Consider the following 144,179-nt stretch of genomic DNA (forward strand, 5'->3'; position numbering starts at 1 on the left):
AGTACTGAAGACAGGCTAGGTGTATAAATGAGTACTGAAGACAGTAGGCTAGGTGTATAAATGAGTACTGAAGACAGTATGCTAGGTGTATAAATGAGTACTGAAGACAGTAGGCTAGGTGTATAAATGAGTACTGAAGACAGTATGCTAGGTGTATAAATGAGTACTGAAGACAGGCTAGGTGTATAAATGAGTACTGAAGAACAGTACTAGGTATATAGGCTAGGTATATATGCAAGTACCTTAATTGGTTGGACACCCCAGTCCTTTGTGTTTACTGTCAAATTGGCATCCTAACCATATGCCGTTGCCATGAACACAGTATTATGTGTATAAATAAGAGTAGTGTTACCCGTATCTATTTTCCATCTCACTTCCCTTTTTTTTTTTTCACTTTTTCTCCCATTTCTATTTTTCTCCCATCCCAATTTCGTATCGTCCAATTCAACCCTCCCCTGTCTCGAACGCTGTTTCTTGCCTCCCACAAGCCGGCTGCAATGTGGACGAAGCCATACATAGCACGAGTCCCCTCCGATACCCGAGGTAGCAGCCGTCGCATCTTTTCACCTGTGCGGCGCGATCTTTCAGCGTCAGGGGTCAGCGCTTTGGAGGGGCGCTTCCATCGCTTCCTGATTCTACTACCAACCGACCTGTAGGAGTCGCTGTCCACAACGCCCGATCCCCACCCATCAGTTTCCCACCCCCTAATACTGCCAATGTGTATTAGTACGGACGACCAGCTAAACTGAAAGCAGTGTGGAGCGCTGGGATCGAACCCAGCGTCTCCAGCATTCGAGGTGAGCGCCTTGCCCACTGCAGCACGTAGCCGCCCCATCTCACTTCCTCTTAAGGATTATCATGTACTATGCATGTAGCACAAATTCCATCATGTGAAACAATCAAAGTGTCAATTGTTCCCGACTACAGCTTGACTCGTTGAGTATAATTTGTAGATGGAAAATAAGATTTGTCCAATATTACCAAGATAAACAACCTCATAGCATTTGTCTAGTGGAGCGACCCGTTTGTTTACGTTTGAATCACAGATTGGCTCTTTTTAAAGTGCAGTGCTGCATTACCTCCAATGTTGCAAAGTCCAGCTGTTTTTAATTCTCAGCGGCACATTTTATTTGTTTATTTTAAAGACACCTGACGGCATGCTTGGAATTCTACTGCATATGATTAGATTGTGTCTGGAAGAACCCTGCACGCTACACCCTGCACCCTGTCTAATGATGGCGTGGTGGGTGTAGCAGACACTGCTTCAGTTACTGTATTATATCTGGATATAAAAAACATTCATTAGCATAGCCTCTGCCAGTCATTGCTGTAACTGAACGAATGGACATCCCACTTTTTCCCCAACACAGTTCTTTGTAGCACAATTCAGCTTTGTGAAAGCAAGGCTATAGAACCAAGGTGCAACATTGTAATGACAGACCATAAGAAGACAGGAAGAACAGGACAGAGAGATAAGGTGTGGAAGAAACCCTCTGGGCTTCCATACAAGTGACCCCTGCAGTGGAACAGATGAGGAAGTACTAGTGTTTAACAAAGCTTTCTCTTCCTTGCTGGTTTGAGCAAAGTCTTCTTGGCAGTAAGCAGTTACTTCCTCCTATGACTAAATAAGAGGAGCTTCTGCACCGGGCTGATCTGTCATTACTCTGTAACTCACAAAGCAAGAGGCGTTCGCCAGGGCAGGTTGATGCTCCCAACAACTCCCTCACTGAAAGTGTAAGTATAGAGAGAACAGAAAACTACAACAGAACCAGTCTAATATTCACACTCTTTTTGTTTCTGTGTTGTCGGTCTGTCTGTCAGCCTGCCTGCCTGCCTGCCTGCCTGCCTGCCTGCCTGCCTGCCTGCCTGCCTGCCTGCAGCCTACAGCCTGTCCTGCTCTAGATTGCTGTGCTATTTCGAGTGAATAGTTATCACAACTGACATTTCTCATAATTTACTTGCACTGTGACAGTTATTGTCTTCTGGATCGATGGATCTGTGGCTCTTTTGTAGAGGAGCTGCAAAAACACTGTCTGTGTTCAAGAAGTTCAGCAGAGCAGGATGTGGTTTAGTGCAGGTTGTAGCAAGCCTGTGCAAGCAAGAGACCTGTGCAGAGGAAAATACCTCAAATCGGGGATTCTTACATCTTTTCAGCTCAGGGTCTTCATAGAGTAATCCAGTGTGATACTCTGGGACCCAATATGGGCACACTATAAACTGCCGTCATGTGGGGGAACCACCAGCGACCCAATTTTGGCTCCTGACCCATAGTTTAAGAAACACTGCCTTGAATGAATCGGACTGCAATGCAATTCCCTGTAGTAATTCAATTTCTGGCTTGACATTTAGATAAGTGGCTTGATCACTGGAGCCTTTGACGGCACGTGAGACGCGGCCAGGTTTCTCATGCCCTGCTACTTGTTTCCTCATGGCCTACGTGAGCTGTCAAGTCAACAGATCAAAGTACAACTATCATCCATCATCGCTGGCCACTTTAAATGTCTGAAAACACAAGTTTTAACAATGGTTAACAATGGAATACATGTCTGGTATGAAAGGATGGGGTTTGTTTTTCAGTGACACGTTAAGGCATTTCAAATGATAAAAATAAAACAAAAGGAGGACACGCCTCCCCATGAAAACCAGCTTACTGTCATCATTAAAGAATGATTCATTTTCAAGCTCACAAGGTGGATAGGCATGTTGCTATTTCGGGGGAATAGCAACAGGTTACCTTATTCCATATAGTGTCGAGTCAGCATGACTCAAAGGGTGGGTTGATAATTCCATCACTATGAACTTGCTTTGGGAGTGAATGAATGTTGGGGACTTTTCAGACTGCTCCACGGGACAGCTCTGAGATGAGGAGGGCCTCAGTATTTGCAATACAAATGCAATGTAACGTTTATGTTTCGGTTAACAGAGGTTGCGGGGGGGCATCTGCATTTATTCCATTTACGTTTAAACTTTGTTATGGTAACTGACCTCAGTGACATCAGATGCAAAATTATGTTAGCCCTCTCGTCTGTGTCTGGGGGTTTTCTCAACCGGTATGACGTGAGAATGCGTTTTGGGACGCGCTCGTGAGCGCAGTCATGAGGTTGTGGTAGTGAAAGGAGATCCTATCACTGTGCAAGAAAAAAACCACCACAACCAAACGGTCTGATGTGTTTACATCGATGCCTCTGCCTCCGCCCCCTTTGACACCTGTCACCGTCAACTATTCCAAAACAGGTGGTTGCTGTGGCGACGGGTGATGAGCTAGAATAAGGAGGCGGCGAGGATCTCCCCCGACCAGACAGTTCTGAGAGGAGCGACGAGGAGGAACACCTACTCATATACCAGAGATAACCCAATCAGCCCAGAGAGAGAGAGACCCCCTTGCTGATCCAGCATGGACCACCAGCATGGCAACGTGGAGCGCTTCCTCAAGCTGGGCTACTCCCACGGTGACATCCTGCGTGTGCTGGAGAGCTTGCGCCACGGCGCCCAGACCAACGACATCCTGGAGGAGCTTATCAAGACCTGCCACAGTCGCAGCACCAGTAACAACAACAGAACCGCCCCCGCCGGCTCCATGTCCAGCCCACAGCTGGTCCCCCGAGGCTGCGGCTCCCCCCGACCCAGCACCGCCCCCGGCCCGGACAGAGACCCCGCCGGAGGCTTCAGGCCTGTGGTCATCGACGGGAGCAACGTGGCCATGAGGTGAGAGAACTCTTAAAAGTTATTTATAACATATTCTGTTTTTGTGCCACTGTAAGAATGAAGAGTGACAAATCACAGCAGGTAGTGGGGTCATGACAAACATTAAGAAAAACACTCAACTGTACATGGAAATCTCAGCGTTTCTGAATGTAACCTGACTCTTGTCCTTAGTATCCAATGACCTTGTACAGCCTACCGGCAGTGCCTCTATTGTGTGTCATATCTGGTTTCGGTTCACTGATTAGATCACGCCGTACTTCCTCTTAGGAGGATTGGGAAGTGACGGCTCTGGCCTGGCCCATCTATTGCTTTGTGTCGATGGTGTATTGAAGAATCTGTGGCAACAAGCAGATGGCCAGAGATGTGTATGAAAGTGCCTACCATCTTGGCCCTGCATGACCAAAGACCTGCTATAGTTTTAGCAATGAACAAATACTGTGAATAATAAATAGATGGAAAACTCATAACGATAATATCCAGCCAAAACTCTGGCTTGAAAAAATATAAGTTAAATTTCATAACCCAACATGTCCTCTGTAAAAGATAAGAGTGAGAGAGATAGAGATGAAGAAAAGCTTTTACTGCTGCCATTTTACAGGCAGTAACCCTTCTAAAACATTTGGCATTAACTCTGCGGTTTGAGTCGTCTCACAAAGCAGCCTTTGATTAGTCACACTACACTACATTAAAATAAACATACACATACATAAATCATACACCACGTTACAATTTGTGGCCACCTTATCATCGTAGGTCTGCCTTCTAAAAGCATTAACCCTGAACACATTCTGTGCTGCACAATGATAATTCATTCTATCTGTATTTCAAGCCCTTATGAAATGTCATTGTTTTTGCTTATTGACAGCGTTTCCATGCCCCCCTGGTGCTTCTAGAAGCCAGTGAGGTGTTATCTTTGTGGCTCGTTGTATGCAAAGCCTCCGACCACTTCCTGCTGGCTAAGTGCAGGGAAACCCCACATTCTATTTACTACCTCCTGTAGGCAAATGCATCCAGTCTACACCCTGGCGGGGCCTGGAAGGCTGAAGAACAACCAATCCCTGGAGTAGAGAAGGGAGTGTGCTTGTTGTCCTTAAAGGGATACTTAGAGATTTTGAATGTTTAGTTGGTCCTTGTTCTTCACCAGACTCTTAAGATTAGATTAAAATGTGTCGTCATTATACAGCACAAGTACGCAAACAAGGTTTGGCATCCAACCAGAGTGCAAATGTATCAATAAAGTTCAATAGTGATATAATGTACAGGTGATTAAACTGGGTATAACATATATACATTTAATAGTGATATACAATGTACAAGTTATTAAATTGGGTATAAAATATATTTAAAAAGAGTAGTGCTAATGAAATGTATGTACAGTGATACAGCCATACAGGTATAAAGAAAGTATGGCAATACTCATACTGGCCAGCAGCGTAAATAGTAGGTAAGGGATATCTACAGATATGTAAAAGGATTGTGTACAGACAGGTGTGGATAGATATATATAAGGTGAGAATATATCTATACGGTATATACAGCATTATTGTACATGGTCTTGAGGACTCTTGTCACATTGTGGAGGAGAAAGTTTAAATGGAATGTTATCATTGATCCTCATTCAAACCGTGGGAGTGTCTGGTGAAGAACAAACAAGCAAGCAAAATACAAAATGTCAAAGTATGTCTTTTAAGTAGGGATCACGGGTACTGTGGAAGGCACCACCATAGAGTTCAGTCACAGTTCAGTACACAGTGAAGATCAATTGGATTGTGTAACATGTGGTTTTGCCTACGTGAGCAGATATTGTGACGTACATGAACATCAGGGGAAAAGGTCTGTTTCAGGGCATGAGAGGTAGATGGTCTACTGCCAACAGTAACACACAGGACGCTGCAACTGCTGCAGCAAACCATGTTGTGATACAACTTCTCAGTTTTGAGCCCAACAGGGCCAGAGAAAAGGCCATCAGGTATGGCTCTAGTTCATGCTTGGTCGGGTCGGTTAAGGCTCTGCAGAAGAAAAATAATAATAAAAAACTTGAGTCGATCCATGTATTTGCAGTAGGCTAATCTACATTTTTACATGTGATCATAAATAGCTACATTTTATCAAGTAGAGAAAGTCTTGATAATTGACTGACTCCAAAATTAGCAATCAAAAATAAATACTGTACCTAAATAAATAATCATCTCGGGCTCAGTATTGTATGTTATGATCTGGGGCAAGCGTGGCTCAGGCTTCAACTCACTCGGATCGGGTCGAGCTTGGGATTGAATTCTCAGGCCCATTGCAGAGCTAGTTATAAACATCCCCCCCCCCCAACACACACACTCATGTGAGCTTGTGTATCTACTACTCTGTACACAGTAAATAAAAAGATTAGTATGGCTGAGACTTCCTGCCTTTCCAGTTCATCATCACTTTGGGAGAAAGATCTCCTGGGACATTGCCTTGCCTTCAATTCACAATAACGGCCATTAATGCTGTGGCTCTGAAAAAGTGTTGACACACATTTGGAGTAGGAGCTGTGAGTCACAAGCAGCCTACTTCCTCTAAAAAGGGAGAAGAGAGATGTAAACTTGTGTAGAAGCGGAGAAGGAGGAAGTTAATTCTCTGCTTTGGTTCTGCCCTTGTAGCCATGGCGACAAGAGGGTGTTTTCGTGTCACGGTCTGCAGCTGGCGGTTAAGTGGTTCTGGGACAGGGGTGCGCGGGACATCACTGTGTTTGTTCCCCTCTGGAGGAAAGAGCAGCCACGGCCAGAGGCTCCCATTACAGGTAATAGCCTGTTGTACCACCTGACAGGGTTAGGTGGCGTGGCACTGCAGCTCGTCACCACCACATATACACAGACCTCAGAACATGTAACTACTACTGCTGAACACAACAGTCAAACCATGGCATGTCGCCCAAACTAATCTAATCCATTATGTTAAATCAGTCTAATCCACTTACTGTATGTTTTGATGATGTACCAGTACTTGATGGAATGAGGAGTTTGTTATTCATCATCAGATCATATTTGGCAGGTTTATTGAGCTCACAGTAGGGCATGGGCAGGCACATTCTGCGGGAATTAATAAGCACAAATTCCATTATCTAGTGAACAATAGAAAATATTGTGGACTATGCCTTTTAAATGTCAAACAGTTCAATTTGTGCTATTATACTCCCGGCCTACATCACCCAATTGCTGGATTCTGTGCCCCAAAAAACAGGAATGTTTTGCAATGCACTCAAAACTCAATTCGTTAGTATCTATTGGTCAGTTTACATTGTAAATCTTTATAAAAAAAAATTGGTTTAAATAGTTTAAATTATTTCAACAGTTTAATTGATTGACTTTGTTTCTATATCGTTTTCTTTTCTTTTTTGTATTCATTATGTTTTGTATTTCTCTGCGTCAGTGTAAATGAGAGCTTGCTCTCAATGATCCTTTGAGCTGAAATAAAGATCGAATGAAAAAACCTTTTGGCTTAAACGACGACGCAGTGACAATAATCCTCTTGCGTTTCCGCGCAGACCAACACATTCTCCATGAACTGGAGCGGAGGAAGATCTTGGTGTTCACGCCGTCCCGCTGTGTCAACGGCAAGCGGGTGGTGTGCTACGACGACCGCTACATCATCAAACTGGCCTTCGACTCCGACGGCATCATAGTCTCCAACGACAACTACAGGGACCTTCAGACGGAGAAACCCCTGTGGAAGAAGTTCATAGAAGAGAGGCTGCTGATGTACTCTTTCGTCAATGACAAGTAAGACCCCAAGCAGGACTCACTTCAAAAGGGTGGGCGGCATTATGCATCAGTTATTAGTGTATGCTTATTAATTTATTACCACCACTTATGTACATTACTTTGCATCTTCCTTGGTCCAGATTCATGCCCCCAGATGATCCTCTCGGAAGAAACGGTCCGACAATCGACAATTTCCTGAGGAAAAAGTCACAGGCCCTGGACAACAAGCAGCAGCATTGTCCTTACGGTTGGTTGACATTTCTCATCCATCCACACACACACACACACACCACACACACACACCGCCAGGCCATTGACATGACACCTCGTATCCACCTGGGGGATTCAACGGTAACCTATACAATATGAGCCGGTCGAGAGGCATTTGAAGTTCATGATCACCAGTTGGGTCAGTTGTGAATCATTTGGCTGCCTATCAGTCAGTTGTTGGCACAGACAGAGTAGCTCCACTCCAAGGCTGCAGTGCCCCCACTCACAAACAAAAGCCTTTTTATCAACACCCAGGACAATAAGAGCAGGCTTGGGATTAGCCCTGTAAATGGAGAACGAATGGCCTTCGTAGCACAAGGCTCTGTACCTAGGGAACAGAAACAGGCTGGAGACTAGACCTAATTTGTTTGCCTAGCTAAGTGTGTTTACATTACTGAAGAAGGGAGGGGGCGCACTCAGACACGCGCACATCATTGTTGACAGTCCCTTAGAGAGATACAGGATTACATCTGTGGCCTGTGTTTTGAAAGCCTATAAATACCCTGTATTTATTTCTTCCAGGAAAGAAGTGTACTTACGGAGTGAAGTGCAAGTTCTACCACCCAGAGCGCGCCAACCAATCGCAGCTATCTGTGGCGGACGAGCTGAGGGCAATGAGCAGACCCGGCGTAGACAGAGAGCAGTCGTTTGTCCCACCACCGGCACTGAGCCACAGAGTCGGCCTGGATTCACGCCCCTACTCGGCCCCAAACCTCTACCGTGATCTGGAACACACTACTCTTCCACACAGATACTCCTCCACTCCTCCGCTCTTGAGAACAGAGGAGCAGCCCCACAGAACCTCACCCAGTGAGCAGTTGGTCTCCCAGAGAGACACCGGTAGCCCGGCTCTCCTGCCCAACTCTAGCCTACGCCTCTGCCCGAGCCCAGACAGTGACGAGGCCTTTGGTTCCCTAGACAGCTCCATGTCCAGATTCCACATTCAGGACATGTCTAAAAGCACAGAGAGGCTATCGTATGCCTACAGCAGTGGAGTCGCTGGCTGTAGCCAGGGTAGTGGGGACTTCCACCTCTCCGGCTCCTACAATACCAGCACACAGAGGCTCAGTGTTGGAGGAGGACCCTATGCCCCACCAAGATCCCCTCCGTGTGGCCATAACCGTCCTCAAACCTGTGAGAACTCTTCATGCAACCAGTGCAGGTATGGCCCCCAACACGCCTGGCCCCGGCCCCCACCCCTACCAGGGGGCACATACGGGGCTCATATCCACAACGATAGCGACGGCCACATTCATCTCTCAGATGAGCAGTACTTCCGACGCCCGCTCCCCTACAGAGTGGGCAACAGCCTGCCCGAGTGCCACTGCTGGGGCCAGGGCAGTCACTCCGATGGAGAGCTGATGAGTGGAGCAAAGACCCCCTCCAGCGAGCAGAGGAGGAGCCTGAGGAGCCAGCTTAGCACTCTCTACCCTCAGAGCCTGGTGGAGCAGGTGATGTGTTCATATCCTCATGTCATGGACATGTCCGAACTCCTTCCTCTTATCCAGAGGTACAGAAACAGCCTAGTCTCCTTCTAGTTCAGACACGTCTAGTTGGACTCAAATCAGACTTACACCACAGTATTCTCAGTAGTATCTTTGCAATACATATATATATATATAAAACTGCCATCATCTACCTTTGAACAGTACGGTCCAAACAATGTTTTTTTGTACCCTAGCCAAATTTCCCTCGGGATGAATAAAGTATTTCTATTCTATACCCACAGTAATTGTACTGTGAACAAAGTACTACTAAGAATATTCTAGCTTGAATGAATGCTATGTGGGTTTGATGCATTATATTCTAGCATTTCCTTGTGTTAAACATTGTAGCCTGTTGATGAGAAAAAGGCTTAAACATGTAGCAGACTGAGCCGTCCCTGAAGATATTGATAAGATATGATCTAGTACAAGTGCAATGCACTATTGGCTCCTTATGCTATTGTAGCATTGACTCGGTTGATCAAAGCAGCATGTGTTGTTTTCTCATGTTGCCTCAAAATGAGGAAAGCTATTCTGTAATAAAATACAATAAAAATAAATTATATTGACCTGTATTTTGTACGCTATAACGATGTCATGTTTTTGTCATACAAGAAATAAAATCCATTTTAATATTACAGATTCAAGTCATTAATCTGTGATTATGCTCAACTCATAAAGATATAAGATGTATCCTATAGCACATCATGAAATATGAGGGGGGGGGGGGGACTAACAGCCTTTCATCAAGAGTCTTGTGCTGTTATTATACTTACTATATACTGTACATGTAGCTGTGGATCGTTTACTGCCATCTAGTGGGGGAAGAGCAACTCTTAAGATTGAGTCAATGAACGTGAATCAGAAAATAATTTTCAAAATAAGACAGAATTTTAGAATAGATTTTTAGTTTTTTTATTATTTTTTACAAATAACTTATCTGTTACAAAGACAGTTTTCCCAGCTAAAATCAAAAACACTTTAGATATCCAAATTAGTTGTTTGTTTGTTTTTTGTGTGTTTGATTTTCCATTTAATTAAAGACTTCACACTGAGCTGCAGATCCGAGCTGAAAACTGGGTTTCTCTGGGATTGAAAAGGGGAAAAAAGTATGGCATAAGTGCTTAAGACACAACCAAGAATGAATCTACTTAAACTGGTTTTTAAACAATACTAAGCTTTGGTTTTCAAAATGGCATTTTGATTTGTGACAGCACAGATTATCCATACACATACCATTCTAAAAGGCAGTATTGTAAGTCAACATAATTGTAAGGCACAAAATGTGAAAAACTTCACAAAATAACTATTCCACAATTATGGTAAATTACCGGTAATAGTAAACTTTTGAACCATCCTATTCCTCACTAATAAAAAGCTTAACAGGACAAATTAAGCCAAATAAAAATGAGATTATACAAAGTGGACAATTACCATTGTGCTTGACTTTGCTAGAAATATAGCGACCGCCCTGTTCTTATTTTTTGTTGGTGCTATGGAGATCTAAAGAAAAGGGAAAAAAATGTCTGACCAGGTCGATATAAGGCACATGACCTATATAAATATTTCATGATTGGAAACAGGAACACTTTAAAAAAAAAAACATTAAAAACATACTCACTTTGATTTTTGGTACACTCGTGAAAACCCCAATTTCCGACTGCATAGCAACTATTCTGAATTCTGAACCCCCTCAGAAAAAGAAAATGGCTGCTTATCAACCCAACAAACTGTACAGGGACACTTGGACACAATTCATTTTCCTCAAATCTTCCATCCAGCCCGTGCGTATGAACCGACGTTTGAGATTCAGAATGTACTGTAAGATTCCATGTGTCTCTACTTGTCGCCGAGGTGTCGACGTCCCCAAATATTAAACCTACATTCCAGTTGTCAGATGGCAGTTTGCGATTTGTTTTTTATTTTCTCGAGTTTTTTTTTCTCTTTCAGACAGTCCCAAGATCTCTGGCATCCCGAAAAGAAGACAAAAAAACTGTTGTTTTGACTTTGCTGCTTTGGCAGATCGTACACGGGATATTCAGCATTTACACAAGCGATGAACAGACTGGGGAAGGGGAGGGGGGGCGGCAGACATAGCTTCGTGACTGCATTGGTTTCATTCTAAATGTTCTGTTCCTCTCCACAATGCTTCAATTCTCACAGAAATCAAGTAAAAAGCTTAAAAAGGGACACCGTGCTTATTTGTTTTGAAAAGGAAGAGAAACAAAACAAAGACAAAAAAAAGTTAATAAAGTCTATTAAGCTATACTTACAGGAAATACAAGTGATTCATAGTGTGAGGAAGAAGGCATTTAAGGCACATTCTAAAATTATGTACAGTAAAAAGCTCAAGGGTATTTCTTACCTCCATGTACTGTACACATAAAGCATGCAATTTAGTTTCCTTTTTTTTTTTTTTTTTTTGACTGGAGATTGAAGAGACAGACTGATGAGGGACACAATAGGGGAGGACAGCGGACACCGCTATGGCTCCTCCCCCTCGTCACCTTCTAGACACAACAACCAAATAGAAAAGTCCACGAGTAGTCTGTTCGTTTTCCCTTCAGATGTAGAGCAGTGGCCAACCAAAGTTCCCACTCCTGATCATGCCACCACAGAAGAAAAAATGTAAATCAGCAAACGCACATTGGCACCCATGTTGGCTGCGTGTCTATGTGTGTATGTGTGTATGCACGCATGCGGGTGTTGTGTGTGTGTGTGTGTGTGTGTGTATGAGAGAGAAAGAGTGAGTGTGTGTGCCATCACACTGCAGGACACCACTCTGATAATACTGTGAATGGAAGCAGCGAGGTATCCCTAGGAGGTCTTCCCAGGGGGTAAAGTCGCCCGTTGAGCAGGAGGAAGGGGAGGGGAAGAGGAGGGAAGGGGGGGGTGATGACCCCACACAAGCAACGTCTCTAAGGTGAGGTATCAGCCAACTCTGCTGGCTTAGTACGAAACACAACCTGTAAACACTATCCAGTCAAGGCCTTCGGTGGACAGCATTCTACAAACCTTAGAGGGGAGGAGAAAAAAGAAAACAGGCCACAAAAACTACTAACCCCGTCCATGTTTTCATACAACTAGAAAAAAAGGAAAGAAGAGTATTTTCCAATATAGTCGTTCGTTGGTTCTTTGTGGTGGAAAAGGGCAGAGAAAGGGGTTGTGTGTCTTGGCGTCAGTGGCTCAGAAGTGACGTGGGTAGTCGCACTGTTCACAGCGGTTGAGGGCAGGGTGGTTGAGGAAGGTGCATGCTGTGCAGCTCCACTGTGTGCCCTCGTCTTCCTCTTGCTTATCTCTCAGCTCTGGTAGGGGGAGAGAGGGAGAGAGGGAGAGTCAATACACTGGACGCAAAGTATATGGACATGAGAGTAATACACAAAGTCAATGACACGCGTCAAGACTGGCGTCAACTGTTATTTTCAATGTGAAACCTTCACACCAGTGCCACCTTCACACATACTGTCCTGCACGCGTCTATGCTTTTACCAACGCGTTCGTGTTTCCAGGTTCCCGTTTTGCGCTCTGATTGGCCACTGACCTATGCTAGTACACCCCCCTCGTAAGTAGAGAGTCGGCGCTGCACTCAACCGATTCATTCAACAGGAAGCGATTTGCGAGTACAATACACCATCACGCCAGAGTGGATAAAGAAATGCTCCAGAAATGAATATGCGTAGAGAAAGGCTTAACGAGTCAGCGCGAGAGCGCACACACAAAAGCACACACGCATGATATCCGATTTATTAATGCCAAATAATGGACGACGACCGCAATTGGCACTTGAAAAGTGTAAATGATGGATTAGTCAGTAACAATTCATGACAGCTTGTATAGCTCAACTGTTAGTTCTCTGCCTGTGGACCATATGGTCCCCGGTTACAATCTCTTGCTTACTTTTTTTCCCCCCGTAACGTTAAATAATCTATCCACTCTGGTGTCCCAAAAAGGACAATAACACCACCTTATGCATACTGCACCTTATGTGAATACTGTGATACTGTGAATACTGTATATTTCAGTTGGTTAGATAGTCAATTCTATTGACTTATTTGTTTACACTGCTTGTGTTGTTTTCACTACCTGTGTACCCCCCCCCCCCCCATGCTGCTATGATGCCTGAATTACCCCAAGGGGATCAATAAAGGAATATCTTATCTTATCAACCAGAGTGGATAAATTAATTAACGTTACAGAAAAAAAATAAGTATCCAAGAGATTCAAACCGGGGACCATATGGTCCACAGGCAGGGGACTAACCAGTTGAGCTATACAAGCTGTCATGAATTCTTATTATAAAATCCTGTCAGGAAGCGTGCCTCAAAGCATGAATGAACCGGCATTTACCGGCATTTCTAAGCACTTTAAACTTACCAGAACTTTAGCGCACATAAAGTCACGCGGAAACAGCTGTTCCTGGAGGCAGTACTGTGATACGCATTTGCATTTCAGCGTCCTGCTACGCTCATAGCGAGGGGGGCGTACTAGCGTAGGTCAGTGGCCAATCAGAGCGCAAAACGGGAACACAGAAACACGAACACGTTGGTAAAAGCATAGACGCGTCCTGCACACATACACACTGTCATGCACACATACACACTGTCCTGCACACACACACACTGTCCTGCACACATACATACACACTGTCCTGCACACATACATACACACTGTCCTGCACACATACATACACACTGTCCTGCACACATACACACCGTCCTGCACACATACATACACACTGTCCTGCACACATACACACTGTCCTGCACACATACATACACACCGTCCTGCACACATACATACACACCGTCCTGCACACATACATACACACTGTCCTGCACACATACATACACACTGTCCTGCATACATACACACCGTCCTGCACACATACATACACACTGTCCTGCACACATACACACTGTCCTGCACACATACATACACACTGTCCTGCACACATACATACACACTGTCCTGCACACATACATACACACTGTCCTGCACACATACATACACACCGTCCTGCACACATACATACACACTGTCCTGCACACATACATACACACCGTCCTGCACACATACATACACACTGTCCTGCATACATACACACCGTCCTGCACACATACATACACACTGTCCTGCACACATACATACACACTGTCCTGCACACATACATACACACTGTCCTGCACACATACACTGTCCTGCACACATACACACTGTCCTGCACACATACACTGTCCTGCACACATACATACACACTGTCCTGCACACATACACACTGTCCTGCACACATACACACTGTCCTGCACACATACACACTGTCCTGCACACATACACACTGTCCTGCACACATACACACTGTCCTGCACACATACATACACTGTCCTGCACACATACACACTGTCCTGCACACATATACACTGTCCTGCACACATACATACACACTGTCCTGCACACACACATACTGGCCTGCAAACATACACTGTCCTGCACACATAGACACTGTCCTGCACACACACATACTGGCCTGCAAACATACACACTGTCCTGCATGCGTCTATACTTTCCACAACAAACTTGTGTTTCCGCGTTCGAGTTTTGCCCTCTGATTGGCCAGGTCATGTGACATGTGCGCCAATCGTGGGACGGCAAGTTCTGCGCCTATTTCCGGGTCGAACAGCCTGCAAACTACCTAATGCCTAGTTTATCACTGGTTAAGCTTAGGCGACTCTTTCGCAGTTGGTTAAGGTTAGAGTTTGGAATCAGGGCAGGCGTTCTATCGCCCTGCTCTAAGACAAACTCTAACCTTAACCAACTTCGAAAGAGCACCTAAGCTTAACCATCCAAAAACTTGCGGTCCCACGATTGGGCGTACATGTCACATGACCTGGCCAATCAGAGACGCGGAAAAACGAACTTTGTTGTGGAAAATATTCAGGCGTCCTGCACACATACAGATACTGGCCTGCAAACATACACACTGTCCCATTTCTTCAGCATAGTCTCCCCTGGAGTTTTTTGGAGAAATGCACTGTTGTGTACTTCAATAAAATGTCCGGCCAACTGATTTTATCTGAAGGACAGCGTGTGTGCAGCATAAAGTATGTTTGACAAGATTAAGTCGTCTGAAAGGCTTGTTTAGACAATACACGAAAAAGGCTTATATCGGTTTTAGAGTTTACATTACTAGTTTACATTTACCAGCTTGCTTTTCACTGAAGACTAATCTAGACATATTACACTAGCATGTCTGTGTAAATAGCTTTAAAACAATCTTAAAAGGCGCTAGATTATATTTATTCAGAGTATTCATTAGAAAACAAGAATACATCCACAGAACTTTTAGAAAGGTGCGTAATCATGAATTTTTTTTTATTTATTTATCATAAAAAAAAAATTTTCCAAAATGAATGTTAAAGGAACACACCAACTATTTGGGAAATTAGCTTATTTGCCATCTACCCTGGAGTTAGACAAGCAGATTACATACCCTTTTCTTCTCTGTGCATGCATTAGGCTTAGGGAACAGCCGCACGGTTAGCCTAGCTTAGCGTCATTCACTGGAAGTAGATGTGCCAGTGTAGCCTAGTTCCCAACAGTCACAAAATACACTCGAATACAACTCCAAAACGTTCCTGTAAACATGTTGTGACCTGTGTATTTACCACGTAATTTTTTTTTTAAATTTGTTTTCTAAGCAGATATATACTCTGAATTTTTTTTGCCGAACCACTGCTGCCTGGGCGCAGTGATTTAATCACCTCAAAAGCCCAGTTTTTCCAAAAACAGGGCTTTTGAGGTGATGAAATCACTGCGCCCAGGCAGCAGTGGTTCGGCAAATTTGTTCGAGTATATTATCTGCTTAGAAAACGAAAATGTTGATTTTATTTAAAATTGTTTCCACGTGGTAAATACACAGGTCACAATATGTTTACAGGAACGTTTGAGTGTATTGCGGGTGACTTGGAAACTAGGCTACACTGGCACGCCTACTTCCAGTGAATGACGCTAAGCTACACGCTACAGCTGTTCCCTAAGCCTAATGTATGCACAGAAGAAAGGGGTATGTATCTGCTTGTCTAACTCCAGGGTAGATGGCAAATAAGCTCATTTCCCAAAAAGTTGCCGTGTTCTTTTAAATGTTACAAGCATGTATCCCCTCCCTACTTCCCATTTTCGCATATGAAGCATTGCTATTGATGCTTGGTGAGGCAGATGAAGCATTCATTTTTTTTTATCCACTTTTTTTTATCCCATTTTCTATTTTTCTCCCATCCCAATTTTTTTCATATCGTCCAATTCAACCCTCCCCTGTCTTTGAACGTTGTTTCTTGCCTCCCACAAGCCGGCTGCAATGTGGACTAAGTCATACATAGCACAAGTCCCCTCCGATACTCGAGGTAACAGCCATCGCATCTTTTCACCTGCGCAGCTCGATCTTTCAGCGTCGGGGGTCTGGGCTTTGGAGGGGCCCCGCCCCCGTCGCTTCTTGATTCTACTGCGCAGGCGCACCAACCAACCTGTAGGAGTCGCTGTCCACAACGCCCAATCCTCACCCTTCAGTTTCCCTCCCCGTAATACGGCCAATGTGTATTACTGTGGACGACCAGCTAAACTGAAAGCAATGTGGAGAGCGGGGCTCGAACAGGAGGTGTGCATCAGTGTGCTTTTGCGTTCACACATACTGTACCAAGGTAGGAAATTAATGGGGACTCCCTGAAAGTTCATAAAATACCCCAAAATGTGGGATTCTGGGTGCAAAACATGCTCCTGAAATGAAGGATAGTGCATGGAGAACAATATAGCTGGTCTCTCCTCGTATTGTTTAGTGTTATTCACATTAAAGTCAGAGATTGTTTTCATTATATACATGACAAGTGTTCTGTCTCAACTGTCATGTAAATCCCCCCCCACCACCACCACAAAACAGTTAGGGGGCAAACAAAATAAAACAATGTCCTACCCTGACATGTACCATTTGCACCAAAACATTCAGATTACACAACTTGTTTATCCTTATTCCTTCTGGTTCAACCCTGCTAGTTGTCTCATATGTATTAAAACTTGAAGTGATGTTTCACTTGAGCAAAACATAATTTTTTTAGCAAGCATATGATTGGTTATCAGTAGTGATGCATTTCTTCTTCCGACACTTAAAAACCGCAGCGATGCAAGCCAGATTGTTTCAGTGTTCCGTGTCACATTTGCCTGTTTGCAATTATCAGTAACAAGAGTCAGGAAAAAGAAAAAGCCTGAGCGCTGGTGGTAACTACAGATTCCTCTTGTTGGAAGATGACTATGGCTGATTATCAGGGTCCGCATGTACAAAAAGCAAACACACACAAAAAGGCAAAAACCATCACTTTAACCAGTCAAATTAAATGTAGCCCACAAATCTGTGAAATCATCTGTTGTATGATTGGTCAGAAAAGGTGCATGGTGGGGGGAAAGAGGAAGAGGAAGAGGCGGGGTGGAAGAGGTACCGACCCAGAGGGAGAGCAGGGGGAGGGCCAGGGGACGGCTCCATCATGAGCTCCGAGGTGACGTTATATCGACATCCTCTCCTGTCTGGCCCAAGACCCTCTGGCCCTAACCAGCACACACACACAGGACAGAGCAGGGAGAGAGGGGTGGATGGATAGAGGGATGACGGCAGGAACAGCAGGAGAGAGAATGATGACAGAACAGAGATGAAGAACACAGAAACATGTATGATGGCAGGTGAGAAGAATGGAAACAAAAATACATTTAAAAGGGTAAGTTCAGAATTTTGGACTCCTATCTCTATTTCCTATTCGCAAAGGATGTTGTTGGTAGAGTCATTTAAAAAAAAAGATTTGCTCCCTTTTAGTCGTTGTTCTACCCTACCATCAGTCTGGGGAGGGTGTCGACTGCCACATACCTCCTCCGATACAAGTGGAGTCGCCAGGCGCTTCTTTTCACCAGACAGCTAGGAGCTTCACAGAGCGTAACGTGGAACGGAGGTTCGCGCCATCTACCCCAGATCCCCTCCCTACTGAACAGGAGCCCTCGACCGACCAGTAGGAGTCGCTGTTGCAACAACCAGGACTCATACCATACCGGCTTCTCACTCGCAAACACTGCCAATTGTGCTTGTAAGGACTACTGACCAAGCCGGAGGTAGTGCTGCCGGGCGGTAGGAGAGTGCTTAGACCGCTACACCAGCCAGACGCCCACGGTAGAGTCCTTTCTAAGCACAATACATCATGTTCTTCATACGGGATACCGGGATAGTTAGCCACAAAACTAATGTTAAGTAATTGGGCCATGCTTCAATCTGTAAAAGTCCTGAAATGAATGCTGGAACCTATTCCATTTTGTGGCTAACTAAGGAGGAGCCGAGTATCCAGTGTGAGGCACAGCATGGATTGTGATGCGAAACAACTCAGGGAGCTAGGGCTCCAAAATAATGGTAATATAAAGGTATAATAGTAATATACATAATTACAACAACAACCATATTCAGTACTAAAAGGAAGGTATAATGATAATATACATAATTAAAATGTTAAAAAAATATATAATAATAATATCCATCGCCACCCCTCGCATTTTGTGGAATGACCTCGATGGCCGTGGCTCTCAAAGTGTCTGGGTTTGTGTGGCCCACAGCCTTATAGTGCCGTGCCATGGGGGTATTTGGGGTTGTGGTGAGCCTCCAGCCTTCTCATTGAGAAGGGGCACCAAAGACAGCCTCGTGACTCACCTACCCCCCTCAAAACCCACCACCCGTTTCCCCAAAATCCACTGGCACATTCAGATGTGGCTCATTGCAGCAACATCACCAGAGACAACACATTTGTGGATGTTTTTAGTTAAAGGACATTTTAATGCTGAAGCTTCACTAACTGCAATAAAACACATGCTGTTTGTAGACTTAGAACATAAGCTGCGGGAGAGATTGGCTGAACACGAATACGCCATCAAGACCCACAACCCCAACTACCCCGTGGCACAGCACTACAAGGCTCTGGGCCACACCAACTCTTTGAAAGCCATGGCCATCGAGGTCATTCCACAAAATGCAAGGGGTGATGACATCAAACATCTCCTTTGACCAGAGACTTTTTGGAGGATAGACACTCGGGGACGATTCCTTTCCAGGCCTAAATGAGAAAATTAAATTCAGTTCTCCCCTTTATATAACTTTATGATTTGTTTGAACTGTGAACTGTGTTTCATGAAGAATGCTATTGCTACACTATACTGATGTTATACTATACCGTGATGTTATACTAGACTGTGATGTTGTACTATGCTGTGATGTTGTACTATACTGTGATGTTGTAATGTTATACTATACCGTGATGTTATACTAGACTGTGATGTTGTACTATACTGTGATGTTATACTAGACTGTGATGTTGTACTAGACTGTGATGTTGTACTAGACTGTGATGTTGTACTATACTGTGATGTTATACTATACTGTGATGTTGTACTATACTGTGATGTTGTAATGTTATACTATACTGTGATGTTGTACTAGACTGTGATGTTTTACTATACTGGGTTGCTTGAGTATACTGTGATGTTGTACTATACTGTGATGTTGTACTATACTGTGATGTTGTACTATACTGTGATGTTATACTATACTGTGATGTTATACTATACTGTGATGTTGTACTAGACTGTGATATTGTACTATACTGTGATGTTGTACTATACTGTGATGTTGTACTATACTGTGATGTTGTACTATGCTGTGATGTTGTACTATACTGTGATGTTATACTATGCTGTGATGTTGTACTATACTGTGATGTTATACTATGCTGTGATGTTGTACTATACTGTGATGTTATACTATGCTGTGATGTTGTACTATACTGTGATGTTATACTATGCTGTGATGTTGTACTATACTGTGATGTTATACTATGCTGTGATGTTGTACTATACTGTGATGTTGTACTATACTGTGATGTTGTACTATACTGTGATGTTGTACTATACTGTGATGTTATACTATACTGTGATGTTGTACTATACTGTGATGTTGTACTATACTGTGATGTTATACTATACTGTGATGTTATACTATACTGCGATGTTGTACTATACTGTGTTGCACTGTATGAGGTGTTTTCCTCTGTCTCTGTATATTACCATTATACCTTCCTCGTACTACTGAATATTATTCTTGTAATTATGTATATTACCATTACACTTTCCCATTAGTACTGAATACTATTGTTGTTGTTTATGTATATTACCATTATACCTTCCTCTTAGTACTGAATATTATTGTTGTAATTATGTATAATGTAAAGTACTGAACATTATTGTTATAATGATGTATATTACCGTTATACCTTCCTCTTAGTACTGAACATTGTTATAATTATGTGCGTTGACAAGTATTATTGAGGGTATTAGGAGGAGGAGTATTAGGGTGCTTCAAGAGTGCTGTTTACCTCCACTAGAGCAGTGGTTCTCAACTGGTCTAGCCTCGGGACCCAACATTTTCCTTAGTCATTAAGTCGCGACCAAAATTTTTGAACCACTATGATTTATGTAAAAAAAAAAAATTGCAGTAATACGCAATCTTTCAAAACATGAAATAAACACAAAAAAGTGCAACAAAAGTGCAACTATTGCTAAAAACCCAATGAAATAAAATAATAAATAATATATGCTTCTTAGCAGAATTCTTAGCTTAACATAACAGACCTAAATTTGGGGGAACTAATGGGATAACTGAGGTTGCAACAAAAGTGCAACTAGGGCTAAAACCCAATGAAATAAAATAATAATAAATAATATGCTTCTTAGCAGATTTCTTAGCTTAACATAACAGACCTACGTTTGGGGGAACTAATGGGATAACTGGGGTTGCAACAAAAGTGCAACTAAGGGCTAAAAACACAATGAAATAAAATAATAATAAATAATATATCCTTCTTAGCAGACTTCTTAGCTTAACACTTTGGTTGCCTAAGGTTAAATTAATGATATACCATAGATTGCCAGCGCTATTTGTCTATGGAGAAAGTCCCCTTCTTTGCAGGGCTATAACTTTTTAAATTCTATTGCTACATTGCCATTATTAGGGCCCATTCAAAGTCCTATATGTATTGTTCATTGTGTAGCAACGTTAAACTTTTTCATTCACATATTCATAGTAAAGTATGGTCTAATGTATAAGTATGTTTTCATCTCTTTCTGCAGCTTTCTCCAGAACGTGATATATAGCCCCAAATGCATTATATTGATGATGAAATACAGTTTGATGGCAATCAGCGCGATATAAAAAATTCCAACTAGACGTACTTCTAGAAGTTACTACACGTCATCTGATGTTGACCGGATGGGCGAGGGGGCGTTTATAATTCCGTGGGCAGCGTTATACCAATCATCTAATGTGGGTCAAATGTTGATAATATCAGTTATTATCGAAGACGGTAACGTTACACGCTGAAACTCACCCCAGTCTCCGCGCGCCGTTGGGCGATCATCGTCGAGTAGAAATTTTATCATTATGGGATATATTATTACCCGGTCCATCTCCAGCTTGTATAATGGTATATACGTCCAAATCATGTTGTTTATCGAGTTATTGGCAATCGATCGCTATGTAGTGTGACGAGCTAGAGTGCCGGAACCTATACCGAGTGCCCGGAAGTAATATGGCCGACCAGCAAAACCTCTACTGCGCTTCCTGTTAAGCGGTTGCGCCGATCGGCCACCAGATGGCGCTCCTGAACCGCCAGAGAGCTCAGTGGGTCCTGCTGGTGGATCTCAGGCCAGCGGAGGGACATTATGAATCCGATCGCAGATTTTTGAAATATTGATATAAGGACGCTGTACAGCGTCCCCCGGCAACTTTAGCATGGCCAGCAAAGACGTGAGAAGACGTGTCCCGGCACTCAAAGTGTTAACATGCAGGGAACTAATGGGATAACTGGGGATGATGTTTGCTCCTGACAAGAGTCTCAAAGTCTGGGGTGATGGTAGACAAAGCAACTCTGAGGTCATGCTCAATGTCCAATCTGTTCCTCTGCTTTGTCTTCAGCTGGACCAGAGCTGAGAAGCCACTTTCACAAAGATAGGTAATGAGAAAAAAAAAAAAAACACACACTTCCGCGACCCACTCAAAATGGCCCCGCGACCCACTTTTGGGTCGCGACCCACCAGTTGAGAAACACTGCACTAGAGTATATCACTGATAGATTGTCCCTAGTTAACTTATACTGTATTGCATCTCCATTAAATATTGACTCTTATCTCTTGCCTTTCTGCCATTATATTTGTGAGGTTGTTCGCTCAGTGCCCATGTTTCTTTGTTCTGTTGTTGCTCTTACTGTTTTTGTCTTGTATGTGTCTCTTTAACCCAGTGCTTCTCAAACTTTTTCTGTCAGGCCCCCCTTTGGCGGACCAAAATATAGTCGGTAGTGTGATAGTAAAGGATTAACCTTCTGTAGTGCGGCAGTGAAAGGGTTAACATGCTGCCGTGTTGCAATGAAAGGGTTAACATTCTGTCATGTGGCAGTGAAAGGGTTAACCTGCTGTCGTGTGACAGTGAAAGGGTTAACCTTCTGTAGCGTGGCAGTGAAAGGGTTAAGGGGCTGTACTAACATGACCTAGTCATATGATCACTTGATGAGTTTCAAATTGTACCTTAATACCTGATGAAGACTTTTTTTTTTGTTGAAACACATTGGTTTACCCATTATTTTTTTCAGACTGCTAACCACTACCATGGACTTCAACCGAAAGTATGCTGGAATAACCGTTTTGTTATTCCTGCCCTTTAACAGTTCTAAAGATGAAATGTAATCCATTTCTCTGCTTTCAAATGTAAAAGTGGGTTTGTCCTCAGCTCAAGAGATTCTTCGTCGAGTAAATTATCTGAAGGGTTTTGTCCACCAACCAAATTTGTTTGTCTATTTTATCCACAAATCTGCAAAATTGCATTCCCTGCATTGTTGTTCCTCTGTAAATGACTGCAGTCATGTAGGACTTATTTAAATCTACATCTGAAACAAAGCATATCTGTGAATATCACTGACACATTTTATTGTTATAATTAGGGATGCACCGATCCGATATTGGTATCGGCCGCTGATATCAGTAAAATAGCTGGATCGGGTATCTGTAAAAAAAATAAAAATCGGATAAAAAAAAAATTATAAATAAAATAAGATAACCATTCAGTACATTTATATCTGTGTTCATTTGTTACATTTAGTTTCACTAAGTTAGGAAAGTAATGTTTTAAGTCAAGCCTGATGTTGCCTTGCACAAAAGAATGATCCCAGTCTCTTCCACACAGTGACAGTGAGGCATACAGTTTATTAATTGAATGAATGAAGTTTATTTTCTGTCTTTGTTTACAAAAAATCAAAAACACACGTGTGATCCTTTACAATTCTTAAAAACAAAATATATTTTAATATATAAAAAAAAAACTTGGATACATATTTAATTTTTTTTATACTTTTTTGGAAAAATAATTTGGACAATGGGTATCGCATCGGTATCGGTATCGGCCGATACCCAAACCCAGGTATCGGTATCGGGACTGAAAAAGTCGGATCGGTGCATCCCTAGTTATAATATAATATATGGTCGTATTTTTTCATGAAATGACTTTCAATATGACTAATTTGACTATCGCTACTAGAAGAAGACCCTAATTAGCAATTAGTTGCACATTATTATCATTTTACATGAACACAATGTACACTCAATGAAAATGTGTTCTTTTACATGTTAGACGATGTAACATATCTTGTAGTAAGTATAGTATCTCTTTCAACAAGGAAATGGACAGGAAGAGGTGGAATGGCGGATGAAGACAGACCATGCCCCTTTACTACATCCATGTACGACAGGAAATTAAGCAAGAGAGAGACCCCGGCCCCAGTGGAGGGTCAGGGCTGTCAGATAGTGACCATGCAACCTTTTCTAAACTTACCAACAGATAAAGTACCTTTGGGTTTGGGCGGGACAGGACCTAGGAATCCAATGTTGTCATAAAAGTTATGGATTGCACTGGGGTTAAAGTGTGGTCCTGTAAACAAATGAAAGAGGGTGGATTTACAATTAATATCCAACAGCTATCATCTAGTATATATTAATGTCCGACATCCATCATCTAGTATAAATTCATGTCTGACATTCATCATCTAGTATAATTCATGTCTGACATCCATCATCTAGTATATATTCATGTCTGACATTCATCATCTAGTATATATTCATGTCTGACATCCATCATCTAGTATCGATTAATGTCCGACATCCATCATCTAGTATAAATTCATGTGTGACATCTATCATCTAGTATAAATCCTACACATCTATCATCTAGTATAAATCCTACACATCTATCATCTAGTATACATTCTACTCATCAAGTAAAAATGAGTGTTCCAACATTAGTATGCCATCAACAGACACACACGCACACACACAAACAGCTACACACTCCTGCAAAGAGCGATTAAAAAAAAAAAAAAAAAAAAAAAAAAACAATACTCTGTACTTGGCATGCTCGTCCATGGGTCCAGCTAGAGAGAGGCACTATTCCTGTTGTGAACCACGTCTTCCACCCCTTCACCTGTGTGAGCCCTTTGGCTGGTGTATGAATCTCTGTCAGCAGCGTGGATCACTGCCAGGGGGCCAATAAATCCCTTCTTACTAACCAGCAACAGGATGCAATTCAGGAAACAACTGGTAGTTAACATTACAATGGCGGCACCTCGACTGCGTGTGCCGCGGGGATGTGGCCAGACCTGGCGGGCCGGCTACAACTGGAAGATCATATTCCTTAGACTGTGTGATATTATACACGGATGTAATGTGTGAATGCGAGTGCAGAAGGTAGTATAACACTCACCACAATAGATACACACGACCACAAACACACACACATGAGCGCGCAGTCGCGTGCACAATGCATAAACAATATACGGTCAAAAACACAACAAGCACACACAGCCGCAAGCTTCATCTCCTACCTCTTGTTTGAAGGAGATCAATTTCTTTGGTTAGGCAGTCGATGTCGATCTGCAGTATCCTGTTTTTGCATCGCAACTGCTGCATTTCCTCAATCTGGCAACAGAGAAGGAAACACAAGCACACAGGCTGCCAGTTAAGAGACAGTGTGGTGCAGTCTGGGGGGACAGACGGACCTAGCTCAGGCCCTACTGAAACACAAGCACACAGGCTGCCAGTTAAGAGACAGTGTGGTGCAGTCTGGGGGGACAGACAGACCTAGCTCAGGCCCTACTGAAACACAAGCACACAGGCTGCCAGTTAAGGGACAGTGTGGTGCAGTCTGGGGGGACAGACAGACCTAGCTCAGGCCCTACTGAAACACAAGCACACAGGCTGTCAGTTAAGGGACAGTGTGGTGCAGTCTGGGGGGACAGACAGACCTAGCTCAGGCCCTACTGAAACACAAGCACACAGGCTGCCAGTTAAGAGACAGTGTGGTGCAGTCTGGGGGGACAGACAGCCCTAGCTCAGGCCCTACTGAAACACAAGCACACAGGCTGTCAGTTAAGGGACAGTGTGGTGCAGTCTGGGGGGACAGACAGCCCTAGCTCAGGCCCTACTGAAACACAAGCACACAGGCTGTCAGTTAAGGGACAGTGTGGTGCAGTCTGGGGGGACAGACAGACCTAGCTCAGGCCCTACTGAAACACAAGCACACAGGCTGTCAGTTAAGAGACAGTGTGGTGCAGTCTGGGGGGACAGACAGCCCTAGCTCAGGCTAGGGCTGGGCGATAAAACGATAACGATAACTATCGCGATAAATAATTTCCTCGAAATAAACATGAAACGTGGTCGCAAAGTTTCAATATATCGATTTTCCAAGCCTGGATATGAGCACACGCACTAACAACCAATCAGTGAAGGAGACCCGCGGTGCACCTCTGGGTAGTAAACAAGGCTGGCTAGGATCATTAGCTTGCACGCCGCTATTTTATAGTTTACGTGCGGAGTGGGTGTGTGGCGTGAATTCTGAGGCCACGGTTAGAGTATTGTGGGGTATGCGGTGGACGTCGTTGCAATGTATTGGGGCGGAACGGAGTATTTTAGGGTGATAGTTAGTACATTGGAAACAAGGCTGGCTAGGATAATTAGCTTGCACGCCGCTATTTTATAGTTTACGTGCGGAGTGGGTGTGTGGCGTGAATTCTGAGGCCACGGTTAGAGTAGTGTGGGGTATGCGGTGGACGTCGTTGCAATGTATTGGGGCGGAACGGAGTATTTTAGGGTGATAGTTAGTACATTGTCATGGGATACACCGCTTGCTCTGGCTAACTGTTAGTTCCATTCTTATAATGCATAATGATCCAGTGGCAGGGGCGGTCAGGTGGCGTAAAACGGAGATTGCGTTCGTCACCAAACCCCGGAGCGGTTGGATTAGCCTGTTCGAATCCAGCTCACAGCTCCGGGGTTGTCACAAGCTTGGCTGGCCATTCACACTAATACAATTGGCAGTATTAGAGGGTGGGAGAAGCTGGCGGGGTGGGTCCGGGTCGTTGTAAACAGCGACTCCTACAGTTCGGTCGGGGCGCCTGCTAAGCACGGATAGGACCTGAGTGGGATAGTGTGATCCTTCCACACGCTACGCCCTCTCAGTGAGAATCCGCGCTGCCAGGTGAAAAGAAGCGGTTGATTGGCTGGACGTGTGTCGGAGGAAGCACGTGGTAGCCTCCACTCTCCCAGACCGACTGTGGGGGGGTAAGTGCGCAGCGACCAGGAAGGGGATTGGGAATTGGCATAACGACTAACATTGGGATGGGAGAAAATCGGAGGAAAATGGAGGGGAAAAAAGATCAATAAAAAAAAAAGAAAAAATGATCCAGTGGCGGTAGGTTGCCCCCTGGTGGAATATAATAATCTATGCACTGGTGCGTAGAAGAACTGCGCGGACTGATGACGACATCAACTCGAGACATTCGCAGCAGCAAAACAAGTCTATTAATAGCCCGTCCATCGGCGCCGGGCATAAGAAGTTAATTAAACTTGACAGAAATTATATCGACGATAATTATCGATATAGAGTTATATGAAAATAATTTTATAATTTTATCGCGATAACGTTTTTGGCCATATCGCCCAGCCCTAGCTCAGGCCCTACTGAAACACAAGCACACAGGCTGCCAGTTAAGGGACAGTGTGGTGCAGTCTGGGGGGACAGACAGACCTAGCTCAGGCCCTACTGAAACACAAGCACACAGGCTGCCAGTTAAGAGACAGTGTGGTGCAGTCTGGAGGGACAGACAGACCTAGGCCCTACTACAGACAAGCCTTTTCTTCTTTAAGAGCTGATGGGAGTCAAAACCGTCTTATGTTATGAAAAGAGTTCCTCTACATGATGTGGCTGGTCTCCTGGTAGTGAGCAACATAGAACCTAGGAGCTACTGAGCTCAGCAATATCAGCCAATTAACCTCCACGGACGCGCTTTCCTCCGTTGACTGGAACACTAATAGCTGACAAAAAACAGCTGACTCAACAAAAAAAACTATAAGTACCACTTCATTTGGGTCTGATGGATTTCAACAAGCTCGCAGCTGCGAGGTTAACATAAACATGATGTTGGGTGAGAAGAGAAAAAATTAGAGGAAAAAAAGAGAATGACGTGTATTATGTTTTCTTTTTCTTTTTGAAGAAACCGCGGTTTTCTTAGAAATAACTGAAAACCCACTGCACGGTGCTGGACCGAATCATCACGTGTGTATTTGAGTGAAACCGTACAGTTCTTACAGACAAGTCAGATGTTAATGCAGTGTATTTATTGGCCTAATCATAAAACTAAAACTCAATAACCAATTGACCCATCTCAAACCCCGCCCTATGTTCTCCATCCCCCTCGGACAAACGAAACAAACGCTCAATACCCAATTGTCCAATTTAAAAGGGCAGCACGGTGGCACAGTGGTTAGCACTGGGCAGCTCACCGAGGGGATTTGGGAGACGGAGTTGGATCTCGCTAGCCGTCGTCTGGTGAGGTCGTTCTCCATCACGTTCACCTCCTCTTTTAGCTTCTCCAGCTTCTTCTTCTTCAGCTCCAGCTCGTGCCACAGCCTGTCCATGCGGGCCTTCTGGTGGACCAGCAGGGCTGGAGGGACAACGGGGGAAACACTGTGGTGAGTATAGGAACTGTTAACACAGTATAAAAGCCACTTTGTGTGGAATGATCAGCTGGAATTGCATAAAAAAAACGTAAAAAGGAAAACGTCGACATTATGGGAAATACGCTTGGCGTCTTCTACAAAGTCACACGAGAAGATGGAAACCGATTTCCTTTGTGCGTTCAGTAGAAAGCTATCCATCTGTAAGATAGCCTAGCTTAGCACAAATTAATGGAAGCAGATATGGACCACTAGCCTAGCTTAAAACTTTGTGGAAATGTGTGGCCAACAGCTAGGCTAACTGGTCCGTGAACCACTTCCATTCATTTGTGCTAAGCTAGGCTATCTTCCGGCTCCGGAGAAGAGTCGCATTTCACATAATGTTGGCGTGTTCCTTTTAACACTTTCACTGCCCAAGCTTAATTCCTTTTTACCTCCTTGAATGCCCAGCACCACTTCAATGTTAACGTTAATATCGCCTAATCTATGTTTTAAATTATGGCTATGTGTCTAATCTGCCCGTCGCTTATCAAAGACTCATTTTCCAGTCAACATTGTGGTAGCAGATTGTTTTTTTATCGCTTCATTTCCGTTTTCTAGCACTTTGAAAAGCACTCGTTTTCATGGAAAAATGAAGACATTCCATAATAATCCCCCTTTACTGGAATATTCTAGAACGTTGTAATTTTTCGGCCTATTTATGAATCGTTTTCAAATAAACGCTAGATTATCGATAGTATATGTGTACGCATGCATGCTCTGGCCGCGAGCTGAAAATCGATTCTCCTATTTCCTGACCGCTCGCACAGTCAATCAGCCATATCACATAATCACATAAAAGCTTATATCTCCGTGAAAACGAGTCTGATTATCCTAAGACTGGTAACATAGATTCCTTACCTGAGATCTGATGATGGTATCCAAATGGATTATTCCAATTCCTGATCGCCATTCGAAAAAATCGAGCCTTTTATTGATTCACCGTGTATACTGTAAAAACACATAATCCCCGCTGCTCTGAGGCTCACTAGTGGAGCTGATCGACCCCGGCTGCGTGAGTGAGAAGTAAAATGTGGAGTCAGGGATTTTTTTTCTCATTCATTTTCATTGAGTTCAATCCAAAAGGGTGAATTACCATCTGGGAGACGATAGGGGGCGCTTTTTTCACATCTGAGCTCCTGGAGTGGCTGAATTTCCAACGGTAGACTCGGTTGATGAAATATGATTTCAGATCGCTAATAAATAAGAAAATACGAGAATTCTCGTGAGTGGGCATTCAACCCGCGGGGGGTAAACCAGAGAAAACTCGGGTTGGGCAATCAAAGTGTTAAGTGTGTGCACAATCCTGGCTGTTGTATATATCAATCTACCATTTTATAGTTTGTTTTATTGTGGTTACAACTTTTTAGAGGAGTTCAAACTGATCCATTGCTTGAGGCTAATTCTGATTCAGCACAGCGTGGAGGCCTCCGCACACATGACTCCTTCAAGTCTATACAGCGTCTGTGTGCCATAACTCTTGCTTCCGTGACAAGTATTACTCCACCTACACTCAGCAAGTCATCAACAAAAACAACCTCTCCCTCCCCACCACCGCCCGCCTACACTGATCACCACCCACCTCCCGCCCCCCACCCACCCACGCTCCCCTCCCGTGGGGTCATGTGAGAGAGGAATGCCTGGCTGCAGGAGGCGATAAGGGCCAGGAGCAGCAGCAGCAGCAGCAGGCAGGGCCGTGGAGAAGCCCCACACAGTAGTCACTGCAGCGTGAGGGCCACAGCCAGTGACTCACATGTAATCCAGTCAAAAGTCCAAAAAAGGAAACGCTGAGCTCCCAACACATCACACACACAGGGCACGAAATTAACTTTTTGACTCACCGGCCAGTGGCGGGTAGATGGGAAAAATCTACCCGCCAAGCATATTTCTTACCAGCCAAATATATATATTTTTTAATAAAATATATATATTATATAATCATACTTGTAGTTGTATTATCTGCGAGACATCGCCATCACGCAACAAGTCAAAATGCTCGCTATCTGCAAACAGCTCCACTGTCTGTGTGTATACTCGAGTAGCCTCCAGCTCCAGCAAGGATTCTCCGGCGCTGCAGCTGGACCCTATACTCTACATTCAGCATGCCCTCATGCGATGGAAGCCAGGGGCTCGAATATGCATCGAATCAATGTTATAAGACATTGATATCAGGAGCCATCTGTAGCTACTGCTAGCCGGCTAGATAACGTTAAGACAACGCCTCAGTGAACTATTTAGTTTGGGACATTTCGTAGTGAGCTAACGTGAGCTACCTAGCCAACGGAGGTATTATGCACTACTAGTCTATTGCTGGAGCATTTGTTGATATCAGGAGCCATCAGTAGCTAGCCGGCTAGATAACATTAGTCAATGCCTCATGTATTAAACTAAAAGTGAATAGTTGACTGGGTCATTTTGTAACGGTAGCTAACGTTAGCTCACGTAGGTCCCACTAGACTAGAGCAGTCAGCAGACTGCCCGACTCGCCCGAGGCAATAGCCTCTGTGTTTACACGGGTTTGGGAGGGGCAGAATTGGATCATGTTTTTCGATCGGTTTTCACATGACTATTTCGTTGCCCGCCACATGGCGGACAGACCTCTCAGTCTCACTCGCCAAACGTAAAATCTGGCGGGTGGCGGGCTCTAATTTCGTGCCCTGCGCACACACGCACACAGCCGACTGTGGCAGTTTTAAAGTGTTAGTGCACACGCAGCATTAACACTTTGAGTGCCAACCGACGAGAAATCTTGTTTTTAATCGTTATTTTTTTTATTATCGATTTCCATTCATTTTTCATCAATCTAGCCCAGGGGTCAGCAACCTTTACTATCAAAAGAGCCACTTTTCCCCCTCCCACAAAATAAAATGATCAGGGAGCCACACAACCTATTTACTCTTAAAATGAAGATAACAGTGTATAACGTTTTATATATCCCCAAGTATACCCCACATTTAGCATAAAACGCCTGACAACTGCATACCCAAAGTAATTTGCGATTTATTATACTTTATACTTATAGCACACAGTTTGTTGCATTAATGGAATTATAAAACAACAAAAAGAAATATTTTGACTTTTTATTGCTGTTTTTACCTGTTATAACAAAGGAAAACCTCAAACTCTTATGAAGAGGAGAAAAAAGACTGGCTGTGTAGACCTATTTTTAAATAAAACACAGAAGAGGAGACAAAACACTGGTGTCTGTAGACCTACTTTGAAATAAAACCCTGAACTATGCAGCTCTATTTGAGTCCTTCCCTTATTTGTGGAACATTTATCAAATAAAAAGTAGTCTACTTTGAAAAAAGACTACCATGTGTAGACCTACTTTGAAATAAAACACAGAAAAGGAGAAAAAACACTGGCATCTGTAGACCTACTTTGAAATAAAACCCTGAACTATGCAGCTCTATTTGAGTCCTTCCCTTATTTGTGGAAAATCTATCAAATAAAAAGTAAATTTCTCGTTGTTCGCAAATTTCGCACCACATATCAGGCATACAGGTAAGCCTGCATCGTTAGTCGTGAAAGCAAATTAATCTGTCCACGCTGAATTAAACCCTCTATTTTCCTCAGACGTTCCCTTTTTTTTATCCATGGTTAGCTTACTGGGGGGTCGGAAACTCAAGATTAGCCACTTGCAGACGGCAGGGAGAGGCGTACTGTATATTTTAGTTGATGAAATATTTTTGTTGACTAAATATTTTAGTTGATGAAATATTTTGTGTATAGTGTAGTATAGTGTCACAGTATGACATCGATCTCCAAAATAAGAGAAAAAAAAAAAAAAGTAAAAAAAAAAATGTATTTAATTTTTTGGGCCAGGGAGCCGCAGCTGATTGGCTAAAGAGCCGCAGGTTGCCGACCCCTGATCTAGCCTCCCAGTGGGGATCTGTCTGAGCTCGAACAGGGAAAATACCGCCCCCTATCGTCTCTCCGGATGGTATTGCACCCCATTGGATTGGACTGAATGAAATGGATGGGGGAAAAAAAATAGTCCGGATTCCACATTTTACTTGTCAGGCATGTTGCAGTCATCGCCCACCATCAGAACAGCGTGGAATATGTCTTTCGACCACCCAGCGTTGGATCAATAAATGCGATCGATATTTGGAATGGCGATCAGGAATTGGAATAATCTTTTTGGAGAACATCTGATCTGAGGTAAGGAATCTATTTTACCTGTCTTGGGATAATCAGAGCTGTTTTCACCTATATATCAACGTGTCCCATATGTAATAATAATAATTGTTAGACTAGAAGTCTTTATTTGTCATGCAGTTTAACACACACGCGAGATGGGCGACCCACAGGAACACACACACACACATGCACTGAGTCGCCGATGAAATGTCTCTCTGCACTTTTCCCATCCCGTTGTCCTTCCCCCCATGGGCAGCCGGGAGCAGATAGGGCGTCAACGTGAGCCGCGCCCCGGGGACCAATCCAAGTGCTCCTGTCAGTCTTCGTCAAGGACGCCACAGCGTTAGCGATCTGTTGTGCATGTTTTTCCATTGGGTTTATCTTATCGGGGGGGAAACCCTTGCGAGCACGGGGAGAACATGCATGTGTGTGTGGCTGTGAGTGTGTGCTGATCAGGAAATAAGATAATCGATTTTTCAGCCCGCTTCTATAGCGTGCATAAGTACACATACACTATCGATAATCTAGCGTTTATTTGAAAACTATTCATAAATAGGCCAAAAAATTACAACGTGTTTTGTGTATTACAGTAAAGCGCGATTCCTGCAAAATCTTTTTTTTTCTGAAAGTTTAAAAAAACAAGCGTTTTTCAAAATGGTATAAAACGGAAATGAACAGATTAAAAAACTATCCGTTTCGACAATGTTGACTGCAAACAAGTCATTGATAAGCGACAGGCGTATTAGACACATAGCCATAATTTAAGATATAGTTTATGTGTTCGCAAATATGATCGCCCTCCATTGACTAGTGTTGGCACCACTCAAGCGCCTATTTCTGGCACCCCCTGCTGGCACGGAAAGTGTTAATGCAGGGGACTCCTACTCCAATCACACACACACACACGCGCCCCCACCCCATGCCACCCCTCCCCACCCCGAGCTAGTCACCCCAAGCTTTCATCTACCCCTCAGACTAAGGGGTAGTGACACATGAAACAGTGTTTCAAGCGACCAGGGTTTAATGACAGCAAGTATACACAGCTTGGCAGGAGAAATGCACTAGAGTCAATATTGGGGGAATCCAAGTTAAAACAGACATAAGCAGCACTCTTAATAGTCAAATTACAATCTTGGCAGGATGCAGTGGAAAAAGCATTTACACCTACTACTGCTGGTAGACAAAAACATAGGCCAATATTTATTGTTGCCAAGTCTCTTAAACCATTGTACTCCGAATGATTGTAGAGGATGTAATCTCTTCAGCCACTTCTGCTAAATAATCAACGGGGCAGTGGAACAAGCTGCGATAACCAGACAGATGCATGTCTGTCAGAAAGGGGGGGGGGGGGGGGGGGGGGTTCACATTATAAATAAACAACGCACATAACCAACACAGATGAAAACATTCCTTGGCGGAGCCCTCACCTTGTGTGTAGGCCACGTCGTCCGAGCCCACGCTGAGTCTGCGAGGCTCGCTGGGCATCTCCCCATGTGCAGACAGCGGCTCGGAGAGATGGAGGGGGTCCGGCTCCACGAAGTGGTGGTCCGAGGGGAGGCTGAGGAGGTTGGTGGGCTCAAACGTAGGGGACACGACTCCGGGGGACACGGCCGGGGGCTTGTTGGGCGACACGGTGATTTTGAAAGTGTACTTGGTGTTGGGCTGGGTGACCACCACGCGCGGGGAAGTAGCTGTGCCCCCGGCCCCCATGGAGGCACGGGACTTGGGCGGGTGGTGGTGGATGTAGGCAGGGCCCATGCTCACCTGACCCCCCATGCTCCTGGCCCCCGAGGGCCCCTGCATGGGAGGATTGGCGGAGATGTAGACAGTGGGAGGGTTCCGACCCCCGCTGCCGTCATCGCAAATGTAAAACTTGGGCTGGGAGCGGGAGCCCACTGGGGTCATGATGACCTCGTCGGAGGGGGTGGTAGCAGCGGAAGGCGGGCTGGTGGAGATGTAAACAGTGGGCTGGCTGCGGCTCAGGCCTGGGCCACCGATAGAGAGAGGGGTGGTGGGGCCGGTGACTGCCCCGCTACAGGAGGTGGATGAGGGGCAGGAGGAAGAGGTGGAGCAGGAGGAGCGCGGCCCGCTGCCGGTGCGCAGCAGAGCCGTGGTGGTAGTGGAGTTGTTCCTTTGAGGAGATTCAAGTTTGATCTCTATCTGGTTCTTCCGTGGGCCGGTGGAGATGTTCTGGATGTTGTACTGGCTGTAGGAGGCCAGGGAGGTGGGCATGACAGAGGAAGAAGAGGGGGCCTGGAGGATGGAGGGGGCCTGGGGGTTGGTGGGGGAGCTGATGGGCATGTAGACATGAGAGGTCTGGTGGCCCTGGGACTGGTGCTGTGAGGTATGCGAGGAGGCAGCATGCTGGGGACCTGTCCAGGAGCCAGTCAGTGAGGGGTGAGAGATCTGGTAGATCTGCTGCTGGGGTTGGGAGGTGGGGCTGTACTGGGCCCTGCCCTGCTGGGAGTGCCGGGACGTAGCGGACTGGGTGACGTAAGGCCTGATGTAGATAGCATTACCCTGTGGGCTGTTCAGACCTGGCTGGGGGCCGCCGTGTATGTGCAAAGAAGTAGGGGTGTTGCGACCCGTCTGGATGTTGGGGGCCAGGGTGACGGTGATGGGGTTGAAGCGGGGGGTCTGCTGGGTGGGTCCTTTAACACCCAGCGGGTACAGTCCAAGGTGCTGGGGCGGTTGGGGCTTACGCGTGGGTTCCATCACGCCAAACACATTGAGGCTGGAGGGCACTTGAAGGGGGGCTGACTGGGGCTCCTGCTGGAAGAAGTCACTGTTGGGGGGCTGTCCCGTCTGGAGGGGCCCGTCGCTCAGGCTGTGGGACAGCGTCCTGCTGCCGTTCATCCTCGGGCCGTCTCGTACATTCTGAGACTGCAGGCCCAGGTTCAGCTGGGTCATGTGATTGCGGAGCCTTATGAAGCCGGGGTCTTCAGAGAGGCTGACCTGGGACAGGTCCTCACAGCAGGCGTCCACGTTATTGTTGTTCTGAGGACAGAGAGAGAGAGAGCGCGATTACACTCGGTATGTAATAGGGCTGGACGATAAAACAATAACGATAATTATCGCAATATATTTTTCCTCGATATAAATATGAAAAAAACAATATATATATATCAATATTTTTATTTTTATTTTACATATTAATTTTTTTTATTATTAATGCCAGTTATAAAAGATTTATTGTTATACAGTTCGTGTTTATGTTCTACCTCATATTTGTGGACAGACTTGTCTTTCTTGCCCGCAACTTATAGTGGCTTTGCTTGTCCAAATGACAATACTGACCAAATTGAGATTTTTTTTTTGAGATTTTTTTTTTTATTTATTTTGTTTGCTTTCTAATTTAAAATAGTTTGAAACCGTCTGTACACAGTAGGTTATGTGTGCTAATCCGACTTGAGATTTAATAAATTTTTCATTATTAATACCAGAATTGAGATTTTATTTATTTTAATTGTTAATGCCAGTTATAAAAGTTTTATTGTTATACGGTTTGTGTTCTACCTCAGATTTGTAGTTTGGCAAGTAGGCCTAGCTTGTCATGTTCTGACAATAAAGAATATTCTGAACCACAATTAACCTTCTGGTTTCTTCAGCTTTCATTCAGCAGTAAAAATAGCCTAGTTTAAACTTGACAGAAATAATTATTTCATGTATATCGAGATACAGTAATTATCGATAGAGTGATATGATTTTTTTTATCGTGATAACATTTTTGGCCATATCGGCCAGCCCTAGTATGAAACATCAAAATACTTAATGTCAATAAATGAATACTTAACACTTTAATCGCCGTTGACGCTGAAACACGTCTTTCCCCGCCATGCTTATTCTGCCGAAGACGCTGGACAGCGTCTTTGATATCAATATTTCAAAAATCTGTGATCGAAATCATATTTCTCCCCCGGAGACATGAGATGTACTGGTGAGCCCCTCTCCACTCTCTAACGGTTCAAGAGCGCCATCTGGTGGCAGATCGGCGGATCGCCCAGGGAAGAAACAGGAAGTGGAAGCTGGTGCTCATTTCAATTCGGTTTGATCACTCGCTAATAGTCCCAGGACTCGAGCTGATCACAACGGATAGTGATCCGTTACCAATAACTCGATAAACAACATGATTTGGACGTATATACCATTATACAACCTGGAAATGGATCGGATATTTCGACATCCCATAATAGAAAAAATTCTGTTCCACGCTCATCTCCCAACGGCGAGAGGAAGCTACGGTGAGTTTCAGCGTTATTTTTTAATGTCTTCTATACTAACCGCTCTAATGATCATATCACCCACACTAGATGAATGATATAACGTTGCCCACGGAATTATAAACGACACCCCCCCCCATCCGATCATCATCAGATCATACGTAGTAACTTCTAGAAGTACGTCCATTTGAAATTTTTTATCTCGCACAGATTCCTACCAAACTGTATTTGATCATCAATATAATGCATTTAGGGCTATAAATCAAGTTCTGGAGAAAGCTGCAGAAAACGATAAAAACATACTTATACTTTAGACCGTATTTTAGTATGAATATGTGAATGAAAAAGTATAACGTTGCTACACCCTGAACAATAGATATAGGACGTTGAATGGGCCATAGTAATGTCAATTTAGCAATACAATTTTAAAAGTTATAGCCCTGCAAAGAAGGGGAACTTCTCCATGTTAAATAGGGCTGGCGAGGGATGGTAAATTATGAATTTAACCCCGGCGATCAAAGTGTTAATGTCAACATCAAATATATCAACAAAATAATGTTTTCCCCTCATCTTTTTTTTTTTTTTTTAATCCAAGAAGGATTTTTGGTCTTTATGACAGTCGGAAGCCTGTGAAGGAGAAAGAGTAGAGGAGACACAGGACAGAAGGTTCTGCTGGGATCTGATTCGAGGTCAGCAGGGGTGCATGTGAGATAGGCGTTGTAACCACCACACAATCTGTAGGTACATGAAGTTTGTTTTCCTGTATTATTAATCGTTATAAGTATGGGAAGTATTTTCTCTATGGCTGTGATGACCTCAGTTGAAAATTAAGATTAGCTACAATCATTTTACTCTGCAACACAGAGACCCACAAGACTCCAACATACTGACCATCAACTTTCAACAACCTAGTCAAACTGTCCTACTCCGATAACTGTGGGTTTACATTCTTCCTAACACACCGTGAAGCTCTACTACACAACCTACCTGCAGAACACACTGTGAAGCTCTACTACACAACCTACCTGCAGAACACACTGTGAAGCTCGACTACACAACACACTGCGAAGCTCTACTACACAACCTACCTGCGGAACACACTGTGAAGCTCTACTACACAACACACTGTGAAGCTCTACTACACAACCTACCTGCAGAACACACTGTGAAGCTCTACTACACAACCTACCTGCGGAACACACTGTGAAGCTCTACTACACAACACACTGTGAAGCTCTACTACACAACCTACCTGCAGAACACACTGTGAAGCTCTACTACACAACCTACCTGCAGAACACACTGTGAAGCTCTACTACACAACACACTCAGTGAAGCTCTACTACACAACACACTGTGAAGCTCTACTACACAACACACTGTGAAGCTCTACTACACAACACACTGAAGCTCTACTACTACACACAACCTACCTGCAGAACACACTGTGAAGCTCTACTACACAACCTACCTGCAGAACACACTGTGAAGCTCTACTACACAACCTACCTGCAGAACACACTGTGAAGCTCTACTACACAACCTACCTGCAGAACACACTGTGAAGCTCTACTACACAACCTACCTGCAGAACACACTGCGACACGACGCCCTCTGGGACTTCAGGGAATTTCTGGCGCAGGTCGAGCAAAACCTGAATGTCAATCTGGTGGCTTCCCTGGGCCATTCGTGTATTGCCAGGTCAGGACCGGTCGATTTCGTCACCAGGCTGGGGGCCTCAGAGGTGGCAGCAGCCCACCCTCATCTTCAGCATCTGCTGCAAACAGAGAGAGAGAAGTCTCTTTTAGGATATATACACACGTATAGATGAATACTAACAGAGAATCCAATATTATAGGTCATTATCTGTAAAGAATGTTATTGTTTGGATTGAGATGAACCATGGAAAGAATGCCAAATTGTTCAATTTTGTGGAATAAGCACATAATTTAATGGTTGAATCAAAGGGGTCCTCACTCTTACAGACCGTTATGCAACAACCATTTTTAGACCATTAAATTAGGTGTTTATCACACAAAATTGAACATGGTTCTCAATCCAAACAATCAAATATCTTACCGATATGACCTTTAAGTTTCTTACTCCATACATAAAAAAAGATAAATGTTCTGAGTGCAGCAAGTCAGAGAAGTCTGTGTTTTGAGAGCACTTTAATGACAAGGAAGGTATGCATCGCTGAAGTGACGGGAGCGAATGGTGGTCTACTGCAACCCAGCACAGAAAAACACTAGTCAAGACATTTTATTTGAGGTAGTCTTATTTCAGTCAGGGAGCTTTCAAAACAATATTTCAGAGAGATCCTCGAAGGGCTGAGGCCAGGGTGGTCATTTCACAAGCCCTCTTCCCCACAAAGCTCCTTAACACTTTGAGTGCCACGGACGCTTTATGTCGTTAGTTCATGCCGACTGTTGAATGCCAGCAACGCTATATAGCGTTTGTTTGTCTTTTTTTTTTATTAGCGATTTGAATTCATATTTCATCAATCTAGGCTCACACTAGTGCAGCAATCTCTCTGAGCTCCATTGGGAAAATACCGCCTCCTATCGTCTCTCCCTGTGTAACTGCACCCCATTGGATTAGACTGGTGGGGGGGTGTCCAGTTTCCTCATTTAACTTTTCCGGCAAGCCATCTGAAGGATCCAAGTGATTGCAGAGCCGGAAAACAGCGTGGAATACATACGTATTTACAGTCCCCAGCGCTGAATCAATAAACGCGATCGATATTTGGAATGGCGATCAGGAATTGGAATAATCTTTTTGGAGGACATCTGATCTGAGGTAAGGAATCTATTTTACCAGTCTTAGGATAATCGGATCTGTTTTCACAGAGATATCAGCGTTTGCCCCATGTGTGTGTGTGTGTGTGCGCGCTGATCAGGAAATGAGAATAGAATTTTCAGCTCGCTTCTCTAGCGTGCATAAGTACACATATACAATCGATAATCTAGCGTTTTTGAAAACGATTCATAAGTAGGCCGAAAAATTACTGTTTTTTGTAGGGATGCACCGAAAATTCGGCTGAAAATGGTTAAAACAGCTCTTTCGGCTTTCGGCCGAAAGGGTTTTAGCACCGAAAATATATGACCGAAAGTCAAATAACGTGTTGTTGTGATGACGTCATCAAAACGCGACTACTACAGACATACCGGTAGCATGCGCAACATGTAACGTGAGCAGCTTGGCAGCTCTTCCTGCATTCTACAGCCTGTGATAACTAACTCCTCTTGGGAGTAGGGATGCCCCCCGAAACCCGGTTCTAAACTAAATTAGAAAAAAACTGAGTATTGATCAGCTCCGACGTTAACGGTACTGCTATCAGTAGTCTAGGAGCGGATTAGCTACGGAGCTAACAGTGTACCATCCATCTGCGACGCAACGGTGGCAGCAACAGTGGACACTGAGTAATGTTAACGTTATGACGAGTTCATACTACACTACACGTATGAACTCGACATAACGTTAACGTTACTCCGTTTAAATGAAGTGTTTAATTAGCAGCAATCTGTTGTTGAAAATGTATCGTTAAACCGCAAATGGAAATGCGAGGACAGGAAGTCGTCATCAATCGTTGTAGTCTCTCGTAAGCTACGTCATCCCCCGCTAAGAGTCATGGGAGATGTAGTAAATGCAACAGTCCTTTGTGTGTGTCTTTATGCAATCGTTATGCAGTTTTAAAGCACCTTGGCTTTGTTCTGAATGCACTTTGTTGTAATTATCCTACAGAGAAAAGAAAATGCACTTGACTTTAATGCACATTTTGTTGTATGCAAAGAGAAAATGTTTAAATTGTACAATCTTTCAGCAGTCAGTCTGGAATTAATGTATGCATTCAAAAGTGCTGAATAAATGTTTTATGGGCCCATAAGTGATTATTAATATTATTTAAGTTAAGTTTAGCCATAATCATGTCTTTTGCCATAATCAGGAAGCTAAAAAAAAAAAAAAAAAACATATATATATTTATATTAATCATTTTCGGCCTTTCGGCATTCGGTTTTCGGCCAACTGTTTCCTATTTTCGGTATCGGTTTCGGCCAAGAATTTCCCATTCGGTGCATCCCTAGTTTTTTGTGTATTCCAGAATATTCCAGTAAATGCCGTTTATCACGGAATCTTTATATTTTCCTGAAACTTTCGAGGGAAACGAGAAAACGAGAAAACGAGGGCTTTTCAAAATGCTATAAAACGGAAATGAACAGATTAAAAACAATCCGTTTCGACAATGTTGACTGCAAACAAGTCATTGATAAGCGACGGGGAGATTAGACACATAATTTAAGACATAGATTATGCGTTCACAACTCTATCATTGAAGTGGGTGCTGGCATTCAACCATGTTAACCAGTGGCACTGATAGTGTTAATAAAAGAGTAGAAGTAGGAAACCACCTCCTGACTGGTGAGGAAGAGAAGCATTTCCAACTGATCTTAATTTTTCAGTAGGAGTAGGAAGACGTTTGGAACTAGGCTAATGGAGGAACCTACTTCCAGTGACTGACGCTAAGCTAGGCTAACGTGCGTGTCTTCCTACTCCTACTGCATGCACAGAGAAGAAAAAGGGTATGCATCTTCTTGTCTAACTCCAGGGTAGATGCCAAATAAGCAAAGTTCCCAAAATGTTGGAGTTTTCCTTTAAGTACAGAACAGACCCCCGAAACGAACAGTAGCTCAGTATCGCCGCAAATCTATACATAAGTCACGAGTTAAGGCCCAACCTATGGGCCCGCGTCCACCTAGCGCATATTTAGGACCGCACGCGTCTGTTTTCAATGTATTACAATGGGGAGGGAGCGCATGCGGCCGCCTCTAGGAAATGCGCTGCCGTCGGCGTCTTTTCTCAGCGTTTTTGTGCGGACGAAAGTTGAAACTTTCTGAACTTTCAGAGCGAGGCGCTGAGCGCATTTTCAGACAACCAATCACAGCCATTCATCTACCACTCTGTTTGTAACCTGACACCGGAGCTGCCTGCCTGTCTGGCTGTCTCCACACAGACCATTGAGATTCGCGACAAAACTAATAATAATAACTACACGAACGAATACACTACTAAAAAGCTAATAAAAAGCAAAGGGCGAACTGTGGTGTCAGGCAATAACTATATATATATAATTAATATACAATAAAGTTATTCAAATATGCTATAACCGCGGCATGGCTGTAGATTTCTTTCTGTCATCTACAAGATGCGCGTCAAGCCAGCGCTGCCGGCGCACTCCCAGCATGTTTCACGGATAAATATGCGCTAGGTGGACGCGGGCCCTATGGCAGCACTACAGAGACGCTCTGGAGCATCCAGACAAGAGGATCATTGCTTTATTCCTGATACCGCTGAAAAAGTGCAGAAGAAGAACAGCGCAGAGCCACACACACACCACTCCGGCTCCTGACCTTCTCCCGAGGCACGAAACTGAGGGACCCTTTTTCAACCGAAGAAACACAAGACTCCAAACAGACAAGGAACAAAGGCTTTCCTGAGAACCCTGCTGTGGAAGTGCACGACAGACCTCTTGTGAATAAGGCCGCCCTCTTTACGTCTAACCACAGTCTTTCAAAACTTCCTCCTGTGGGAGGCTCAGATGTGCCATTCAAAACATCGTGACAGTAGTAGCACAGCCTGTTCCGCTCTGCTCTTTACAGAAGTGGGGTAAAAAAAATAAAAAAAATATTCCAATCATCAATGCAATGTGGGTCGAGTTGAGGAGTATCTTTTGTTTTCCTCACAGTTACAGCTCCCTTGATGGTAATCCAACCCACCGGAGAACAAATGCCATTTACCAAATGAAAGCCAGAACTATCGTTGAAAGGATATCTAACCCTCGGATGCATAGTATGGGTCATAGAAGTGACCTGAGCTAACAGCAATTTCTTTTTTATTTTATTTTTCATATTTAAAGTTTTTATTTTTCACAAGCAAGACAATACATACATGACAAGATAAACTAAGACAATAATAATAATAATAATAATAATAATAATAATAATAATAATAATAATAATAATAATAACAACAAGGGGGTGAGGGGGGGTTGCAGAGTGTTATAAAGGTTCAGTAATACACAAACATATTCAAGATAGTGATCTAATAAAGTTCCATGGACCTTGAAGGCCATCGGGCCTATCACTCTCTTGAAGAGATAGAGCAGCCTGTTCCATTGATATCAAGTCCATGAAGTCCAAACTGAAGCAGTTCGGTTTGCATTCTTTCCAGTTCATTAAAATAATCCGTTTGCATGCTAGAAAAGCCAGTGCTACAATATTATTTACAATCTTTGCTTGAGCAGTGTCCATTTTTACGCCCAATATACAAGTTATAGGGCAAGGATTAATGTCAATTTGGAGAGTAACTGACAGGTCCTCAGCAATGTCCAACCAAAATTGCCTAACAAGCGGGCAGTGCCACAGCAAGTGCATGAGCGTACCCTCTACTCCACACCCATGCCAGCACAATTTGGGTAGGGTGTGATTCATTTTATTCAGTGTACAGGGCGTTATATAGGCCCTGTGTAGTATCTTTAATTGTAAAATCTTATATCTAACACATTTTGATATTTTAGTACTATTCCTAAGTGCTGCTTCCCATTGTGTTTCAGATATGGGTATACCCATGTCTCGCTCCCATTGGACTTTAGTTTGGGTATTGGTATCAGGGGTGGTTGAACATGATAGTTTATACATTGCAGAGATAATGCCTTTCCTGCCTGTAATTCCCCGTAATGTCTCTTCCAAGACTCTGTTTGTTCCTATAGCTATGCCTTTAGACAACAATGATTTAATAACTGATTGTATTTGTAAATAAGATACAAATTCTGTGTATTTCAGCCCAAACTGTGTTCATTAAAAGGTATCATATTTCCTGTGTTATGTTATGTTGTTGCCATACATTATTTTTAAGGGTTTTACCTCCTGCAGAGAGCAACAGGTTTTTCCATAATGGACATGATAGTAAGGAATATCCACTAAAGGTCAGGCGTTTATGTAAGATTTTCACTATTTCACATGCTTAGTTGTTTTTTAACAACACAAAAAATAAATTTAAAATTGTATTTTAGGATAAAAAAAATTATTAAAAGAGGGCGGCTGGGTGGCGCAGCGGACATTGCGCTCGTCACCAACGCAAGAGACACCTGTCTCGATTCCGGCTGTCAGCGTTGCCTCCGGCTTGGGCCGGCCGTTATACTGACTCAATTGGCAGAGTCAGCGGGAGGGGAGTCGAAGGGTGGTAGTCTGCTCGTTGTAAAACAGCGACTCCTACAGGTCGGTCAGGGCGCCTGCACAGCAAAGACAGGAAAATGGCGGGGGCAGTGTGAGCCTCCTACACGTTACTCCTCGCCAATGAGAGTCCGCGCTGGCAAATGAAAAGATGCGACTGGCTGCCTCCACATGTATCGGAGGGGACATGTGATGGGCTTCTATCCTCCCTACGACCGGCCAGTGGGGGGCACATGCGAGCAACGATCAGGACAGGGGAGAGAGAATTGGCACGAGAGGAAAATTGGGATGGGAGAAAAATCACAGAAAAAGGGGTGAGAAAAAGTAGATAGAACATTTTTTATTTTTATTTTTTTAAGTCTTTGTATCACAACCGCTATAAACAGTATCTATCTTGTTTTTTGTACTTTTTATATTGCATTTATATTTTATATTGTAGTGTATATATATATACTGGAATGTATAGGACTGTGAAGCTCTGTATCCTCTGTATGCTCTGCTTTGACACCAGAATTTCCCCAAGGGGATCAATAAAGGATCATCTTATAATGCATAGCATGGGTCAAAAATTTATGTATTCTCAATGGAAAAGTAATCCTCAGAGACCCGCCACACCGCCCTCGGCTGACATCACAGTCTCTCAGAGGCTCATCAGCTGTCAGTAAGGGGGCTAAATAATGCTCCAAGGTTAAGACTAAATCTTGGCGAGGCAAAAAAGGGCATGGCCATATTCAAAGGGGCCCTATGACCTCTCACCTCAAGATATCTGAATGAAAATGGGTTCTATGGGTAGCCACGAGTCTTCCCTTTACACACATGCCCACTTTATGCTAGTGTTTTTAATGCAGTATACTACGCCTATTCTAAGAAATAGTGTATTTGACTATATTTCTGCATACTGGTGTCCCTACTCCCTAAACGAAATTGCATAAATGGAGGGTATGCCTGGAAAGCGGAGACTCTTGTGGATCCAATGAGCCGATTTGTATCCATGTGTGACGATGAATAGAGTCATTAAGCCTAATCAATTAACCTGGGTCATTTTTGATGCAAGCTATGAATTAAAAGCTTAAAAGTTGCATCCGAGGGTTAAACACAACATCTGATCCGCCGATAAGGAAAAGCATTTCAGACTGCAGTAGGCTTCAGACTGCATCAGACCATTTGTGCTACGAAGAAGACGACGCAGTGGTGAGCATCACTGCTGTGCTGTCTTATCATGTAGCCATGAAGCACGTGTAACGTGATAACTGAGAAGCAGTCAATCTGAATCATAAAACATCCCCTCTGCAGCCGATTACAGGGGGAAGAGCTCCAAGCCAGGGCTACTGTCAGTGGAGAGAGCCAGCTGCAAGAAAGACCTTAACCCATTCTGCGCCAATAACGGGTTAAGGCGAGTTTCTCCGCCATGCGTTGTCTGCCAATAACTCCGTAAGGCGTTTTTGAGATCAATATTTCATATTTTCCCCACGGAGTCTTTGGTGATGCTGTCTGATCCATCACAACTCTGCAACGCTTCAATACTGCCACCTGGTGGCCAATCGGCGAGTTGCCAAAACCGGAAGTGCCCAAACCGGAAGTGCCCGTCCCCTATTTTCGTCCGGCCACTCTGTGATCGTCCCGGGGGCTTATATATTAAAGGCAGCCCAAGAGTGCTTCCGCGTTTCTCTGATTGGCCATGACGCCCACGTGACAGCGCGCTAGCACGCCCCCGCGGCAGCGGCAGAGCGGAGCGGCGCATAGGTTGCCGCGGCATTATGCATTCGTAATCCCCCCTGTTTTAACATCGACGGTTAGCTCAACTCGTTCCTCAGCTTGCTGTGGAGCCTGCGGTCAGTTGGTGACAAGTTCGAATCACTTCAATTTTTTTTTTTTTTTTTTAACGTTTAATTAATTTATCATCTCTCTATATAAATGTAACTAGCGTCGGTCTTTCTTTCGCCGGTTAAGTTTAGGCATTCTTTCGGAGTTGGTGTGGCAATAGGGTCTAGCTGCAGCGCCGGACGGCCAGAGTGCAAGCGGTGTGACGTCGTAATTGGCAGAATCGACTGTCAATCAATGGTCTACCTGACACGCAAACTCATGTTTCTGTACTGGAGGTGTACATTATTTCAATAGGCAACCCTGAAAGGATTATTTTTCTAGAAGAGCAACACTAGCTCCCCCCTCTACTGATGGCCCTGGTTGTAAAGCCAGTGTCTCCTTTTTCTTCAATGTCACTGCCTTTCTTATTAGGCCTAGTTGTTGGCTACAACTTTGCCACAGTAGACATTAATGACTTAATTAATAGTTCAAATGTCTGTGTCCCATTCCTGTTTGCACACGCAGATGATACACACTAGGGCTGGGCGATATAACGATAAATATCGCGATATATTTTAATAATCGATATCGAAATAAATAAAAAAATCGATTTTTTTTTCTTTTTTACCTGCAACAGGGCAGTTTTAAAACCAGACAGTGGACAGACTTGTCTTTCTTGCCTGCAACTTAAAGTAATGGCTTTGCGGGAGGCTACGTGGCGTAGTGGGCAAGGCGCTCGCCACGAAATCTGGAGACGCTGGGCTTGCCTGTTCGAGCCCAGCGCTCCACATTTGCTTTCAGTTTAGCTGGTCGTCCGTACTAATACACATTGGCCGTATTAGGGGGTGGGAAACTGATGGGTGGGGATCGGGCGTTGTGGACAGCGACTCCTACAGGTCGGTTGGTGCGCCTGTGCAGTAGAATCAGGAAGTGTCGGGGGCAGCGTGAGCCTCCCACGCGTTACTCCTCACCACTGAGAGATCGAGCTGCGCAGGTGAAAAGATGCGACTGCTGTTACCTCAAGTACCGGAGGGGACTTGTGCTATGTATGAATAATGACTTAGTCCACATTGCAGCCGGCTTGTGGGAGGCAAGAAACAGCGTTCGTGACAGGGGAGGGTTGAATTGGATGATACGAAATTGGGATGGGAGAAAATATAGAAAAATTGGAGAAAAAGTGAACAAAAAAAAACAAAAAAAAGTAATGGCTTTGCTTGTCCAAATGACAATACTGACCAAATTGAGATTTATTTTTCTCTTGTCCATTTATTTTGTTTGCTTTCTAATTTAAAATACAGTTTGAAACCATCTGTACACAGTAGGCTATGTGTGCTAGCAGAACTAGACTCCAGTCACGAGTCACGGTGCACATGTGCGGTGGTTTGTCCACCAAAAAAGCGCCAAAAGATCGAAAATAAACTAGCAGAGCCAGAACTGTTCAACTCCCCTGGAGCCACAGCCAGCAGAGAAGCCGGTTTACTTTAGCTTTTAAACCAGCTGCAGTCTGAGAACTGTGTGAGGGGATGTAACACTAAAGATGGCGGCAATGACAAAGAATTGCTGCAAAATAAACATACATCTGTTGTTAAAAAAATAAAAAATAAAAATAAAATTATACTTATAACAATTCGATAATTATCGATAGAGAAATATGATAACATTATCATATCGTTATCGCGATATGATTTTTTTTCCATATCGCCCAGCCCTAATACACACACACGCACACAGTGGGCCAGTGACTTTGGTGGTATGTGCTATTGCACAGATGTGTGTCCCGTTCCCATTTGCACATGCATGCACAGTACAAATATACATTTATTTAAAAAAAAAAAAAAAAAAAAAAAACTCTTGTTACTTGAAATATTTTCACTGTGCTCCTAAATATTTTTGGGTGCTCCTAAATTTCTTTGTGTGCTCCTAAATTTTTTCATTTAGGAGCACCTGTGCCCCTAGTGAAAAAGGTTAGCGTAGAGCCCTGCAATAGAATGCCTGTCTTTCTTTCGCCGGTTAAGTTTAGGCATTCTTTCGGAGTTGGTTAAGGTTAGAGTTTGTCGCAGAGCATGGCAATAGAATGCCTGTCTTTCTTTCGCCGGAGCAGCAGCCTATTTCCGCTCTGCCGCGCTAAGCCGCGGTCACATGGGCGTCGTGGCCAATCAGAAAAACGCGGAAGCACTCTTGGGTTGCCTTTAATATAGACGCGTCCCGGGGCTCAATACAGACGCGTCCCGGGGCTCAATACAGACACCGTCGATATGAATCTTTGCCATAACTCAATAATCAACATGATTTGTATGTGTATTAGTAATATACAAACCAGAAATGGATCGCATCGATCAACATCCCATAATAGCCATCTTTTTGCTCCAGTGTGATCGCCCAACGCTACGAGGAGACTGGGGTGAGTTTCAGCGTTTTCTTTACCATTTTCGATACAAACTGCTCTGATCAATATATCATATATATACATGAATCATTTAACGTCGGTCATTGAATTATAAACGACCCCCCCCCCCCCTCCGTTCACCCGCAGATGACCAGTCATGACGTTTAAGACCATGTACAGTTGAAATTTTTAATATAACGTTGATCGGTATCAAACTGCATTTGATCATCTAATATATGCATTTATGCCTATATCTCACGTTCTATGAAATACTGCAGAAAACGATAAAAACATTTATACTCTAGACGGTATTTTAGTATGAATGAAAGTAAAACGTTCCTACATCCTGAACGATAAATAATTGATGTTGAATGGGCCATAGTAATGTCAATTTAGCAATACAATTTAAAAAGTTATAGCCCTGCAAAGAAGGTGAACATCTCCATAGATAGGCCTGCCACGATAACACATTTTGCTGGGCGATTAATTGCCCCCGAAAATATCGCGATAAGCGATATTATTGCGACCGGTTAGAGAATTTTTTTTGAGAAATTTATTTCCCAAAACTTTTATTTTGAAGCCCACCGCTCCGTCTTTTCCGGTTTTAGACTTTTATTTTGAAGCCCACCGACCGGACCGGAAGTATTGTTATTATCCTAAGCAGAACATATGAGCCGACAACATGTCTCGTCCGGTTGTTTTTGAGCTAATAACAAATGTTGAGATTGTTGGTGAACAACTAACTTTAGGTTAGTTTTAACGTTAGCTACTAACGTTAGATGCAGCTACTACAGGCAATCAACGATGAGGAGGAAGCGTCAAAGCAGTATATAATAGAATAGCTGCGGTGCGTAGGCACTGCAGCACGACTCGAAACTACCGGAGTGTTATAATAAATTAATTCATGTTTAACTTGTCCCCGTGTCCAGTCCTTTGACCAGCCCCACCCGTTCATTGTAAACAATGACCCATGTAATTGTATTAACGTTATTCTGTGTTGTACTTGTAGCTATGCTATACGTTGTATTTCGTTTGTTAGCTAATGTTGTTAGCATGGAATGAGAATCAAAGCTCTATCTTTCATCTTTATTTAGCAGTCCAGTTTCTCCGGGCAGTAGCGAGTAACTACTTGGGTCTAAAAATAGCTAACGTTACACTACAAATAATGCTACTTGGTTAAAAGGAGCCACACTATTGAGAAATGTAGTTAAGCTGTGGCGTTGCCCCACGGGGCTCCCGTGCTGTACTCTAGTAACGTCAGCGACCCGCCTCCCAACACGGACAGTGACTGACAAGCGGCACTGGTTCCGCCTCATTAAAACAAACGCGCAAATAGCAATTAATCGCGCCCGTCAAAATCATTGCATTCATTTTAATTATCGCAGCAATTAATCGATTTATTGCTTATCGCGGCAGGCCTATCCATAGACAAATAGCGCTGGCAGAGGATGGTTTAGGATGGATATAAGCCCGGCAGAGAATGGGTTAACTACCCTCTCAATACGCCCTCGTTCCTGGCCACTGTGGCCCATGTTTTCACTGTTCCCTTTTCATTCCTGTGGCCAATAGCTCTGCTGCACACACTAGCAGACTGGATGAAGATATGTGCTTCATTATGAATCCATCATACTTTATTAATGTGTGCAACAATCATACGATACGAGGCTCAGGGGGTAAAATATTAAAGATTTCACAAATTGTAAAATAAAATAAAAATTTTACGTTTTTTGTTGTTAAAATTTTTATAAATACATTTTGAGAATGTATAAATAAATGCATTTGAGAGTTTATAAAAAAAAGTATAATAAAAAAAAAAAAAAATTAACTCATTCAGCGCCGGCCATTATCCTTATCCCGTTCTAGCTAGGCCACGCTTTAAAGATCGGGGTGCGTCACCTTGTTTGTAGAGCTATATCTATATTCTATATTATAGCTATGGAGACAATACTATGGTAATTTGACAGTCAGTATCTTCCGTCGGGGGGAGCGAGCGAGAGCATATGTGTGTAGTGTAGGGTATTAGATAGCAGGTATTACCTGTGTATATCTTGTATAAGACATTTATTTAAATGGTGATTTCATTGGATGTGCACTGTTAACACTTTGGTTGCCTAAGGTTAAATTCATGATATACCATAGATTGCCAGCGCTATTTGTCTATGGAGAAAGTCCCCTTCTTTGCAGGGCTATAACTTTTTAAATTCTATTGCTACATTGCCATTATTAGGGCCCATTCAAAGTCCTATATGTATTGTTCATTGTGTAGCAACGTTAAACTTTTTCATTCACATATTCATAGTAAAGTATGGTCTAATGTATAAGTATGTTTTCATCTCTTTCTGCAGCTTTCTCCAGAACGTGATCTATAGCCCCAAATACATTATATTGATGATGCAATACAGTTTTATGGCAATCAGCGCGATATAAAAAATTACAACTAGACGTACTTCTAGAAGTTACTACACGTCATCTGATGTTGACCGGATGGGCTAGGGGCCGTTTATAATTCCGTGGGCAGCGTTATACCAATCATCTAATGTGGGTCAAATGTTGATAATAGCAGTTAGTATCGAAGACGGTAACGTTACACGCTGAAACTCACCCCAGTCTCCGCGCGCCGTTGGGCGATCATCGTAGAGTTGAAATCTTATCATTATGGGATGTAAATTTACCCGGTCCATCTCCAGCTTGTATAATGGTATATACGTCCAAATCATGTTGTTTATCGAGTTATTGGCAATCGATCACTGTGTAGCGTGACGAGCCAGAGTCGCGGGACCTATAGCGAGCACCCGGAAGTACTACGGACGTAGCACAACCTCTATGCCACTTCCTGTTAAAGCGATTGTGCCGATCGGCCACCAGATGGCGCTCCTGAACCGCCAGAGAGCTCAGTGGGTCCTGCTGGTGGATCTCAGGCCAGCGGAGGGGACATATGAATCCGATCGCAGATTTTTGAAATATTGATATAAGGACGCTGTACAGCGTCCCCCGGCAACTTGAGCATGGCCAGCAATGACGTCAAAACACGTTTCATGGCAGTCAAAGTGTTAATTAATGCTTGTATATCTAATTTTATGTTGTCATGTTTGTTTATGTGTTTGTTTAAAAAATAATAAAAAAATAAAATAATTTTTTTTTCAGGTATACGTTTGCACGTTATCCCATGGTGAATATTGTATAATTTCAGAGTGATCCGGGCTAATTCCTGAAAAGCTGAGTTATAGGGCACTACGTGAATTCTGCCAAACGCATTGGCGTTTCATCCCTGGACACGCTACTATTTCCAAATCAAATGTATATACCGGTAATAGGTATTATGTTTAATCATGAATGCATGAAAGGGGGGGGGGTCGTTTCTGATGCTTTGATTGCCAGTAACGGCATTCGTTTTAAACACCACACATGCTGATCAGCCGGATCGATATGAAATCATTGCAGGATCAAGATAGTCCTTACCTTTGATCGGGGCTATTCCAAAAAGAATATTCCTATTGTTTGATCATGATTTCCAGTATTGATGTCCATCTGGTCCACGACATAATCCGGCACAACACATGCATCGAGTGTCCTGGACACGTTTCAATGTGATCGAGTGAATCACTAGGCTTCCCTGGACTGAAATTCTGCGCCCGGAGGGGTTTAAATGTAACACACTGTCTGGAACAGGGTTTACTGCACTCTCGATACTGCCACCTAGCATGATCTGGCCGGTACTGCACCCTCGGGGTCCCAGTATGCCTTTTAACGGCAACATACAGGTCCGTGACATTGAATAGAATATTAAAATCGAAAAAATTTCATAACAATTCCAAAAGTTCTTTGGCAGCCCTTGTATTTAATTGACCACATTTCCACACAAATGTCCGAAATATGTTTTCAGAGAGGCAACATGTAAATAGGGCTGTCTTAAATACTTCGAAGCTTCGTTCGATGGCACAAGCTTCGAACATTAAAAAAAAAAAAAAGTAAAAAAAAAAAAAAGAAAAAAAAATCATTTTTTTTCAATTTAAAAAAAAATATTACATTTTTTTTTACTTCGCTTTTTGTATGTGTGTGTGTGTGCATGGGGCCATTGGGTGGGGCCGGGGGACAAATACACTGGAGGAAAGTAACCCAGCTCAGCACTGCCCAAATTATATCATCACTATTGCCTGTTTGAAGGATATCATCCTCAAACACATATACACCTACATGCCTTGTAGAATTCCACACATAAGAAAGAAAGATACTGGGATGAATAAACAAAATAGGAAATAAAATGTAGAAATGCGTGCAATACATAAATAAATATGAATCTCCATATATGAAATAGAACATTTAGATAAGGTGCTACCGAGATGTTTTGGTGAGTTCTTAGTTTTTTTGTGGAAGTAGCCATTCTTAAAAATGCATGAACATTCACTGATAATTGGTCTGTAGTGGAGTCTACAAGGTCTACATTGCCGGACCATGTAGAATCCGGACCTTGTAGACTGACATAATTCTGTGCATAGTTTACACAGGCCATATTTCAAATAATCAAAATCTTACTTCATTCATCTTAAACATTCTTGATTTGGGGGATTGGTAGTTCCCATGAAATCTGAAGTTGTTCAAACGACAACAGCGATCCACCTTGAATTAAATCACACAGCCGAGTGAAACCTTGTTGGCTGTGTCACAGTCACGAAAGGGGCTACTTAATTCATTAATCCAATCCACTTTATTTATAGAGCACATTTAAAAACAACAAAGTTTACCAAAGTGCTGTACAAGTCCCACAACACAAGATAAAAAAAAAAATAATAATAAAAAAAATATATATATATATTATTTCAAAGCTTCGAATTAAAATCGAAGCTCGGCCCCAAAGCTTCGATTGCCAAAAAAAGCTTCGAAGGTCAGCCCTACATGTAAATAATGAATTTTGCGTTAGACCAGGCTCTAAAAACAGTCAGCCAATTTGTTTCCATTGTCTTTCGCAATACAAGAAAATGGAAGTTTTGCAGTCACCAGACAGTGGAATTCATTTGGTGTTTGTCAAAAGAGAGGAGCAGCGTAGCGGTACGGAGAGCCTCGAAATGCAAACCAGAGGAAAACACTTTGCCATATCTCAGATTACATGTTTAGAGCAAACCTTGCTCCACTCCAGCATTTTCCAAATCCCCCAGCAGATGAAGCTAATAAAGTCTGTGGAAAATAAAGCCTTCGGCATTTAACACCATAGTCAGTTCTGAGACACCATCAGCTCACCTGTGTGATTTATTATGAGAATATGGGGGACAGGGCGCATGCATCACTCGCAGGAACGGGAAGAACTACAGTCCACCACTCAGGCTCCGCTCTAGAGGCTGGGCAGTTTAACTGCTGTGAGAAAGGAAATTCACCACTTGGCAAGTGACCCAGCTACAGGTCAACAGTGTGGTTAGATTGTTTCCCGGCTTCAAAAACAAAACAAAAAAGCTCCACACCTCCTCCTCACTGTATGTAATTATAGGCAGAGCGAACAGCCCTGGTCTTGGCACAGAACCCCTGGCCACTCCAGCGGCTCCACCCGCGCATGGAGGTACCTCAGAGAGGGGGGGGGGGGGGGGGGGCAGATTAGGCCCTGCGGTCCCTGGAGGCTCTGGTGGAACAGGCTTGAGAGCAGACCTGCAGTGCCAGTGGAGATAGAGACAAAGCTCCCATTGCTGGGGCCTGGTACTGGTCGTGCCAAAGCATTGACCCACAGCCCCGCACCAATTTGTGGAAGTAACAGCCCTGCCACGCTCCGTCAATGGACTCATTCACACGGCGGGAGTGGGTGCACCTAAAAATGTCCAATTCAATTAGGGGCAAAGTAAAATGTGGAGTAATCATCAACAGGAGCCTTGAGCAGAGACGATTAGCCTCCCACTTGACATGCCGATTTTGCAATATTGGGGGTAACAATGGCTTGGGAGGTACAGCAGTCGTCTGGTAATCCAGAGGTTCCTGGTTCGATTCCCACTCCTCCCGGGCAGTGTGTCGAAGTGTCCTTGAGCAAGACACTGCCAACTTACAACCCCTAACTGCTCCCAATGAGCAGGTTGGCACCTTGCATGGTTGCCTCCGCCTTCGGTGTGTGAATGTGTGAGTGAATGGGTAAAAGAATGTGAGGACCAAATTGTAAAGCGCTTTGGATAAAAGCGCTATATAAAAGGCACCATATATAATATCCCCACGCAAACACAAAAGAAGTTCATCCTGAGCCAAATCCACACTCGCCGATCTCTCTTTTTCAAACACGATTCAGATCCTGCAATGATAGGCTAATGTTAATCAAATAAAAAGAGAGAATGTAATGCAGATGATGTATAAACGACTCATGTCTTCTGCCCCACAAATCTGTAGGTGTGACCGACTCCAGAAGAAGACCGCTCACTCAATCTCACAAGTTAAAAGTTAATATGGAGGCGTGGCTGAGCGGAACAGAACACCTCTTCGATTCATACGAAACACGCTTCACGTTTGCAATGCATCATTAAGAAGGCAAGTCTGCTGGTTTCAGAATTCTACGTGTAGCCGCAGTAAGGTTCACAGCTTCTATATAAAAAAAAAAGAGGGCCAGGGGGGCTGCAGGCCCAGGGTAACTGTATACATGGAGATCATGTGGCAATACATATGGCTAGGCTAGTACATTTGCCATGGATTGATATAATAGAGTCCCGTACACAGCCAGCAAGCCACTGCCAGCCAATATTTTCCTCCTACAGCCCCCCAACTACACAACCTTCCAATGCTGACAGTGTTTGGGGTTAAAGCAGCTGCTACATCTTCTGTCTTTGTGCCTCCGATACTCCAGGGCTCCTCACCACAGTCCAAACCCTGAAAACCCCACGGCCTTCAATCAGATATTTCCTCTAGGGGTCCGGCCAAGGCGGCCATATGGCATGGAATGTCTAACTGCCTCGCAATTCGGTGAAATTTAAACAAATAAAAGAGCCTAATTGTCAGTGGACACTCTGAGGCCTGCTGGCAGGCGCCCCAGTTATCCAGTGGTGCACATGCTCTACACACGCACGCACGCACCCACCCACCCACATGCTGCCCTGCAGTGCTCCCACACAGGCTACTGTTAAAACCCCTTAATGCACAAATTACCCAAATGTTCACAAGAAACATGATCTTGATGAGAACATTCAGAGTCAAATCAACTAATAAAAGGTAAATCCATCACCCAGGGCAGGGCAACGCTGCAGCGAGAGATACACCGAGAGGAGCTTTCAAAGACAAGCACAAGTCAAAATAGCCCACAGCTACTTGTACTACAGAGCATGCAGAATACCGCTGAACACAAGCAGATCATCGGAGCAATATTCGATCATCCATGAAATATTTGCAAAGGAGTCTCATTCAGTCGGGACTGTGGCACACACACACAGACCACCTTCGCCTGCTCTTCTTGAAGCGCGGTGTAACCTCAGATTACAGCCCTGATGGAAACAAGCTAACGCCAGGCCCACAGAGGCGGTCTCTCTCTCCCTCTCTCTCTCTCCCTCCCTCCCTCCGTCTGTCCCTCCCTCCCGCTCTCTCTCCCTCTCATACACTTTTCATTCTGGAGGAATGGAACTCGATCCATTCTTTTTACATACATATCGTTCTAATTGAGTGGCTCTGTGAGAAACCACATGCCTTACCTTGCCTTCCACAGAGCTTTGGAAAGCCTAGGGCCTGTGTGGAAACTTTATTGGAGGTGCCTAGTCTTCACAGAGAGGCACTTTAAAAAACATCACAAAAGTGGTCTATCTGGGAATCAAAGTGACCTGCCACTATATTAATGGCACAATGACTCATGGGATTCTAAAAAAGGTTAAAGTACATTTCAAGATAGGGCTGGGCGATAAAACGATAACTATCGCGATAAATTATTTCCTCGAAATAAACATGAAACGTGGTCGCAAAGTTTCGATATATCGATTTTCCAAGCTTGGATATGAGCACACGCACTAACAACCAATCAGTGAAGGAGATGGCCGACAGCGGAAGAAGACCCGGAGGTAGGACTCAACAACAAGGCTGGCTAGGCTATTTAGCTTGCACGGCGCTATTTTATATATTTACGTGCCGAGTGGGTGTGTGGCGTGAATTCTGAGGCCACGTTTATAGTAGTGTGGGGTATACAGTGGACGTCGTTGCAATGTATTGGGCGGAAGAGAGTGTTTTAGGGTCATATTTAGTACATTGTCATGGAATACTCCGCTTAGAAACAACAGGCTGGCTATGATAATTAGCTTGCACGGCGCTATTTTATATATTTACGTGCCGAGTATGTGTGTGGCGTGAATTCTGAGGCCACGTTTATAGTAGTGTGGGGTATACAGTGGACGTTGTTGCAATGTATTGGGCGGAAGAGTGTGTTTTAGGGTCATATTTAGTACATTATCATGAGATACTCCGCTTGTCGGCTAACTGCTAACGTGCGCGGACTGATGACGACATCAACTCGACTCTCGGGACATTCGCCGCCGGACATTCGCCGCCGGGCATAAGAAGTTAATTAAACTTGACAGACATTATATCGACGATAATTATCGATATCGAGTTATATGAAAATAATTATATAATTTTATCGCGATAACGTTTTTGGCCATATCGCCCAGCCCTATTTCAAGATAAAGAAAAACAAAACAAAACAAAAACACAATCTCTTACTGGAACCAGTAGTGGTATCTTACGCCTACCAGTAAACCTCATCTAGAGATGCGTGCCAAAATGTACAGGAATTTCAATTAGTCACCCTAAGGTTACAAAACCGTTGTGTATACACTACAGTTGGTCATCAGTCAGGTTAGCATTTCCCGTAGGCTAGTAACCAAACAGGCCTATATATATATATATATATATATATATATACAACTAGTGCTGTCAATCGATTAAAATATTTAATTGTGATTAATCGCATGATTGTCCATAGTTAACTCGCGATTAATCGCAAATGAATCGCTTAAAATTTTTTTTATCTACCTTAAACGGATCTTTTTCAAGTTCCAAGTTTTAATACTCTTATCAACATGAGTCAACAAATGCTTGCTTTATGCAGCCATTTAACACAAAAAAGGACCCTCATGCATTGCAAATTTGCATCAAATTCAAAACAGAGTGATGCACAAAATAACTTAAAAGAAAATAATAATTTAAAACAATGAATAAAGTGTGTGCATTAGGCTTGGGCGGTATGACGGTATACCAGGGTATTTAGAAATCCCGACGGTATTGAAAATCAATACCGTCCGTCACCGTCAAAATCACAGATGCGCTTCAGTTTCTATTACAGTGAAACGGAGTTTTGAGTGTAGTGCACACACGCGCCAGCAGAGGGCAAGACCAGTCCTCACTAGTGGAGCGAGTGGGTCACAACGGTGTTCACGTTTTACGGTAATGTTGCGACAGTGCTGTGAAAATACCGTAAAGCGTTGTGGTAACTAGAGTTGGTTTGTGTTGTTGTGCACTAGTGGAGCAAGCAAATAATCCGTCTCTTATTATATGTGAACTAAAGAGTACAAGGTTTACACAACAGCCCCCACCCGCCTTTCTATTGTATTTGTACCGTCCTGTACTATCCGCTGTCAGCTGTTTATCTCTCTGTGAGCTTGATTAACTAGCGTTAGCTCACGTTAACTAGCGTTAGCTCTGCGGCTAATCTTAGATTACCCTGAACTAAATCAATGACTAGGTTATAAAGCATTCAAGTAGTTTTCACTGCACATAGAAGTAGCCAAACAGGAGCATTTCGGGAGCATATGACCAAAACCCAGGCTAGTTAGCTTAGCCTGTACAGCAGCTAACATCCCATCGCGCGTGGCAATTACATTGCATGTCATTGATCTACTGGTCGACCACGGCCGACTGGTTGGGCACCACTGGTCTAATAGAAATAAATGCATTCGAACAAGAAACCAATGTATAGACATAGCATGGCAAACAAAATTGCCAGGCCTAATGCGAGCCAGGGAAGTGCTGTGTGTTTGTAATGTGGCTTCATGTTTTCATCCACTGAGCTGTGAGGCTCCACAATGCTTGTTTTTGGTTGAGGTCTGAACTCTCAAATTGCCCATAAATATCGTTTTTGTGGGTATTGTCCAGTTGTTGCTGTGTGGTTTTATCTGCCCAAAATTCAAGCAAGCATGAAAGCATATTACAGTAACGACGTTGTGTGTGTCACGCCCCCCGCTCCCACCCGAAACCACCTATTTCAACCGTCCCAGGTTCAGCGGGGGGTATTCCGAATCAGCGCCGTTTCGCATCCAAAAGGGGTGTGTCCGTCTAAGTGAGAACACTCCCCCCCGTCCTCGGGGGCGCTGATTCGACCCCGATTGGTGAGTGAGAAAGGCCCCTCACACACACTCTCCCAGCTCTCTTTCTCTCTTGCCCCTTCCTCATCTCTCTCACCCCCCTCTCTCTCTATATATATCTCACACACACACACACACTTCAGAAACATAGTATCAATGAGAGCATCAATAATACACCCGAGTGAAGTCTAGTTAAAAAAATATATATATATATCTTAAAAGTTAATCGTGAGTTAAAAAAAATAGTAGCGTTAATAGAATCGGGCGATAATGCGTTAATACCGTGTTAACTTTGACAGCCTTAATTACAACATGTTGGCTGGTACGACACAAGGGAGCTCCTTTGCTCTATGAGCAAGGCAGAAGCAGAAACAAAGCACACTTTACATGCAGGACCAACATTGCACTCGACTGTGCCATGAAACTGGGGCCTCGGCGGTGCATAATGACCTGGGATCGGCTCTGCAAGGCGCTCCAGTTAGGAGACAGGCTGCTCCGCAGTTGCCCACTTTCGAAACAGGGGTAGCAGTCTGTGTGTGTGTGTGTGTAGAGGGGGTGGGGGGGTTACAGGAAATCAAAAATTCTTCAGCACCACAGCCTGCAGCTGGTGGTTGATTGGAAGCAGGCAAGGGCACCAGCTCCCCAGGTCGCCCAGCCCCTCCCAAGGCACTGTGGGAAACTGGGAGACATCTCTTGTAGGAGGAGCAGCACCGAGCACTCGGGAGGATTGGCACTTGTCAACCTCTTTTTTGTTTTCCCCCCGTAAATACTGTAAATAACTGTAGAGAAGAAGGCTGTCTGGCTGGTTATGTCTGCCTTTACCGTATAAGGAATTAGCAGAGGGGAAAGGGGGGGATTTAGGACTGGGTAAGTGGGTGAAGCTCTCTTCCAGGCGCTTGCTGCAGCTTGCTTTTCAATGTGAGTGTGTGTGCGTGTGCGTGTGTGTGTGTGCGTGCGTGTGTTTCTCTGCACTCCACACACAGACCCAGTCACTGGTCGACTCCCTCTTCCCTTCCCCCTTGCTTTTTACTCCGCTCCTCCCCCACCTCTGTAACACTTTCTGTGGGCAACAAACTGCTGAGTTCACCTAGCAGCCACTGGAAGTGCAAAAATGCTGTCGAGTTCCATCACTGCAGTATGACAGCCGAGTTAACACAAGTGAAATGTAGGCCAAAGGGCTTAAGTGGGGTCCTTGGTGATCAGTTATATTTTTGCATTAATTTGGGACATTGTGGGGGTCAGGTTGTTCAATAAAGTGGTCACTAATATCACACTTGAGGTGAAGAACCACATCAATTAGTTGGGGAATGTTTTTGGATGTAAAGTCAATCCAAATCCCTTGGGAGTGTGAATGTGATATATCACCTGACATTAGGCCTACTCGTCCTCCACTGACTTTAACTAAGAATGTACAACATAGGGCTGTGTATTGGCAATAATCTGGTGATACGATACATATCATGATACATGGGGTTATGCTTCAATATATTGCGATCAGGGTTTCCGTTAGCCGGTATTTACCGGCCAATGGACATATAGAATTTCAATTGGCTGGCAAATATAAATCTTGACGGACATCGTTTTATTCCATTCAACGTTATTGAAGACTCCTGTGACCAATAAGTACTTGTGATTACATTCCCTAACCGACCATGTTTCCATGCATTTCTTTATGACTGCACATGTATTACATGATATGGCCATTCAATTTCACATTTGGCAGGTACATTTGAATCTAATCGGCCACGTTGGCCAGCCAAAAACCTTCACCAATGAAAAAGGAACTCTGCTGAGTTCAGTGATGCCTCCCACAAGAGTGTATGACAAACAGCGTGTGAGTTATGAAAGGGGGCATGGTTAAAGTATAGGGAACGGGACAAACCATCACAGATGAAAAGGGAATTCAGCTGAGACCAAGGACGCCTCCCACAAGTGTCTACGACAAACCGTTCATGAGTTATAAAAGGCGATGTCCCAAACATCTGTCTGTCCCATGATCAAGGTTTCCACAAAGTGTGGCCATGTTACGTGAATCTGTGTAGAAGTTGTCGTGGAATATATTATCATGTCCTTATAGATCCGTGTTAAGATATCATGTTATACAGCGTGACTTTCAGTGTGACCAGCTTGACTGGTTAATATGTGTATGTCTCTTTAAGAAGACTCCAACATCTCCCCAGCCATAACTTCTTTGTTGTTGCTTCCAGTGACTGAGAACCATTTTTGTTTACCTTCATCATCATTATCTGATATTATGTTACGTCTGACAACTGTGTATTTAACATATGTCTGAACAGAACTCTTGGTCAGTCTATGGCCAGACGCTAATGTGTTAACATGTTGTCTCTGACTGTAAACTGTCCTTTCATTGTGGCCACAGTGAAATAAACGTTCCTATTATTATTAATAATGACTCAGAATGATTGTAAACGGGATGGCGACGAGGATGGGATATTCTTTTTTGTTATAGGCCACTCCCACTGCCCTCTTTTTGACCGATAGACATGAACAATAATCAGTTGTCCTTTGGCTAATGACCAACCTTTCCACAAAATCTTCTGCAAATCTGAGAATCCATTTGGTAGTTAAGCTCTTTTTTGCAATAGGCCACTCCCACTCCCCTTTTTAGCCAATTAGCATGAACACACACACATACCTTCACACACACTCATCTGACCTCCCTGCCAACTTTCAGCCTCCTAGGGCAAGACCTGTGGCCGCTGGGGGGGGGGGGGGGGGGTCTCCTAGGGCAAGACCTGTGGCCGCTGGGGGGGGGGTCTCCTAGGGCAAGACCTGTGGCCGCTAGGGGGGGGGGGTCTCCTAGGGCAAGACCTGTGGCCGCTGGGGGGGGGTCTCCTAGGGCAAGACCTGTGGCCGCTAGGGGGGGGTCTCCTAGGGCAAGACCTGTGGCCGCTAGGGGGGGGGGTCTCCTAGGGCAAGACCTGTGGCCGCTAGGGGGGGGTCTCCTAGGGCAAGACCTGTGGCCGCTAGGGGGGGGGGGTCTCCTAGGGCAAGACCTGTGGCCGCTAGGGGGGGGGGTCTCCTAGGGCAAGACCTGTGGCCGCTAGGGGGGGGGTCTCCTAGGGCAAGACCTGTGCCGCTATGGGGGGGGTCTCCTAGGGCAAGACATGTGGCCGCTAGGGGGGGGGTCTCCTAGGGCAAGACCTGTGGCCGCTAGGGGGGGGGGGGGTCTCCTAGGGCAAGACCTGTGGCCGCTAGGGGGGGGTCTCCTAGGGCAAGACCTGTGGCCGCTAGGGGGGGGGGTCTCCTAGGGCAAGACCTGTGGCCGCTAGGGGGGGGGGGGGGGGGGGTCTCCTAGGGCAAGACCTGTGGCCGCTAGGGGGGGGGTCTCCTAGGGCAAGACCTGTGGCCGCTAGGGGGGGGGGTCTCCTAGGGCAAGACCTGTGGCCGCTGGGGGGGGGTCTCCTAGGGCAAGACCTGTGGCCGCTAGGGGGGGGGTCTCCTAGGGCAAGACCTGTGGCCGCTAGGGGGGGGGTCTCCTAGGGCAAGACCTGTGGCCGCTAGGGGGGGGTCTCCTAGGGCAAGACCTGTGCCGCTATGGGGGGGGTCTCCTAGGGCAAGACATGTGGCCGCTAGGGGGGGGGGGTCTCCTAGGGCAAGACCTGTGGCCGCTAGGGGGGAGTCTCCTAGGGCAAGACCTGTGGCCGCTAGGGGGGGGGGGTCTCCTAGGGCAAGACCTGTGGCCGCTAGGGGGGGGTCTCCTAGGGCAAGACCTGTGGCCGCTAGGGGGGGGATCTCCTAGGGCAAGACCTGTGGCCGCTAGGGGGGGGTCTCCTAGGGCAAGACCTGTGGCCGCTAGGGGGGGGATCTCCTAGGGCAAGACCTGTGGCCGCTAGGGGGGGGGATCTCCTAGGGCAAGACCTGTGGCCGCTAGGGGGGGGATCTCCTAGGGCAAGACCTGTGGCCGCTAGGGGGGGGGGTCTCCTAGGGCAAGACCTGTGGCCGCTAGGGGGGGGATCTCCTAGGGCAAGACCTGTGGCCGCTGGGGGGGGGATCTTTGTGAACCAACCGACGAGAGCTATAGAGCTGCTGGTGGTCGCATTTAATAAATAGGCTATGTAGTATGAGAATAAAATCATTGATGGGCAACACTAATAGGCAATAAGCGAATTACCTAGTGAATGAATGAAAACTTTATTTAACAGATTGCAGAATGGGTACAATACAGTACAGCTCAATACACACAATTGTTAAGGGGATGCAGACAAGAGAAAGACATTTGTCTTGTTTACATCAGGGTCCCCCATTTTCAATTCATATTGAATATTCATTCATTCAATATTCATATTCATAGTCACAACACAGGCTGGCCTCTGGGAGGACTTTAGAGCTGGATTTATAATGACCTATATTTTTCCTCCCCTGTGTGTGTCGAGTCCCTTGGCTGACTTGAGTTGTGGAGGTCATGGGCTCATCCTACAGCTGGGCGGGACTGGGTTTGCAGCTAGAGTTTATGCAATAACAATGGTTCCCCAAAGCCCGTGGGCATAAGCTGCTGCTCTCTGTTAAATTCAGTCACGTGCCTGGTCCAGCTTTGGTCAAAAGGGCTTCTCTTCATCCATCTCATTTAGGTTTATAATTTCAAAGTATACCATCAGAAAGTTTAGTCCAATAGCATAGTGGATGGCTTTAAAGACTGGACTACAGCCGGCACTGGGGAAAACATTGTGGGTTATAACTAACACAGCTAAGGTCTGGGTAACCCCAGATGTACCAAGGCAAAACATTAAATGCTTGAAAACAAGCGATAATGAAGAATTTGGCTGAACATTAGTCCAGCTCCAGTAAGACTCTTCCTCAGAACGACACACGATGACCTATGATGATGAATCATCTTCTAACTCCAAGTCCGTGTGGAAACTGGTGACCAGGGGGGTCAACGATCCACAGCAACATAAAGATGATCTTAACAGAACTTTGCTTTTCACCATGAATAGGATTCAGAGTCACGCGCTGCGTTTGAAGTAAATAAAGCAAAATTCACAAATGCATGATCAACAGGACTCCCCATCTGGTCCACATTAGTGGAATTACTGACTGAAAATTAAATTAACATTTAACACCACCAGCGTAATTTCCAAGTGTCTCTGCCAGAGGGGTTGTAAATAAGGCATTGGTGCTGCAGCATCGCAGCGGTTTAGACTCTGCCTCGAGTTACCGCGGCAGAGAGCGTTCTGCATTACTCCTGAACAGAACATGGCACGTACCAGATACACACACACACAGAGATACTAATCAAAACGCATTCAACTAGCGGGCCGGTCAAAGTGCTTTCTTCAACCCCAGTGATCACAAAGGGTTCAAGTTTCCAAGTCACTGACATGACCCTGTGAAAACCTACCGCTAGGAGCAGCAGGAGCTTTTCACCCACTTAAAGGAGACATGCAGTGTACTATGATCCACAATAAAAAATCCACAGCACTGGAAAACTATCCATGCCAGACTGAATTTACATAATTATATAGGAGCATTTGATTTATAAGTTTGCTTCCGCAATAAAGATTAATGGGTCAGTAATTCAGACTGGTTTGTTTGTTTCATAATAGAGAGGGAATAATATAATGAAGAGTCTCTATAAAGACTATCTGAGATATATTTATAAAGACTATCCGAGATATATTTTTCAAAGACTATCCGAGATATATTTATAAAGACTATCCGAGATATATGACTATATGAGATATTTTTATAAAGACTATCCGAGATATATTTCCAGCTCTCCAAACTGCTCTGCTTGTGAGGGGAAACAAAACTATTGCAACAATAACTTCTTTAACACTTTTGAGTGCCACGGATGAGAAATCTCGTTTTTTTAAATCGTTATTTCTTTTATTAGCGATTTCCATTCATATTTCATCAATCTAGCCTCACGTTAGTGCTGCAAACTCTCTCTGAGCTCCATTGGGAAAATACCGCCCCCTATCGTCTCCCGGATGGTACTGCACCCCTTTGGAATGGATTGAATGAACCGCATGGGGAAAAAATTGTCCGGAATCCACATTTTACTTCTCAGGCAAGTAACCGGAACCGATTGCAGTCTTTGTGGTCCCGCAGAACAGCGTGGAATAATGTGTTCGAGCAATAAACACAATCGATATTTGGAATGGCGATCAGGAATTGGAATAATCTTTTTGGAGAACATCTGATCTGAGGTAAGGAATCTATTTGACCAGTCTTAGGATAATCAGAGCTTTTTTCACAGAGATATCAATGTGGGCCCTATGTGTGTGTGTGTGTGTGTGCGCGATCAGGAAATAAGAGAATAGATTTTTCAGCCCGCTTCTATAGCGTGCATAAGTACACATTATATTATCGATAATCTAGCGTTTATTTGAAAACTATTCATAAATAGGCCGAAAAATGACAACGTGTTTTGTGTATACAGTAAAGGGCGTTTATCACAGAATCTTCTGAAATCTTCTGGATGTTTCAAGAAACGAGCGTTTTTCAAAATGGTATAAAACGGAAATGAACCAATTAAAAAACAAATCCGTTTTGACAATGTTGACTGCAAACAAGTCATTGATAAGCGACGGCCAGATTAGACACATAATTTAAGATGTAGTTTATGCGTTCGCAAATATGAGAGCGCCATCATTGAAGTGGGTGGTGGCACTCAAGGGGGTAAATAGGACACGGAGGCTGGCACTCAAACTGTTGAGAAGAAGGTTGGCTGATTATCTGGGAAGGAAAAGGGAAGGCTTTTATAGGATGAGGCCGGATGGATAAAGAAGTAGGTTAAGCTTGACACTGGTCAGCTCTCCATCCCCCGAACCAGACTGCGGACCTTCGGGGACAGAGCTTTCAGTGTGGCAGCTCCCACCCTCTGGAACTCCCTCCCCACAGAACTCTGGACTCATTCAAAAAAACTGCTCAAAACCCACCTCTTCAACTTGGCCTTTAACCCCTAATCTCTCACTTTATATGTATATGTTGTGTCTGTCCACTGTCAGTTACTTTGTTATTCCCCCCCCCCCTATGTAAAGCGACCTTGGGCATAACAAAAAATATTATATATATTATATATATGTCAGTTAAACTCTTTCAGTGCCACTCACGAGATTTCTCGTGTTTTTTTTATAGGTGGTTGCTAGCCACTCACGAGATTTCTCTGATTTTTTTTTTTTTTTTTGCGATCTGAAAAATGATTGCATCACCCGAGCCTACCCGAGTATAGCCGAGGGGCGCCGACGATCACTGTGGAAAAAAGCGCCCCCTGTCGTCTCCCAGATGACATAAGTGATTTTGGAATGGACTCAATGAAAATGATGGGGAAAAAAATCCGGTACTCCACATTTTCCAGTTCACTGATCCAGCCGGGGTTACTAGAGTTCATTCTGGAGCCTCAGATCCCCGCGGATCATGGAGTTCTACTGTATCGCGTTGGATCCATACACGTATCGATTTTTTCGAATGGTGATCAGGAATTGGAATATACCAGTTGGATACCATCTGATGTCAGGTAAGGACTCTATGTTATCAGTGGTAGGATAATCAGAGTAAGTTTGATGAAGTTATAAGCTGTTTTGTGAAATGTCTTCTTTCGGTTTCACTGTAAAAGTCAGAGAGGAAATCAACGAGGCGATTATCCGTGCGCGGCCGTAATGTGCGTGCGTGCACGTATAATATTGATCATCTAGCGTTTATTTGAAAACGATTCATAAAAAGGCAGACGAATATCAACGTTGTGGAATATTCCACTAAAAGACGATTTTCATAGAATGCTCCAGAATGAGCTGTTTTTTATATCAAAACGGGGGCTTTTCTAACTGCTCTGAAACGGCAACGACGCGATAAAAAAACAATCTGCCTTCACAGCACTGACTGGAAAATAGTCTTTGATAATGCGATGGGCAGATTAGACACATAATTTAAAACATAGATTAGGCGATATTAACTTTAACATTGGCGCCGATGGTGGCATTCAAGCGGTAAAACGGAAAACCAGGCGTGGCGCTGAAAGTGTTAACACTTTGGTCGCCAGGCTTATATTCTTAATAAACCATCCCACGCCAGCTCTATTTGTCTATGGAGAAGTTCCCCTTCTTTGCAGGGCTATAACTTTTTAAATTGTATTGCTAAATTGACATTACTATGGCCCATTCAACATCAAGTATCTATTGTTCAGGGTGTAGCAACGTTATACTTTTTCATTCACATATTCACACTAAAATACGGTCTAAAGTATAAGTATGTTTTTATCGTTTTCTGCAGCTTTCTCCAGAACGTGATTTATAGCCCTAAATGCATTATATTGATGATTGTATACAGTTTGATAGCAATCGGCGCGAGATAAAAAATGTCAAATGGACGTGATTCTAGAAGTTACTACTTATCATCTGATGTCGACCGGATGAGGGGGGGGGGGGGGGGGTCGTTTATAATTCCGTGGCCAACGTTAGATGATTCATCTAGTGTGGGTGATATGATCATCAGAGCAGTTTATATCGAACACGTTAAAAAATAACGCTGAATCTTACCTAGGGCTGGGCGATATGGAAAAAAATCATATCGCGATAACGATATGATAATTTTATTTTATTTCTCGATATCGATAATTATCGAATTGTTATAAGTATGATTTTTTTTTTTTTTTTTTTTTACAACAGATGTATGTTTATTTTGCAGCAATTCTTTGTCATTGCCGCCATCTTTAGTGTTACATCCCCTCACACTCCAGTTCTCAGGCTGCAGCTGGTTTAAAAGCTAAAGTAAACCGGCTTCTCTGCTGGCTGTGGCTCCAGAGGAGTTGAACAGTTCTGGCTCTGCTAGTTTATTTTCGATCTTTTGGCGCTTTTTTGGTGGACAAACCACCGCACATGTGCACTGTGACTCGTGACTGGAGTCTAGTTCTGCTAGCACACATAGCCTACTGTGTACAGACGGTTTCAAAATGTATTTTAAATTAGAAAGCAAACAAAATAAATGGACAAGAGAAAAAGAAATCTGAATTTGGTCAGTATTGTCATTTGGACAAGCAAAGCCATTACTTTAAGTTGCAGGCAAGAAAGACAAGTCTGTCCACTGTCTCTGGTTTTAAAACTGCCCTGTTGCAGGTAAAAATAAATAAATAAAAAAAAAAAAAAAAAAAAAATCGATTTTTTTTTATTTCGATATTTGATATCGATTATTAAAATATATCGCGATATTTATCGTTATCGTTATATCGCCCAGCCCTAATCTTACCCCAGTCTCCTCGGGCCGTTGGGCGATGAGCGTGGAGCAGAAATATTCCTATTATGGGATGTAGAAATATGCGATCCATCTCCAGGTTGTATAATAGTATATACGTCCAAATCATGTTGTTTATCGAGTTATTGGTAACGGATTGCTATCCATTGCGTCTAGCTCGAGTCCTGGGACTATTAGCGAGTGATCGGACCGAATTGAAATGAGCACCAGCTTCCATTTCCTGTTTCCTGTCTGGGCGATCCGCCGATCGGCCACCAGATGGCGCTCTTGAACCGTTGGAGAGTTGAGAGGGGATCAACAGTAGATCTCAAGTCTCCGGGGGAGAAATATGATTGCGATCACAGATTTTTGAAATATTGATATCAAAGACGTGGTACGGCGTCTTTGGCAGAATGAGCATGGCGAGGAATGACGTGGTAAGGCGTTTTTGGCGACCATAATGTTAAGGTAGGGCTGGGCGATATGGAAAAAAATCATATCGCGATAACGATATGATAATGTTATCATATTTCTCGATATCGATAATTATCGAATTGTTATAAGTATAAAAAATAAAATAAAAAATGTATGTTTATTTTGCAGCAATTCTTTGTCATTGCCGCCATCTTTAGTGTTACATCCCCTCTCACACTCCAGTTCTCAGGCTGCAGCTGGTTTGAAAGCGAAAGTAAACCGGCTTCTCTGCTGGCTGTGGCTCCAGGGGAGTTGAACAGTTCTGGCTCTGCTAGTTTATTTTCGATCTTTTGGCACTTTTTTGGTGGACAAACCACCGCACATGTGCACCGTGACTCGTGACTGGAGTCTAGTTCTGCTAGCACACATAGCCTACTGTGTACAGACTGTTTCAAACTGTATTTTAAATTAGAAAGCAAACAAAATAAATGCACAAGAGAAAAATAAATCTCAATTTGGTCAGTATCGTCATTTGGACAAGCAAAGCCATTACTTTAAGTTGCAGGCAAGAAAGACAAGTCTGTCCACTGTCTCTGGTTTTAAAACTGCCCTGTTGCAGGTAAAAAAAAAAAAAAAAAAAAAAAAAATTATTTTATTTCGATATTTGATATCGATTATTAAAATATATCGCGATATTTATCGTTATCGTTATATCGCCCAGCCCTATGTTAAGGTCATGGGTAGGTAGGGAATTTATTTAATTTTTTATTTTATTCTTTCCCACGGCGACTATGGATAGGGAATTTCTTTATTTAATTAAAATGTTCACAACAACATGGATGCATGTACATTGCCAGCATATTTAATATCCATAATACTAAAGGTTTGACTAAGATTTCTATGAAACTTAAAAAAAAAAAAAAAATAATAATAATAATAATAATAATAATAATAATAATAATAATAATAATAATAATAATAATAATAATAATAATAATAATAATAATAATAATAATAATAATAATAATAAAATTTAAACTCATAAAATATATTGGGTCGCACCTAAATCGGCAGGGTCGGTCGGCAACCGGAAACACTTTTTTTTAGGCCTTGGGTCCCTTGAAAGGCGCTATATAAAATGAAGTTATTATTATTATTATTAATCTGGAACCTGGACACATGGGAGGAAATCACAGACGACCAAAATATGTAAGAGATTTAAAAGAAAAGACGGACATCTGTAATTCCTACCACCCAAGTCATTATCCTTAAACACTCCCACCAGCTGCGTCCAACTAGTAACACAGTTCAAAAATGAACACTGCAAGTTTTCTTAAAAGTTAATTCAATACATGGGCAGCGTGCATGGTTTCTGTCAATCAAGAGCACTGGGTTAAGCGTCTGATGGTTTGCTTCAAAGTGATGGTGAGCCCCGTGCTACTGGCCCTTCTAGAAGCTGAGAGTATGAATGAACAATCCTGTTGGTAAGGGTACGCCAACACAAGAATGTTGTGGAAAGGTTAAAGTCTAAATTGAAAAGGACAGTACCAAATACATTTTCACTACATCATAGAAAGCCTTTTTTCCAGTAGGCAAAAACTTGTTACCAATCGAAACAAAAGTATGAGGAGTTTAGAGATAGAACAAGCAAGAGAGGAAAGGAAAGAGAGACTACAACAAGCAAGAGAGAAAAGGAAAGAGAGACTACAACAAGCAAGAGAGAAAAGGAAAGAGACTACAACAAGCAAGAGAGAAAGGGAAAGAGAGACTACAACAAGCAAGAGAGAAAAGGAAAGAGAGACTACAACAAGCAAGAGAGAAAAGGAAAGAGAGACTACAACAAGCAATGAGAAAAGGAAAGAGAGACTACAACAAGCAAGAGAGAAAAGGAAAGAGAGACTACAACAAGCAATGAGAAAAGGAAAGAGAGACTACAACAAGCAAGAGAGAAAAGGAAAGAGACTACAACATGCAAGAGAGAAAGGGAAAGAGAGACTACAACAAGCAAGAGAGAAAAGGAAAGAGACTACAACAAGCAAGAGAGAAAAGGAAAGAGAGACTACAACAAGCAAGAGAGAAAGGGAAAGAGAGAGACTACAACAAGCAAGAGAGAAAGGGAAAGAGAGAGACTACAACAAGCAAGAGAGGAAAGGAAAGAGAGACTACAACAAGCAATGAGAAAAGGAAAGAGAGAGACTACAACAAGCAAGAGAGAAAAGGAAAGAGAGATTACAAGCAATGAGAAAAGGAAAGAGAGAGACTACAACATGCAAGAGAGAAAAGGAAAGAGAGAGACTACAACATGCAAGAGAGAAAGGGAAAGAGAGACTACAACAAGCAAGAGAGAAAAGGAAAGAGAGACTACAATATGCAAGAGAGAAAGGGAAAGAGAGACTACAACAAGCAAGAGAGAAAAGGAAAGAGAGACTACAACAAGCAAGAGAGAAAAGGAAAGAGACTACAACATGCAAGAGAGAAAGGGAAAGAGAGACTACAACAAGCAATGAGAAAAGGAAAGAGAGAGTAGGGCTGGGCGATAAAACGATAACGATAACTATCGCGATAAATTATTTCCTCGAAATAAACATGAAACGTGGTCGCAAAGTTTCGATATATCGATTTCCCAAGCTTGGATATCAGCACACGCGCACTAACAACCAATCAGTGAAGGAGATGGCGACAGCGAAGGAGACCCGCGGTGCACCTCTGGGTAGTAAACAAGGCTGGCTAGGATCATTAGCTTTCACGCCGCTATTTTATAGTTTACGTGCGGAGTGGGTGTGTGGCGTGAATTCTGAGGGTTACAGTTAGAGTAGTGTGGGGTATGCTGCGCCGCGGTGGACGTCGTTGCAATGTATTGGGGTGGAACGGAGTATTTTAGGGTGATAGTTACTACATTGGAAACAAGGCTGGCTAGGATCATTGCACGCCGCTATTTTATAGTTTACGTGCGGAGTGGGTGTGTGGCGTGAATTCTGAGGTAACGGTTAGAGTAGTGTGGGGTATGCTGTGGACGTCGTTGCAATGTATTGGGGCGGAATGGAGTATTTTAGGGTGATAGTTAGTACATTGTCGTGGGATACACCGCTTGCTCTGGCTAACTGTGTTAGTTCCATTCTTATAATGCATATGATCCAGTGGCGGTAGGTTGCCCCCTGGTGGAATATAATAATCTATACACTGGGCCGTGTTTACTGCGTAGAAGAACGGTGCCGGGCATAAGAAGTTAATTAAACTTGACAGAAATTATATCGACGATAATTATCGATGTCGAGTGATATGAAAATAATTTTATTATTTTACCGCGATAACATTTTTGGCCATATCGCCCAGCCCTAAGAGAGAGACTACAACAAGCAAGAGAGAAAAGGAAAAAGAGAGACTACAACAAGCAAGAGAGAAAAGGAAAGAGAGACTACAACAAGCAAGAGAGAAAAGGAAAGATAGACTACAACAAGCAAGAGAGAAAAGGAAAGATAGACTACAACAAGCAAGAGAGAAAAGGAAAGATAGACTACAACAAGCAAGAGAGAAAAGGAAAGAGACTACAACAAGCAAGAGAGAAAAGGAAAGATAGACTACAACAAGCAAGAGAGAAAATGAAAGAGAGACCGACTATCACAAGATTCATAACAGGCATCACATAACCGCTCGGTTCGACCACCGCGGTTCGGGTCACGTAGAGACCGCTCGGTTTACTTTGGTACTGTGGAACGCTTGGCTGTAGCCTAACACACCACTCCTGGGGTGTGCATGGAGTGCTTTTGTTTGTATAACTGGCCTTTGACTATTTCCATTTACTGTCATACAACATTAAGAATAAGGAATACTAAGTTCAGTTAACACTAGTAATTTATGCCCACTGCATTTAAGTCCAAAACCAAGCGGGACCTTTTAGTTTGTCCAGGCGAGGTGGCGAGTGCAGCTGTGTCAGTCAGTGTGTCTCAGAAATGGCTATTAGGCTACGGGTACGCAGACAAGATGAGCTATTTCACGTAATATTCTCCAGCATTGTTTAAGTCAGCGGTTTGGGCATTCATTAATTTCGTTTTGTCTATGATAAGAGATGTATTAAACAGCGACTGAATGTGAGAATTTAGGTGTATGCGACTCAGTGTCAATACATTTAACGTTATGGGTCAGTTCACATCGCCCCGGTCCATTACCAGCGCAAGGAGAGATTCTGGAAGGCAAAAGCAACTCCTTCTGCCCCAAAGTATTTACACAATTTAGATTCTGACAGGGCAAAATCCATAATCAAATCCTTAATGTTGTTATTATTTATAGTGAACTATTTGCAGCCCAATGCAGTTGTGGGTAATTTGTCATTTCAGTGCATAACGTTGAGCCACAATGTTAATATTTCCTCTCATAGTCACTTCAGCAACAGGTCATTTCCAAACTTGGAACAGACAAAAGGCAGAATTGTCAAAGAGGTATCCAACACGTCCACTATATAGGCCTACAGAGTCACCAGACCTGCAGCCCCACGCCGCAGCCCCTATCTGCTCCCGGCTGCCCTTGGGGGGGAAGGACGACGGGATGGGTCAAGCGCAAAGACTCGATTTCATTGGCGACCCAAAGGGGGAAAAATGTGTGTGTTCCTGTGTGTGCCACTGCATGATGATTAAAGGGGACATGTCTTGCTATTCCTTTCACTATTTGGGCAACTTTACACAATTCCTATGAGTCTATGGAACACATCTGTAAAGTGTTTTTCAAACAAATTCATCGTTTTGTATTTCTAATCAGTGGTTCTCCACTGGTCTAGCCTCGGGAGCCAACATTTTCCTTAGTCATTAAGTCGCGACCCAGATTTTTGACCCACTATGATTTATTTAAAAAAATATATATATATTTGCAGTAATACACTTTCAAAATCTTTCATGCACTGTTAAAAACATGAAATAAACACAAAAAAGTGCAACAAAAGTGCAACTAGGGCTAAAACCCCAATGAAATAAAATAATAATAAATAATATGTGCTTCTTAGCAGATTTCTTAGCTTAACATAACAGACCTAAGTTTGGGGGAACTAATGGGATAACTGGGGTTGCAACAAAAGTGCAACTAGGGCTAAAAACCCAATGAAATAAAATAATAATAAATAATATGCTTCTTAGCAGACTTCTTAGCTTAACATAACAGACCTAAGTTTGGGGAAACTAATGGGATAACTGGGGTTGCAACAAAAGTGCAACTAGGGCTAAAAACACAATGAAATAAAATAAAATAATAATAATAATAAATAATATATCCTTCTTAGCAGACTTCTTAGCTTAACATCCCAGGGAACTAATGGGATAACTGGGGATGTTGTTTGCTCCTGACAAGAGTCTCAACGTCTGGGGTGATGGTAGACAAAGCAACTCTGAGGTCATGCTCAATGTCCAATCTGTTCATCTGCTTTGTCTTCAGCTGGACCAGAGCTGAGAAGCCACTTTCACAAAGATAGGTAGTGGGAAAAGAATAATAATAAAAAAAGAAAAAAATAGAAATACTTTTTTTTTTAAATATTTTTTGTACACATCCCACTCAAAATGGCCCCACGACCCACCAGTTGAGAAACACTGACTCTAAAGCAGCATTTTTCCACTTCAAGATTTCAAGCTGTTTTGGGCTGGGCTCCGCCCATAAGCGCTTTGAGTGAAGGCCTCTGCATGCTACAGAAACTTCAAAGCAACTGCAACACAACATCGACAAAGCAACTGTGTTTTAGACACTCTGCCTTTATGCTTCTGCAACATCGACGCGCAAAGTTAGTTTAACTAAAGTTAGTTTAGGTTCGTGTTAACGTTAGATAATGTACAAAATAAACGTATTTCCGGTGATTTTAGACGTCGCTCTTTTATTTTGAAATCCCCCGACCGGAAGTGTTATAGTGTCTGTTGCTAGCAGCTTAACTTTCTGTGCTTTTCGAGCTAACGTTACCGTAACGTCATTAGTTTCCAATGGAGAGGACCTCGGCTCACATGCAGCTCAAACTACCTATTGGAATAAATTAATTGATTGATGTTTAACTTGTCCCTGTGTGTGTCCAGTCATTTCGACTAGCAAACGTTGTATTTAACGTTAAAGTTACCTCAGGATACCATTGTATTTAGTTGGTTAGCTATGTAGCTAATGTGGATAGCATTTTGTATAGCACCAATGCTAGCTGGCTGGCTACAGCTTTATTTACTAAATTATGGAGGCTTTTTAATCGTCAAGGTAAGAGAGGATTTGTCATGATCAACTGAAGGCGTATGCTATGGAACAATATGTGCTTGGGTTTTCAGAAAAAGGCCAGCTATGTGACGCTAATTATTTAGCATCAACGCTGGCTGGCTACAACAATGGCGGATGGTATTCTCTGCGAGACCAATATTATTCTATGACAGCCCCGCCCCCATTCACTAACCAACCAATCACTGCTACGCAATATCAACGCAACGGTTGTTTAGGTTAGATTTTGGAGACATGTACGCAGCATCCTCGCAACACAGTCTACAAGACCCTAAACAACAACCGCGCTGAAATCGCGCTGATGTTGTGTTGAAGTTGCTTTGAAGTTGCTGTAGCATGTAGAGGCCTTGACAGTCACCCACAGTCTGCACTAGCAGACAGAGAGATATAGAGAGATTGAGGGGGATACTAATTAATTTCGCCCTGGGGGGGGGGGGGGGGGGGGGGGGGCATAATCCCACGGTACAATGCATTGGTAACTTGTTTCAAATGACAATATATACCCCTGTGAATATTATTGCATGGATCGGAATACAGGCGTGTGCAACGATATTTTTTGACAGTGATATGCGAGTGGCGAAGTCTCTCTCTCTCGTAATTCCACTCGCAAATTGTTGATTGTGGGTGGTGGTTACTACAACCAGTGCCTTAGTCACGTCAGGAAAACAGTCAAATCAGAATGGCTTAGTTGAGTGAGGGAGGATCTCGTGAACTCGAGACTAGACTGATGAGCCAAAATGAGAATTAGAGACAGACCCCATTGATACAAACCCCCATTGCTAGAAGTCAATGATAAACACTGGAAAATGCTATTTATAAGACAGGGGACCTTTAACCCTTTCACTGCCACACGACAGAAGGTTAACCCTTTACACACCCTTTCCTTGTGTGATAGTAAAGGGTTAACCTTCTGTCGTGTGGCAGTGAAAGGGTTAACCGTTTTGGTAGTGCGGCAGTGAAAGGGTTAAAGACTTCTTCAAAACACCAAAATGAGAAAAACTTTTTTTGATAATAGACAAGTATGTGTTCCTTATGCCTTCAGCTAATGCATTGAAGGAAATATTTTTTATTTATTTTTTGGTAGATATTTTTTATTGGTTTCGTTACCGGGCAGTCCGGTAGAGAGAGAGAGAGGAAGTATGGGAGATAGACGGGGGAAGACATTCGGCAAAGGTCGCCGGGTCCGGGAGTCGAACCCGGGACGGCCGTGTTGCACCGCAGTGCCGCCCCCAGAAAAACTTTATTATTATTGTTTTTAACAAATACTATTTAATTAGCAATGGAATTCTTTCTCCCCGCTGAACCATACTGAACCAAAAAATTTGACCCCAAAACTGTGATACGAACCAAACCATATATAATTTGTAGCCCTGCCCCCTGCTTCTACCTAGCTTTGTGCATACACAATTTAAAATGTTTTTTTTTATTATTATCTTTTCCCCCCTTCTTTTTCCGTTTTTTCTCCCTTCCCAATGTTAGTCATTATGCCAATTCCCAATCCCCTTCCTGGTTGCACTCTACCCCCTACCGTCGGTCTGGGAGGGCGGAGACAATCACATGCTTCCTCCGACACATGTGTACCCTAGGGTTGCCACCCGTCCCGTAAAATACGGAATCGTCCCGTAATTGGAAACTAAAAGACGAGTTCCGTATTGAACTGATACGGGACGCACTTTGTCCCGTATTTTAAGGTTGCCAGTATTGTGAGAGAAATGAGCCAGCCGACCTACAAAAACAAGCCAAAAACAAGCAAATTTGTGTCCAAAAGTTGCGGAAAATAAACAGACATGGCAACTCTGGTATGATGGGCGTGCGCTCAGCAGCTCACGACCAATGAGAATTCGCGCTTTCACGTTGCTAAAACGTTCTGTGCGGTTGTGCCAATCCTCAAGTTACTTCTGCTCAGCTCAGTCACTGCATCACTGTTTGAATCTACAGCAGACACTACTCCACCGGCGCGTCCTAAAAAGACAAAACGCCTCCAGAAGTACAGACGTGAGTGGGAACTGGCAAACTCCTGGCTTGATAGCGTCAGTGGAGATGTTTATAAAGCAAACTGCAAAGTATGTAGGTGTGTGTTTTCTGTGGCGCATGGTGGACTGACTGACGTCAAACAGCATGCCTCAGGAGAACAAAAATATTCCCGAAATATAAGAACTCAAAGGACCCAAGCACAGGTTTCACAGTTCTTCATGACTGAAACATCCGAGATTGATTCGGTATGGGATATTACATCTTATTTATCTGGTCGTGTTTTTAACTAGATGTCAGTATTTCTATTTACCTGCCCTGGCAGCCAGGAGCCTACATATTGGCTGCTGATGTGGGCATAGTCTAGGCTATTTCAGTTGACTTAATATGGTTGATTGTTCATTAATGTTGAGTTTTTAAAGTCTAATAAATAAACATGAATCAATATAATTAAATAGTGTGCCCATTTAAACTAGGGATGCTCGATATTGGCTTTTTTACCGATACCCCGATATTGTCCAACTCTTAATTTCCGATACCGATATATATATTTTCAGGTAATTAACATTACATATATCTTGTTGTGGAATTAACACATTATGCATACTTTTGACAATAAATAAAATCAGAATTTGTTCTTACTTGCTTGCCTGGGTAAATAAAGGTTATAGAAATGTAAAAAAAAAAAAAAAAAAAAAAAAAAAAAAAGACAATTAAAACAGATACCGATATTTTCCGATATCACATTTTAATGCCGATATCAGTGGGCAAGGCACTCACCACCAATGCTGGAGACGCTGGGTTCGAGCCCAGCTCTCCACATTGTTTTCAGTTTGGCTGGTCGTCCGTACTAATACAATTGGCAGTATTAGGGGGAGGGAAAACTGATGGGTGGGGATCGGACGTTGTGGACAGCGACTCCTACAGGTCGGTTGGTGCGCCTGCGCAGTAGAATCAAGAAGCGATCGGGGCGGCGTCCCTCCAAAGCGCAGACCCCCGACGCTGAAAGATCGCGCTGCGCAGGTGAAAAGATTGCAGCCGGCTTGTGGGAGGCATGAAACAGCATTCGAGATAGGGGAGGCTTGAATTGGACAATAGGAAATTGGGATGGGAGAAAAATAGAAAATGGGAGAAAAAGTGGATAAAAAAAATTAAAAATCTTATGTTGTTATGCTCATCTGGAAAACGGAATTATTCATAATGGATTAACAGTTAATAAATACATAAATAATAGAATTCATAAATACATAAATGCAAAAATACTTAAATAAATAGTGTTCAGACAACAATATAAAAGTCATACTGTTCAATTTAATTTCAATTTGATCATCCCACTCCTCCCCTCTAGGTTACTGCAGCTGAGGTGACACGGGTATACCACACGGTTAAACACAACCTCAGCTACAACAGTGCTGACTGTTTGTTTTCTATGCATTTCAGGAGTTTGGGGGGCTGGCTCCCCTAAGGCCTAACAAAATTAATAGTTGGTTTCCGGTTGCCGACCGACCCTGCCGATTTAGGTGCGACCCAATATATTTTATGAGTTTTAAAAAAAAATCAAAAAAAAAGGGAAAAAAAATCATTTTTTTCTTTTTCTTTTTTTTAAGAATAAAGTTTCATAGAAATCTTAGTCAAACATTTAGTATTATGGATATTAAACATGCTGGCAGAGTACATGCATCCATGTTGTTGTGAACATTTTAATTAAATAAAGAAATTCCCTATCCATAGTCGCCGTGGGAAAGAATAAAATAAAATAAAATAAATTCCCTACCTACCCATGGCCAAACTGACAACCAACAGGAAACCAACAATATATTTAACTTTGCCTAAATAATTAAATAACATAACCCTAAAACTGAAATAAAGTAAAAAAAGAAAAGAAAAAGAAATTACAAAATCCACCCATTTTTGCCCAAAAACCGCCCCTTATTTCTATTTGTGAAAGGTGGCAACCCTAGTGTACCCAGCCCACCACTTCTTTTCACCTGGCAGCGCGGACTCTCACTGGGAGAGTGTAACGTGTGGAAGGTCACACTACCTCCCTCCAGATCCTTCCCTCGCTGTGCAGGCACCCCGACCGAACGACCCGGACCCACCCACCGGCTTCGATCCCGCTGACTCTGCCAATCGAGCCAGTATGACGGCCGGCCAAGCCGGCGGCAACGCTGACAGCCGGATTCGATACCAGTGTCTCTTGCGTTGGTGACGAGCGCTTAGTCCGCTGCACCACCCAGCCGCCAATTAAAAATGTTTTTGTACACATCTGACATTCATGATATTCAGATTACTTTATTCGCCATTTTGTTGAAAACACAATGGAACGTGATACGTAAGTACAGTGCATAAAATGTTTTCACAAATAAAAATAACAAACAATAAAGTGCAAATAGGACCGAACAGTGAGACAACAATAAGTCAATAAGGGTGGAGCAGGGGGACACCGACTTGTTTACTAAGCACTAAGCATAGAGGGGTGGATGAGGGTGGATTTGGGTGCAGTTCAATGAGGCACCAGTTTGGCTTGATGAAATATTGTTTAATCTTCTAAGATTAGAGAAGATGATTGGTTTGTAGGCATACACTAAAGCAAATACATATATATTTTGTGTTTGTTTCATGTAGCCATAGATTTTAGCATATTTCAGATGAGCTAATCTGCTAATGAAAGAAAACACAACTACTAGTATTGCTATGTGTGACGCCATGCTTTGTTCCATCGGTGTCAAGACGACAAGACGACTGGATCGTATTCCCATTGGCCTTGAGGGGTGTCTGTTATCTTTCAAGTACCACCCCCATTACCTTAGCAGGATGACCACACCATTACCTTAGCAGGATGACTGTGGCGGAATAATAACCACCCCCATAGGCGGCGGGTATATAAGGCCAGGCTAGGCTATGCTATGCCTAGAGCTGCCGCGGTTACCGCGGTATCGCTGTTGCATCACGCCCACCGCAGAGTTAAGCTGAATACCGCATCACCGCTGTTTTTTTAGAAGAAGAAGAAGAAGAAGAAGAAGAAGAAGAAGAAGAAGAAGAAGAAGAAGAAGAAGAAGAAGAAGAAGAAGAAGAAGAAGAAGAAGAAGAAGAAGAAGAAGAAGAAGAAGAAGAAGAAGAAGAAGAAGAAGAAGAAGAAGAAGAAGAAGAAGAAGAAGAAGAAGAAGAAGAAGAAGAAGAAGAAGAAGAAGAAGAAGAAGAAGAAGAAGAAGAAGAAGAAGAAGAAGAAGAAGAAGAAGAAGAAGAAGAAGAAGAAGAAGAAGAAGAAAGGGTCGGGGGGTAACCACCGGGCGCTACCACCCCTGCCCGCGACACAGAGTGAACGGCGCACGACCAGAGGGGAGACTTCGAACCCCCCCCCCGCCTCTCAACAATATTGGGAACCGCGGCGGCGCGCGAGGGGCTGGAGCCACACCGCGCTCAGGTTTTATGGTTCTTGTTAAGTCGGGCTCGCCCGGTCTTCCCCGGCCGCGGCTCACCCATCCTTTCGGGGGGGATCCGGACACCGGTCGGCAGGGAACAAAAAAACCACCCGCCAAGCGCCAATGGCCTGTAGATTTAATGTTTGGCGACTAAAAATAATAGGTCTGCCGGCCATCTGGCGTGTAGTTCATATCGATACTCTTATTTTGAAAATCCTGTGCGGGTTTCATTTCCGCCCCAAGCGCAGCTCCTGTCATAATATCTGGGCTCCGGCAGCTAGCAACGTTCAGGTTAATATGATACTCTTATTTTGGAAAAACCTGTAGCAACTCCGCGAGTCATATGATATCCGCCCAGTCCGTGCTTCTGAAACCAGTTCGTGTTTCTGAAAGCAGAGCAGCGTTAACACAGCAGTGCACCTACAGACTCGAAATAAGTCTGTGGTGTTTTTTTTCTTCTCACAACGGGTCGAATGCATCTACATGCTTTGCACCGTCGCCATTCCTTTATGTTTAGTTTCGAGAGGAGTGGAGTTTGAAGACAGACTACAATATGATGCGGGGGTGGTGAGTTGAAACAGTGTGTGTGTGTGTCCCGACCCCACTTCTATGTTTCAATAAATTATTTGCATCTAAAACTATTAACGCTGACTCATTCCTTCAGTCCACAAAAAATTATGCTAATATTCCTTATGTTGTTTATGATATTAATTGAAACACATGGCGATATACTAAAAAGCTATTTATAATTTTTGGCTGGTAAAAAATCTGCCCGGCTGCTAGTTTTTAAAATCTACCAGCCAAATGGCTGGTAAGTCAAAAAGTTAAGTTTGTTCCCTGCCGGTCGGGACAGAGCCCTGGGGACTACAGGTATTCACTCTTGGTCGACGGGAAGGGGAGAGAGGCGCGCGCCTCAGCTCCTCAACAGACCCGTCCACCGTCTACCTCGAGTGAGCCTCACGTTGTACCTCACTGCAAGCGTCAATAAACAGTGTTCACTGTTCAGTAGCCTATGTTGTCTGTGTTTCACTTTTTTTTTTTTTTTTTATCTTTTTCCCCCATCCCAATGTTAGTCGTTATGCCAATTCCCAATCCCCTTCCTGGTCGCTGCGCACTTACCCCCCACAGTCGGTCTGGGAGAGTGGAGGCTATCACGTGCTTCCTCCGACACATGTCCAACCAATCAACCGCTTCTTTTCACCTGGCAGCGCGGATTCTCACTGAGAGGGCGTAGCGTGTGGAAGGATCACACTATCCCACTTAGATCCTATCCGCGCTTAGCAGGCGCCCCGACCGAACTGTAGGAGTCGCTGTTTACAACGACCCGGACCCACCCCGCCAGCTTCTCCCACCCTCTAATACTGCCAATTGTATTAGTGTGAACGGCCAGCCAAGCTGGTGACAACCCCGGAGCTGTGAGCTGGATTCGAACAGGCGAATCCTAGCGTCTCCGGGGTTGGTGACGAACGCAATCTCCGCTACGCCACCTGACCGCCCTGTGTTTCACTTTCAATAACGAATGCGTGGTTGCCGAATCCCAAACAATATTCATGCTGCAAAGTCATCCTCTAAAGATAGACATTTAGACTAGAGGCAGGCTATATGCTATAAAGAATAGACTACTAAAAAAAAAAAAAAAAATGCATTCAAATTAAAAAAAAAAATTGCAGTTACCGCAGCGGTTTCAATAGCTTCGCAAATTTGTGCGGTAAGGAAAAAAATCAATACCGCGGCAGCCCTAGCTATGCCTACCCAGAATATTATGCTGGGAATTTTGAAATGTATATATAATATATGTGCGCAGGCTGCTGGCTATTGTGTGTGTCTTGTGCTGCAGCCCGCTGGCCGAGGTGTCAACGACGAAGGTGTCAATCGGTGGCAGCGTTTAACATTCCAGGTACAGGCAGTAACCAATCACGCATAGGCTCAGGTTAAATAATGTAGCCAATCACATCATTCACATGATCATCCTGATCCCGCAGGCCGAGTAAAGCAAACATCTGCGTTCCGAATCTCCGCCCGCCGATCGCTTTGTAGCGAACACCAGCGCACTATTTTGAGTCAAATTTCAAAAAGCTAAATGTATATACGGTATTTTTCCAAGGCATATAAACAAAGTAATTTAGAAGCTGCACCGGGCTGCCGCTGGGCATAACTACACGGATCACCTGAGGCTATATGTTGCATTATCTTGGCAAACAAGGGCTTGCTCTAGTCTAAGAGGACATGATGAGTCAGAGTTCATCAAATCGTGGAAACTTTTTAGAGCTACTGTATGTACATTGTTTTCAAAGCATGATGAGATCTAAATTACGAAAAACTTTCCCTTCATTGCTGTCAGCACTGCAACTTGTGATTCAAGTTGTGAACGGTCTTTCTCAGCAATGAGGCACATCACATCCAAAACTGACTAAGAACAACAATGCGCCAGGAGAGACAGACAAAGTTAAAGCAGAAAATATCATTGCCAAGACGAAACGTCGCATTTTGCTGCATTAAGGTAAGACAATGGTTAATCCATTATTGGATGCCTTCATTTGAACACTTAATTTGCACTATATATTAAATGAGTGGGGCTCGCCTCGCATAGCCTAGTGGGTGTGTGTATTGACATTTGCACGCTCCACGCGATATAGCCTACCCTAATGTCCGGTTCACGCGCCGCCTATGACCACCCCCCACCCCATTACCCTCCCCCATCCATTCACCTTTCACCTTCAACCCCCCCTCCCACTTGTGATCCCCCCACACACCCCCCATAGCCTATTGTCCTCCAAATACCCAAGTTTCTGTCTACCCTACCCCATCCACCCACCTATCGTCTATGCCCCCCTAACCCCCCCCCCCCCCCTTCCTTACTTAATCCCCCCTCCTCCTCCTGATTCCCCCACCCCCCTTTTCCTCTCTGATTCACCCTAGCCTCCTGGGCCGAGCCTACACAGAATTCCCTTCTCTCACCAGAGCCACGCCTGAGTGGACTCGGGAGCTCACCTGGGGACAGGTGGCCACTGTCCCGGTTGAGTCATCCAGCTATGTCAACTCTGACGAATAAACCTTTGTTTAACCAAGTCTACTTGACGGTCGACCTTCATTGATCAGGGTTCTTTCCTTAGTTAGCAGTACAACCACTCCATTACCTTAGCAGTACAACCACACCATTACCTTAGCAGTACAACCACACCATTACCTTAGCAGTACAACCACTCCATTACCTTAGCAGTACAACCACTCCATTACCTTAGCAGTACAACCACCATTACCATAGCAGTACAACCACTCCATTACCTTAGCAGTACAACCACTCCATTACCTTAGCAGTACAACCACACCATTACCTTAGCAGTACAACCACACCATTACCTTAGCAGTACAACCACCATTACCTTAGCAGTACAACCACTCCATTACCTTAGCAGTACAACCACCATTACCTTAGCAGTACAACCACACCATTACCTTAGGAGTACAACCACTCCATTACCTTAGCAGTACAACCACACCATTACCTTAGCAGTACAACCACACCATTACCTTAGCAGTACAACCACTCCATTACCTTAGCAGTACAACCACACCATTACCTTAGCAGTACAACCACTCCATTACCTTAGCAGTACAACCACTATTACCATAGCAGTACAACCACTCCATTACCTTAGCAGTACAACCACACCATTACCTTAGCAGTACAACCACACCATTACCTTAGCACCTTACCTTAGTTACCTGATGAATTGAAAATGGGGGACCCTGATGTAAAGTTTCAAGTTTCAAGTTTCAAGTTTCTTTAATAGTTGTCATACAGAAGTACAGAATACTTTTGTACAAAATGCTTCTTACTGTTGCGCTCCAGAGACTGTGCATGACAAGATAAGTATGAAATAAAAACATAGTAAAAATTAGAAGTAAAAAAAGAGGTCACAGTGTTCAGTTTAGACATATGTACAATGTTCGTAGACGTAGTTACCATACAATATACAATACTGTGCAGTGTACTAATATACAATACTATATAGTGCAAGGCATAAATGGACGAGGTGCAGTTTAGGTACAATTCACAGTAGGTGTACGAGTTGTAGTGCAAATCCTTTATCAATAAATATAAAGTGTAAGTGTGTTTGTGTGATCTAAAGTGTGGAGAGTGGGTGCTGCAGTGAGTTGTTTGTTTGAGTGAGTGTGTGCGTGTGGGTGTGTGTGCTGTGTGCATTTGATGGTTGTTGCATAGTGATTATTGTTCGTTTAGCGATTATTGTTCGTTTAGCAGCCTGATGGCCTGGGGATAGAAGCTCCTTCTGAGTCTTTCTGTGCTCGCCATAAGACTCCGGTATCGCTTGCCTGACGGCAGCAGTTCAAAGAGGCAGTTGTTCGGGTGGCTCGAGTCCTTAATAATTCTCTTAGCCTTCCCCTTGCACCGCTTGTTGTAAATGTTCTGGAGGGTGGGAAGCCCCCCTCTAATTGTGCGTTCGGCTGAACGTGTCACTCTTTGTAGTCTGCTACGGTCTTGTGCAGTGCTATTCCCAAACCAGGAGGTGATGTTGCCGGTCAGGATGCTCTCTATTGTACATGAGTAGAAGTTCCTAAGGATCTTCTGACTGACTTGGAACTTCCTTAGGCGCCTGAGGAAGTAGAGGCGTTGTCGTGCCTTCTTCACAACACTGTCAATGTGTGTGGTCCATGTCAAGTCCTCGGATATGTGGGCTCCGAGGTACTTGAAACTGTTCACTCTCTCAACTGGTGCCCCGTCGATGCTGAGGGGGCTGTAGTCCTTGACCCCCGACCTCCTGAAGTCCACAATCATCTCTTTTGTTTTGCTGACGTTCAGGGAGAGGCAGTTCTCCTGACACCACTGTGACAGGTTCTCTACCTCTTCCAGGTAGGCCCTTTCGTCGTTGGCAGAGATCAGGCCCACCACTACTGTGTCATCAGCAAATTTGATGATGGTGTTGTTGTTCCGCTGTGCTACGCAGTCATGTGTGTACAGGGAGTAGAGGAGGGGGCTCAGAACACAGCCCTGGGGGGCCCCTATGTTGAGCGTGATGGATGAGGAGGTGCAGTTGCCGGCTCTTACCACCTGGGGTCTGCCCGTCAGGAAGTCCAGGACCCACTGGCACAGGTCATAGTTCAAGCCCAGGTCCCTGAGCTTGGCTATGAGTTTGGAGGGGACTATGGTATTGAATGCTGAGCTGTAGTCGATGAACAGCATTCTCACATAGTTCCCCTGCCTCTTGTCCAGATGTGATGCTGCTGTGTGCAGCACATGGGCTATGACGTCCTCCGTGGACCTGTTGGGGCGATATGCAAATTGCAGAGGGTCCAGGTTGATGGGGAGGGAGGAACAGATGTAGCCCTTCACTAGCTTCTCAAAGCACTTCATGGCTATGGAGGTGAGGGCTACAGGGCGGTAGTCGTTGAGGCAAGCGGGCGTAGATTTTTTGGGTACAGGGATGATGGTGGACTTCTTCAGACAGGTGGGGATGACGGCCTGTTCCAAGGACAGGTTGAAGATGTCAGTGAATACCGGGGCCAGTTGGTCGGCACAGACTTTTAGGACGCGGCCGGGGATGCCGTCCGGTCCTGCTGCCTTCCTGATATCCACTTTTTTAAAGATCCGTCTCACCTCATGCTCTGTTACCCTGAACACTGAGTCTCCATCAGCAGACCCCCCCCCCCCCCCCCCATTGCCGTGGTTTGTAGGCTGGTGTTGTTATTCACAGCCTCAAACCTCGCATAGAAGGAGTTGAGATCATTTGCTAAGGAGATGTCACTGTTCAGTTTGAGGGGGGTTCCTTTGTAGTCTGTCATTGTTCTGAGGCCCTGCCACATGCCTCTAGAGTCAGCCTGTTCAAACTGAAGTTCAACTTTATCCCTGTAACGCCGTTTTGCCTCTATTACTGCTCTCCTGACGTTGTATCTTGCCATCTTGTGTTCTTCCATGTTGCCTGTCACCAGCCCGGTGTTGTATGCTGATGTGCGCACTTTCAGAGCCTCACGGACGGATTTGTCTACCCAGGGCTTTTGATTTGGGTAGATATTAATTTTGGTGGTGGGGATTATTACTTCTACCTGAGTACAGACATAGTCAATCACCGTTTCGGTGTATTCGTTAATATTGGCTGTGTTATCACGGAATACACTCCATTCTGTGCTTCCCAGCACTGCTTGGAGTGACTCCACTGACGAAAGTCTCTCTCTGGTCTGCATCCCCTTAACAATTGTGTGTATTGAGCTGTACTGTATTGTACCCATTCTGCAATCTGTTAATAAAGTTTTCAATCAATCAATCAATCAGCAGTACAACCACACCATTACCTTAGGAGTACAACCACTCCATTACCTTAGCAGTACAACCACTCCATTACCTTAGCAGTACAACCACACCATTACCTTAGCAGTACAACCACTCCATTACCTCGCTGATAACAAACTATCATTACACATGGGCAAAACAGAGTCCATTCTCTTCGGTTCAAATAACAAACTCAGCAAGACCGACGGCTTCTCAGTTACAGTGGGTGACAATATTGTCACAAGGAAAGAAGATATTACCTACCTGGGTTCCATCCTAGAGGCAAATCTTTCCTGTGACAAAATGGCATCCAATGTAATAAAAAAAGTCAACCAACGAACTCGATTCCTGTACCGGATCTCCTCACTGGTAAACAAGAATACCCTGAAGACTCTAGCAGGAGCACTCATTCAAGGGTACTACGACTATGCTTGCACCTCATGGTACCAAAGCACCTCAAAGGCGCTAAAAACAAAATTACAAACATCTCAAAACAAACTGGTCAGACTACTGCTTGACCTTACTCCTAGAACCCACCTCACCCCTGCCCACTTTGACAACCTAGGATGGCTTAGAGTAGACGACAGAGTACAGCAACTTGCAATGGGCCTGGTCTACAAGATACACTACATGACCAAGGTACCCATGTACATGACAAAATACTTCCCAAAGGTCAGTGAATACCACGATCACAACACCAGAGGGAGCTCCACAAATCATGTTAAACCCAGATTCGGCTCAAACAAGGGACTAAACACGTTTCGCAATTATGCCACATCAATGTGGAACGCCCTACCCAAAGCTGTAAAGGAATGTGAATCACTACCCACTTTCAAAAACACTCAAAAAACACCTAAGGGAGACTGCAACTCAAAACTGGCCCCTGTAAATGTCCGAACACAACCCCCTCCAATGTACAGTAAATTACCAAATATGGTCTTGTCAATAATCCAATGTACAGTGTTTGTTTGTACAGGTGTACAGTGTCCCCCACCCCCCCCTCCTACCCAACCCCCCCCCCCCCCACACTCCTACCCCCCCCCCCCACACCCACCCATCCACCTCCAATGTACAGTCCCCCCCCACCCCCACCTACCCAATCCAATGTACAGTTTCTACGTCTAATGTATATACTCTTTTCTTTCTGGACTCTTTTTGTATCACAAACAGTACTGTAATTGCAAATCTGGTATGTCATAAATGTATAGATGTAGCAGTACCGTCTATCGGTATGTCATGTATGTCACATATGTTACGATGAATTGAAAATGGGGGACCCTGATGTAAACAAGACGAAAGTCTCTCTGGTCTGCATCCCCTTAACAATTGTATGTATTGAGCTGTACTGTACTGTACCCATTCTGCAATCTGTTAATAAAGTTTTCAATCAATCAATCAAAGCAGTACAACCACACCATTACCTTAGCTTAGCAGTACAACCACTCCATTACCTTAGCAGTACAACCACACCATTACCTTAGCAGTACAACCACACCATTACCTTAGCAGTACAACCACTCCATTACCTTAGCAGTACAACCACACCATTACCTTAGCAGTACAACCACACCATTACCTTAGCAGTACAACCACACCATTACCTTAGCAGTACAACCACACCATTACCTTAGCAGTACAACCACACCATTACCTTAGCAGTACAACCACCCCATTACCTTAGGAGTACAACCACACCATTACCTTAGCACAGGGGTTCTCAAACTTTTTTATACCACAACCACTATGTTATCAATGAAATTAATTCATATTATCAACAAAAGCAACGGAATTGTTTCTGTATACACATTTATAAAACGAGGCATATTTAGCCTAAATATGTTGCCAGAACATCAAAAGAAAATTTGCGCTCACGTGCGTTTTGGCGGAGATCCGCGGCTACTCTGAAAATCCAGCCTCACAGAGGTATGTCGATGAGAAGGGGACAAGATTTCCCAGCGCAGCATTACACAACACTGGGTACTCGTTCCGGACTGATATCCAGAACTTTGCGAGGGCCTGTCCAGTGAACTTGACTTTCAGTAGCTCGTCACACGAAAGACAAATTACCCCAAAAACCACACCATTACCTTAGCTGTACAACCACACCATTACCTTAGCAGAAAGAGTGTAGGTTACTTTATGGAAGCATGCTTCACATTAGCCGTTTTACTTCAAACTTCCTGACAATAATTTTTTCACTTTTACTTTCATCACCACTAGCTACTGGCAGGCTCTTCACACACTCTACACCTCTGAGCAGCTCCTCTGTTCACCGGAAACCACGTAACGATTAAAGTTAAATACCACGGTCGTATCCAGTCTTATCCAGTGAAAAAGATACAATTCAGGTAGCGAAGCAGGGGTGTTAGAGTTAGGGTTCATTTTACACCAAGAGGCACTACTACGCACTTTCAACCTCATTATTATAACCCATTTACAAAAGTAAATTGTTTATTAACTTGCGTTGTGAATTGTTGATGGAGAGTGGACTCATTTCCATGCTACCGATGCAATATGTAGGTGCATTGGGTGCATGCTACCCAATATGGGTACATCATCTTTTTAGCTAGGCCTATGTTTTAGGTTTGGATTTCCGTGATCTAATGTGTATTCCATGTGATCTGAAGCTTTTTCCAATTGACAGTTAATCCCTCAATAGAAACAAGCCATTATTCTTCTATAAAATAAATTGAATTAGAGAGTTTTAAAGTTTAAGATAGCACGGTCTTTGCACGTTGTACCAAAACCGTGCAAAAACAATGCAGCCCCACCTGTCTGAAGAAGTCCACCATCATCCCTGTACCCAAAAAATCCACGCCCGCTTGCCTCAACAACTACCGCCCTGTAGCCCTCACCTCCATAGCCATGAAGTGCTTTGAGAAGCTAGTGAAGGGCTACATCTGTTCCTCCCTCCCCATCAACCTGGACCCTCTGCAATTTGCATATCGCCCCAACAGGTCCACGGAGGACGCCATAGCCCATGTGCTGCACACAGCAGCATCACATCTGGACAAGAGGCAGGGGAACTATGTGAGAATGCTGTTCATCGACTACAGCTCAGCATTCAATACCATAGTCCCCTCCAAACTCATAGCCAAGCTCAGGGACCTGGGCTTGAACTATGACCTGTGCCAGTGGGTCCTGGACTTCCTGACGGGCAGACCCCAGGTGGTAAGAGCCGGCAACTGCACCTCCTCATCCATCACGCTCAACATAGGGGCCCCCCAGGGCTGTGTTCTGAGCCCCCTCCTCTACTCCCTGTACACACATGACTGCGTAGCACAGCGGAACAACAACACCATCATCAAATTTGCTGATGACACAGTAGTGGTGGGCCTGATCTCTGCCAACGACGAAAGGGCCTACCTGGAAGAGGTAGAGAACCTGTCACAGTGGTGTCAGGAGAACTGCCTCTCCCTGAACGTCAGCAAAACAAAAGAGATGATTGTGGACTTCAGGAGGTCGGGGGTCAAGGACTACAGCCCCCTCAGCATCGACGGGGCACCAGTTGAGAGAGTGAACAGTTTCAAGTACCTCGGAGCCCACATATCCGAGGACTTGACATGGACCACACACATTGACAGTGTTGTGAAGAAGGCACGACAACGCCTCTACTTCCTCAGGCGCCTAAGGAAGTTCCAAGTCAGTCAGAAGATCCTTAGGAACTTCTACTCATGTACAATAGAGAGCATCCTGACCGGCAACATCACCTCCTGGTTTGGGAATAGCACTGCACAAGACCGTAGCAGACTACAAAGAGTGACACGTTCAGCCGAACGCACAATTAGAGGGGGGCTTCCCACCCTCCAGAACATTTACAACAAGCGGTGCAAGGGGAAGGCTAAGAGAATTATTAAGGACTCGAGCCACCCGAACAACTGCCTCTTTGAACTGCTGCCGTCAGGCAAGCGATACCGGAGTCTTATGGCGAGCACAGAAAGACTCAGAAGGAGCTTCTATCCCCAGGCCATCAGGCTGCTAAACGAACAATAATCGCTAAACGAACAATAATCACTATGCAACAACCATCAAATGCACACAGCACACACACCCACACGCACACACTCACTCAAACAAACAACACACTGCAGCACCCACTCTCCACACTTTAGATCACACAAACACACTTACACTTTATATTTATTGATAAAGGATTTGCACTACAACTCGTACACCTACTGTGAATTGTACCTAAACTGCACCTCGTCCATTTATGCCTTGCACTATATAGTATTGTATATTAGTATACTGCACAGTAGGGGTGGACGGTATAAACGGTATACGGTATAAACGGTATGAATTTGCTCTACGGTATGGATTTTGCCTATACCGTGTAACCGGTAGTGCAGCTCTAAAATAGCAATGACGTCATGTAACCACAGCGCGACTATTTCACTCGCATTTGCCCCTAAAAATAGATAGAATTAGTCATAGATAATAGATATGTGCGAACTGGAAAAAGTTATTTAGGAGGCTTCGCGCAGTGGGCGTGCCAGCCCCTCCCGCACGCATGTAAACACGGGTCTCCTAGTAGTCTAGTGGGACGGGACGTCTCCCTGAGCTAACGTTAGCTTAGCTACCGTTACAAAATGACCCAGTCAACTATTCACTTTTAGTTTAATACATGATGAGGCATTGTCTAACCGAACGGTATCTAGTCGGCCAGCTACCGATAGCTCCTGACATCAACAAACGCTCCATCAAGTCTAGTAGAGAGTAGACGTGTATGATAGCTCCGTTAGCCGTTAGCTCACGTTAACACAAGTTAGTTCACCGTTCAAAACGAAATGTCCCATTGAACTAAATAATTCACTGAGGCGTTGTATTAACGTTATATATCCGGCTAGCAGTAGCTACAGATAGCTCCTGATATCAATGTCTTATAACACTGATTCGATGCGTATTCGAGCTGAGGGCTTGTGAATGTGATTTAACGTTATACCAATACTAGGGCCCAGCTGCAGCGCCGGTGAATCCTGGCCGTAGCTCGAGGCTACTCGAGTATAGGTCCAGCTGCAGCTCCGGAGAATCCTGGCCGTAGCTAGAGGCTACTAATGTACACACAGACAGTGGAGCTTGTTGCGTGGTGGCGATGTCTCGCAGATAATACAAGTACAAGTCTAATTATATAATATATATATTTTATATAAAAAAAAAAAAAAAATTATATAAAATTAAAAAAAAAAATTAATCAAAAACGATGATACCGTGATATATACCGTTACCGTCTATGCTTCAAATTATACCGTGATATAAATTTTAGACCATACCGTCCACCCCTACTGCACAGTATTGTATATTGTATGGTAACTACGTCTACGAACATTGTACATATGTCTAAACTGAACACTGTGACCTCTTTTTTTACTTCTAATTTTTACTATGTTTTTATTTCATACTTATCTTGTCATGCACAGTCTCTGGAGCGCAACAGTAAGAAGCATTTTGTACAAAAGTATTCTGTACTTCTGTATGACAACTATTAAAGAAACTTGAAACTTGAAACTTACGCCTACATTTTGTCTTTCTAATTTCCATCTATAAAACAAAAAAAGACAAATAGAAAATAAGGAAGAGTCCAGGAACGGCTGTAGTGAGAATTTGCGCAACAGTCCTCCAGCTCTACAGGAGGAGTGGAGTCTCTGTGCTCCTTCCTCCTCCTCAGGAGGACCTCCCCCTCCTCCTCCCCCTCCTCAGGAGGACCCCCTCCTCCTCCTCCTCCTCCTCCTCGCCTCGAGGCATTATATGTCAAGACCACAGCCTGAGCTTAAAATAGAACCTTCAGCAACAAGAAAAAGCGTTATCCTAAACCACTAATCTTTCTGTTTTTGTTCTGCCAAGAAAATTTGAATAAAAAAAAGAAGAAATTAGGAGGGTGTGAGCAATCGGCGAAGTAAAAAAATAAATATGTGAAAGAGGCATACAGCGTAGCAACAACAGTATCAGCAGGGCACTCCGGCACTGTTATTCTTACATTGTGGAAACATTAATTGCCGGTTGACAAGCCCCAACATAGACCCTCATTGAGGCAGGTACAGTATAATGTATAGGCTAAAGTTTCCAAACCAACACTTTAAAAAAGATACACGGTGTAGGTTGTGTTCCAGTCATAAAACATACATTCAGCAATACAGCCAGACTTCCAGACCATGTGACCCTATACATTATTTTTCTTTTTTATACACCTTATTGGGACAGCGCGCTAGGAGGTAGGGTACAGCTTTAGGGTACAGCTTTTCATTTGCATCCAGTGCCGCATACAATTTATTTATTTTCTTCCACCGTAGGTGTGCAGCTCCAAGTCCATTATGATATACACCATGTACACCAGGAGTAGGATGGGATTCTACTGAACCAATCAAATATCATCTTACATCATGTGCAAAGATACATCCAACGCAAACCTCTAAAAACTGGCTGTAAGTCGGGGTATATGAACCAGTTGGACGCCTGTCTGATCACTTTAGATCAGTGCGGCACACAAGCCAGCCCAGTGGAGCAGCCCAGCAGACAGACCGCTGTTAATAGCAAAGCTCTTTCTGCTCCATATATTGTTATTTATTATTTTTCACCACCACAGCACGTCTGTGTAGATCCTGTTGTACTTGGACGGGGTCTCGGGCAGACAGCTTTGGGTTTTATCACGAGAAAGCTCAAGGAGGTACAGCGACGAGCGGCAGAAAAGACAGCAAAGGAGAAGGGCCTGGTTGGGGAACATCAGGAAGCAGGCCAGAGAGAGAGACCGAGACAGAGAGACATAAAGATAATATATATAGAGAGAGATAGATAGATATTACTATATATATTAGTGGTGGGGGAAAATATCGATACGTAGTATCACGATACTTTGCGTGGCGATACTGTATCGATACAGGGATGCCAAGTATCGATATTTATTTAATTATTAATTTATTTATAAAAATAATATTAAAAAAAAAATTATCAATTTTTTTTTATAAGTTGCATTGTTCATTTCAATACCTGTAATAGTACAGTAGTCCACACACATGTGTGCATTAAGTTAAGTTGGAATATGACAGTAATACAAACAGTTCAGTTTGTCAGGTACATGCAACACAGATTACAGTGCGTTTACATCTGTCTGCTTGAGAAAATACCATGTTCTGCAATAAAAATTATTGAAGTGAGATGAACAGATGAACATTTTATTAGATAAAACATGTTGACAAAGTTTTACTTTGCAGTTGAAAAAAGGTAATAAATCGCAATATATCGCAATACTCAGAATATCGCAATATATTTACTATTTAGTATCGCAATACTATCGTATCGTGAGGCCTCTGGCGATTCCCACCCCTAATATATATATATATATATATATATATATATTATATTAGACAGACAGAGAGACAGACAGACAGATAGATATGGATGTTTTCCTGTGGTTTCAGACTATGTTGACTGATGCAGGTGGAGTCAGAGCCCCCCCACCCTCCAACTCAACTACAGAAGTATTTCAGAGCTGTGGTCCACTATCCCAGCACCGCACTGCCTCTCCCCGCAACAACACTCATACCATGACTCATAGACATGTGGTGGAGTGAACCTGCTGGCTGCTACCAAAAACAACTTTTTGGTTGTGCAGTTAAGTGACAAAAGTAGGTGAAAAGCACTGGGGCGCGAGAAGCCTGTACAGGATGTTACCATAACTGGTCCGTGGGACACTGTGTTGTTGGGTTTGTTGTGTTTAGTGAACGAAACCAGTGAAACATGAGGGAGACTGGGAGAGTATTAACCCATTGACACCTAAATCCGCCTAGTAAAAAGGCCCTATAAAACTGCATTAAAACCCCCAGAATCAAAGCTGTTGATCTCCCAGGGGGCTCTCTGTCACTTCTTATTGTTTCTCACATGTTACCTGGTGATAAATGTGTTCTGAATAGTTTTTATTCAACATTTATTATACGTTTTTTATTTACATTTGATAGATATTTTGTTATTCATTGATTTTTACTTTATTCTAGTTGAATACTATTTTAAAGCAATCAACTGTAAATAAAAGCCACACTTGTAAGCTATCAAATGTTTATATCTACTTCAGAGCCTGAGAAAATGATTTTTTAGTAGGTGTTGACAATTATTTGACTGACAATCATCAGTCAACATGTCAGCTGTGAAATGACTCCCAGAGAAACTCCGGGAGAAAGAGACAGAAGGGCAGACCAGGCTGCAGAAACAAATTAGTGGGGGGGCATAACATGTTCTCGGGGGGGCACAATAGTTTTTCAACACAGGTTCCCTTTTATACGTTTCAGCTGGGACAACGGCGCTGTGGCTTGCTTGGCGCTGCCCACGGTGCTGAACTAAACAGCAGAGAGGCAATTGAAAAATCTAATTTTAAGAACATTCACTAATACAAAAACAGACTAAACGGATATATATAACAGACCTGCTGGGGCAGCGGACTGAGAGCAGGGGACACAAACAGGCTGGATAAGATGGTCAGGAAGGCCAGTAGCGTGGTTGGGGTGGAGCTGGACTCTAGCGAGGGTGGCGGAGAGGAGGAACCTTGCTAAGCTCCAGGCCATCAGGGAAAACCCCTCCCACCCACTATACACAGACTTGGCTGACAGGAGGAGCATGTTATAGGCTCACACTCCCTAAATGCAGCACAGGAAGTCCTTCATTCCGACAGCCATCAGACTATACAATGCATCACTGAGCACAGAGTGACACCATCTTCCTGGACTCTTACTTTTTAAACAGCACTGTGCAATATTACACCTACTGTAGACTTCAGTATATTTTTACTGTATTTATTTACTGTATATTTTATTCTATTTTTATTCCATTTCATTTTATTCTATTCTTAGGCCATTTGTTTTGTTATTCTTATTCGTGACTTGTTCTGTCTAAATGTTTAATGTTGAGTGATTTGCAGTGTCAAATTTCCCTCAGGATAATACATTTCTATTCTATTCTATATCTTTGAAAAGTCTCCATTTATTCAACACTTCTGAATTCACTGACAAACTGAACTGAACCAACCAAAAGTCCCTCTGTGGAGAGGGGAGCCCTGAGGAGGGGAAGTCTTCTCTCCTCCTCAAGGGGAGACTGCTCCAACCAAAGATGCCTGTGAACAAGTGTTGACAGCATCCTAGCCCTCCCTGCGGTTATAGCTTGCAGCTGGGTCAAAAGCTGTAGAACCTCAAAAACACGCGATTTTTTCGACGTCGGCTGGCCCTAAGGCCCAATCACCATTGTGGACAGAAAAGCAGCCAAATGAGCAATGTTATTGGTTGCCGCTAAATTCCGTCCTGCGGCGGTATAAGCTACATCAGCCCACTCAGCCACCTGCCGGGCCGAGTCGGCTTCCAGGTGGGATACCGTTCAACCATGCCAGGGCAAAGGACCGATGCTACCTGGCCCTCTAAGCACGGCACACTTGCCTTGCGCCCTGTCGTCAGCCCATCCACCCGTATAAAGGGTGAATAAGCCTCAGCAAAACCCCCCACATTAGCTCAGCTCCTTACAGTCTGTCAACGTGGTTTCATTGCTGGGTTAAGTACTTCTATTCTATTCACATAATATGCTTACTTCATATATCTACTCTATTCACACATATGCTTACCACTTGTATCTATTGCTATGTCCGCCCACTACAATCACGCGAGCTGTCTAACGCCTGTCCCGTCTCCCTGTCTCCCTGTGAGTTGCTGTCCCGGAGTGTTGACCGGAGTGTCGGACGTCCCGCGATGAAGGCCGGGAGGATGCGACCCTCTCTGCGTGCCCTCCTGTCTCCCTGTCTCCGGCGGTCTCGTAGTGGTGACCGGAGTGCTGGACGTCCCGCGATGATGTCGGGGAGGTTGCGACCCTCTCTGCGCCGCCCCCCATCTCCCTGTCTCCGGCTGTCTCGGAGCGATGACCGGAGTGTTAAACGTCCCGTGATTAAGACGGGGAGGACGCGACCCTCTTTGCGTCGCCCCTGTGCCTCAAATAGATTCGCTATCAGCTCTATCTTTAATCTTTCAAAATGTTCAGTTGCTATCGCTATCAGCTCTATCTTTAATTTTTCAAAATGTTCAGTTGCTATTGCATGCACTCATCTGTGTTTCACTACACACATGAGTGCATGCTTACCAACTGTTAGTCTGCAACACTACTATCTAGGGATGCACAGATATGAAAATGTGCCACCGATACCGATAGTTCAACTAACACAATCGGCCGATACCGATATTTGTGGCAATATTTTTTTTTTTTGTAATATATTTTTTTTGTAATATATATATTTTTTTATGAAACTACTGTATATTTGTGTTACAAATTGTGCTCACCGATATGAACATAGGCCTCTTTACTTACTTAAAAAGGAAACATAAAAAAATAGCACTATCTCTCTCCCAGTATGGTCTGCCGGGCTGCAGCTAGATACTAGTTCTCCCAGTATGGTCTACGAGGCTGCAGCTGGATACTATTGTCTCAACCAGAGCTCTCAACCAATGAAATTTTGATTGACAGTCGATTCTGCCAATTACGTCACACACAGCTTGCACCCGCCTCTGCTGTTACCACCAATCGGCAAGCGCGTATACATTTTTACTTCCGCTTTTGTCCGCCATTTATTTTGATGAGGTTTTCTACAACAACAACAAAGCGCGGCCGACGTTTAGCTTTTAGCTCCGCAGGATGACTAAATGAGGCATAATGATTTTACTGCAACAAATGTTATAATAAAACAAAGCCTTTCTATACATGTGTCTGATTGAAAACTTTATTAACAGATTGCAGAATGGGTAAAACTCAGGGCTCTATGAGCAACGGAAGGAACTGAGCTAGTATGAATGCTTGCTACGTTCGGGTAAATAATATGCTGATGTTATTGAACGTGTAACACTAACTATATAACGTTAATGCCACAAAACGAATGCATTTGTTAATCATAAGTAGTAACTTTGATGCAGTAGCTTGTGTGTGTGTGGGCCGGGGGCAGCGTTGTGCAGGTCGCGACGCGTTTTGCCATTTGACGTAGGCTTGGGCGGTATGACGGTATTACGGTATACCGGGGTATTTAGAAATACCGACGGTATTGAAAATCAATACCGTCAAAATCACAGTTGGTTTTAAGTTTCTATTTCCACTGAAACGGAGTTTATACAGGGACGGCATTGGGTTTCGGTTTCCATTAGTGAAACGGAGTTAACTTTCGAGTTGGTTGAAGTGCGTGCACACACACACACAGCACGGCTAGCAGAGGGCAGGGGAGGCGGTCCGTATTTCCCCGCACAGAGCTGAGCTGAGCATACACTAACCTGTATGCATTTCCTCTATCTCTGAGCAGCTGCTAAAGCTTAAGCAATAATAATAATATGTTACCATTGAACGATGAAGCATCGAAGTTAACCACCGTCACTCCAGCCCACGATGAGCTCCCTGACCACAGATGGCTAACGTTTTGTCAAACAAGAGCTAGACTTGCACACACTGTCGCATTTGGACAATTAAAGGACTGGAGTCTGTTCGGATTTAAGCAAAACCCTCGCGCCACGAGTCGACTCGCCAGTGACTTCATCCAGCACAACGAGACTACGAGAGACGGAGGCACTTCTTTGGGAATGTAATATAAAACGGGGTGAGTGAGTGTTGAAATTTTTTAATCTTAATGGAACTGGCTCACGTTGATACGATGGTGCCGGGCTGCCGGCCGGGCTAACTAGCTACCGTTAGCTCACGTCAATACCTGGATGGTGCCGGCAGGTGGCAGTGGCTCCCTTCTGTGATTTGTTTACCTCGAGGTTGAAGAAAGTGCACTTTCAGGTTGAAAGAACGGCCCTAATCTCAACGTGTTTCAATATAAGCAAGCGTTATGTATGGTGATAATAACGAGTATATTGTTAGCTGCGCCCCCCCCCCCCGCTGATGAAAATGAAAGTCATACCGTCATATACCGTATACCGGGGTATTAGGTCATCAACGTATGACTGTGTGAAAAAAATGATACCACCCAGGCCTAATTTGACGCGACACAAATTGATGGATATTCATCGGCTACTGCCATCGGCACATTCGAGCTTATCGGCCGATTGCAGTCAACAAGGCACTTATCGGCCGATACCGATACCCGACCGATACATCGGTGCACCCCTACTACTATCACCGACATCTAAGAAGGGAGATCCCCGCCTTGAATGGCCCTTCTAAGGTTTCTCTCCTCCACACTGCCTGTGGAGCATTTTTCCCCTATTGTTAGGTTTTAGTGAGTTTTTCCTTACCTTCGTGTGGGGTATGTCTGGGAGTGCTTGCATTCATTAATTTATTTGCATTTATTTTAAATTTGTTGGACCTTATGGTGTTCTTGTTTTGTTCTTGACTTAGTTATGTTTCTTCTTGACTTGTTTAAAGAAGACGTGTCCGGCCCATGGGGACATTAACGTGTGTTGTCGGGCCTTACAAATAAATTTGATTTGATTTAAAAATAAAAAAATTTGATTAGACATCGATTGACCTTCAGCAATGAAACGGTTAAGAGGAGGGAAGAGTGGCGACAGCCCACAGCGGGGAACATGGGAACGGCGTCCCAACATTGTAGCATTAGCATTAGCCGCGCGCTCTAGGATACTTGGAAAAACACCAAAAAATAGTCATGACGACCATGTTTTCCCAAATATCCCGCGCCAATACATCACTCGGGTGTCTCACGGGACAACGAGCAGTATTACCCATGCTAGTATCAATGCCCGATAGCGCAGGCCCTACCTGTGCACGACTTAGCTCGACCGCTAACCGTCGCGCAACGTCCCTCTGTCCGCTGTCATGAGACGAGGAAAACCCAGGACAGGCTTGTTGCGCTGTTAGGATGTGCCGAGAAGGTTCCAGGGGCTGGTGAACTTCTGGCGAATACCCAACATTGTGTAATTTCTCCCTGCGTTAGTTCACGGAGTGCACTGCTACTTCCGCGTTGGAAACGAAATGAGGAAGGTGGAGCGTGACCATTTCCGGCGTCATATAGGGAGACGCATGGGAGTGGCTTGGTCACGTGTAAGTGGGTGCATTTGTTTGTTTCGCGTGCACGCTATGTGCGTGGAGATAAGAGGATATCTCATTGGCCAAGTATGATATATAACATTGGTTACTGGCCTTGAAAATGAGTCACCGCTGAAAGACGCACCAATGTGTTTCCCACTGTGAACCACCTACACACAAATGCGTATCCCGTTGTTAAAGGTATATACACACAAATGTGTTTCCTGATGTCAATGGGTTAAGACAATACAACTGTCTATACTCTCTCTTGTCATATCACACAGTCAGTGAATTGATCCATCTCAATTCTCAAACCACACACTCTTTTCTTGATCCTCCAATCACAACTGTTGCTTTCCTTGAGAGGGCGGTCAATTGAATAAAATAAAAAGAGCTGATGGTTGTGAGGGCTGGGGAGGACAGAAGGGTTGGGGAGGGGGCTAAAGAAAAAGGTTCCAAAACAGTTTTCCAACAGGATTTTCAGCTTCATTGGCCATCTGCCTGGCAGCAGCTTCCTCCACTACATGATTCACAATAGCAGATTATTTGTTGGCTTGAGAACCATGGATACCACCCCCGGCCCCCGCTACTACTCCCAGGTCTTAATTGGCCCGATACTGTCCCACCAGCCACCTCATTAGGAGTCACTAGGCACGAAGCAGGATAACTCACTGTTTGGCCTTAGTTCAGCTTCAATACTCTGCAGTCCTGTTTAGCCTTAGTTCAGCTTCAATACTCTGCAGTCCTGTTTAGCCTCATCTCAGCTTCAATACTCTGCAGTCCTGTTTAGCCTTAGTTCAGCTTCAATACTCTGCAGTCCTGTTTAGCCTCATCTCAGCTTCAAGACTCTGCAGTCCTGTTTAGCCTTATCTCAGCTTCAAGACTGTGCAGTCCTGTTTAGCCTTAGTTCAGCTTCAATACTCTGCAGTCATGTTTAGCCTTAGTTCAGCTTCAATACTCTGCAGTCCTGTTTAGCCTTAGTTCAGCTTCAATACTCTGCAGTCCTGTTTAGCCTCATCTCAGCTTCAAGACTCTGCAGTCATGTTTAGCCTTATCTCAGCTTCAAGACTGTGCAGTCCTGTTTAGCCTCATCTCAGCTTCAAGACTGTGCAGTCCTGTTTAGCCTCATCTCAGCTTCAAGACTGTGCGTTGACATAGTACAACGAGAAGGTGAGAGCTTTAGAGCATGGATTCTTAGGTTTTCAAGTCAGGGACCTAATTTGAGATGTTCTTTTCTCATCGTGGTACCCAGGGCCCAGGCTCATTGAAACATATCCTAAACATATTACAGTTGTACTAACCCTAATCTTAAGGCCCACAGCAACTCTTGACTCATAGCTTGAGAAACCAGGGGTTCGAGAACACTGGGTGCTTATATAAACCCAATCATGCATGGTCTTGGAGTAACATCTTCATGATGGTTTACAGGTTGTAAAGCCTATCTCCCAGCTAACTCTGGCCCCTGTCCTTGGGATAACAAAGCTACACACAAAAAGCCATAAATACCAGACATAACTTCCATGTCAATCCCACAACACGGCCACACCTTTAAGAGGAAGTCACACACCTCTCTGGACTGGTTCAACAATGCAGACACGCAGACAGACAGACAGACAGACAGACAGACAGACAGACAGACAGACAGACAGACAGACAGACAGACAGACAGACAGACAGACAGACAGACAGACAGACAGACAGACAGACAGACAGACAGACAGACAGAGAGAGAGAGAGAGAGAGCAGAGAGAGAGAGCAGAGAGAGCATGCCATTGCCCTGACAAGATCACACCCAATATTTCCTACAAAACAAATCCCAATCTTTGAACTCTCACTGCGTTGCCTTGTTGAACTCCCAGTGGGGTGAGACCTTTGGGGTGGCGGTGACTGGCCCGGCTGACTGAACACAATGGAGCTGGCTGCTCTCGCACACTCACCGCTGATATGCCAAGTATGCACCAGCCAAATCTTCACCCTTTACTGCCTTGCGAGATACACTCACACCGTGTCATCATCATGCTCTTTAAGCACAGAGCCAGCCGGCAGAGTAGTGGTAGTACCAATACCATGTTTGCCTTTGGCTCATTCTCTCCTTTTACTCCTCTGGTCTGGGTGTTAATGGATCCTCCTCACACAGGAGGAGGAGGAGGAGGAGGCTTGTGTGAAGCCTGTGGCCGTTTCCAGTATTACCACAGCAGTGCTCCAGTGTATTGCAGCAGGACCTCCATGTGCTCCGTTAAAGAGAAAACCCTCCACCGGAAATGCTTTCTGCAGCTGCTAGGAGTATTATTCCCCACCTTGAGGCCAACCAAAAGACAAATGGCAGCCAAGTCACGTGACTCCTCCTATCCCGTGAAATGTCATTGGTGGAAGGCCTCTCTCATTCCACCCCTCTCAAAACATTCTAGTCATACTTGCCTCGCTCGCCAAGCACCCCCTTTTGACCAGATCACAGTAATTGACTTGTAATATAACCCAGTGTAATATCTTGACTATCAAACGGTAAGTAGTATAACCCTTTCACTGCCACGTGACAGAAGGTTAACCCTTTACCATCACACAACCGACGGTCGGTGATCTGGTCAAAAGGGGGTGCTTCCGGCTGTTGTGGCAGTGAAAGGGTTAACCTTCTGTGTATTGTCACAGTGAAAGGGTTAACCATTTTGGTAGTGCAGCAGTGAAAGGGTTAAACCTCCGGCGAGCCGTCACTGGCTCATAAGGCCTGAATTAAAATGGATCACACGGCGACTTGACAGAACATCCCATCATTGTATCATTGTTTAATAACAAAGTCAACGGGGGGGGGGGGGGGGGGGGAGCATATGACTCTCCCAGGTGCACCATAAACATACTAATATCCATGAGGTCTACCAATAGTCCCAAATTGAGCATACCCCATTTTTCCCACAGTGGCCCCCCATGTGCGGAGGCTCTATGCCTGAAGGTAGCGAGTGGCTCTGCCTGGAGCCCACAAAGGCTCTGCCCAGACTGGCACCGACAGGTGTGCCTAGGAGGGTGCCAGCGGCGGCCTGGGCTGATCCACTCGACAGACAGCAGCCAAACCACACACACACACACACACACGTCACACACACAAAAGGACCCATGGCAGCACATTCCTCTGAGGAATAAGTCAGTGGTACAGCCATCAGACATCTCTTAACCGTGGAGCAGCAGACACTGGTGGGCTTTGGGAGGCCAGAGGGCAGCATGGGAGGAGAAGAGGAGGAGGAGGAAAAGGGAGGGAGAGACAGTGCGGAGAGGGCGGGGGTCCACAGAGTGTTGGTTTGCACTCAGCTACCCCGGGTGCCCCCTCCTCCTCCTCCTCCTCCGGAGCTCCACGGTTCCCAAGTCTTCGGCTTCAAAGTCGAGAGAAGTTTCCACGGATCAGTAACAAGGAACAAGGAAACTGTCAAAAACAACCAAAACAAAGGGAGGCGCTGGGAAGCTGGGAGGAGGAGTGAGAAGGACCCTCTGTGCTCAGGGTTAGGCTTCCACCTTTACAAGCCCCTACCCAGCATGCTCCTCTCCCCCAAACTACTTCTGTAGGCTCTTATGGAAACCACACCCCCCTCCAAATTGAAAATAAAATAGAAAATGATGTCTTCTTTTGCACCGTTACCAAAAGGAAGAGAATTCGACAAGCTTTACTTTTGTGTATGTTTGCAGTGCTGTTGTGCAATCCGTGTTGGGGAGGGGAAAGAGAAAGGTTGAGCACCAAACTCAATGGGAAGCAAAGGCTTGTTTTCTTCCCCCCGGAGCTCAGGACGTTGCGTTGAAGATGCCAGGAGTTTCAAAACATGGCCAAATGTAGTCCTAATTCAATAGACCGCTACTGCTACAAGAACCTTCAGAGAGATAGACCCACACAGACAGTTGCCCTTGGCAAAGCTACACTGAACCACAACAAACAAAAGCATTTCGACTGTGTGGACTCCACCACACCCTGACAATATGTTTTCAGAGGGGGGGGGGGGACACAGAGAGAGAGAGGAGAGAGAATCTGGGGCCAACACTGTGCAGATAGGACACCAGATCAAAGCCCGTTCTCATCGTTTACCGAGTTAGAAAAACTTGCAAGGGAGATGAAAGGGTGTCAGCAGACTGTGGGAGACATGATGAAGGACAGAGCGGTCCTGCTCCCTTCGCATGGCACTGAAAACCAGCAGAGAACAACAGGAGCAGCGGAGCAGCGCTGTGCGTCTGCAAGGGAAGCCGGGGGGAGTCAGCAGGGACGCACAGGGCCATAATCTGCCCACAGGATGAGCAAAGCAGTGATAAGACCAACAACAACAACAAAAACATCTTGAAAACTTTCCTGCAGGTCACAGCTCCATATGCTGACTCATTACAGGAAAACACACGCGTCATCATCCCATGTTGAAAGATTCTCCTAAACCAAAAGATTTATTCTGTAGAATATCTAAAAACAAATCACTTAGGAATGGGCAGTCACTAGCCTGCAGACATCCTACAACTCTTTGGTACCATCTCCTTTAGGGATGGACACTTTGAGTCATTTGGTCCTCGAATGCATTAAAAACAACATTTATCTATTTATTTATTTATTTATTTAACTGTATTAGACAATATAAAACGAATTGGCCATAATTTACTGAGCAAACTAATGCTTACTGCTGTAACCTACTAATAACACTTAAAGTAAATCTGAAGATTATTATATAGCAGATGCCTTTGACAACTGTAGCGTGTGCTTGTTTATACATAGCCCCTTTCATGACTGTGATGCAAGCCCTGCTTGAATACAGGGGCAGGGCTTGCATCACAGTCACGAAAGGGGCTTGTTTATACAGAGCTGGTGGTATGACTTGCTGGCTGAAATACGGACGAGAGGGAACTAGGTAGCGGGGCTCTATTACTCTCTATGCTCTATGTGCTTAAACCCAGTGTTCTCGATAACGGAGTATGGTCGCAGATCTGCTGCTATAAAAACACCTATGGCGTTTGTTATTGCTTTGGCCCGGTCTGAATTAATAGCGAGATGCTGCTTGAATGCCACAGGAGCTGGGTTTGCTTCTTCCGTGTACCACCAGTGATATTCACATTCGGGTGATGCCGTATCAAATGCGTGATAAAGTTTGCAATAAAGTTGAACAATGCCGGCACGTAGCCCCTTTCGTGACTGTGATGCAAGGCTTGCATCACAAGTGTGCATCACAGTCACGAAAGGGGCTAGCCGGCACGTAGCTTTAGTGCGATCCACCTGTCTTTGTCCATTACTGTGGTTAACTGGGAATCCGAAATGATCCCGAACGGGAGACTTGAATGTTGTGGGAGCATCTTCTAGCTCTGGCTTGTCAGTTAGTATTGCACTCGTCATACTAAGGCTAATATGCTATGCTGAATTGCAGCTCTCGTTCAGCGTGGCTGCGTGGGATGAACAAACAACATCCGGTTAGTTGTGCACGTTATATTAGGGACGGGGGGATTTATGTTCTGCAAAAAAAGGTTCCGTACCGTTGCAATCGTTCGGTGCACAGCGCGTACTGTACCGGAGGACCACATTGAGGCGGTACAGTACGTATTCGCGTACCGTTACACCCCTACAAGTAGGCCTAAAATTTAAAAAAAATTAAATACTATACTACAACCATACTACAAGCCCAACATAGCCTGATGTTTCAAACAGAAAAGATACAGAATATATAGACAGACGACCATGGATTGAATTCTGCAAGGTTAATTTTCCTGTTCAGTCTTGAACAAAATAAAAGCACATTTTGTTTGCATTTCAGTAGTTGTAAAGTGGTTATAACGTGCCCATCACTAATCTCTCAGAAGCTACTCTTGTCTGAATTCTATATTTTCATATAAAATAGACGACTCCAGCAGCACAATCCAATCCCTCTTGGACTCCCTCTTAAGACTTTCTTTATACCTTCCTCATGAACATACATAGCTCCATTTCCACTTGATGTTTGCTAGGGATGCACCAATCCAATACCGACATTGGATGTCGGGCCCTAGTTTGTTAGATAGCTAACTACCATAAATCCTCAAATATAGGACGGGTCTTCTATTTACCTCAGCTGCAAAGAGCAGCAGGCCTTTATTAGAGAGAGGCTTATATAAGAGGCAGGCCTTAATTAAAAAAAATGACACTCATGGACATAATCCCTTCATTTTCAGACTTTTATTGCATTATTATTATTATTTTTGAATACGTACATTGTCTGTCTACATTTATTTAGACTAGCATTGGTATTTAAATATTGAGTGCAGTTGAGTAATTGTGAGATTAACGTAATTCACACACTGAAGTTGGAACTGTCTATACTAGGTTGTGGGGTCCGGGGACGGTTTAGCGTGTGGTACCTTCTCGACTTCCTCCGTCGAATCGAGTTGTTTACATGCAGTAGCTTTAGCTGCTAACGCTGTCATAGCATCATGATCTCTAATGTGTCAACTGGACAATGCCAGCCTCTCCTGCCAACGCCATATAGATAGCGAACGTTAACGTTTGCAAATGAAGTCAACGTCATCCAGCTGACACCACAATCTAGATATTATGACAACGTTAGCTAGCGGCTAGCGCTAAAGCTAACCAGAGGGAAACGTTAATGTACGGTAGTCAGTGTAGCGGGAGGCAGCACTTGATTTCCATTGGCAAGAGTTTCTCATTCTATATCACGGCACGAAAATTTTTAAAAATACTTTTTTTTGCGACCTTATAATAGAGACCGGCCTGTGTTTGTCTAAATGCATCAAACCCCCCGGCCATTATGAGAGGCCCCTCCTTTATCGGAGGTCCCTCCTCTATTTGAGGATTTACAGTATCTAACAAAGCTGCTGCAATGACAGTTTTTTGGATTGCAAAGTAAAATAGACCTACCATTGTGGCTCTTCAACTAAAGCTTTTCCAGGCGCTACTATAGATCCAATTTCACCTTGATTAGTCCAAAGAGTGCATGCAGGAAAGGGAGCATGACAGAATAAGCTGTCAATCAAGTCATTGGGGAGGGACTAACCTCTTGAACTGGCCAGGCTTAAAGGCACCGCTGATGTCATAGACCTGGCTATACAGTAAATATTGGCTGTTACATTTATGTATATATTGAAAGAATATCTTGCTTGGGTTGGTTTTATTGCTTTTAGATTGGTCATAATGATGCATGAAGTATGCAGCAGTTTAGACATTATGCAAATGTTTTTGTATTTAAAAAAATACACATTTCTATGAATTAACAAAAATATTGGATTCGGTAGATATCTAAAGCCCCAAGTATTGGAATTGGGACTGAAAAAGACTGATCTGTGCATCCCCAGTTTTGGCCACCATGCTGTATTGCTGATAGTGCTCTCGACATTAGGCCCACATGCAGCTTTCATTTTAGCAGGCCTAAGGCTGAGGTAGGCCTGTATGCTGAAGACATGCTACACTGAGAGAAGGATACCAGTGGAGACAGCAGCTTGTATTCAACCCCCCTATAGGAACAGTGAAGGTTCAGAAGGCCTCAGGGGTGACATGTCCAGCCCAGCGTTTCCGTTAGCCGGTAATTACCGGTATTTGACCGGCAAAATCTGTTGAAGTCCGACATATTTAATCTCTCCGGTCATAATGTCCGGTGAAAATAATTCCCTCTAAGCACAATTTGATTATTTGAATTGTATTAAAATAGGCTAAAATGAAATAGCCTATGCGATGAACGAAACAATCATTACATTTGTTTCATCGTTGCTTCACCAAGCAGCCGGTCTAATAATGACAACGCTGTGTCAGCGAGAGCTTGCTGCTAGATTTGCGAAAAGCATGCAGCTGCAGACCCACAGAACCCGCCAGCTTTGCCGGCAGAGTGCAGTACTCCAATTCAGCCATTGGCAATTCAGCTGTTGGGTGGGGGGCGCTGCTGAGCGGTCCCCAGACCGGACCTAAAAACACAGCTGTTCTGTGGGTCTGCAGCTGGAAGCTTCTCGCAAATCTAGGAGCAGCAAGCTCGCGCTGACAACAGCGATGTCATTATTAGACCGGCTGCTTGGTGAAGCAACGATGAAACAAATGTAATGATTGTTTCGTTAATCGCATAGGCTATTTAATTTTAGCCTATTTTAATACAATTCAAATAATCTAATTGCGCTTTGAGGGAATTATTTTCACCGGACATTATGACCAGCACCAAGTCGTTGGGAGGTGGAGATATACATCACGCAAACCCACGATAATGTTGCCATCTCTCTCTGCCAAATTTCTCAGTTCTTCGCTTGATATAATTAATACAAATGTCCAATATAACGGAATTCGTTAGCTCATAAAAATGTGATTATAACAGACTGCTGTTTATTAATGTCGGGCAGACTGCCCACCGACACCTCAAGTCGGCAGCAGCACGAAGTCTCGAGGGACTTATTTTATTTGGAATATATTAATGACTGTATATACGCAAAAGTAGCCTAGTTTTAAGTTAAAATATTATAAATGCCTTGAGGATGTCATTCTTTATATAGGCCTATCAATTGTTTTTAAGCTCAATAAACTCTGACCGGAATTTATCCCATTTGTCCGGTAGATTGAAATCTACCGGACACTCAGACCTGCAAAAAAGAATTCTAACGGAAACCCTGGTCCAGCCACAAAACACCTGGACTGAGGATAAAGGTCAATAATTGATAATTGAACTACCAACACCTCAGCGTTATGGGAAGAGGAGCACACAATTCTTAGCAGGCTAACGTATATCAAGACAGAGGATATGAGGTAGAGAGCGGTGGTTATCAGAATGACCCGCGACAAGGGGAAGTGTTTGTGTGTCACACAGGTATCCTGCTGCAGAAGCTGTGGTCAAGGGGAAGTGTTTGTGTGTCACACAGGTATCCTGCTGCAGAAGCTGTGGTCAAGGGGAAGTGTTTGTGTGTCACACAGGTATCCTGCTGCAAAAGCTGGTCTCCTTAATCCTGTGGAGCTCAGGGGGTGTGATGATAACTGCTGGCCTGACTTCCTCTGCACTCCCATCATTCACAACTCAACTTCAACCAATCTAAAAGCACAAGTCAAACTACACCGTTCTATTGGCTAAATGGAAATCACAGACCCCGGAGGTAAACAAGTCGTTTCGTTTACCAATGTGTTTCTCAGGTCGATACAAGTATTAGATGTTTTTGCCAATCTATATATGGGCTGATACAGACAGATGTGATTATTAGTGATTTTATGACATTATTATTAATAAGATGTGGATTTGAGTAAAGACACTTAAAAACACAAGGTTAAACTATCCAGACATGCCTAGTTTCAGATAATCAATACTAAAGGACACAACCAACATAGGCCTAAATTTAAAAAAGGAAAGATTTACTGAAATATATAAATTCTTTAAAACATAATTCCATAACATAAGTTAGTGGGATTTTGCTGGGCAATTGCAACCCCCCAACCACAGTAAAAAAGGTGGTCACATAATTGCCAATTCTATAATTGGCCAACAATCAGCCATAAAAACACAATGGGCCCAATTCTGACGTGCGTTTGTATGCCCAAATCAGCAATACCAACGTACATTTTTGGTTTATGATGTTTTTGATTCGTATGATACGTTGTGATTTTATGACCCGTCGCGTTTGAAACCTTTCATCTTTCTTTCTTTATTTTTATTGAAGCACCATGTAAGCTATGTTTTAGAGAGGTGCTATAAACGTATTATTATTATGCCTATATTATTGTTAGTAGTAGTAGTAATACAGACGTCTGCCAATACATCGGTGCGTCCACTCCTTACAACATAGGTGGAATGGACTGCATGTTAACACAATACTATAAATGGCAGCATAGAGTCTTGTACTCAAACAAAAAGCAACTTCATCCTCCCGGTCTGCGGCAACTATTGACCTACAAGTCATAAAAAGACATGGCAGAAATGAGAAACGCTCCAGGCACATTACTGGATTCTATTAACAATGCTGAAGTGTCTAGAAAGTTGCACTGCTGTCTCTCCAAACATCCTTGTTTAACACACAAGCCGGCTCTGGTTTTAATTAGTTTAAATGCTACATCCAAAGAAACCCAGCTGAGTCGCTCTACGATATTCCTTTAATTGACGGTTGTGCTACTATCCTATTTCATAGCAAGAGTTCCTGCTAGGGAGACTTGAAAAACACTTCATTAGCAGGAACGGCTGCCCTTTAATTATTCTGCCGTGTTCGATGCCGATTTACTGGAGGAGTGATATTTTTTTATTATTTATCCAGTTTGTTAAAGTTGAGATATTGGTGATTGTGTGCCCTTGTTCCAAAACCTAAAAGAATAACCGTATTACTACCTACTATGCTAATCTGTCTATACTACTATGCACTTAAAACTGTAGCACTGAAGTTCGACACTGTTTGACGAACAATCTTACTTACACTTAGCTGCCAGATTTATACCCTTCCTGCAGACTTAATAATAATAATAATAATAATAATAATAATAATAATAATAATAATAAGCAATTACTACCGGTATTTCAAGGTTCTGTTAGGTTTTTACAGAAAATAAATTGTGCTAAGAAGAAATTAGGCTTACTATTTAATAGAACAACTTTTCAAGGTCCGTTGAGGTCATTTTAGGTTACGATGACGATGTACATTCAAGGAAGCAATAGCACTAATTTCAGAGGTAGAGAAAACACAACAGGGATGAGACACAGACCCAAGGTCAAGGGAAGGGGTGGGGGTAGTGCACACACACAGTCCCCAGCATAGGATGTGGTTCACTCTTCTTCTCAAACTCCCTCCTGAGGCAGGAGCCACTATGAAGGTAGGCTATAATAATACCTTTGACTGCACAGCATGTCAGGCAGTCAGAGAGGCATGACCGCAGAGAGGCAACACAGTGGAACTGAATCTCTTCTGCAGCGCATTTACAATAACAACAAAGTGACTGGGGGAAGCCATATGGTTAGGCTAACGGCAATTTTCACCTGAATGTGTGGCATTGGTGAAAACAGAGCTCAAAGCCTAAAACGTACTTCATGCGATACATCATTGAGTTTGTTTTTTTCTGCTAACCTAGCCAGCTGTGGAATAACCATGCATAATAACCTATGCATCCTACAAACAACTCATTGGGGCATGAGAGAACACAAATAAACAAAAACATCTATCCCCACGCTGTGACACAACACAAAACCTCGACATTAAATGTCTAATAGTACGTAAAGATTCAAGAGGTTTATTTATCACATACATACCAGGGCATACAATGAAATGCACTTGGCCATGCCCGCTACGATTGTGCAAGAATACAATAGTAAATAAAATAAGTAGAATAGACATGATAAAATAGACATGTTAATAAATCCTGAGATAATTGCAATACCATGTTGAGCTACGACTTAAGGCACTGGGTCCTATGTACACTACTACAATATATAGTTTTACTTCTATGTCCCTATGCTATACTTGCTATTACTAACTATACTATGCAATAATCACAAGTTATTTTCTTAACGTGTCCTTTTTTCCTCTTTTAGTTACTTTTTTTCTTACTGTATGAAGCACACTCTCAGGGGCTCATACAGAACCAAGTATTTCACCATAAAGTACATGTATTTTATTGTGACAAGTTACAACTAATAAAAACAAACTTGAAACTTGAACATATTTACAAAAAACTGGACCATTTCTAAATGTAACCTATTCAGCACTCTGGGATATTTCAGATTCATTGTTTCATCATTAGGCCAGGCGAAGAATTCAGAGCACCACCTTCATATGACACAGTAAATTAGCCCTTCTCAGTAATCGATCCGAGTGCAAACAACTATATAAACCAAAGGGTAATAAAAGAGTCATCGGAGCAGGTATATAGGAGTGCATGTTGACATCAACAAATCCCGTAACTGAGAACAGAGATAGGTTCAGTGTTGCTCGACAGGCCGGGATAATCTTCCATTGTGCCTCGTCACAGAAACAGAGCAGGGCCATTACTAATGATTACAGAGGCCTTTCTTACCCAATAAGACCAATCTTAAGCCCTGCCCTCTTTTCTTGATCCTCCAACCACAACTGCCCGAGGGAAGCAACAATTGTGATTGGAGGATCACAAAAAGAGGGCGGGGCTCAAAATAGATCAATTCAAGTAAATGGGAAGGGGTGAGGGAAAAGATGGAGTGTAAATGTTTTGGTTTTGCTCACTTGGAGCATACTAGGCCTACATTATCTGGTCTTAAAGGGCAAGTTAAGAGTTTTGGACCCCTAGGCCCATTTCCTACTTAACGATGATGTTGTTGATCAGAAAAAAAATTCTCAGGCACAGTCCATGCCGTTTCTCATACATGTCCACAGCTCTGGCTAGTTAGCCGCAAAACTAATGCAGAGTCAATGGGGGACACACTCCAGCCTGTACAAGCCCTGAAATAAACATTGAAACATTCTCTACAGAGCATCGGTTCAGGCTTCAGTGTTTATCTCAGGGCTTGTACAGACTGTAGCACAGCCCCATTGACTTTGCGTTAGTTCGGAGGCTAACTAGTCGGAGCTGAGGTATCCAGTATGAAGATCGGCATGGGATGTGCTGAGAAAGGACTCTACTGATCGATTACATTGATTGATTAAAAACTTTATTAACAGATTGCAGAATGGGTACAATACAGTACGGCTCAATACAAACAACTGCTAAGAGGATGCAGACCACCAGAAAAATACTTTAGTCTTGTTTACATCAGGGTCCTCCATTTTCAATTCATCAAGACATTTATGACATACAAGACATACAAATATACACTACTGTGTAAGAAAAAGAGATCATAAAAAAATATATACATCCGAAGGGGAAGAAACTGTACATTGGAGGGGGTTGGGTGGGCGGGTGGGGGGGTTTGGACATTTACCGGGGCCAGTTTCTAATTGCAGCCATCCATAGGTGCTCTTTGAGAGAGAGAACATAATTGGTAAGTAAGAAAAAGGTTCGAAATTCTGAACTTGCCCTTTAAATAGTTTCCACTGCCACCGAGACGCGTTACTGCCATCCTCCCCTGCTAACCCATATCTACATAATTAAACAATCTTAAAGATAAAAGAAAGTGTTGTGTAATCTGTATGGGCTCATTTTACGGATTCACCTGCAGCAGTGGTCCAAGTGTAATAGTTTAGTTTTGTCTTTCAAGTAAGACTAGTGACCATAATTGTTGCACAACCTTTTTACTAGTGAAGAAAAACAGCAAGTATAAAAACAGAAATATAAAAATAGAAATCAGAAGTGTCCCTATTCAACATCCCTAATCTAGTCCTAATATATGCAACGCTGTAGCAATTAGTCATAAGCATAAACCAAATATCTCAAATCCGATAAAGCTTAACACTGCAAATCGAGAGGGCGGCTAAGTGGCGCAGTGGGCAAAGCGCTCGCCACTAATGCAGGAGGTGCTGGGTTCGAGCCCAGCTCTCTGCATTGCTACCAGCTTGGCTGGTCGTTCATACTAACGCAATTGGCAGTATTAGGGGTGGGAAGCTGGTGGGTGGGGATCGGACGTTGTGGACAGCGACTCCTACAGGTCGGTTGGTGCGCCTGCGCAGCAGAATCAAAAAGCAACGAGGGCGGCGTGACCCTCCCACGCAGACCCTCGCCGCTGAGAGATCGCGCTGTGCAGGTGAAAAGATGCGACGCTGCCTCCTCGTGTACCGGAGGGGACACCTGATGCAAGGCTTCGTCCACATTGTAGCCGGCCTGTGGGAGGCATGGCCTAACAACGTTCGAGACAGGGGAGGGTAGAATTGGACAATACGAAATTGGGATGGGAGAAAAATAGAAAATGGGAGAAAAAGTAGATAAAAAAAAAACACTGCAAACCGAGCATAGCACCAAACCCTAGGAATCACAGTGATCAAAGCGAAAGCAACACATCACGCAGCATCAAAGTGACCTCTAACTTGCAGTGTGATAACTCGATGCGTGCAGTTTAACCCCTGAACTGGAGCATGCACCGTGTGCAGTTTAACCCCTGAACTGGAGCATGCACCGTGTGCAGTTTAACCCCTGAACTGGAGCATGCACCGTGTGCAGTTTAACCCCTGAACTGGAGCATGCACTGTGTGCAGTTTAACCCCTGAACTGGAGCATGCACCGTGTGCAGTTTAACCCCTGAACTGGAGCATGCACCGTGTGCAGTTTAACCCCTGAACCGGAGCATGCACCGCGTGCAGTTTAACCCCTGAACCGGAGCATGCACCGCATGCAGTTTAACCCCTGAACTGGAGCATGCACCGCGTGCAGTTTAACCCCTGAACCGGAGCATGCACCGTGTGCAGTTTAACCCCTGAACCGGAGCATGCACCGCGTGCAGTTTAACCCCTGAACGGGAGCATGCACCGCATGGTTTAACCCCTGAACCGGAGCATGCACCGTGTGAAATGGAGGATTCCATTCGAAGCCGTGGAATCAGGGGGAGCCTCGTCAGGGGGAGGGGGCTTGTGCAGAAGAGTGGCTCTCCCTCCTGACAGCCAGTCACAGGGGTGGGGGAGGGTTAAAAATCCAGAAGCCCTCTTCCCGAGTCTGCGGTGGTTGGCATAATAGGATGGATCCTTAAAACTCACTTCTAAAACACATTTGCACTTTAGCTTTAGACATTTAGCCGACACTCGGAATCCAGAGTGACTTATAATGTTGAGGTCAAATGGTAGCGTTGCACCCGTGTGGTTTGATCGATGAATAGTGAGCCACTTAGTGAGTGAATGAATAGTGAGTAACTTATGGAGGTGAGGCCTATTGATTACTTCTGAATTTGCTCTGCTGCCTGTTAAAAAGAGAATATCTGTTCTGACTGATGAGGCTAAAAAGGTAAGCCAACGCCATTTCCTAGGTTAAACCACTGCTGTGCTGTTAATCCAAACAACAAGCACTTGTACTCAATCCAACACACACTCATATAATTATCCCTCCCCTTGTGAAAAAAAAACTACCTCCCTCTTCTCTGATTGGCAATAGGTTGTTGTGCAAACTCCAAATGCTAAATGTAGAAACAGGTTTTTCAAGAAACCAATTTTAAGACCTGGCACAGACCCGACGACAGACAACATGCCATAAGCTTAGCTTGTTGCTAAAAGAATGTGTCAAGCTTCAGCCCTACCTGTCTATTGTGTGAAACCAAGGACCCAAAGCAAGTAGTCCCATTTCATTACTGTTCAGTTGAGTAATGTCACGGCAACCTAGGCTGTATCATATCATAACAAAGTCTAATACTAGGACTGTATTCTTACCCAATATTCTATGCAGTCCCTAAAGCTCAAGAATAAATGTGCCCAACATACTGAAGAAAACATTTACTGTCCTGGCTAAAATTGGGATTTAGGCTTAAAACAGTGAATTAGCCCTCATCATTATGAGCTAGCCTATATGCAGGAATCGCCCCCACTCTCCAGAGTGGCAAGCCAGCAGCCCTCCCAGCGACAATGTTTGCCCAGCTACAGGCACACATGGTTTCAGTTAGGGGTCTGCACCTATAAACACTTGGCCATGGCAGCTTATTGGTCAGGAAGTGCAATGTTGACTGCAAGTCAAGACAGGCACAAGCTGCTAATGAATGATATACACTAGCCACACTAGTGTATATCACACTAACATCAGCAGCCATCGACACAGTTTGGACTAAAAGGTGTTTAGAGGCCAATAGAGAAGTGAAGTTCTCAGCGCTTAACGCAGTTGTTTAGTAAATCCAACTCTTTTGAAACCAGAGTTGCTATTCAAACTTGCCATTTAAAAGTGTGCTGTGTGTGAATTATACTAATTGGAGTAAATAAACATTGGTACAGTAACACAAATGCCACAAATGTAGTATTGTGTATTCGACTCTGGTTTAAGTGATACCAGTACATGGAGGAATATAGGTCAGAGAGAGAGAGGAAGTGATTCAGTGTGCCAACTACTAGACTACTAAGAATGGACAGATGCTGCCATGATGAATAGGTGTTCAGTCCCAGATAATATCTTAGAAAATGAACTAAGATGTGTAGTTTAGATGTGCGTTTAGTAATTATCAGCAACATCTGATCAGTATGAATAAGTATATGGACTGGTCTGTGTCAAAAATATAGGTCATCGGAAGGCAAGCTGAAGACTAACTGGCTAGGGAACAACCAAGAACATAGCAATACTCTGATGCCTAAATCATTGATTAAAAACACTGTTATGTCCTCAATATCACGTTTAGTGTTAAAAAAGGCGATTGCCTACTGCCGTGTATGTTTAATTATCAGAGTCATTGCTTACAAACAAATTTGGAGCGTAAAAGAAATAGGCAACGGTCAACGCTACGATTGGCTTCCTATTCTGGCATCTAAAGCTTCCTCAATAAATTAAGAACAGAATCTAACAGTGTGGAAGGTCACACTAGTTTGGACTTTCGTTTTCATAAACCTCTGACATACAATATCAAGAACAAAGTGGCTGGAGCTGTCATGTGGGATGGGGATGTTAGCAATGTGTCAGAGACCCCACCCCCTCGTCCACTTCAATCATAGCTGTCAAATATCCCTTGAGGAATATTTAATGCATGGGTTAAGTTACATTTGTAGTTAGCAAAATGCTATGGTGATTGATAGAGTGGACATCACTGCATACAATCAAGTCTACAGTAGGGAGTCTTGAGTGCCTCTTTACTGTACAGCTGTACAACTCCATAAAGGTCTCAAGCACTGTTCAGGCCTTGGAAGGCCTATTCTGCATTACTGCGGAGAGGGTAGCTGGGCCTATAACAATACATAATACGTCTATATAATCCATGTATAACACATTCAATTGATGGCAGGTGGTAGACGGACAATTGTTCCAAAATGGTTACTTATCGGAAACAGTCAGTAAAATTGATACAATGTTACCAGCACAGTTCCACAGAGTAGCAAAGGGGGGAAACAACTCGTGTCCAATGAAATGAAACAACGAGGTATTCTAAACGACAAAAACAAAACTATTGACTTTCTATACAATGTGTTGCAATTTCTGTGTGCAGTCAGAATTCCATCCACGACTTCTTACGACGTTTTACGGAATGCTCAATGGAAAATGTAGCATACAAGGGCTACAAAACATGTAGCCTGCGTCATATTAAAATAAAGACACATTGCTGTGGAGCACAATGCACATACGATATATTGATGGAAACACGTTAAACTAACGACTGTGTCTACGTTGGCAATTAAAACTTGGACTAAGCGGAACAGCTCGCAAACACCAGAACTTGCTCGCTTGCACACAACACTTTTTCCACACCTGAAAAGCCGACTAAAAAGTTTTTTTTCCTCCGCTTTCTTTTTTGACAGAGCGACTACGGAGTCGAACGCGTTAGGTCCCGACTCAAACATATCGTTGACGAGTTTCCATCTAAAAAGTGTGACAAACTCCACTCCCGGGCCTATCGCGAAAGCATTCGTAAAGCCTACCGTCCGTCTCCGCCGCTCCCCGGGCCACCTTCAACACCCGAGACAGCCACCGAATCTCCACAGGGCCGTGGTGCTGAAAGAAAAGCGGAGAGGGGCTACTACCACGGAGACGGAGATTCAAAGTAGCACCCGGGCCTTCTCTGCTTCGACCCTCGAGAAGGGGGGGATCCCGCACCGCAGCCCCCCGCTGTTTCAGAGACTCGGGAATACTTTTGACAGCTCTTCTTCTTTGCCCCCCTCCACTCCCCTGGTTTTCTTTCCCTTTTCTTGACTTCCAGCAGATACGAATCAAAATACTGTCACAGAATATGGCGGCGGCATAAGCGAGCGCCTATCGCGAGAGATGTGTTTTTTTTCTCTCTCTCGCTCTCTCGCTCTCTCTCTCTCTCGCTCTCTCTCTCTCTTCTAAGCGAGGGGAAAGTTGTGTTGGGGAGAGGAAGTGTGATTACAAAATGAGCTGCAGAAGAGACAGGCAGAGGAAAAGTTGGTGGTAATCTTTTAGGTTATTGGAATGGAAACTATGAACAGAAATTGGGGGGAATGAACAAGGTGGGGCGGCTGTCTGTATTGTCTGATAGTGATAGCCTCGACTCAGGTAGAGCCTTTAGCACAAAGTTAAGGATACAACAGTAAATATATATATTTCCCAAGAAACAACAGATCTTTGCTATATCCCCCATATCTAAATATACTCAATGCAATATGGACAATTACAATAATGGACACAATTTTGCATACCTATAGGAATTATTGCTATTATTATTGTTCTTCTTCTCATGTCTGTAATGTATGGTGTGTAGCTCAGGATATCCTGGGAGGAGGTCAACAACAGCATGCATGGTCATGTCATGTTGGGTGGTCAAGTCACAAGCGTTCCAAGGGGAAGTGTGGCTGTCAGAACCCCAGAGGAGTTTGAGAGATATACAGAAGTAGGGTGCTGTGTTGCATACAGTTTCCTAAATAGACCCACGGGGTATATGTTGCAACACACTCAAGTAGCCTATACAGAAGGTTATACTGTACAACAGATCCGGTACAGGCTAGTTTTACAGGTCCTGTTCTTTCCCCCCCTCTCAAACTCTAGTTTCCCAAACTTTTTCATGTTAAAGGAACACGCCAACATTATGGGAGATGGTATTGGACTGTATCCTGTTCCTGTATGTAGGCCTATAGGTCAGGCAATATATTGTTTATTGACGTTAAAGGAACATGCCAACATTATTGGAAATGCGCTTACCGTCTTCTTCAGAGTCAGACAAGAAGATAGACACCAATTTCCATGTATGTTCAGTAGAAAGCTATCCGGTTGCAAGCTAGCCTAGCCTAGCTTAGCTTAAAACCCTGGGAGAGGGGCGGTTAGGTGGCGTAGCGGAGATTGCGTTCGTCACCAACCCCGAAGCTGTGAGCTGGATTCGCCTGTTCGAATCCAGCTCACAGCTCCGGGGTTGTCACCAGCTTGGCTGGCCGTTCACACTAATACAATTGGCAGTATTAGAGGGTGGGAGAAGCTGGCGGGGTGGGTCCGGGTCGTCGTAAACAGCGACTCCCACAGTTTGGTCGGGGCGCCTGCTAAGCGCGGATAGGACTTGAGTGGGATAGTGTGGTCCTCCCACACGCTACGCCCTCTCGGAGAATATCCGCGCTGCCAGGTGAAAAGAAGCGGTTGATTGGCTGGACGTGTGTCGGAGGAAGCACGTGGTAGCCTCCACTCTCCCAGATGATCTGACTGTGGGGGGTAAGTGCGCAGCGACCAGGAAGGGGATTGGGAATTGGCATAACGACTAACATTGGGATGGGAGAAAATCTGAGGAAAATGGAGGGGGAAAAAGATCAATAAAAAAAAAAAAAAAAAACTCTGGGAGAGGTGTTTTTGGCTAACAGCTAGGCGAGTGGTCCGTATCCGCTTCCATTCATTTGTGATAAGCTATGCTAGCTTGCAGTCGGATCTTGCAGCTATCTTATTGTCTGACTCTGGACAAGACAGTAAGCGCATTTCCCATAATGTTAACATGTTCCTTTAAGGATCCCCCAAATAGATCAACATTAGGCCACAGACCCCCGTTTGATAAGATTGTTCTCAGAGTGCCCCCTCTGAGTAATTATTTACTACTCTATTCTTTGTTTTACTGGGAACCCCTCAAGGACCCCTGGACCCCACTGCTCATCTAGAACACCCCGTTCCACTGGTTGTTGTGAGTGATATCTGAGACCTACAGTATGATATGTGATGAAATGTGATTAAAAACCTGTCCCATCCTGAATATATGAATACCCCCAGGTGTTTCCCAGTCAGACATTATCCTCAAATCTTTACAGTTTATAGACTCGCCTAACCAGTAGCCAGTGCTAATTTGGCAGCAATAATGAATGTTGTTTTACTTTTAGTCTTTAGCTAAAAACGTTTAGTATCTTTGTCACATTTCAGTCATTCTGTTCCGTTTATTTCTTGTTTAGTTCCAGTCAACGGAAAGTTTTGATGTTTCTTATTGTTAACACATTTTCCAATCTAGAACTATCACAGTTTTGTGTGTGTGTGTGTGGGGGGGGGGGGGGGGGGGGGGGCAGGAATTGAGGACTCTGACTCTTCTGCAGTATAACATCTCTATAAATGATTAAAACAACTCAAAGCGAATTCCCCCTAATCGTTTTCATGTAGTCAAGTTTTATCGTTTCTGTTTTAGTGTTTCGTTTTCATTGAGTTAAATGAAGGTAACATTTTATATATATATATATATATATATATAAACTTTATAAAGGGTAATTGATGAATATTTAGCATAATACATTTTGTCCACAAAATGAACACTGCCCTCCTTTATACCCACAAGCTTTACCTAGACAGCTTACCAATCAATATCTCTTGGCTCCTCAATGCTTGTGCCCTTCATTGGTAATGATGGGGAGCAAGCAGGGATTATGGGGTCGAATGGCTCATTCATTAGTCGCCTCTCTCTCTATGAACAAACAACCTGTCAGCCTCTCAAGAGCCACTTTAGAGGTGAGCAAACATAATAGGAGCATCACTCACGTATTCATCCAATCGGGATGGGCGCAGCTCTGACCAAACAGAAGCCTATACATCACATTGTAGCCTCCCACTGGAGGCTGTAAACACCCACGCACAGGCAAACACATACCAGTGCACGAGCATGCACCCCCCCCCCCACACACACACACACACGCACACACACATACACACACACTAGGGTACTTCTGCGGGTGAAACTAGTGTTTCCACTTCCTAGCTCAGCTCCAATGCTGTTTCATTTATCCTGGCCCTCATTTTTAAATTGGACACTTTAGTTTGTCTGTGAGGACATCATAAACAGGTGTCTCATTTAAAAAAAATAAAAAAGATTTTTTTTTTTACAACTTAATTGATGTGAACCGAGTCTCTTTTTTGCTGTTACATTAACCCACACTCACATGGGGTAAGTGAGAAAACAGACGCTTGTGGGAACTCTCTCTCATGAAAGGACGGCGCATTTGTTCTTCAGTGGACTGGGTGGAAACATATGGCGTCTCGTGTGTCTGTGTAATGCAGTGACTCACTCACAGTCACTCACTCATACACAGACACACACACAAATTGTGGCCCCTGCTATCTGCAAAGACCGTGACCCCTCAACTCTGGGTTTAATGCCAGAAGAGCTGACCCCTCCGCCCCCAAAGCAGAGAAGAAAATTGGCAACACAAAGCAAGCTTTTATCCTCTCTATCGGCCTTCTCACAGAGTGTTAATTTCATTTAACAATGGCTTATACATATAGGGGGGAGTGTGGGGGGGGGGGGGGGGTGGGGGGGGGGGGGTTCAAGGGGGAGGAGCAGTGAGTCAGCAAAAGAAATTAAGAATAAAACATTCCCAAGAATTTCCAATGACTTAACCTAGTGTAGAATGTAGCCGGATTTCATCTCTCTTCTTGTGCCAAGTATTGGACGGAGGCCGACCGTATTCTTTAGAACTACAGTCAAAAGTCAGAGCGACCCCCCCCCTACTGTCACTCATATGACAGTAGAAGGAAAAGCTTCACAGAAATGACCACAAGTGACTCCTGCTCCCAGAGCCCCCCCCCCCTCTGCATGTGACATGGCTATAAAGCATAGACGACGCGAGTGACAACTTGACCGGAGGGGGAAAAGTGCCAAGTGTGTGTCCAAACAGCAGCCTGTTGGTAGTCCGACATGAAAACACCACCGTGGCTTGTGGTGGTGGTGCAACTCGCCTTGTTCCTCAGATAGGCTTCTTGGGAAACAAGGCCGGCCACCCACATTCCTGGCATGGAAAGAGGCCCTTTTCTCACGGTCTGAGAACAGCCAGTCACGGGTCAGCCGTGTGGATTTAGCTTTGCAGCAGCATTGGGTGTCCGGCCATTATCCACTCTTAGTGGAAAGGTAGGGTGGCCGGCGTGGTTGCAGAGGCCATGCTGTAACTGGAAGGTCACAGGTTGGAGCCCTGCAACAGCCAAAATGTGTCCATCCCTGTCTAAAGAGTCCCATGAGCAAGGCACTCAAACCCCTACCCTGCTTCTAAGGGAGCAGTATAGGAATGTTGTCCTGTCATTCTCAGTGATCAGTAACATGTAGGAAAAGACATCATATACACAGAGAAATTAATACCTTAGCAGCCTACCCATAATTCAACCCAAACTTATTTGAACTTACTAGGGTACAGGCACAGTACTTAATAGGCCACGCACCCTACAAGAAGATTAATTTGCCTCAGTATAGTGAAAATATTGAAATACTGATAAGAGATATTCAAATTACGACTAAATTATAACTTTAACATACTACCATAATTATACTACTTTATAATTTTGGCAAGTTAAGCAAGACATTTTCTATATAACACACTTGGAGGCACATTATACTCGATCATACATAAATCTCAGCTCTCCAAAAAAGGGTAGATTTTTCAGGAATGAAGAAAAACGACTTTCAGATTAACCTTTATATTAAATTATTATTTATCTTGAATGTCATGTAATCTTGACACAAATGAGGGCAACCTTGATTGTCTTTGAGGGAAGATAATGGTTTGAATGAATGAATATAGTAGTAGTCCTATAATTATACTCAACATTAGTTAGCGCTAGCAATCAATCATCAATCATTTAAACTAAACTTAGGTCTGTTGCTAATAACTCGGAACAGTTCAGTCCTTATCGCTTGAAAGCAATAAAGGAAATACCTGGCTAGCTGGCAGTGAAGCATGTTATTTTAGTAGCAGCTACCCTCTGGATAAGATAGATGAGATAGGAACCTTATTAATCCCTGGGGAGAAATTGGATCGTTGTCAGTGGCAGACAACAAACCAACAACCACCATAGATCTATTCTGTTGTATATAGCTAGTTATTCCGACAGCCATCAGACTTTATAATGCATCACTGTGCCTCACTGCACCACTGAGCACAGGGTGACAGTACCATCTTCCTGGACTTTTACTTTTAAACCGACATAGTACAATTTTACACTTACTGTATATTTCTGTATATTTTTACTGTATATTTTATATTAGAATGTAACACAGGAAATGTATATCCCGGACCGTATTTTATTCTTAGGCGATTTGTAGTGCCAAATTTCCCTCTGGATGAATAAAGTATTTCTATTCTATTCTATTCTATTAAATATTGTAGAAATACATGGGGGGGAAATAGGAACAACAACAAAAAGTGGCTGTAGATTTAGATGACAAATCCACAGATAAATGTGAATAATGGGCAGATATAGGTAAAGGTTATGTGGAGATAAATGTGAATAATGAGCAGATATAGATACAGGTTGTGTGCATGTGACAATGCAGATACCACGAGCAGCAGGTGACAACCAGGCCAGCTGTCTGAGGCTATAGGGCTGATGCGGGAGGACTGCACTGTAGAGAAGACAGATGGCACTTGGCACAACTGAACGATTAAAGCACTTCTTGATGCACCTTGGAGGACTGGGCTGGTGGTACAGGTGTGTCATAGCTGCACCAGGTCATCATCACAGAGAGGTCGAAAGACATTATTCATGATGGAATTCAGTTTAGTTCTCATCCTTTTCTCCAAAATATCTAGGCCCTGCCCTATCATAGAGGATAGAGCCCCTATCACCTGTTTGTCAGTCCCCTCCCCCTTCCTTTGATGTTTCCTTCCCAGCACATTGAGGACACTACAACCAACTGATAAAACATACAAAGTATTACATCATGCTGAATGCTGACCAGAGCCATCTTTTGATGGACAGTCTGACCTGTCTTATCAAGTGCATCAGTGCTATCAGACCAGTCCAGTTTGTGATTGATGTGGTAAAAGTACTACTGAAAAATAAATAAATAATAACCTTCATACTGTCTTTTACTATCATGCACTTTTCCACTAAATAATCTTCCTTGCCTATATTACTACTATACTATACTAATATGTCTTTACTACTATGCACTCAACACTGTAGCACCCAAGTTTCAACACTGTTTGATGAACATTGTTACTCAGCTAAAAGAGTTTTACCCTACCTGCTGACTTGTTGTACAGAACTTGTAAGTTGCTTTGGACAAAAGTGTCAGCTAAATGACAAAATGTAAATGTACTAAGTCAGTTCCACCTCCACGTCATCCCACCTGGATGTGGTGTCTTCTTCTTCCTGTTCAGGAATCCTCTAGCAGCTTTCTTCTTGCTCTACACAGCCCTGGGCCTGCTGGAAGTGAGTGGTGCGATGGCTGAGGTCCAACTATTATCTCTTCTTCTCTTCCAAGATCAGACTGACCAGAGTGGACTGATCAGCCCAGGGTGACTCCTTAATCTGAGAGGAGAAAAACAAACAAACTCTCCATTAGGGCTGACTAAAGAAATTCCTAGTCGACTACTAGTCATGGATTGTGTCAACTAATGGATTGATTGAATCAGCAATCAGTTACTTATGTGCTTCTCATTGTGTCAGTATAACTCATTCAGCATGGGAAAAAAACAATAAAAAAAAACAGACTAATCGACGAGAAGATTATTGGTCGACCAAGACCAAACCAACCCAACCGATTAATCGACTAAGAGGGGACAGCTCTACTTTCCACACCATGCTTTAGCATCCTGATACCCCCCCCCCCTAGGCTCTCTACAGATTGATGTGGGGAGATGACGTCCTGTGTACTGTAGCTCGACGGGTAGCGTGCTTGGCACTCTGAGCATGGCACTCACGCTGCCAGGGATGTGGGGTTTGTTTCCCACCAGGGCCACCCATACTGAAAAAATATATGCAGTCATTCCATCGCAAAGTGCTTCGTGTCCTTGTACTAGAAAAGCGGTACAGGAATGCACATAGATATATATAAAGACTAGATGGCGCAAGGCGGAGTCTGCCGCGTAGTTCACCGGTGGCCATCTTGCTACAGTTTTTTTTTTATCCACTTTTTCTCCCATTTTCTATATTTTCTCCCATCCCAATTTCGTATCATCCAATTCAACCCTCCCCTGTCACGAACGCTGTTTCTTGCCTCCCACAAGCCGGCTGCAATGTGGACTAAGTCATACATAGCACAAGTCCCCTCCGGTACTTGAGGTAACAGCAGTCGCATCTTTTCACCTGCGCAGCTCGATCTCTCAGTGGCGAGGAGTAACGCGTGGGAGGCTCACGCTGCCCCCGACACTTCCTGATTCTACTGCGCAGGCGCACCAACCGACCTGTAGGAGTCGCTGTCCACCATCTTGCTACAGTTAACTATTCTGGTACGTATTATGGTATGCTTTAAAAATACAGAAATCTTGACGGATTTATAAACGGTTTGCTTTATTACAAACGTTATTAACGTGGCTATGATTCTTGCTTGGAATTAAAAAAAAATTAAATGTTCATATGCAAGTCCATTATAAGTATGCAGTACGATAACTACATCTCTGAAGTTTTTTAACAAACCAAACGGTTAAAAATGTAGCAAGCTATGATTATTTCAATAGTACATACACTATAGACATTCATGTTATGATTGGGCGTGCTACCTGTAGCAAGGTCCTGATGGCCGCCATGTGGCAATGTCGGTCTCCGTTGGCCAGCAGCGCGGGTGAGTCATCTAGTCTTTATATATATCTATGGGAATGCAGTCGTTCATTCATCCGGAGGTCCTCGTCACGATCTGCTCCTGAACTTTGAGGTTGGAAACTTACGAGTTTCACAATGACCATGGCTATCTGACGAGTCCTCAGTGGTACTTTAAAGTGGCGTTGTCACGGCAGGAGCATCATGTCCAAGTCAAACATCTCTTTATCAATAAGCTGTAGATCTTATTAGATACAATAGATCACAGCATATTAGTGAGAAAACTGGAGATGTATGGGATACGAGGTATAGCTAACTCTTGGCTGAAGAGCTATTTGGAAAACAGACAGCAATGTGTGCAAATTAATGACACTGTGTCAGGATTTAGGAAGGTCACCTGTGGAGTACCCCAGGGATCTGTGATAGGTCCAAAACTTTTTATACTTTATATTAATGATATGTGCAATGTTGCTGAACTGTTAAAGTTTGTTATTTTTGCAGATGATACAAATTTATATTGCTCAGGAAGTAATTTAAATGAACTTTTGTTTGATATTGAAAGAGAGCTTGACATTCTCAAAACTTGGTTTGATGTTAATAAATTGTCTCTCAATATTAAGAAAACTAAATTTATGGTTTTTGGTAATCGAAAAGAAATAGAGGGGGATATCGAGTAAAAAATATGTGATGTAAAAATAGAAAGAGTTTCTGAGATAAAATTTCTAGGGGTAGTTATTGACCAGAAATTAACATGGAAACAACATGTTAACTATATACAAGGAAAAATATCTAAGTCAGTAGCAATATTGTATAAATGTAAGGATATATTAAACTACAAAGCATTGCACATCATTTACTGCTAACTTATACTTCCTTACATATCTTACTGTGTGGAAGTATGGGGGTCGACATTTAAAAATACAGTAAATCCAATAGTCTTACTGCAAAAGCGGGCCATTCGTAACCTTTTCAAGGCTGGTTACTATGAACACACAAATCCATTGTTTATAAAGTCTCATATTATGAAATTTAATGATTTGGTTTATTATAAAACTATGCAAATAATGTACAGAGCTAAAGCAAAGTTACTCCCGGACGGGGTGCAAAGTATTTTTTTCAATATACGAAAGAAAATATGATTTGAGAGATATTTGTAAATGTACTGTTCAAAAAGCTAAGAATGTTTACACATCCAGAACATTTACAACAAGCGTTGCAAGGGCAAGGCTAAGAGAATCATTAAAGACTCCAGTCACCCGAACAACTGCCTCTTTGAACTGCTGCGGTCAGGCAAGCGATACCGGAGTCTCAAGGCGAGCACAGAAAGACTCAGAAGAAGCTTCTATCCCCAGGCCATCAGGCTGCTAAACGAACAATGAACACTACACAACAACAACCACCAAACGCACATAGCACACACATCCACACGCACACACTCACTTTAAACAAACACACTGTAGCACCCACTCCACACACTTTATAGCACACACCCACTTTAAACAAACACACTGTAGCACCCACTCCCCACACTTTATATTTATTGATGAAGGATTGCACTACAACCCGTACACCTTACTGTAAATTGTACCTAAATTGTACCTCATCCCATTTCTGCTTTGCACTATATAGTACTGTACATTAGTACACTGCATAGTATTGTATATTATATGGTAACTCAGAACATTGTACATATGTCTATACCGAACACTGTGACCTCATTTCTTCTTCTAAATTACATGCTATACTATGTTATTTGATACTATCTTGTCTAGCACAGTCTCTGGAGCGTAACAGTAAGAAGCATTTTGTATGAAAGTATTCTGTACTTCTGTATGACAACTATTAAAGAAACTTGAAACTTGAAACTTGAATGTCATAATCTGAACTATCTGGACACAGACAATCCTCTGCCACCCTCTGGCGCTCTGTTTGCGTTACTGCAGGAGTGCCTACCCTTTGTCTGAAGATTATTGGATGTGTGTATTAATGTGTTCCCCTTGTATTTGTTATCGGTCATGTGTGCTCCCCCAGTATGTTCAGATGTCTGCCTATTAGTCTAGTGTTCTTGTATTCATTGTATTATTTCTGTCCCTGTAATATTGCTCTAGTCTACTTCTCATGTATTCTTTGTATTATTATTCTTGTGTGTCCTAGCCTTCATACCCAGCTGTTTCTTGTCAGTCTAATTAGTTCTGTATATATTCGTGCCGCCCCCTGTCTACCGGTGTCGTGCCATTGTTTGCTGTTTGCTGTTCACCTCAGCACCTTTCCGTGCTGTCCTGTTCTACCCCTGTATCCTGCTGTGCTGTTCTGCCTACCTTGTGTTCCCCTCGTGAAAGCCTTGTATTCCTGTATTTCCTCGTGAGTCCGTTCCTCTATTTTCTAGTCCACGTTTTCCAGCTTGGCTGAGGTTTTCTTTCGTGCTTACAGTTCGGTTTTGTTTTGTACCCCTGTAACGTGTACCTTTGTGACTACTGCGCAGTAAAGCCCTTTCATTGCACCTACTCCGTCGACTCTGCCTCCTCTCTCTCATTACCATTGTCCAGCATTTGGGTTCTCTCACCTCCCCTCGCCACCCACCGTAACAGAATGGTGCAACCTAACCTGAACCCAGCGGGCAACGGGAGAGACCGAGCAAGCGACGCGCTGCTCACCGTGGAGCGTTTCTTCGAGGGAGATTTCCGCTCTTCGTCCTCGGGGGAAATGATGCAGCTGCACGCGCTGCTCTCCTGCGCAAGTGAGACGTGCAGCGCGGAGCAGGCGCCACTGCTCGCGGAACACGACCGGCAGCTGGGACTGTTGATTCGGGCGCTCTGGTCCTCTGCCCCCAGCGAAGCCACGGTTTCCAGCACGCCCTCCCCCGCAAGTAAGACCTCAGTAGCTCCGTCTGCTAGCATGTTAGCTCCGTCTGCTAGCGTAGCTCGCGCTGCGCGTAGGTCTCGGAAAGCTAGTAGTGCTAAAAAGGCTAGCTTAGCCTCACCTGCTAGACTACCGGTGGTTAGCACCTCAGCTAGTCCTACTAGCATAACCGCCACCGCTAGTATTGCCCCTGTAGCAAGCGCCGCTAGTACCCCAGTAGCCAACACTGCCCCTATAGCGGTTAGCATAGGCCCTGCGGCCTTTACTGCCCAGGCAGCTAGCACTAGCCCAGTAGCTAACACTGCTCCTTTAGCAGTTAGCATAGGCCACGTGGTCCTCACTGCCCCGGCAGCTAGCACTAGCCCAGTAGCTAGTATTGCCCCTGTAGCAGTTAGCATAGGCTCCGCAGGCCTCGCTGTTCAGGTAGCCAGCTCAGGCCCTATAGCAACCAAAGCCTCTCATGCTGGGACCGCTACGTCGGCCGGCAAGGCCCCTGTGGTTAGCTTAGCTCCTGTAGCCAACGTAGCTTCGGCAGCTACCCCCTTAGCTCTCTCAACTAACACAGCCCAGGCTACTAGCACAGCCGCTAGCCTAGCCCCCGTAGCTAGTGCAGCTAGTCCCCTCTCTGCTAACACAGCCCAGGCTACTAGCACTGCCGCTAGCCTAGCTCCCGTAGCTAGCGCAGCTAGCAGAACCTCTGCCCCCACAGCTAAGTCAATGGTTTCTTCTGTTAGGAGACTCAGTGTAGGCTCGTTCTCTACCACTAGCTTACTCCCTCCTGCTACTGCTAGCGAGGCTTCTGCAGCTGGCAGAACCTTTGGTGATAGAGCAGCCTCTGCAGTAGCTACCTACCTAGCTGCCCTCGCGTGCACAGGCCCTATAGCTAACGTAGCCTCAGATGCTGGGACCGCCCCTTCGGCCGGCATGGCCTCCGTGGTTAGCACAGCCCCTGCCGTTAGTGTAGCCTCGGTAGCTACCGCCTCAGTCCAGTTCGCTAGAGCCCCACCTGCTAGCATAGCATGCACTGCTAGCAAATCTCAGAAGGCTAGCAAACCTAAGAAGACTAGCATAGTCCTTCCTGCTAGTGTAGCCTCTACAGCTAGCACCTTAGTCCCGCCTGCTAGAGTAACTCCTACTGCTAGCACCTTAGCCCCTCCCACTAGTGTAGCCCCTACAGCTAGCACCATAGTCCTTCCTGCTAGTGTAACCTCTACAGCTAGCACCTCAGTCTCCTCCACTAGGGTAGCCTCTATAGCTAGCTCCTTAGCTCTTCCTGCTAGTGTAGCATCTACAGCTAGCACCTTAGCCCTTACTGCTAGTGTAGCATCTACAGCTAGCACCTTAGCCCTTCCTGCTAGTGTACCCTCTACAGCTAGCACCTTAGCCCTTCCTGCTAATGTAGCACCTACAGCTAGCACCTTAGCTCTTCCTGCTAGTGTACCCTCTACAGCTAGCACATCCACCACTGCTAGCAGACTCTCTGCAGCTAGTACTGCTCCTGCACCTAGCTTAGCCCCTGCTAGTTTACTCCAGATCGCCTATGTAGCCTCTGTAGCTGGCACCTTAGCTCTTCCTGCTAGTGTACCCTCTACAGCTAGCACAGCCCCCACTGCTAGCAGACTCTCTGCAGCTAGTACTGCTCCTGCACTTAGCTTAGCCCCTGCTAGCTTACTCCAGATTGCCTATGTAGCCTCTGTAGCTAGCACCTCTGTCTCGTCTGCTAGAGCCCCTGCTGCTAGCACCTCAGTCTTGTCCGCTAGAGCCCCTGCTGCTAGCCTTTTGGCCAAGTCCGCTAGAGCCCCTGCTGCTAGCACCTCAGTCTCGTCCGCTAGAGTTCCTGCTGCTAGCGTTTCAGTCCCGTCTGCCAGGGTTCCTACGCCTAGTCCCTCAGTTCCGCACGCTAGAGTTCCTACTGCTAGCGCCTTAGCCCCGCCGGCTAGTGTAGCCCTAGCAGCTAGCACAGGTCCTGCAGCTAGCACTATTCAGGTGTAACAATCCCAGGTCCTGGGGGGCCTGGGTTAAGGAGAACAATACCACTGGACACTGTAACGATCCCAGGTCCTGGGGGGCCTGGGTTAAGGAGAACAATAACACTGGACACTCTCTACCTCCTTTCAATGATATCATACCACCCTCTAGTGGTCACCAGCAGATGGTGCAGGCTGTCACATTAAACATGTTGACTAATGTAATTCACATAATTAATAGTATGGTTAATGTGATTTCGTGGTGTGTGTTGTCATTGTTGTCGTTCCCTTCCCTGGTGTGATGTTCTCTCCTGTCTGGTGTTGTTGTAATCTTGCTTGTGTTTAGTTGGTTAAATATTGTGGTAGACTGGCCTGGCCAGGTGTTGCCAATGTTAATTAGTCAGGGTATATATGTGTGTTTCTCTCTCTCCTCGTCGTGGCATCATTTCCTCCTGTTACCTGTTTCCTGCGCCACGTCGTTGCTCTCCCTTGGTGTTCTAGTAAGTGTAGTGTTTGTTTTTGCCTGTTTGTTTTACGTTCTCCAGTTTATTGTTCTTTTGTCAGTTCGTTTGCGCCATTTACTTTTGTTTGTTTGTGCTCTAAGTCTTTTGTTATCGTACCAGCAATGCTGTGTCGTTATTGTCTGTTTCGTGTAGTGCTTGGTGAACTTCAGTAAAGAGTCATTATCTACACGAATTCTGCCGTCTCCGTTTCCTCCTTTCACCAGTCATTCTGCAGTTTCGGTGCTCTCCGGTCATTCCGCATATTGGGTTCTACTTTCCCCCCCAGCTTCGTAACAGAATGACGCCACCATTGCTGAACCCAGCGGACAGATTGAGATATGAGTGTATTCCATAAGCTGATGGAGGGCGATATAGCTAGCTACACCCCAGCCAAATGGGTATTTTTGTTTAAGACTATCCAATCCGTAGTGGACCAGAATCCGGATCAGGAGGCAGAGATAGGGAGGCTGGCCGACCAGGTAGCAATCCTCATGGAGAGGCATAATTGCCCCCCAGCTTCTGATCCGTTTCGTATTCATGGTCCTGCAGCTAGCCAGGCATCCACAGCTAACCCAGCCCCTACTGTTAGCTTAGCCTCTGCAGCTAGCCAGGCCCTCCCAGCTAGCATTGTTCCTGCAGCTAGCCAGGCCTCCCCAGCTAGCACAGTTCCCACTGCTAGCTTAGGCTCTGCAGCTAGCCAGGCATCCACAGCTAACCCAGCCCCTACTGTTAGCTTAGCCTCTGCAGTTAGCCAGGCCCTCCCAGCTAGCATTGTTCCTGCAGCTAGCCAGGCCTCCCCAGCTAGCACAGTCCCCACTGCTAGCTTAGGCTCTGCAGCTAGCCAGGTTCAACCAGCTAGCATAACCCTCACTGTTAGCCTAGCTCCTGAAGCTAACCAGGTTTCCCCAGCTAGCATTACCCCTACAGTGAGTCCAGGCCCCACAGTTAGCCTAGCTCCCGCAGCTCACAGACCTCCGAGAGCTAGCAAGGCTCAGAGGTCTAGCGAGGCTCAGGCTAGTATTGCTAACAAGGCCTCCACAGCTGGTCCAGCTTCAATGCCCAGCTCAGCCTCTACACCTGGTCCGGCTGCAATGCCGGTTGCCACCGCTCCCCTTCCGACCTCCACGCCACACCTCGCCGCCACAACCGGTCCGGCCTCCACACCACACCTCATCGCCACAACTGGTCTGGCTGCAACGCCGGCTGCCACCGCTCCCCTTCCGGCCTCCACGCCACACCTCATCGCCACAACCGGTCCGGCCTCCACGCCACACCTCGTCGCCTCAACTGGTCCGGCCTCCACGCCCAGCCCAGCCTCTACGCCTGGTCCGGCTGCTATGCCGGTCCCTGGCTCCTCGACTGGTCCTGGCTTCCCCTGTCGTCCAGCCCTACGCCGTGATCGGCGCCCTGGTCCTCGCAGTGGTCCTCGCCGTGGTCCTCGCCGTGGTCTGCGCTGGATCCTATTCCGGGGGTTGTCGCCATCGCACCTCCGTGCCGGCTCTCCCGATCCGGTTCCTAGTCCGGCAACGGGAGGGTCCCTCGTCCGGGATCCAGCTCCGGGGTCCTTACCCTTGCCCCTTGGCTCCAGGTCCCCTGACCGCCTCCCTGTTTCTCTCCCCGCCTCTCCTCTCCGGTCCTCTGTCCCCGTCCCCACCCCCCCTCGTCGGGCCTCTGTTCCCAGCTCCAGCCCCCCTCTCCGGGTCTCTGCACCCATCCCCACCCCCCCTCGTCGGGCCTCTGTCCCCAGGTCCAGCCTCCCTCTCCGGGCCTCTGTTCCCGTCCCCACCCCTCCTCTCCGGGCCTCTGTCCCCATCCCCACCCCCCCTCTCCGGGCCTCTGCACCCGTTTTCAGGCCTCCTGGCTGCCTCCTGGGTTCTTTGCTCGGGCTCCCGGCCCCAGTTCTCCGGGTCCTCGCCCTCACCTCAGTCCGGAGTCTCGGCCTCCTGCCTCGCCCATTCCCGGACGTTATCGAGCGCCTGGAAGCCGCCCGTTGGGGGGGGGGGGGGGGGGTGGGGGTACTGTAACGATCCAAGGTCCTGGGGGGCCTGGGTTAAGGAGAACAATAACACTGGACACTCTCTACCTCCTTTCAATGATATCATACCACCCTCTAGTGGTCACCAGCAGATGGTGCAGGCTGTCACATTAAACATGTTGACTAATGTAATTCACATAATTAATAGTATGGTTAATGTGATTTCCTGCTGTGTGTTGTCATTGTTGTCGTTCCCTTCCCTGGTGTGATGTTCTCTCCTGTCTGGTGTTGTTGTAATCTTGCTTGTGTTTAGTTGGTTAAATATTGTGTTTTAACTGGCCTGGCCAGGTGTTGCCAATGTTAATTAGTCAGGGTATATATGTGTGTTTCTCTCTCTCCTCGTCGTGGCATCATTTCCTCCTGTTACCTGTTTCCTGCCCACGTCGTTGCTCTCCCTTCAAGTTCAAGTTCTTTAATAGTTGTCATACAGAAGTACAGAATACTTTCATACAAAATGCTTCTTACTGTTACGCTCCAGAGACTGTGCTAGACAAGATAGTATCAAATAACATAATAACATAATATAGCATGAATTTAGAAGAAGAAAATGAGGTCACAGTGTTCGGTATAGACATATGTACAATGTTCTGAGTTACCATATAATATACAATACACAATACTATGCAGTGTACTAATGTACAGTACTATCTAGTGCAAAGCAGAAATGGGATGAGGTACAATTTTAGGTACAATTTACAGTAAGGTGTACGAGTTGTAGTGCAATCCTTCATCCATAAATATAAAGTGTGGGGAGTGGGTGCTACAGTGTGTTTGTTTAAAGTGGGTGTGTGCTATAAAGTGTGTGGAGTGGGTGCTACAGTGTGTTTGTTTAAAGTGAGTGTGTGCGTGTGGATGTGTGTGCTATGTGCGTTTGGTGGTTGTTGTTGTGTAGTGTTCATTCATTGTTCGTTTAGCAGCCTGATGGCCTGGGGATAGAAGCTACTTCTGAGTCTTTCTGTGCTCCTTGGTGTTCTAGTAAGTGTAGTGTTTGTTTTTGCCTGTTTGTTTTACGTTTCTCCAGTTTATTGTTCTTTTGTGAGTTTGTTTGCGCCATTTACTTTCGTTTGTTTGTGCTCTAAGTCTTTTGTTATCGTACCAGCAAGGCTGTGTCGTTATTGTCTGTTTCGTGTAGTGCTTGGTGAACTTCAGTAAAGAGTCATTATCTACACGAATTCTGCCGTCTCAGTTTCCTCCCTTCACCAGTCATTCTGCAGTTTCGGTGCTCTCCGGTCATTCCGCATATTGGGTTCTACTTTCCCACCCAGCTTCGTAACACCCAGGTAGCTAACCCAGTCTCTACTGCCAGTTTAGCCCCTGCTAGAGCAGCTCTAGCTGCCCCTGTTCCTCCTCCGGCTCCCGGGGAGACCCCGACGTCTAGTCTGAGTCGTGCTCCTGCTCCGACTCCCTGGTCCCGTCTCAACGTCCGGCCCCGGCTCCTCGTCTGGTCCCGGCTCCTCGTCCGGTCCCGACTCCTCGTCTGGTCCCGGCTCCTCGTCTGGTCCCGGCTCCTCGTCTGGTCCTGGCTCCTCGTCTGGTCCCGGCTCCTCGTCTTGTCCCGGCTCCTCGTCTGGTCCCGGCTCCTCGTCTGGTCCAGGCTCCTCGTCTGGTCCCGGCTCCTCGTCTGGTCCCAGCTCCTCGTCTGGCCCAGCCCTTCGCCCCTCTTCTCCGGGCCCCCTGGTTTGGTCCCGAGGTCTGTGCCTGGAGTGGCCCCCGTCCGGGGTCCTACTCCGGGGTCGTCGCCTTCGCCCCTCTTCTCCGGGCCCCCTGGTTTGGTCCCGAGGTCTACACCTGGAGTGGCCCCCGTCCGGTATCCTGCTCCGGAGTTGTCGCCCTCGTCCCTTTGTTCCGGGCACCCTCACAGGGCCTCTGTCCCCGTGTCTGGCCTCCTCCGCCGGGCCTCTGTCCCCGTCTGCAGCCCCCCTCACCGGGCCTCTGTCCCCGTCTGCAGCCCTCCTCACCGGGCCTCTGTCCCCGTCTCCAGCCCCCCTCACCAGGCCTCTGTCCCCGTCTCCAGCCCCCCTCTCCGGGCCTCTGTCCCCGTCTCCAGCCACCCTCTCCGGGCCTCTGTCCCTGTCTCCAGCCCCCCTCTCCGGGCCTCTGTCCCCCTCTCCAGTGCCCCTGCTCCCGTGCCCCGTGCTCCCTTCTCCGGGCTCCCCTCTGGTCCTGTTCCCCGGCCCCCCTGCTACTGTGCCCCTCCTGGGTTATTTTCTTCGCCCCCCGGGGTCTCGGCCCTTCGCCCTGCCTGTCCCTGGTCGGTCTTGTGGGTCGTCTGGGAGCCGCTCCTTCGAGGGGGGGGGGGGGGGGTACTGTCATAATCTAAACTATCTGGACACAGACAATCCTCTGGCGCTCTGTTTGCGGTACTGCAGGAGTGCCTACTCTTTGTCTGGAGATTATTGGATGTGTGTATTAATGTGTTCCCCTTGTATTTGTTATCGGTCCTGTGTGCTCCCCAGTATGTTCAGATGACTGCCTATTAGTCTAGTGTCCTTGTATTCATTGTATTATTTCTGTCCCTGTAATATTGCTCTAGTCTACTCCTCATGTATTCTTTGTATTATTATTCTTGTGTGTCCTAGCCTTCATACCCAGCTGTTTCTTGTCTAATTAGTTCTGTATATATTCGTGCCGCCCCCTGTCTACCGGTGTCGCGCCATTGTTTGCTGTTTGCTGTTCACCTCAGCACCTTTCTGTGCTGTCCTGTTCTACCCCTTTATCCTGCCGTGCTGTTCTGCCTACCCTGTGTTCCCCTCGTGAAAGCCTTGTATTCCTGTATTTCCTCGTGAGTCCGTTCCTCTATTTTCTAGTCCACGTTTTCCAGCTTGGCTGAGGTTTTCTTTCGTGCTTACAGTTCGGTTTTGTTTTGTACCCCTGTAACGTGTACCTTTGTGACTACTGCGCAGTAAATCCCTTTCATTGCACCTACTCCATCGACTCTGCCTCCTCTCTCTCATTACCATTGTCCAGCATTTGGGTTCTCTCACCTCCCCTCGCCACCCACCATAACAAAGAAAGGGATTAAAAGGAGGTGTATTTCTATTATTGGGGTTAACTTGTGGAACAATGCTGATATACCGTTAAGAATGAGTAATTCGCTTTTGGTTTTTAAGAAAATGGTTTGTAAAGCTATTTTTGAAAACTACAAGGGTGAATAATACTGTTTTTTCTTTTGCTATTTTCTTTTAGAATACTGTTTTGGAGTCTTAATTTTTGTTAAGAATATAGGACAGGCATATATAAGCATTATGCTTCAGTCTGTACCTTTTCAGTCAAAATCAAATATTGTTAAATGATGGTGTATATTGTATTGTGTGAGATGATGACTGAATAAACTACTACTACTACTACTACTACTACTACTACTACTACTACTACTACTACTACTACTACTACTACTACTACTACTACTACTACTACTACTACTACTACTACTACTACTATCTTATTGTAGATTCTTCCCAGGGTTTGAGACCCAGTCAGACGGAAGGCATCTGAGCTTAACAGTCGAAAAACCTAATAGTAAATCAAAGAGTCGGACAGCAGGTTGAGTCGGGGGCACGTGAGTGTGTCGATCTCCAGTGAGTGAGAGATCAACAGTACAGAGCAAGTTGGTTTATATAGGAAATTCCTATCTAGTAGCATCATGTCATAAGATTTGATCTGAGAAACAGGGCATTTTCTCCTAATCTTGATATATATCTTTGTATGTATTTAAAAATAAACAAATAACAATAATACATCAAATGTATCAATATAATAAATAAGAATAGACACTAAGACCTATAAATTTCACATGCATGGGATTCTGATGACAGTATAAGAAACAAATCGTCACAAGAGACACCCCCCATTGCTCAACCCAACGAGGCTTTCAGGAAAACACAGATCTGTTCATCGGGACTGGTATCACATCAGGTGATTGACTGCCTGTCTGGAGCCATGTGGGCCTCCGGCCAGGTCATCCCATGCTGGATTTGTGTCTGGAATGTGACTCATGTATGTGTTGGCACAGCCAGGGTTTGGCTGATGTATGATCAGCCCATGCCATGCTGCTGCTGACAGACAGTTTCAGTCCTACTGGACTAATGCAACCCAACATCCCCATTAGCTGCAATGGTACAATGATAATCTTCCTGAGGTCCACACTCAACAGAAAGAGAAATACATTTACAACATATACAAACTATAATCCACATCCCAAACACAACCCAAAAACCCAGACCCTACCACCACACACGCCCACAACCCAAAAACTGCCCATCCAACCCATCACACCTCCCACCAGAAAATAAAAATAGTAGATAGCCCTACCAAACAGAGAAGGTAAAGACGACTTTGAACTGTTGAACAGTAATCCAGAACTATTTTATTGCACTGTACATTTTTTTTTTATCTATTCTATTCTACTATTTTATTGCACTGCACTATTGCACTATTTTACTCTGTCTATTTTATCTTACTCTTTTTATTATTGTCTATTTAAAACTGAATCAAACCATAAACAAGGTGGCCTGTTGGGATGTTAGATCCTAATGTGAAAAACTGTGATTTTATATGTCTGCACTTTATGTGCTCATTTTATGCCTGTCTTTTTTCTGTTGTGAAGCACTTCAAGTTTCAAGTTTCAAGTTTCTTTAATAGTTGTCATACAGAAGTACAGAATACTTTCATACAAAATGCTTCTTACTGTTACGCTCCAGAGACTGTGCTAGACAAGATAGTATCAAATAACATAGTATAGCATGTAATTTAGAAGAAGAAAATGAGGTCACAGTGTTCGGTATAGACATATGTACAATGTTCTGAGTTACCATATAATATACAATACTATGCAGTGTACTAATGTACAGTACTATATAGTGCAAAGCAGAAATGGGATGAGGTACAATTTAGGTACAATTTACAGTAAGGTGTACGAGTTGTAGTGCAATCCTTCATCAATAAATATAAAGTGTGGGGAGTGGGTGCTACAGTGTGTTTGTTTAAAGTGGGTGTGTGCTATAAAGTGTGTGGAGTGGGTGCTACAGTGTGTTTGTTTAAAGTGAGTGTGTGCGTGTGGATGTGTGTGCTATGTGCGTTTGGTGGTTGTTGTTGTGTAGTGTTCATTGTTCGTTTAGCAGCCTGATGGCCTGGGGATAGAAGCTTCTTCTGAGTCTTTCTGTGCTCGCCTTGAGACTCCGGTATCGCTGTAGCTATCGAGCTACAGTTTCTGTATGAAAGGTGCTATACAAATAAAGTTTATTATTATTATTATTATTATTATTATTATTATTATTATTATTATTATTATTATTATTATTATTATTATTATTATTATTATTATTATTATTATTATTATTATTATTATTATTATTATAATGATTCAACCCATAGATAATAGACAACACTATCTATAACAGAAATGCAATTAAGGAACGGCTGGGTAGCGCAGTGGACTAAGCACTCGCCTACCACCACAGAGACTCTTGGATCGAATCCAGCTGTCAGCGGTACCTCCGGCTTGGTCAGTCGTCCCTACGAACACAATTGGCAGTGTTAGCGGGTGGGAAGCCGGTGGGGTATGTGTCCTGGTCGTTGTAAACTGCGACTCCTACTGGTCGGTCGGGTGCCTGTTCAGCAGGGAGGGGATCTGGGGGAAATAGCGTGAACCTCCATGCGCGTTACGTTCCCCCAGTGAAAGTCCTTGCTGTCAGGTGAAAAGAAGCGGCTGGCGACTCCACATGTATCGGAGGAGGCATGTGGTAGTTGTACACCCTCCCTAGGCCAACAGTGGGGCAATGCGTGCAAAGGAAGGGAATTGGCATAACGACTAAATTGGGATGGGTGAAAAATACAGAAAGCCCAAAAAAAAAAGATGCAATGCAATAAAAAAATTTACTACTTACATTACTTCTCACTACTACTTCCCACAATGCAAAGAAAATCTCAATTTTAAGTAATTTGGCGTTGTAGTGTCTTAATGTATCGTATTTTTCCTGAAATAAGTAAAAGAATCAAATAAATAATCTGATGAGAAGATTTCACTTTCAGGGATTTTTTCCAAAAATAAGTGATATAATATTGAAGAGTGACCTGCCTTATTATATAGAGACATTTCTTGAAATAACTTCGGCTGAAATTAAACAAGTGAAATAATATCACCTCACTGGGAGATTTTATCTCTTGTTTAAATAATAAAAAAGAAATTTAAGAAATGTAAGGCTCAATACCAGATTAAATTACTTGTGGTGGAGATCAAGTGAACTCAATCAGTGAACTCAACCAGGGGGAGCACCATAGACACAGAATGAAAATGGGATCGTAGATGTGTGTTAATACATTATACTGAACTCCCCCCATCTCGTGCTACAGTGCTTCTACCACCTCAATCTGTCTGAGGTGGTAAAAGCACTGTAATCTGTCAGAGGAGTTCACTCGGGGCATTTGCCATTGCTCAGACTCAAGCCCCTGCCTTTAATTCTCACACGCTCACGATACATGGAAGGTATGGCTACGCGAGACGACACAGCCATGGCTGAGCCGCGGTCCGTGAGACTCTCAGCTTGCCTGGTCTCAAGTAACAGCCTATAAAACAATGTTGTTGAATGTGGCAACCGTTTGACACACCATGGGGAATCTCACGGAAATAAAACGATACGGTGTTGACAGTAAGAGGGACAGTTTGATTTGTGAAATCATGCAATGTGTGTGTGAAGGGGAACTACACTCAATTTAATTAAGAATTCATACGTGTTGGGGAGCTCCAGTAGCTCACCACGTACCTCGATCGCTATTTCGGCGCCGGGGACAACCGTGCTCGTCACGGATCTGGGGTTTAGCGAGTTCGAATCCCGGACTGCAGTCGTGCCTTTCCCAGAGTGTCTTCCCCCCCATCTGTACCCCTTCAGCCTGTTTCTGTCGGTCATTCTTGACCAGAGTAAATGCGATAAACGCAAAAAAGAGCCAGGGGAATGGCCAAAGTTAAAAAAAAAAAAAAAAAAAAATTCATACGTGTTATTCCTATGGTCCTAAAACGGTCCAAAATTATACGGTCCACTATTAGTGAGAACAAACAACTCTCTTCCCTAATCCAGAAAACTAGAGTGCTAAAATTGTCATCAAGTATAAAGTCTGGAGCGGCTCCATAAGACAATGAATTGGGTAGATCTAACGTTTGGGGTTCGCTCTCCTCAGGGAGAAAACCTCTAGCGTTACCCGGTGTGTAATTGCCCTGTCTACCTGTCCTAATTACACTCATTGGTACCTGGAGATTCGGGCAGTACTGAAGACTCAGGGGGCTAAAGTAGCCTACCAGGAGCGCACCCAGGAGGCAATAATAGCCGAGATCCAGCACCTGTCCTCTGCCATCACTAGTCTGACGACTGTCCAGGCCAACCACACATCACCAGCGGCGACGACTGCAGTAGGAGCGGTGTCTCCTCCAACGCCGATGACCACTCGGGAGCCCCGGCTTCCTCCTCCAGAGCGATACAATGGAGGTCCAGAGGGCTGCAGAGAATTTCTCACCCAATGCTCGCTGATCTTCAGTCTACAACCTCTGACCTTCCCCACGAGCAGTCCCGAGTGGCTTACATCATCACCCTGTTGACGGGCCGTGCCTTTTCCTGGGCCACAGTCGAGTGGGAGAGCCAGTCACCGGCGTACGCCAACGCTACAACATTCACCCAGGAGTTACGCAAGATTTTCAACACCTCCCGGGTGATATCGTGCACGAAGTCGGCCGACGGCTCACGGCATGTCGGCAGGGGAATCGCTCGGTGGCTGACTATGCCATCGAGTTTCGCACCGTAGCTAAGGAGGCGGGTTGGGAGGAGAGAGCCTTAGTCGTTCTCTTTGCTCAGGGGCTCTCGGAAAGAATGAAAGATGAACTCGCTCTCCGGGAGCTCCCGGAGCAGCTAGACAGTATTGTGGAGCTCTCGGTGCGAGTGGACAATCGACGCCGAGAGTGATCACGGGAGAGAGGCTCGTCACAGGGTGCTCTGTCCCAACCTCCTCCTAGCAGGGATGCGACTCACTGGTTCCTGGAGGGGAACACGTCGGACGAGCCCATGCAACTGGGCGCAGCACAGCTCTCAAGCACTGAGAAGTGGCGGCGGCTGGAGGAGAGACGCTGCTCTCATTGTGGTCACAAGGGCCACTGTTATGCCACCTGCCCAGGGTCCTCGGGAAACGGGGTTAGTATCGGGAGGGGTACTAGCGGGTGGGGATCTACCCTCTGGGTTTAACGACCCACACATTCTTTTGTATGTCACAGTGCGGTGGGGGTGTTGTATCAGGCAGATTCAAGCTCTAGTTGACTCAGGAGCAGCAGGTAATCTAATGAATGAAAGCCTGGGTGTGGGAAGTTCTATTAGACGAGTTGGAGACGCCAGTCCCTGTTCGGGCTTTAGACGGTTGACCTTTAGGTTCTGGTACAATTACACAGTGCACGGCGCCAGTCCATCTCCAAGTGGGAGGAGGACAGTGGGAACAGATACAGTTTTTTATTGTAACCTCATCAGAGTGCCCTATAGTACTAGCTTCAAATAATCCCTGCATAGACTGGTCAACAGGTCGGCTCTCGCTGGAAAAGGGCTCTGTGTCAGTGTCCAGCGAGTTCCCGTCTACCACTCCCATTTCCCTCACAGCCCAAGTTAGGGATCGGTTCTGCAGGTCCTTCCCTCCTTCCCAGTCCCGATCTGACTGGGGTGCCCTGCACGTATTGGGATCTAGGGGAGGTGTTTAGTAAATCTCAGGCTAAAGCATTGCCTCCCCATAGATCTTATGACTGCACTATAGACCTCTTGCCAGGTACCTCACCACCTCGGGCGTCTGTTCTCCCTCTCTCATCCAGAGACATTGTCTATGAATACATTGAGGAAGCACTAGCCGTGGGTCACATACGTCCCTCCACCTCACCCGCTGGTGCAGGCTTCTTCTTTGTGGCTAAGAAGGACGGGGGACAGCGCCCCTGCATAGACTATCGCAGTCTAAATGACGTCTCTGTCAAAAACCGCTATCCCCTTCCCGTCATGGACACTGCCTTTGAGTCTCTGCAGGGGGCTCAGGTGTTTTCCAAATTAGACCTGCGTAACACTTACAATTTGGTCAGAATTAGGGAGGGGGGTGAGGGGAAGACTGCCTTCAACACACCCAATGGCCATTACGAGTATCTGGTCATGCCCTGGCCAACGCACCCACAGTCTTCCAGGCACTGGTGAACGATGTGCTACGGGACTTGATAGGGGTGTCAGTTTTCGTATATCTGGACGACATCCTTATCTTTCCAAGGATATGACACAGCACCAACAGAATGTTCGTCAGGTTCTCCAGCGCCTCCTCCAACACCAGCTTTTTTGTCAAAGCTGATAAGTGTGTGTTTCACGCCGTCACAGTGTCATTTTTGGGGTTTATTTTAACAAGGGGGGATTTACGCATGAATCCGGCCAAGGTGAGTGCAGTCTTAGACTTGCCCCGTCCGTCCTCGCTTAAACAGCTACAGCGTTTCCTAGGGTTTGCTAACTTTTACAGATGGTTTATCCATAACTTTAGTGCCCTAGCTGCCCTCTAACAGCCCTCACTAAATCGTCACTGTCTGCATTTGTCTGGTTTCCACAGGCAGAGAACTCCTTCCGCGACCTCAAACACCGCTTCACCTCTGGATGCCTCCGATATCATGGTGGGGGGTTGCTCTTCCAGAGATGCTTAAAGGACGGGAAAGTGCATCCCTGCGCTTTTTTTTCGCAGGCTGTCCCCGGCCGAACGCTACTACGACGTGGGAAATCGTGAGTTGCTGGCCATCAAATTGGCACTGGAGGAGTGGAGGCAGTGGTTGGAGGGGGCCGCACAGCCCTTTATAGTATGAACCGACGACAAGAACCTGGCTTACATTGCACGCCAAGCCAGGTGGCCATTATTTTTCACACGCTTCCACTTCTCCATCTCCTTTCGGCCAGGCTCCAAAAACATCAAGCCGGACACCCTCTCCCGACAGTTCGACCCAACGGACCAAGAGGAGAAACCCCACAGATCGTCCCAGAGGCCCTTATTGTCGCTTCCGTGTTGTGGGGGATAGATAGGGTAGTGAGGTCAGCGCTTGGGTGAGAGCCTGATCCTGGGGGGGGGTCCCCCGGGGAGGCTGTATGTTCCCAAGGCTGCACGCTCACGGCTGCTGCAATGGGCGCATGCATCATACCTCACCGGTCACCCTGGGGCTGCCAGGACCCTGAACTTCATCCGCAGGAGGTTTTGGTGGCCCACAGCGGAGGGGGATATGCGCACTTTTGTGGCAGCCTGTCCTGTGTGTGCGCGCAGCAAAACCTCTTGCCGCCCCGCAGCGGGGCTTCTCCGGCCTCTTCCATCCCCAAATGGCTTTGGTCTCACATCTCCCTAGACTTCATCTCAGGTCTCCCTCCCTCCGATGGCCTCACTACCATCTTGGTGGTGGTGGACCGCTTTTAAAAGCGGCCCATTTCATCGCCCTCCCCATGCTCCCCTTGGCCCGGGAGACGGCTGACTTAATAGTGCAGCACGTTTTTCAGGTGCATGGGCTCCCACAGGACAGACAATCCGGCGACGTGGAGTCCGCGACTGGCGTGGGCGGAGTATGCCCAAAACACTCTCCTAATCCTATGCTCATCCACTGGCCTATCCCCATTTCAGTGCCAATATGACTATCAACCTGCCCTTTTCCAGAGCAGGAGAAGGAGGCAGAGGTGCCCTCCGTCCAGGCCCACGTTGGTCGCTATTGTCGGACCTGGAGGCGGGTTCGGGCGGTGCTCCAGAAGGCTTCGATCAGGTCCCAGCGTCAGGCCAACCGCAAGCGCCGTCCGGCCCCAATCTTCCGTCCGGGACAGAAGGTATGGCTCCCGACCCGAGACCTTCCCCTTCGGGTCGAGTCCAGGAAACTGGCCCCCTGATTTGTGGTTCCATTCAAGGTGGTGCGGAGGGTGAACCCGGTGGCGTACAGGCTACTACTCCCGACCTCCATGCGGGTTCATCCAACCTTCCATGTGTCACTCCTGAAACCCTTCCTTCCTTTATGTCCCCGCCAGCCCCCCCTGTCCCTCCGCCCGCATCATTGATGGACAAACGGTCTACACGGTATGGAGGATCATGGGTTGCCGGCGGAGGGGTAGGGGGTTTCAGTTTTTAGTAGACTGGGAGGGGTACGGACTGGAGGAACGATCATGGGTGCTTCAGAGGGACATATTAGACCATAGTCTGATTATGGATTAGGGATTCGTTCGCTATGTGTTTGAATCACCGTGTCAGTTTGATTGCTGATTGAATTTCGTTGTTGAGAGTTTATATTATCTTGTGTATATGTAGCACCATCGTTTGACGTATTTACCATTTAGCGTGTTTTGGAGACCTTGCTTTCTCCCCTTTGTTTTCCCCGATTATTGTATTGAGTATCCTTTGTTCCTTTGTATTGTGATTCGTATTCAACGTGTTTTGGAGACTGAGATTTCTTCCCTTTTGTTTATCCGCCATCGTATGCATGTTCATTTATCTACTCTAATTAAAGAAGTGCTTTGTTTGAAAACCAACATCTGCCTCTCGTCATATCTGTTCTGTACTGCACCTGGGTCCAACACACCTACCAATCCGTAACAGGTAGATATGGTAGAAATGACACTGAGAGAACCCAGAGAAATGTTCTGTGTGGATACATTTTCGGTTTCTGAAGTGAAAACACTACCATAGAATAAAGCTCATTTGAGTATTAAAAATCAGTCTCCAATGCATTGTCTATGGATCAGCTTTAGACGTTATACCTGATGACATCACAAGTTTCATTCTTACTTCTCTGGTTTCTGGTTTTGGGAGAGAGTAGCTCATCTTCACAAATATTGATTGAACTTTCCTAGGCCATGAAAACAACACATCTAAATTCTTAATTCAGGTGATGTTCCCCTTTAATGTATTAGTTAATCTATCAGGTCAAGTGTTCCTATATTAATCAACTTTCAGGTGTCATAGCAGCATAGATCTGTCTATGGCTGAACATGCTCCTGATCTTGGCTAGCTCCTCAAAAAGAATCCTGTATAGCGTCCAGCTTTTTCCCTGTCCTCCTCTCGGCCATCACCTCTAGTTTGACCAATTCGACTCCCACTATGGAGCTAGCCTTGCTCACCAGCTTGTTCAGTTTGTCAGTGTCTCTTTTTTTTTAATCTACTTTTTCTCCCCATTTTTCTGTGATCTTTCTCCCATCCCAATTTTCTCCCGTGCCAATTCTCCCTCCCCTGTCCTGCTCGTTGCTCGCATGTGCCCCCCACTGGCCGGTCGTAGGGAGGATAAAAGCCCATCACATGTCCCCTCCGATACATTTGGAGGCAGCCAGTCACATCTTTTCACCTCCCAGCGCGGACTCTCATTGGCGAGGAGTAACGTGTAGGAGGCTCACACTGCCCCCGCCATTTTCCTGTCTCTGCTGTGCAGGCGCCCTGACCGACCTGTAGGAGTCGCTGTTTACAACGACCAGACTACCACCCTTCGACTTCTCTCCCGCTAACTCTGCCAATTGA

General features: G+C 44.6%; 2 protein-coding genes across 12 annotated transcripts; one reads left to right on the forward strand and one right to left on the reverse strand.

Annotated features, from left to right (window-relative positions):
* Positions 1-1,663: 1,663 nt before the first annotated feature.
* Positions 1,664-9,720, forward strand: LOC311227886 (putative ribonuclease ZC3H12D). Its single transcript, XM_084313735.1, has 6 exons — positions 1,664-1,734; positions 3,235-3,705; positions 6,342-6,481; positions 7,226-7,460; positions 7,583-7,689; positions 8,235-9,720. The coding sequence occupies exons 2-6, from the start codon at positions 3,395-3,397 to the stop codon at positions 9,248-9,250; spliced, it is 1,809 nt and encodes a 602-aa protein (XP_084169861.1). The 5' UTR covers positions 1,664-1,734; positions 3,235-3,394; the 3' UTR covers positions 9,251-9,720.
* A 367-nt stretch (positions 9,721-10,087) lies between these two features.
* Positions 10,088-116,578, reverse strand: tab2 (TGF-beta activated kinase 1 (MAP3K7) binding protein 2). 11 transcript variants are annotated; one of them, XM_084313727.1, is made up of 8 exons: positions 116,292-116,578; positions 38,303-38,491; positions 33,925-35,494; positions 28,139-28,299; positions 25,183-25,276; positions 24,138-24,233; positions 17,681-17,782; positions 10,088-12,501 (listed from the first exon to the last, which is right to left on the reverse strand). In XM_084313727.1, exons 2-8 carry the CDS (start codon positions 38,402-38,404, stop codon positions 12,383-12,385), a joined length of 2,244 nt encoding a protein of 747 aa, XP_084169853.1. In that variant the 5' UTR covers positions 38,405-38,491; positions 116,292-116,578; the 3' UTR covers positions 10,088-12,382. The 11 variants fall into 11 exon arrangements, with proteins under 11 accessions (XP_084169853.1, XP_084169854.1, XP_084169850.1 ...); XM_084313728.1 differs by having other exon boundaries at positions 24,153-24,233; positions 38,303-38,494; XM_084313724.1 differs by having other exon boundaries at positions 38,303-38,494.
* Positions 116,579-144,179: the final 27,601 nt, after the last annotated feature.

This window comes from Notolepis coatsorum (genome assembly GCF_963971535.1).
Source record: "Notolepis coatsorum genome assembly, chromosome: 5".
NCBI classification, from domain to species: Eukaryota; Metazoa; Chordata; class Actinopteri; order Aulopiformes; family Paralepididae; genus Notolepis; species Notolepis coatsorum.

Coding starts and splice junctions, on each gene's coding strand:
- LOC311227886 (XM_084313735.1), top strand. CDS start 3,395: ATGGACCACCAGCATGGCAACGTGGAGCGCTTCCTCAAGCTGGGCTAC. Junction 6,482..7,225: donor GCCAGAGGCTCCCATTACAG/GTAATAGCCTGT, acceptor GTTTCCGCGCAG/ACCAACACATTCTCCATGAA. Junction 7,461..7,582: donor TACTCTTTCGTCAATGACAA/GTAAGACCCCAA, acceptor TCCTTGGTCCAG/ATTCATGCCCCCAGATGATC.
- tab2 (XM_084313727.1), bottom strand. CDS start 38,404: ATGGCCCAGGGAAGCCACCAGATTGACATTCAGGTTTTGCTCGACCTG. Junction 25,277..28,138: donor CCGTCTCCCAAATCCCCTCG/GTGAGCTGCCCA, acceptor CTCTGTTGCCAG/ATTGAGGAAATGCAGCAGTT. Junction 17,783..24,137: donor CAAAGGTACTTTATCTGTTG/GTAAGTTTAGAA, acceptor TGTGCTGGTTAG/GGCCAGAGGGTCTTGGGCCA.